Raw genomic sequence first — 144,179 nt, forward strand, 5'->3', positions numbered from 1 at the left:
CCTTGAGTGGCCTTTGCCCACTTCCCCCTGCCCCAGGGGGCATGACTTCTGCTGGGAACTCAGGCCTCTCTGTCCCTGCTATCTCTGACCAGCGCACACCTCCCCAGAGTGTCTGTGTTTCCCAAACATCAGAAGACATGGCAAACTGGCTGCTGGCTTCTCTTGAAGGTCTTCAGTGGTGGAGACGAATGTCTGCTGGGGGTGGTGGAGAATGTACCACACCCTGACCACGGTCCCCAAGCAGTCCTCAGGACCACACCTCTTTGGAAAGGCTATGGGTGGATGGCTGATGCTGACAGCTGGACTAGTGACCTCCTGGTGTGCAGGAGGTGGTCTTTTAGAGAGGGGGATGCTTGACAAGTCTCATGCGGTCCACAGCTTGGGAAGCCTGAGCTGAGTGAAAGGACAGATTTCAGGAGAAGTCACATTTAGCATCCTGTCCCATAAGGAGGAAATCTAGTCTGACCAGGAGGGACCTAGGGAACTTAAAGAGCAAGACACTCTTTTCATCTGTTAGGCTGAGGGCCCCTTCCACACAACCACCAAGCAGCTCTTGGCATGTGACTTAAACTCGCTTCCATAACTCACCTAATGAGATAACTTGCAATGCCCTGTTCTTATCAGGAACAAAATTTTGAAAGAAAAGTAATTATCCGAGTTCACCTAGTTCAACCAGACCTAACCATTCAACCTCATTTCTGCTTGTGGACAAGATCGTCCAAAAACTGGAATTTTCCCTCTCTTTCTCTCTCTCTCTCTCTTTTTTTTTTTTTTTTGTTGTTGTTGACTGGAATCTAGTATAATTTGGCCAAACCTCCATACTGGTACCTTTCAAAATTCCTACCTCCCTGTCAGGTCCTAAGATTCATAATGAAGCCCACCTGCTACTAAGTTTAAAAAGGATGGATTAAATGCCTTTATTTGAACTACTAGTCACCAGATTTTAGAATTGTATGACATGGTTATTACTGGATTTTTTTGTTCTTTTTTAGATCCAGGCATTCAAAAATAGAAGTTTTCAAGAAAATATTTCAGGGCTAAGGTTCTTAGCAGTGGGATTCCAAGGTCACACTCATGGCCTAAATGGCAAGAATAACAAATAATTGGTTTCATTAGGTAGGTCTACTTACACTATTAATATTAAAGGAGAAATTGAGGACGATCAAAATCAATGAGAGACTCAAATTCCTATTTTTTAAAAAATCATTTTGAAGTACATGAAAAATGGGCCAGGAAAACACTATAAGTGAAATACTAGAAGGTAATTATAATTCTTAGCATCAAATAGACATAATCTAGACTTAAAATGGGCAAGCAGAAGAGAATAAATTGAAATAAATAAGGGCTTAAGTCACTTAGGTTCTGATATTAAATATCCTAAATTTCATACAGGAGAAAATCACAAAAGATCTTTAGACAAACATTTTAATCCAGGAAAGCTCATAATAAAAATATGTGAGAATGTGAAACAGTAGTTCCCAGTGAGTCAATAGCCCTTTCCCCTTGACCCTGAGTGCCAGCGATGCCCAGAATGATGTCCTGCAGGGTCTCCCCCGACCACAATGCCAGAAACCATAGCTCACCCCACTGCCAATGGTTCTATGTTCCTGAAAATCATGGGACTGGCAAGTTCTAGGAAAGGGAACTTTAAATACGTAAGTCAAGGTTAGAAAATGTCTCAGACATCCCATGGACATCTCTTTCAACTCAGAGAATCAAATATTAATATAAAGATGACCCAGAGGAAGTTAGTGGAAATAGTCAGCTTGTTTTTAATCATCTTATTTTTACCACTCCCCCGCCCCAAGATATTTGGAAAAGTATCTAGATTCTCCATGGAAAGGAGCCACTGACTACATTTTCTTATTACTGATGAAATTCATGCTTGTTTTTCCCAATCCAGTATCCTCGCCTGGAAAATCCCTGGTGGGCTGCAGTCCATGGGGTCACAAAGAGTCAGGCATGACTGAGTGACTAGCAACACTTCCTTTAAAGTGAAGAAACTGCATTCGGTCCCACAAGTGAGTAAGGGAGTTTGAACCCACAGTTTTAGTTGAAGGGACGTTTGAGTTTGAGTTAAGTAAGACAATTCAGATAAGATTAATATTAATACTGTAGAAAGAGGGGGTCTTCGAATTAGTTGCTTCATCTGCAGCTTAGTGTCTGCAGCTGATTCGGCACCACTGAAGCTAGCAGACATGTTGACCTTCCTGCTTTCTGACTCTCCTGAGGAGCAGCAGTGAGATCTGCTCACAGAGTTACGAGGGTTAAATACTCTTCTTGAAAGTGTCTGCCTCTCAATTGTATTGGATAGGTGTCCTATTCATATTAGTAGTTTTCTCTTTTCCCCTTTGCCAAATGTCTTAGTCCATTTGGGCTGCTATGACAAAAAAAAAAAAAAAAAAAACCATAAACTAGGGGCTTTATAAACAGCAGACATTTATCTCATCCAGTTTTGGAGGCGGGAAGCGCAAGATTATGGATGGCACCAGCATGGTCTCATTCTGGAGAAGGCTCTCTGGGTTGCAGACTGACCACTTCTTTGTGTGTCTGCCCGTGACAGAAGGAAGAGGCTAGGGCCCTCTGTGTTGTATCTTTCAGGAGAACACGAATCTCATTCATGGGGCTCTGCCCTCATGACCTGAAGGCACCACCTCCAAATACCATCACCTTTGTGGGCTTCAACATATGAATTTCTGGGGGACACAATCATTTAGGCCAAATCACCAAAAACACAGGAGACAGATCCTCGGTATGCAGGTCTGTCCCATCTTCAGTGTGTTTCCATTGGCCCCAATGAGTCTCAACCAGGCTGCACATTAGAGGCACTTGGGGGTAGAGTTTTTAAAATACTGGTGCCTAATCCCTACCACAGACCAACTACATGAAATTTTTCTGGGAGTGGTCCTGAAGCATTAGTAGATTTCAGAAGTTCCCCATGTGATTCTGATGTGCCGCCAGAGCTAAAAATAATCACTCTTGACCTCTCTAAGCTGTTTATTTGTGATGTAATTTATGAGACTAGTCACTTTTCACTCTCTAGTACAGTAGCCAATGGCCACATGTGACTAGCAAACACTTGAAATGTGTTTAGTCTGAAATCTGGTGAGCTATAAACATAAAATACACACCAGACCTTCAGGATTTAATACCAAAATAAGAATGCAAAATATCTCATTAATCACTTTTATATTGACTCTATGTTGAAATGATAATATTTTGGATATTTTAGGTTAAATAAAATATATGGCTATAATTAATTTCACTTGTTCCTTTTAACTTTTTTACGAGACTTTTGGAAGGCTACTGGAATATTTAAAATTCCGTATGTGGCTCACATTATAAATCTGTTAGACAGCACTGTTCTAGATCAGTGATTCTCAAAAGTAGGATGTGTCAGTATCACCTGGTAGCTTACTAAAAATGCAAGCTCTCAGGCCCCACTCCAAACTCACCAAATCTAGTTGGGGCGGGGTGGGGGGGGCCCAGTCACCTCTTTAACAAGCCCTCCTGACCATCATATATTCCCTTTGAAATGAACATTCCTGATCTCTTCCAGGTGGTCGACAGTTTGAGACTGAAGCACCACGTGATTTTCTTTAGGGACCTTCTGTGTGACATTAGAGGCACGAGTTCCTTGAACCTAAAAGCAGCATATTTGTTATGGACTTAGGGAAATGCTTATCAAACTAAAAATAAAAGAAGTGCAATTATATTTTACATAAGATATTAGACTCTTGCCATTCTTGGGTCTCTTCATTTTTTATATTACCTAGCTATAATTTTGCTTGCTGCTGCTGCTGCTGCTAAGTCACTTCAGTCGTGTCCGACGTGTGACCACATAGACGGAAGCCCACCAGGCTCTCCCGACCCTGGGATTCTCCAGGCTTAGAATCTGTTAAATATAAAAAAGTCAAACACAGAAAATCAGTTAAAACACATACCATGAAATTCGTTTGGCCCTAGATATAATCATCGAAAAGGTGTGGATTGTTTTTGTTTTAGAGATGATGGCACCAGTCTCTGACATATTTACTTGCTCCCTGATCTGTATGTTTATGATCATAAGCTCTCTCTGGTTTCTCCAGAGCATGTTAAATCTCATCTGTCAGCCCCTTTGTCAACTCTCCTTTGAGAAGGAAAAAGAAAATGACTCAAGGTCAAGCATCTCCCTCACCATGAGCAATTTAACCTCATTTGTCGAAAAGGAGATTTGAATTCTCAAGAAGAGGCCCAAATTGGAAGCTAACAAATTAAACATTGACATTCGGTGAAAACTGAGAGTTGTGTCCTTCTAGTCCAAAAGAACACCTGAGCACCTTTGGAAGCTGTCTGTGGTCACACCAGTCATTCTGCTGAGCCCACCACGGGTGAGCCTCCCACCCTATGGGCGCTCGGAAGGGAATGAATGCATCTGAACTTGACTATTGATGAAGGCAGAGGGCACAACAGACAAAGGGAAATCCTGCAAGTGAAGGGAGACAAAAACTCGCTAATCCCTAATTTTGTCTAGATACCTTGCCTGGAATAGTGCACACTGCATATGAAGAAGCTGAGAACAATAAATACATATTTTTGGTTCTATACCATAAGTAAGACACAAAAGTGGCAGAAACAGGCCTAATGGGAGGCTGAAAACCATGGCAACAGCAAGGAATCCCAGGTCCAGTGCTTACCTATCAAAATCTATGGGGACTGTGATTACAAAAAAAGATGGCAGGTCATGAAAATTTAACCATGCAAAGGAAGAATTGTCACCTGAGCGAAACGAAAAGGAGAGCATCATCTATGCTCAGTATACAGCACCATGACTTCAGTTCATTTAAAGAAGCTCCTAGAATATTAACTAAGCATTATAGAGTTAAGTTTAGAATCAGACTCTGAAATCAGCATGCTCTGGGTCTGAAATCCAATGCTGCCACTTGAAACTTTCAGGACCTTCAAGAAGTTAATTCTTTTAATAGTTTTCTTCTCTTGTAAAATGGTCTTGCTGCCATATATCCTCTGGAACTGCTGATAGGATTAAAAGATATATATTTTAAATGTTGGGTTTCCCTGGGTGGCTCAGTGGTAAAGAACCCACCTGCCAATGTGGGAGACACAAAAGATGTAGGTTTGATCCCTGGATTGGGAAGATTCCCTGGAGAAGCAAATGGCAATCCATTCCAGTATGCTTGCCTGGAGAATCCCCATGGACAGAAGAGCGTGGCTGGTTACAGTCCCTGAGGTCGCAAAGAGTTGTACATGACTGAGTGACTAAGCACATATGACTTTAATAACTATTGACACAGTCAATTAAATCCCTATCATGATTTCCAAAATGCTTAGGCTCACACATATCAAAGAGGGAATCAACATTTTTTTAAATGTCCACTGCAAGCAAATCATTTTGTTGATGTTCTTTTCCCCTTAAAATATACCTAAAGGTAGGGCTTCCTAGGTGGTGTTAGTGATAAAGAATCTGCCTGCCATTCAGGAGACCCAAGCCAGGCAGCTTACACCCTGGGTCAGGAATATCCCCTGCAAGAGGAAATGGCAACTCAATCCAGTGTTCTCACCTGGAAAATCCAATGGACAGAGAAGCCTGGTGGGCTACACTCCATGGGGTTTCAGAAAGAGTGAGATGTGACTGAGCATGCAAGCACAGGTATTCAGTTCAGTTCAGTTCAGTCACTCAGTCGTGTCCGACTCTTTGCGACCCCATGAATCACAGCACGCCAGGCCTCCCTGTCCATCACCAACTCCCAGAGTTCACTCAAATTCATGTCCATAGAGTCGGTGATGCCATCCAGCCATCTCATTCTCTGTCATCCCCTTCTCCTCCCACCCCCAATCCTTCCCAGCATCAGAGTCTTTTCCAGTGAGTCAACTCATCGCATGAGGTGGCCAAAGTATTGGAGTTTCAGCTTCAGCATCAGTCCTTCCAATGAACACTCAGGATTGATCCTGAGAATGGACTGGTTGTATGTCCTTGCAGTCCAAGGGACTCTCAAGAGTCTTCTCCAGCACCACAGTTCAAAAGCATCAATTCTTCAGCGATCAGCTTTCTTCACAGTCCAACTCTCACATCCATACATGACCACGGGAAAAACCATAGCCTTGACTAGACGGACCTTGGTTGGCAAAGTAATGTCTCTGCTTTTTAATATGCTATCTAGGTTGGTCATAACTTTCCTTCCAAGGAGTAAACATCTTTTAATTTCATGGCTGCAATCAGCATCCCCAGTGATTTTGGAGCCCAAAAAAATAAAGTCTGACACTGTTTCCACTGTTTTTCCATCGATTTCCCATGAAGTGATGGGACCAGATGCCATGATCTTTGTTTTCTGAATGTTGAGCTTCAAGTCAACCTTTTCACTCTCCTCTTTCATCAAGAGGCTTTTGAGTTCCTCTTCACTTTCTGCCATAAGGGTGGTGTCATCTGCACATCTGAGGTTATTGATATTTCTCCCAGCAATCTTGATTCCAGCTTGTGCTTCTTCCAGCCCAGCGTTCCTCATGATGTACTCTGCATATAAGTTAAATAAGCAGGGTGACAATATACAGCCTTGACGTACTCCTTTTCCTATTTGGAACCAGTCTGTTGTTCCATGTACAGTTCTGATTGTTGCTTCCTGACCTGCATACAGGTTTCTCAAGAGGCAGGTCAGGTGGTCTGGTATTCCACTCTACGTATATTCTTGGTGGGAAAGAATATTCAAGAATGGTAAACAACTTGCCCAGGATTACACAGGCAGAAAGAGATCCAGAGTTTATACCCAAATCTACTTGACTCTAAAATCCAATCATTCTACTCTACCAAGCGGTACACGTGAAATTCTTATTGTTGAGAAAAAGAAAGAAAAAAATCCTACAATAGCTTTTGGTAAGGAGGGAAATTTTTTAATTTTTATAGATTCAAAGTTAAATTTTAACCAGAATAAATAGGAGTGCATTACATGCAGGGATTACTAAAATTTTTCTCCATTTTTGAGCACTCTGAGCCTTAAGGCCCTTAAATTCTGGGCTAATATTGGATTCTAATCAATGGTTACAGGAAAACTGGTTCTCAAGAGATTGGATATATCAGAACAGATGCCCAGTTGCATATATGTTTAATTTTAACAAATAGTTTTTCATAACTATAGGGTTTTCTATATTTATTAAAAGGAATCTGGCACATGAGAAAATATCAAATTGTGCTATTCCACCTCCATATGTGCCAGTTATCTATAAATATAGAAATGCAATAATTATCACTAAAACTGTTACTTGTTAAATTTTTTGAAAACAGATAAATTATGAATATGAATTTGAAAAATTTATTTAAGGAGTTAAGAAATGGATAAGGATCTAGAATCACTAATTCTCTGAATCAGATGGTACCTCAAAAGCCATCTAGTCCACTACTGGAAGAGGTGTTTGAATTGCCTATACCAAATGGTTTTCAAGCCCCTGCTTAAATGCCACCAGTGACTGCAATCTCACTACCTGAAAAGGCTCTCATTTACTGTGGGATCACACTGTGTGCTGAAAATGCCTTCCCTGCGTTTATGCAAAGTCTGATAATACTAACGCTACCAGGAAGGAAGCTACCACCGGATGTGAGCCATCTTTTAGCAGCGGGAGACTCATCACGTCATAGAATCTTTAGGACAACCTTATAAGACACTCACATATTCACACGGGACACCAAATAGGACACAGCCAGTAAGCGGCTGGTCTATGTGGCTCCAAGTCCTTTTCTTTTCCCACTGCATAGCAAGACTTACAGGCCCCACGTGGTGATGGTACCAAATCGTCTCGCTCAGACAGCAGAGGGCATACACAATCTTGTTTCTATAGGACCCCTCCTCGAATGCATAATCGCCGTGTCACCGACATCCTCTTCTCCAGTTAAATAGCCCCCATCCTTCATTCGTTTTGTGCACATCATAAAGTGTGTGTCTCTTCACCTTTTAGTGGACGCTCCTATGAATACACCCTCATTTGCCCAGGTTTCTCTCCAAGCATGGCAACCAAAACTAGATCCAATTCACCAGGAAACGCTCTGAAGAGTAGAGCACAGCCTCCCGTCCCAGCCTCGCTCTGGCTACTCTGCATCCATCCTAGAAAAATTCCAGCTTTCTCGGGCAACCCCATATCACCATCAACTCCTCTCATCTTGACAGTCAACACACTCACCGAGTGTCTCTTGTTTCTGACCTTCTGCCCAATGCTTCCTCTCATTCTGTGCTAATGCTCAGTGCTCAGTCATGTCTGACTCTCTGTGACCCCGTGGGCTGTAGCCCACCAGGTTCCTCTGTCCATAGGATTTTCCAGCAGGAATACTGCAGTGGATTGCCATTTCCTACTCCAGAGGATCTTCCCGACCCAGGGATTGAACATGTGCCTCTTGCATCCCCTGCTTTGGCAGGCAGATTCTTGACCACTCGAGCCACCTGGGAAGCCCTATCATTCTAGAAAAACTGTATAACTGTGTGTTCGCATGACAAGCGACTGCTCTTTATAGAGACTCCCCGCCTTGGCCCAGAGTGAGACTTGACTCAAGTCAATTCAAATCCTTCCCAGGGATATTTTTAAGTGTAGCAACAGATTGATTTCATTTCTCTTAACTAAATCAGAAACATGTGGGTCTGAATGTAGTTTGAGGCCAGAGTTCCTCCCTCCTGATAGAGAAAACTAAAAAACACAAAGGAGAATCATAAATGGGACAAATCAAGTTACAGCCACACTCAAAGTCTAATGCCCTCATAGTTTGCTTGTAAGAGCCAAAAAAACTCCCTCTCTCATGTCCAGGAAAGTTGTGATTCTGTCACTTGTGACCCCAGGAGTTCTAAGTTACTGCTACTTTATCTCTGCATGAACAATTGGTTGACTTTTTGGATGTAAGTGTTGGTTCTGACATCTATTTAATATTCTTAGATTCAAACCATGTTTCCAGCTTATAAAAAACTTTGGAAGCCTAATTTGGTTATCCTTTCCAGCTTCATGTCATCGATAAATTTGATCATTTAGCTAGCAGACCCCTCATCCAAGTAATTAACAAAAAACATAGCATAGGGCAAAGCTATAGGAGAGGCCTGAAGTCAGTCATAAGACTCCTCCATCAAGCTTGAATGAACCCCTCCGTCAGCAGCACTCCATGGCTGAGCTGCTCAGTCAGTCAAAAATGGGGTCCATGTTCTTGGGTTGATGCTTTCTACAGTTGGTCTACAGTGCAAACTCCCAGCCCCCAAGCACGATCTTTCTTCTGTATGACTCAGTGTTCCCATCACTGAAGTACCTTCCAGGATTGCAAAGCATGACAGAAATAAATGGCAATGTAATTTACAAAACAAAACAAAAAAGCATGGCATTGAATTAGAGAGAAGGGAAGTTTAAGACTTGGAGAGACCCAGTTCCCATTTTACAGATGAAGAATTTGGGGTCAAGGGTGTTGGCTGTTGTCCTTCAGTTTGCTAAGGGTTAGAGTTGTTGGTTTTCTAAAACAATTAATGTGAAGAATTAAAATGCTTTTCAGCATTGATTGAAGTAACCATATGATTTTCTGTATTCAGCCATGAGCTTGTTCAGTAAAAGAAAATGATTCCTCTTTACTTACTTACTTACTCAGATGAGAGATTGCCTGGCGATGTGGGAAATGGTACTGAAAGTGGGAAGATGTTAAAAGTGAAAGAAATAACCGAATATAAACTTCATGCATTTCAGAATTGGACAGTGCTGACTTTTGCTGAGCTTTGTCTTATGGACAGCAATGTAGTGGAAAATGAATGAGCTCTGTGGTCCAACATGCAATATGAAGAACAGTGCTAGGTGCCAAGCATATAATAGTTTCTTAATAAACACTCATTCCCCTCCTTCCTTATTTTATTTCTTCTTATGATAATATATTAAAAACATATAAAAATATCCACATTCACTTCAGAGAAGTAGGAGTAATAAAATTAAACTTTATGAAGGAATAAGCAGAAAGTGGTACCTACATACAATGGAATATTTCTCAGTCTTGAAAAGGAAGGAGATTCTGACACATGCTACAATAGGGATGAATCTGGAAGACATTATTAAGTGAAATAAGCCAGTTACCACGAAAGGACAAGTACTCAATGATTACCCTCATATGAGTCACCAAGAGTAATCAAAGTCATAGAGACAGCAAGTTGAAGGGCAGTTGCCAGGGACTAGGGGGAGGAGTTAAAGAGAAGGGGTTGTTTCGTGGGGACAGAGTTTCAGTTTGGGAAGATGACAAAGCTTTGGCTGTGGATGGTGGTGATACTGGCACAATGGTGTGAATGTACTTGAACCATGAAGCTGCACACCTTAAAATGGTTAAAATGATAATTTGTGTGTCATGTATCTTTTACTGCAAGAATAAAAAGAAACATGCCTCTTTTTTTAAAGTAAATTAAAGTTGGTGGGGTCTTCTGAATGTTAGCAATTCTGAATTAAAAATATAACCTAAGAATTTCCAAGCCACACAGTCCCCTCATGTGTCAAGCCCCAGAAAGCCTAGGTCAGGGGCACAGCGCATCCTGTCGGCTGGAACCACCGAGCCCAGCAGAAGCACAGAGGGAGGGCCCGCTGCTCAGAGGGGAGGGTCACCCACGCCCAAGAACCTGCGGTCTGCGGTGAACAACTTGCTGTTCCAAGCTCAAAGGTACCGATCCTTGTATCTCTGGAAGCTTTCATCACTCCCTCCCCAGGACTGATACCTAGACTGAGAGATTGGAGAAACAGCAAGCTTCATCTTTTATATTTTCTCATTCAACTCACTCTAGTCCCAGATTTCTATCATCATAAAAAAAAAAATACATGTCAGCTAACATCATAGTATTAAGGGAAAAAGTGAAAGTGAAACTCTCAGTCGTGTCTGACACTTTGCGACTCCATAGACTATACAGTCCATGGAATTCTCTAGGCCAGAATACTAGAGTGGGTAGCCTTTCCCTTCTTGCCAACCCAGGGATCTAACCCAGGTCTCCCACATTGTAGGCGGTTTCTTTACCAGCTGAGCCATAAGGGAAGCCCTATTAAGGGAAAACTTGACCGTAAAACCCTGATCATCATGGTTCATAATCGCCAGCTCCTCTGAACTCTTAGCTCTGACTGTCTGTACCATTCAATCGGCATTTAGCATCCAGGGCTTGGTGACAAACCTTTGTTTGTTTGTTTTTGTTTGGTCTTGTATTGTCATCTATCACAGTCAGAGCTGGGAAATTCTCTAACAAAATTTGACATCATCATTGCCTTGGGGTTGATTGTGCATCCCTCATCTGTAGAAGAAAAACACAGGCAGACCTTTTCTGTTATTGTTCAGCATATTTTTTTCTGACTTTACTGTCTCACCAGTGTGATCTAAATTGCCACTTAATATTTGAGACCTCTAGCCTCTCTCTCCGTACTGTTGCCAGAATTATCCACTTAAAATGAAGATCTGGTCATGTCCCTTCCATGCTTAAAATCATCCCATTCATTTATTTGCTCCAAACATGGCATTTGAGTCACAGCAAATGCGCCTGGCCTCGAGTAGGTTGTTGAGGCTGCACGGATAAGAAGAGCTATTCTGGGGCTCCCAGAGCTCACAGTCCAATGGAGAGCCTCACACAACACCCACTGCGATGTGATGTGTGTGCCAACAGACATGGCACAAGGCAAGAGCGTGAGATGCAGAGGGCTAGGGGCAGCTTCACAGAAAGTGAACCTTCCCACTGGATGACCCCTAATACGAGAATGTCCACTCCCCCATTGGGGAGTCCTTGTTTCCGTTGGATTTCAGGATTGGAAGGCTGGAATTACGCATGAATATCAGTGTCAACAAGAGAGGGAGTTCTGGAGAGAGAACACTTTTGAAGCAGCTAATAGTCTAGGAGAAGATATTTGCCATATACATATACCTGACTCAATACTCTTTCTCAGACTATACACGGAGTTACTATAAATCCATACGAAAAACCCACACAACTGAGTTTTTCAAAATGAGAGAAACACTTGGACAGATACTTCAAAAATGGGGCATCCACACGACCAATAGCACATAAAGTGATGGTCAATGCAAAGTGGTATATTCATTAGAAAAATGCATATTGAAACCACCTGATGAGACTTCCCCAGCAGTTCAGTGGTTAAAACTTCACCGTCTAATGCAAGGACACAGGTTCAATTCCTGGTGGAGGAGCTACAATTCCACATGCCTCATGGCCAAAAACCAAAACATAAAACAGAAACAATACTGTAACAAATTCAACAAAGACTATTTAAAAAGTGATCCACATGGAAATAATTTTAAAAGAACACACAATGAGATATCACTTACACACTTGTCAAGATGGCGAAAATGTAAAAGACTAAAAATACTAACTATTGATAAAAATGGAGAACATCTGAATTTTTCCTCTACTGATGGTAGAAATATAAGTTATTATAACAATTTGGGGAACATTTTGGCCATGTATACAATGGTATAAGAATATTCACAGCAGTTATTTTAATGAGCCAAGAATTGGAAATAATTCAAATGTCTATCAACAGTAGAATAAGTAAATATACTTCAGTATATTCATACAGTGGCATACTAAGTAGCAATAAAAAGGAATAAACTTAAGCTACAAACAGTATTACAGTGAATCTCAACACAGTGTTGAGAAAGAAAGAACAAAATGCAAAAGAATTCAGAAATAGCCAAAAGTAATGTATAGGGAAAAAAGATTCAAAGTAATGGTATGCGTTAGGGGGTGTTTACTGGGAGAAGATAAGATAGAATTTTCTGGAATACTGGCAGTATCATATGACTTGATTTGAGTATGTGGGGTTGGGGGTATTCATCAGGCTAAACAAGTAATATCTGAGCACTTTACTGTATATATATTACATCTTAATAGAATTAATTGTTTAAATGAATACTGCCCTTGAACCCTGGGTATCTTAATTACTCCTGCTGCCTTTTACCTGCCTGGTCTCCACCTCAGGTTCGAGGCCCCATCTACAGTTGGAAACCCCTCTATCCACTGTAGGTTGACAGAGTTTATATCAAATAACCAAATTCAGAAATTCGAATTATTCCCCATATTCAGATTGAACCCTTTATGCTTCTCTATGGGACAGTAGAGTTTGGGTGATTCCCTCTCCTTGGTCACAAAGAGCAGATACAAGCTGTTAAGAGACGTCATCCGTGGACACCATTTTCCCTTCTGCCAGCAAAGTTGTCAGAAGGAGAGCTTGGAAGAGGAGACCGACCGTCTTCCCGGTAGACTGGAAGGACATTCTGTTACACATCACACACAGTTCCTTTGAGTATTTAAAGCACTGAGCATCAAGTCAGGGGCCAAGGCCCAAAATTTTTCTTCTGAAGGGCTTCTGCAGCCAAATTTAGCTGGGTAGAAGTCTGTTACAGGAAGTCTAGGTCTCAGGCCAGCAGGAGTTGAATGGTCTCCATCTTCTTAATTGAATGAGAAAATATCTGTAAATCTGCAATGCTGTGGCAGCGTCTCCCAGAAAGGTTCCTCACTTAAGACTCGTCATTATTGATCGGGCTGTGTCGATTCCAATACCTGACAGAGCAGATGCAATTACGACAATAAGAGCTGAGGACAGAGGGTTTTTTGGTGACATGACTGGCTCAAAGGACTGTCTCATCTGTATTGACTGAGTCAGTGTAAGATAAAAGTGTCGAGTTCAAAAGATCTGAGAGCATCCAGACGGAGACCCCATGAGAGGATTAAGCAAGGTTCCACGTGTCCCCCTAGAAAGTGCTCTCCAAGAGTTAGCAGAGCCATGCCACCCTCCTGCATGCCCATCCGGCCTTCCCCCTCCCCACCTCTCTGCTGAGCGCCCTCGGAGCAGCATCTGGCATCCATCTTCCATAGATCTCCTAACCACACCTTCAAATATGGGTCCAGATAAAAATACTAAAGACAGAAAGGAATTATGGAATCAATTATTGTGCATTTTATCCTTGTTTGCACTGCCTTCCCATCAAGCCAGGAAGGTCTCCATATTCTTAGAAGGACTCCAACATTCATCTCCATCCATAGATAAACCTTCCATTGATAAAATTCACTTCTAATATTAATACGAAACCTTGACAGCCTGATGTGAGCTTGATCCATGGGTATCTTTATCATTATTAGATCTGATGTGGCATAAATCCATAGAACAGTGCTCCCAAGGGAACTAATGAATCCTGCAACCCCTGATGCTCTCTAAGCTGTTTATTGCCAGAAATCTTCTTGCTGACCCCAAGGAAAAATAGTGCAGCAGTGTTTGTCTTTGTGTCCTGAATGTCTCCTACTCCTGATTTTTTTAATACTGGTTCGAGACTCCTTTGGCTTTCCCGATAATTCAGTTGGTAAAGAATCTGCCTGCAATTCAGGAGACTCCAGTTTGATTCCTGGGTCAGGAAGATATGCTGGAGAAGGGATAGGCTACCCACTCTAGTATTCTGGCCTGGAGAATTCCATGGACTGTATAGTCCATGGGGTCACAAAGAGTTGGACACGACTGAGTGACTTTCACTTCACTTCACTTCTTCAAGGCCCCTTTTTTAGATACCATTCTACCCTCCAAAGGGGACTCCCAGGGGGCTCAGTGGTAAAGAGTCCTTCTAACAATGTAGGAGATACAAGTTTGATCCCTGGGTTCGGAAGATCCCCTGGAGTAGGAAATGGTAACCCACTCCAATATTCTTGCCTGGGTAGTCCCAGGGACAGAGGAGCCCGGTGGGCTACAATCCATGGGGTCCCAAGAATTGGACAGGACTGAGTGACTGAGCACACACACACACACACACTTCCCCACAAAAAGCCTTTGGAATGTTTGAGTGGCCCCAACTAACCACTGCTAACACTAAGTTTTATTATAAATGAGGCACTAGCTTAAGATGTGACCACTGTGATAGAGACATCTTGCATTTTAAAGGAGATTGGGGTGAGCCCCCAGAGCTTCACCCTAAACACGTTTCTACTGCTCTGCTCTCTGGGTCTCATGAGACAGGCATTCAGGAGAACCACCATTCATCTGATGAGATCTGAGAGCAGGGGTACCACGTGCTGACAGAGTGCCCCTCTCTGTCTCTCAAAATCTCTGGTGAAGACTGACTTGTCAGTCTCTACCAGAAAGGATAATGAACCCAGACTAAAATAACTTGGTTAATAAATGTTGTATTAGGATAATAGCAGAGCTGAACCTTGACACATAACAGAGGCTCAGCAGAGTACATCCATAGCAGAATTCCAGAGCCAGAATTTCTAGGACGTGCTTGTTATCTCTTTGGAGGGAAGTAAAAAGAATAGATTAAGACACACAGAGATAATTCTGAAGCTTCTAACAATTCTATACTGGCCCAGAAGTCAGCCTGCTCAAGGCCTTCTGGTCCTACAACAAAGCGGGCCAACACATCTGTTTATACAAGAGTTTGAATTCATTGTTTTCTGGAATTACAGAATTGGTGGAGAATCTGAAGATAAGTCAGGATGGGAATTGCCAGTTTGTTTCTGCCTGATTTTGAGCTCTCCAGGGGAAAGGAGAATGCAGATGTGGCCAACCTGCAAGCTCTCCTCATCTGTGTCAGCAAGACTGTCTCATGCCAAGCAGCATGCTAGATTCTGGGGATAATGAGCTCAGTTTTTGACAGCTTGAATGTGAAATATCACAAGACAACAGGAAATACGAGAGGGAAGTTCAGGCAGGAGGTCAGGGCTGGAGATATGATTTTAAAGTCATCCACAGGGAAGACTTCCCAGGTGGTGTAGTGGTAAAGAATTCGCCTGGCAATGCAGGAGACTGTGAAAGACTCAGGTTCAATCCCAGGATAGAGAAGATTCCCTGGAGAAGAAAATGGCAACCCACTCCAGTATTCTTGCCTGAAAAATTCCATGGACTGAGGAGCCTGGGGGGTTACAGTCCATAGGGTCGCAAAGAGTCAGACACAGCTGAGCAACTGCGCGCGCACACACACACACACACACACACACACACAGAGGAAAGACACTATTGAAAACAAAGGAGTAAATAAAACTACCCAGACTGAACTTGTAGATTGAGAAGAAAAGCAGATGGGGGGGAAAGTCAACATTTAGGTGCAGGAAGGGTGCCGGGCGGTGGGGGGTGCAGTGGTAAAGAACATTCCTGCAATGCAGCAGACACAGAGACATAGGTTTGATCCCTGGATCAGGGAGATCCCCTGGAGGGAGAAATGGCAACCCACTCCAATATTCTTGCCTGGAAAATCCCATGGACAGAGGAGCCCGGCGGGCTACAGTCCATGCGGTCACAAAGAGTAGGACATGACTGAGCATGTGCACACACACACACACACACACACACACACGGCACCAGTGAGGATCACATGAATGAGTATCCATAGTGGGAGGAACGTCAGAAGAAAGGAGCTCCAAGAAGGAAAATTACTGATGTCAGGCTATTGAGAGGCCAGGTAAAAGGAAGACCGCAGCAGATGACTGGATTTGACTATTAGGAGCTGATCATTGTGGACCTTTCCCAGAGCAGTTTCCATGGAAAGGGGTGGGGTAGGGGCGGGGCTGGCAGCAGAATCAAATTGTGTTTAAGTGTCAAGTGTAGGTCAAGAAAAGGAAGCATTCCTTTTAGAGGGAGTTTGAAAAGGATAATAGTTGAGGGAGACACAGAAGTTTTTGTAGGATATGTTTTCTCCAAAGATGAAGGATATCTAAGTATATTTGTGGCCGGAGGCAGAAGAAGCCAGTGTAGAGAAGGAGTAATTGAAGATTGAAGAAAAAGGGAATAATTGATGTAGCAGACTTTGGAGAAACAAAAGGAGATAAAATCAAGCCCACAAGTGCCAGGGTTAGCCTGCAACCAAAGGGAAAGGAAGGAAGAGAAAAAACAAAACCAAACGGAGCTGGTAAATCAGAGGCCAAGGAGTAGACGGTGTTCATCCCCATGGTTTCAGGGCAGCAAGGAAGAGAAGCAGGGAGGGAGTTCTCAGTTTCCACTGCTCAGAACTTTTCTCTTCTTCAGTTTGCGTGAGATCCTGGAACAAGCAAGGTGGGAGGTGGAACCTGGAGAGGAATTACAAGGAGGGGCCTGCAATCAGAAAGCGACATTCCTGAGCAGGTTACCGGGGGAAAGCTTAACATAGGTCCTAGCTGGTCATGGCTGTGGACAATCCAGAACCATGGCAGACAATAAGGGAAGAAAATCAAATATTTTGAATCAAGACTTGAAAACAAGTAGGACACTGATTGGATATTAATATATAGCTGTGCTGGGCTTCCCTAGTGACTCAGATGGTAGGAGATCTGGGTTCTATCCCTGGGTGAGGAAGACTCTCTGGAGAAGGGAATGGCAACCCACTCCAGTACTCTTGCCTGGAGAACTCCATGGACAGAGGAGGTTGGGAGGCTACAGTCTATGGGGTCACAAAGAATCAGACACATCTGAGCGCCTAACACACACACACACATAGATGAGCATAGCCCATGGCCCAGCTCTGTATTTCCTACTTGAGGATCAACACCAAGGTGAATTTTTCAGACAGTCCAGAGCTCAGCTTGGAGGACTGAATACAACATCAGAACACAGGTTGGACATTACAGAAAATCACTGTCTGTTACTCGCCCTGATTTTTCGTATGGTGCCTTCAGAGTTTTCCGATTCCTAAGAGTGCTCTTTCTATCCTTTCTCCATTATTTTTATCCCGTTGTCATCCTTTTTTTCTCATTTAAGGATGTTTCTTACATGACTTTTCATTCACCATCTCTCTGAAAGCCGCATGCTCTTAGTTGAGAATTAACAGACTTGGGCGGGGGGGAGGGAAGACAGAAAAAGTCCTCTTGGCTCAGCTCCCCATGCTTGTGCCACTTCAGCTTTTGATCATGGATGGTCTCCATTTGCCATTGCTTTTCCCTCATGCGCTGGGGGATGGGGAAAGGACTCCATAATGCTTTTATGAGTCAATACTATGCCCACTCATCCTTTCTCACCATCTTTATGTTCCATGTTTGATTTCATCTTCCACAGTTTGAAGATGATACCATTTCCATGAACACTCTAGGGAATGCAATGCTAACATAGAAGCTTCCAGAGAGGACCCACCCTGATCCCCAGGTTAGCAATACTCCAGTTCACCCCAGTAACATTCTGCGATGCCACCAGGCTCCAGAAACTGAGTCTGGCTGGTGAGAACTTGCTTTACCTCATCTCCGCAAGACAGCAGGACTGCAGGTGTATCATTTAGGTCCCCCCAGTGTGTCACCAAGGTGGGGAGTTGCCTCCGGAAGGCCAGCTCTGACGAGGGACACGCAGAGATCCGGGCCATCGTGCTCTCAGCCAGGAGCTGACATCGCGTCCCCCAGACTTGCACGATTTCCTCTATGGGGCTGTCAATCTAGCACCTTTTGTGACAACTAAATTTACTGGAAAAAAATTCAAAATTATTTCAGCGGCAGCCAGCTTCTGAAAGTCTCCAAATGTACTTTTTTAGCTCTCTATTTCCCTTAAGCCATATGATGTCATTTGCCTCTCAATTCTTGGGTGCCAAAAATTCTGCTTTCATATCTTTGAAATTTGCCAAAAGAGAAAAACCTCATATCTTAGCTTGGGTTCTTATCCACCAGCCACCCACCTCCCTCGCCCCCCAAAAAAGGGCCAAAACTACTTTCTACATTTTTTTCAAAGTAAGAATATCAGTGACAAACTATCACAGCTCACAAATCCGTTAAATCTTTTTCCATGTTTCCCCCTATTTGGGCTAATGGGCTGCCCTAATTTTATTCAGAATTTTCATTTCAATCGCTTGTCAGCTGCCATTTCAGGAAACACCTAAAACTCCTGAAGGCTTGGACATGACAGGTAACCAAGAGACTGATTTTCACATGCAGTACACTTCGCTTTAGGATGTATTCATTAGTGACTTTTGAAGTCAGAACATTTTCCCACTGATTTGGAAGTTTCGTAGGTTCTTGTTATGTATTTACAGAAGCTTTTTAGTCCACCTAAAAGAGAGAAGGGGGAAAAGCCTTCATTCTACTTCCCTTTCTAATTACAGTCCCATTTCCTTAGCAAGTCCTTGAAAAAAGAATTCCCCAAGTCTCTAATCATCTCTCTAGTCATAATCTCCATAATTGTGTCCTTTCCAGATTCCTTCCTGGAACAGTGCAGAGAATGATTTGCTCCATGTGGTTTAAAACCTTTTATTGGATGCCAGTGAGGACTTGTTTTCACGGCTTGCCTTCTTGGTCCTTAATGCTACATTGGATGCGATTGATCACTACAGGCGCCTTCCCTATCCTCCATGAGTGATTGTAGCCCTTGTTCCATCATCTTATTTTAGGGTCAGACTAAACTCTGCCTGACAGGGTTATAACTCTGGGGTTCCAGCAGGTTACTGCCTCCTCTCTTTCTTCGTTTGCCCATTTAGTTGGTCAGTTCAAGATACAAGCATTTATGAAGAGAATTCTCTTTCCCCAAAATCCATGTCCCATGAAAGAAAAATCAGGATTTGTGGGTTTTAATATATTCTTCGACTAGCAATTCTCAAATGTGGGCAATTGTGTCCTCAATCTCACGCCCACTCTGCAGAGGACATTTAGCAATGTCTGTAGACATTTTGGGTGGTCACTACTTGGGGGAGGGATTGTTACTGGCTTCTAGTATGTACAGACCAAGGATGCTGCTTCCTATCTCAAAATATCAAAACAGCCTCCTGGCACAAAAATGTATCTGGTCCTACATGTTAATGGTGAGGAGGCTGAGAAACCTTCCTATAGAAGAGCCATCACCCAATCCCAATAAGCCCACAGAGATTGTTTCTTAGATGTCTCTGAATGCCCAGCCCCTAGAGGATAAGCACAGGAGAATCAGTTGTTGGTGGATCTATTCACTTAGAAAAGTATCTCTCACAGGCATTCTAATGATTAGCAATCTTCGACAGCAGAAAACTGTTACTGACAGTCTACCTAAAATTATCTTTGCTGCAGGTCAGACCCTTTCTTCCTTGCTCTGTTTTTACTGATGAGGGAAATGGCTACACACCCTCTCCTGTGTGATTCATTAGCAGTCCAGACAGCCACCATCTGAACCCTGGGAAATGGAGTCAGGCAGTGAGAGAGGAGTAACTTATTTTCCTGGGGATTCTATTCTATTTGCTACCTTTGTTAGGGGGATACCCTGCAGCTGACAGTCAGGCTCTCTTATGCCTAGATTAAGGCTCTCTTAAAGGAGAGTCAAAAGCCATCCTGATAAACTGCTGAGAAGGGTCTCTGGGGAAATGGGAGCCATCTAAAGGTATGAGAAAGTCAAGGGACCAGTGTTATGAACAAGGCTTTGAAGGACAGCTCAGAGGGTGTCCCTAATGCTCTTTCCAGACAGTCCCTGGGATACGTGCTCCTGAAAGAAGGGAGTCTAAATGAAAGCATGAGTTCAAGGGCACAAGTGGCAAGATCTGGGAGACAGCAAACAGAATTGGTGATCACCAAGCCTGGGCTGCAGGCAGACGGAGGCGAAGTGGAAGACAGGTGAGCCTCTGGGAGGAGCAGCCAGAAGGAAGCACACAGACCATCTCACAAGGGCATGACTTGGTGGAATTATTCTAGAGGAAAACAATAGAATGGGAAAAACTAGAAATCTCTTCAAGAAAATTAGAGATACCAAGGGAACATTTCATGCACAGATAGGCTCAATAAAGGACAGCAATGGTACGGACCTAACAGAAGCAGAAGATATGAAGAAGAGGTGGCAAAGGTCTGGTAAAGCCCCAAAGGTCTGTTAATTCTTTTTATTTTATATTGTCCTATATTTTATTTATAGTGTTGTGTTTGTTTTAGGTATATAGTAAAGTGATACAGTCATGTGTATATATATATATATATATATATATATATACACACACATATATATATGAATTAACAAAAGCAGTTCCCATCTTTTGATGGGGTGCTCATGGTTTATAACATAAATGGCATCATTTTGAGAGAGGGATAACTTAGGTATGGCATTGGGTTTTTTTTCTTTTTGCAGCGTGAGGCAGTTGTAAAATAACTTAATGTAGCTTTTTACAACTGTGTATTCTATAGTATTTTTTCATTTGGTGAAATTTTAACTGTTAATATCTTTGGCATTGTGCTTTGTACCATTTATTAAATAAAAATTAAAAAAAAAAGAAGAGGTGACAAGAATACACAGAAGAACTGTACAAAAAAGATCTTCACAACCCAGATAATCACAATGGTGTGATCACTCACCTAGAGCCAGAAATCCTGGAATGTGAAGGCAAGTGGGCCTTAGGAAGCATCACTATGAACAAAGCTAGTGAAAGTGATGGAATTCCAGTTGAGCTATTTCAAATCCTAAAAGATGATGCTGTGAAAGTGTTGCACTCAATATGCCAGCAAATTTGGAAATCTCAGCAGTGGCCACAGGCCTGGTAAAGGTCAGTTTTCATTCCAATCCTAAAGAAAGGCAAGTCCAAAGAATGCTCAAACTACTACACAATTGCACTCATCTCACACGCTACTAAAGTCATGCTCAAAATTCTCCAAGCCAGGCTTCAGCAATGTGTGAACCGTGAACTTCCAGATGTTCAAGCTGGTTTTAAAAAAGGCAAAGGAACCAGAAACCAAATTGCCAACATCCACTGGATCATCAAAAAAGCAAGAGAGTTCCAGAAAAACATCTATTTCTGCTTCATTGACTATGCCAAAGCCTTTGACTGTGTGGATCACAATAAACTTTGGAGAATTCTGAAAGAGATGGGAATACCACACCACCTGACCTGCCTCTTGAGAAATCTGTATGCAGGTCAGGAAGCAACAGTTAGAACTGGACATGGAATAACAGACTGGTTCCAAATAGGAAAAGGAGTATGTCAAGGCTGTATATTCTCACCCTGCTTATTTAACTTATATGCAGAGTACAGCATGAGAAATGCTGGGCTGGAAGAAGCACAAGCTGGAATCAAGATTGCCAGGAGAAATATCAATAACCTCAAATATGCAGATAACACCACCCTTATGGCAGAAAGTGAAGAGGAACTCAAAAGCCTTTTGATGAAAGTGAAAGAGGAGAGTGGAAAAGTTGGCTTAAAACTCAACATTCAGAAAACAAAGATCATGGCATCCATTCCCATTACTTCATGGCAAATGGATGGGGAAACTGTGGAAAGAGTGGCAGACTTTATTTTGGGGCCCTCCAAAATCACTGCAGGTGGTGATTGCTGCCATGAAATTAAAAGACGCTTACTCCTTGGAAGGAAAGTTATGACCAACCTGGAAAACATATTAAAAAGCAGAGACATTACTTTGCCAACAAAGGTCTGTCTAGCCAAGGCTATGGTTTTTCCAGTGGTCATGTATGGATGTGAGAGTTGGACTATAAAGAAAGCTAAGCACCGGAGAATTGATGCTTTTGAACTGTGGTGTTGGAGAAGACTCTTCAGAGTCTCTTAGACTGCAAGGAGATCCAACCAGGCCATCCTAAAGGAGATCAGTCCTGGGTGTTCATTGGAAGGACTGATATTGAAGCTGATACTCCAATACTTTGGCCACCTGATGCGAAGAACTTACTCATTTGAAAAGACCCTGATGTTTGGAAAGACTGAGGGCAGCAGGAGAAGGGGATGACAGAGGATGAGATGGTTGGATGGCATCACTGACTAAATGGACATGAGTTTGGGTAAACTCCAGGAGTGGTGATGGATAGGAAGGCCTGGCGTGCTGCTTCGAAAAGAGTTGGACACGACTGAGCAACTTAACTGAACTGAACTGATATATAACCATGTTAAGTTAATCTTTTTTGCACTAAGCACTTCACAAGACCAGCTGTTAGAAAACTAGAATAGCTACATTGGGTCCATCAACTCTTTGTGACCCCATGGAGCCCACCACACTCCTCTGTCCATGAAATTGTCCAGGCATGAATATTGGAGTGAGGAGCTATTCCCTTCTCCAGGGGATCTTCCCAACCCTTGAATGGAACCTGGGTCTTCTGCGTCTCCTGAATTGGCGGGTGGGTTCTTTACCACTAGTGCCACCTGGGAAGCCCTTTAACAGGTACTGACCACTCCCTAAAGAAGTTCTAGTGAATGATGAACATGACTAATGCTGAGCTGCTTACTGGAATTCCCTCGACATCCACTGCAACAATTCATATGGAATGAACTCATCCCTTGACTGGTTAGTTTACTGGGTTTCTGTAGATTTCCTCATGTATTTAGGAATTCTGAGTGAGAAGTTATCTGTTGTTCTCTCTCCTCTCTCTCTCTCTCTCTCAATCTTTCCTTTTTCTCCCTCTCTCTCTCTTTCTCTCTCCTTCCCATTTATTGACCACCCCTCCACTTCTGGCTGGAACATTTGTGATCACTTCTCCCTGCCTCCTTCTCAGCACACCCATTACCATTGAACTAGCTCCAAAGATGACACTTCTGGGCTCCTAATCCATGGTGATACCAGGGCTATCCCAGATCCAACCTCCAGTCCAACTGACCACCCAGTTCATTCCTTGGACATGTGGTAGTCATTTTGTCCGAGTCCATCCTTGCTCCCAGCATGACAGGTCTAGGCAGTAGGTCCTCATAGATCCTAGGCTGGTCAGGTGCCACGTGTGCAGATGCCCCTCTTGGGCATGGGGGCTGGGGAGTGGGTGGTACCGTAGGCTCTAATCAATGAGTGTGGTTTACATGGCCTGCCTTATCGTTGTTGTTGTTCAGGCTTGTCTCATAGGGAACACATTTAGATGTTCAGTTCAGTCACTCAGTTGTGTCCGACTCTGCGACCCCATGAATCACAGCACGCCAGGCCTCCCTGTCCATCACCAACTCCTGGAGTTCACTCAAACTCATGTCCATCGAGTTGGTGATGCCATCCAGCCATCTCATTCTCTGTCGTCCCCGTCTCCTCCTGCCCCCAATCCCGCCCAGCATCAGAGTCTTTTCCAGTGAGTCAACTCATCACATGAGGTGGCCAAAGTATTGGAGTTTCAGCTTTAGCATCAGTCCTTCCAATGAACACCCAGGATTGGTCTCCTTTAGAATGGACTGGTTGGATCTCCTTGCAGTCCAAGGGACTCTCAAGAGTATTCTCCAACACCACAGTTCAAAAGCATCAATTCTTCGGCGATCAGCTTTCTTCACAGTCCAACTCTCACATCCATACATGACCACGGGAAAAACCATAGCCTTGACTAGATGAACCTTGGTTGGCAAAGTAATGTCTCTGCTTTTTAATATGCTATCTAGGTTGGTCATAACTTTCCTTCCAAGGAGTAAGCGTCTTTTAACTTCATGGATGCAAGCAGCATCTGCAGTGATTTTGGAGCCCAAAAATACAAACTCTGACACTGTTTCCACTGTTTCCCCATCTATTTGCCATGAAGTGATGGGATTGGATGCTATGATCTTTGTTTTCTGAATGTCGAGCTTCAAGCCAACCTTTTCACTCTCCTCTTTCACTTTCATCAAGAGGCTTTTGAGTTCCTCTTCACTTTCTGCCATAAGGGTGGTGTCATCTGCATATCTGAGGTGATTGATATTTCTCCCAGCAATCTTGGTTCCAGCTTGTGCTTCTTCCAGCCCAGTGTTCCTCATGATGTACTCTGCATATGAGTTAAATAAGCAGGGTGACAATATACAACCTTGACATACTCCTTTTCCTATTTGGAACCAGTCTGTCATTCCATGTCCAGTTCTAACTCTTGCTTCCTGACCTGCATACAGGTTTCTCAAGAGGCAGGTCAGGTGGTGTGGTATTCCCATCTCTTTCAGAATGTTCCACAGTTTATTGTGATCCACACAGTCAAAGGCTTTGGCATAGTCAATGAAGCAGAAATAGATGGTTTTCTGGAACTCTCTTGCTTTCTCCATGATTCAGTGGATGTTGGCAATTTGATGTCTGGTGCCTCTGCCTTTTCTAAAACCTGCTTGAACATCTGGAAGTTCATGGTTCACATATTGCTGAAGCCTGGCTTGGAGAATTTTGAGCATGACTTTACTAGCGTGTGAGATGAGTGCAATTATGTGATAGTTTTGAGCATTCTTTGACATTCCCTTTCTTTGGGATTGGAATGAAGACTGACCTTTTCCAGTCCTGTGGCCATTGCTGAGTTTTCCAAAAGTACTGGCATATTGAGTGCAGCACTTTCACAGCATCATCTTTTAGGATTTGAAATAGCTCAACTGGAATTCCATCACCTCCACTAGCTTTGTTTGTAGTGATACTTTCTAAGGCCCACTTGACTTCACATTCCAAGATGTCTGGCTCTAGGTGAGTGATCTCACCATCGTGATTATCTGGGTTGTGAAGATCTTTTTTGTACAGTTCTTCTGTGTATTCTTGCCACCTCTTCTTAATATCTTCTGTTTATGTTAGGTCCATACAATTTCTGTCCTTTATTGAGCCCATCTTTGCGTGAAATGTTCCCTTGGTATCTCTAATTTTCTGGAAGAGATCTCTTGTTTTTCCTATTCTGTTGTTTTCCTCTATTTCTTTGCATTGATCTCTGAGGAAGGCTTTCTTATGATGTTCGTTCCCACCAAAGTTAAACTCTCAGCCATGGATCACCTCTTCTGGCTTATAGAGCTATAGGTCAACTCCACTCAGCACATTAAATCGCTATTGTTTTGTAACCCCAGCTATTTTTTTCCTATGCTCCTTTAAAGAATGTTTAAACTTAAATTGCTGTATATTTGGAAAGACAGTGTGCTCTGAAGCATGAACCTCTATGCCATTCTGAGAAGAGGGACTTCCAATGAGTGCTTAACTTTTATTTTTTTTCCCAATTAGAGGAATAATGGATATTCTTTGCAGAAAATTTGAAAAATGTTGAAACGTATAAATCCCATAGCTCTGAGATAACCACTGCTAATACTTCAGCATATTTCTTTCAAACTTTCATGTCTATAAATTTTCACACAGACACATGCTGAAAAGATTAGTTCTTGCTGTACATTCAGTTCGGATTTCTGTTGTTATGACAGATGACTGTTTTTCATGTATTCTAAATATAGTACCTACTCACTGGTAGAAAATTCATAAAGCTCAGAAGTACAATAGTTATATTTCCTCGAATTTCACAAATGGTAGCCACTGTGAAAATTGGACTATTTCATTCTTCACATTTAAAAAATTTGCATAATAAGATAGATAATTTTGAACTGTACTTTTTTCACAACATTGTATTTTCATAATATTAGGAACATTTCCCAGATCATCAAAATATGGTTTGCAGTGCCACACAACTCAAGTTTTGTGCTTTTTCACTGCATAAAAGAACCTAAGATATTCTTAAAATTTTTGAGTTTTGAAAATGCACTTAACCCTCAAAAAGAACATACATTCTTAGCATAATATAAGTCATTATTTCAATTTCAAGTATATTATTGAAATTTTCTATGCCATTATTTCTTTTTTATCTCCAAGAACTTAGAAGATTATGTTATAGACTTTCACAAGACTTTTCAATCAATTCATCTTTTTTCTTCTAACAAAATTTAATTAATGTGTTTAGTTTAGATAAATGTCTCTTAAAAGAACATTTTCATAATTGATGCATATTTTATCAAAATAAAGTAACTTTGTCTTAATGTTTGTGCCTTAATTTCTGTTTGTCTGATGTTTATTCTGACATCATTTATGCTTTGCTGTTGTTGTTTCCCTGATATTTGAGAAAGATTTTAACTTTTCTGTTTGCTCTTAACTGAGAAGCAACTCCTGTAAATGATTATAGTGAGTTTTATTTTACTTTAATCTTTGTTCTCTATTGTCAGACATGATCTATGTGGACTTATTTTTATCATTTAATCACTTTTATTTTTAAGTTCTTTGGAGATGATTTTTGGTTTTTTTTGCTATTCAGAGAACATTTTTCTACTTTTATCTTCTTTGGTAGTGGATAAGTATATATTATATTTGTGACTCTCACAGTGGTTAGATTTATGCACTCAAAAACATTGTTCATTAGGGATTGAGTTCAATTACTGAAATAGAAAATCATCCAGACTGGGACTCACTGTTCTCATGAAACAGGAAGTCAGAACAGTGAGAACTTGTGCAGCTGCTCCCCAGGGTCCCCCATATTTCAGGCTCATCCTCTCTCTCTCTCTTTTGTCATCCTAAGCATAAGCTTTCATCCCACAAAGCCATCAATATCCCAAAGGATGGTATATCTTCGACCTCCCAACCACATTCCAAATGGAAAGAAAAAGGGGGGAGGAGCAAGGGAAGAAGGAGGAGGAAGAGAAAACAGAGAAGGAGCGCACAGGAAGGAAGAGGCATTGTCTATATCTGTGGAGTGAAACTCGCCCAGAACCTCAGTCAACTCTCCCTTCCGTTTCACTGCCTAGAACTCTGTCACACGCTACTTCTCTCTGCAAGGAGGCTAGGAAAGAGGATTTTCATCTGGGTACTTTGTCAGTCTGAACAAAACTGGGTTTTCCTTAGTAAGGAAGAGGGGAGAATATATTTTAGGGGAACAGAAATTGCTTACTCATTATTTCTAAGGTTGTCCAAGTCAAGAGTGAAAGAGTTTTACCTGCTGCTGCTTCTCTTCTCCCACAGCCTCTCTCCTACAAGACCACATTTTAATTCTTGGTATTCATGAATTTAAATATAAAATTTAAACCTTTTTGTTCCACTAAATTATAATTTCACATTATGTAACTTTTCTTTCAAAGGTTTTAAAATCACACTAAAGTGTAAGACACTTTCAAACATTATAAATCCTTACATTTATAATTATTGAGTTTCACTCTGCAGATTCTTTTAAGCCAAGAAATTGCCTGTCTTATATGTTGGATTTTGGTTCTTTTCTTAATGGTCTAAAATACACGTGGAAGTGACTTTTGAAAATGTGTATATATAGATGGTATGTCTATACCTTGCACTCTTGTATGTATGAAACTCATCCTAGCTCAACATTCCAGGGACAAAGTTGTGCATCACATTTGAAAATAACTGACATGAAAAAGTGCCTCAACTCATTTAGGCCCCTGATTACTTTATAACCAATAATAAACTTGCTCTTCTCTTAAGGCCAGACTCAAAATTGTTTAATTTCAAAAACAAACAAACAAAAATGCAATTCCAAAGGCACTGATGAACAGCACACATCCTAACTGAACTTTTCTTTCAATACAGAGGCAGGAACCATAGTTCACACCACCAGCAAGATTTATAAAAAGGTGTTTCTTCTACTACTCTCTCTCCTTAAAGCTCCATCCTTTACAGCAGTCTCTGCCTCACTGCACCTGTGCTCCTCCTTGAGCGTCTGGCTCTCGGTACTCTCCAAACTCTGCCCTTGTGCTTTTTATTTCCTTTAATTGAGATACGTGACATATGACATTATTAGTTTCAGACAGACAACATAAGATGTGATATCTGCATATATTGCAAAAAGTCATCAAAATAAGTCCAATTAACATCCGGGGTATGCTTTTCATTTTTAATGTATTTTTAATTTATTCTTTTTGGTAGATGGTTTATGGATTTTAACAAACACACAGAGTCGTGTAACATTCAACCCAACCAGGAAACCGGAAACCTCACTGCAAATGTTTCCTCATGCTGCCCCTTTGTGATCAAATCCTCCCTCTTCCTCTAACCTATGGCAACTATTGACCTGTTCTCCCTCTCTGTCATTTTACATTTTCCAAAATATTATATAAATGCAATCATACAATATGCAGCTTTTTTTCATTAGTACAATGCATTTCCGATTCATTCATGTTGTTGCATGTATAAATAGTTCACTCATTTTTATTTCTGAGTAATATTCCAGAATTGGCTATTACACTACAGTGTATTTATCCCATCCCCAGGTTAACAAGTGGACTTATGTCTCCAAAAAGAGATTTATTCCACTCCTAACTCCCATTACCCGTGAAAGTGATATTTGAAACTAAGGGCTGGGCAGATGACTCAAGTTAAAATGAGACTATACACTTCAGAGTGGAACCTAAATTCAATAACTGTCATCTTTATAAGAAAAGGGAAAGAGAGGTTTGAATACAGAGTCACTGGAGAAGCATAGGGAAGAAGGCTATGTGAAAATGGAGATGGACCTATGGGAGAAGCATCTACAAGCCAAGAAACATCAACGATTATTGCTGAGTGCCATCAGAGGCTGAGAAGAGACAAGGAAGGACTTTTCCCTAGAGCCTTCAAGGAGAATATGACCCTGCCAACGCCTTGGTTTTTGTCTTCTAGCTTCCAGAACTGTCAGAAAATAAATTTCTGTTGTTTTAAGTCACCCAGTTTATAGTACTTTGTTATAACAGGACTGGGATAAACTAATAAAATAAAACTAATAAAACCACTTGGAGGATACTTGGGCTGTCCACAAGTTTGGAGACTAAATTATGAATGAAGCTATAATAAAAACTCATCTTTAAGTTTTTGTGTGAAAATAAGTTTTTATTTCTCTTTAGTAAATTAGGAGTGAGATCACTGTCATATGTTAAATGTATGTTTAGTTCATAAAAACATCATAATGTTCATCAAAGAAGCCCTACCATTTTGTATTTCACCAAGCAATGTATGAGAACTCAAACTGCTCTTCAACCTCACCAGCATTTGGTTTTATCAGGTTAGTTTTTGTTTGTTTTTCTTTCTTATTTCAATAATTGTATGGTGGTATTTCATCATGGTTTAATTTGAATTACTTAATAACTAACAATGTTGAATGATCTTTTCAGGTCCTTAAATTCCACCCATATATCTTCTTTGTTAAAAATGTCTTTCCAAATCCTTTGACCATTTCTTATTAAATATTCACTTTCTTATTGTTGAGTTTTGAGAAATGGTTATATATTTGGGTTACATGTACTTCAACAGATATATACTCTGAAAATATTTTCTCTTAACATATGGCCAGTATTTTCATTTCTTTACTAGTGTCCTTTGAAAAACCAAAGCTTTTAATTTCAAAGAAGTCAAACTTATCAATTTTACTGATAAATAAATCAAAAACTTTATTTTCTTAGATTTCTCATAATCAAAGAAATAAAGGGAAATAATAGAATAGGTCTGTCTAGTCAAGGCTATGGTTTTACCAGTAGTCATGTATAGATGTGAGAGTTGACTGCCAAAGAATTGATGCTTTTGAACTGTGGTGTTGGAGAAGACTCTTGAAAGTCCCTTGGACTGCAAGGAGATCCAGCCAGCCCATCCTAAAGGAGATCAGTCCTGGGTGTTATTGGAAGGAATGATGTTGAAGCTGAAACTCCAATACTTTGGCCACCTGATGTGAAGAGCTGACTCATTTGAAAAGACCCTGATGCTGGGAAAGATTGAGGGCAGGAGGAGAAGGGGACGACAGAGGATGAGATGGTTAGATGGCATCACCGACTCAATGGACATGGGTTTGGGTGGACTCCGGGAGTTGGTGATGGACAGGGAGGCCTGATGTGCTGCGGTTCATGGGGTCACAGAGAGTCGGACACAACTGAGCAGCTGAACTGAACTGAGAGATCTCTTCAAAAAACTGGAAATATCACAAAAACATTTCATGTAAAGATGGGCACAATAAAGGACAAAAATGGCAAGGACCTAAAAGAAGCAGAAGAGATTAAGAAGAGGTGACAAGGATACACAGAAGAGCTATTAAAACAAACAACAAAAAGGGTCATACTGATAACAACAATGGTGTGGTCACTCACCTAGAGCCAGACATCCTGGAGTGTGAAGTCAAGTGAAACATAGAAAGCATTACTATGAAGAAAGCTAGTGGAGGTGACAGAATTCCAGCTGAGCTATTTCAAGTCCTAAAAACTGATGCTATTAAAGTGTTGCACTTAATACGTCAGCAAATTTGGAAAACAACAGTGGCCACAGAACTGGAAAAGACCAGTTTTCATTCCAGTCCCAAAGAAAGACAATGCCAAAGAATGTTTGAACTATCAGACAATTATGTTCATTTTCTATTCTTACAAGGTAATGCTCAAAATTCTTCAAGCTAGTCTTCAGCAGTACATGAACTGAGAACTTCCAGATGTATAAGCTGGATTTAGAAAAGGCAGAAGAACCAGAGATCAAATTGCCAACATCCACTGGGTCATAGAAAAAGCAAGAGAATTTCAGAAAACATCTAATTCTTCTTCATTGACTACACTAAGACCTTTGATAGTGTGGATCACAACAAACTGTGGGAAATTATTAGAGACAGGAATACCAGACCATCTTATCGGTCTCCTAAGAAATCTGTATGCAGGTCAGGAAGCAACAGTTAGAACCAAATAAGGAACAATGAACTGGTTCAAAACTAGTAAAGGAGTACATCAAAGCAGTATATTGTCACGCTGCTTATTTAACTTCTATACATAGTACATCATGTGTGTATGTACTCCATAGATTAGCTAGAATCAAGATTGCTGGGAGAAATATCAATAACCTCAGATATGCAGATGACACCACCCTTATGGCATAAAGTGAAGAAGAACTAAAGAGCCTCTTGATGAAAGTGAGAGGAGAGTCAAAATTTGGCTTAAAGCTCAAAACTCAGAAAACTAAGATCATGACATCCAGTCCCATCACTTTATGGCAAATAGATGGGGAAACAGTGGCAGACTTTATTCTGGGGACCTCCAAAGTCACTGCAGATGGTGATTGCAGCCATGAAATTAAAAGATGCTTACTCCTTGGAAGGAAAGTTATGACCAACCTAGACAACATATTAAAAAGCAGAGACGTTACTTTGCCAACAAAGGTCCGTCTAGTCAAGGCTATGGTTTCTCCAGTGGTCATGTATGGATGTGAGAGTTGGACAATAAAGAAAGCTGAGCACCGAAGAATTGATGCTTTTAAACTGTGGTGTTGGAGAAGACTCTTGAGAGTCCCATGGACTGCAAGGAAATCCAACCAGTCCATTCTAAAGGAGATCAGTCCTTAGTGTTCATTGGAAGGACTGATGTTGAAGCTGAAACTCCAATACTTTGGCCACCTGATGCGAAGAACTGACTCATTGGAAAAGACCTTGATGCTGCAAAAGAATGAAGGTGGGAGGAGAAGGGAACACAGAGGATGAGATGGTTGGATGGCATCCCCGTGACATGAGTTTGGGTAAACTCCAGGAGTTGGTGATGGACAGAGAGGCCTGGCATGCTGCAGTCCATGGGGTCACAAAGAGTTGGTCACAACTGAGCAGCTGAACTGAACTGAACCACTGTAATGGCAAAAAAACAAAGAGGAACTAAAGAAGAAAGAAAGCAAAGATGAAGATGAAAGAGGAGAGAGGAAAAGCAGACTTAAAACTCAACATTCAAAAAACTAAGATCATGGCATCCAGTCCCATCACTTCAAGGCAAATAATGGGGAAACTGGGGAAACAGTGGAAACAGTGGCAGATTATATTTTCTTGGGTTTCAGAGTCATTGTGGATGGTGACTGCAACCATGAAATTAAACAACACTTGCCTCTTAGAAGAAAGGCTATGACAAACCTAAATAGCATATTAAAAAGCAGAGACATCAGTTTGCTGGCAAAGGTCCATATAATGAAAGGAATGGTTTTCCCAGTAGTCATGTATAGATGTGATTTGGACCATAAAGAGGGCTGAGTGTTGAAGAATTGATGCTTTCAAACTGTGGTGCTGGAGAAGACTCTTGTCCAAGTCCCTTGGACTGCAAGAAGATTAAACCAGTCAATCCTAAAAAAAATATATCAACCCTGAATAGGGTTGGAAGGACTGATGCTGAAGCTGAAGCTCCAATAATTTGGCCACCTAATGTGAAGAGCCAACTTATTGGAAAAGACCCTGATTCTGGGAAGGATTGAAGGCAACAGAAGAAGGGGGCAGGAGAGGATGAGACAGTTAGATAGAATCATTGACTCAATGGACATGAACTGAGCAAACTCCAGGAGATGGTGAAGGACAGGGAATCCTGGCATGCTGCCATCCATGGGGTTGGAAATCGCTGGACACAACATAAATACTGAACAAGAACAATTAATAACTCATGGCCTAACCCCATGTCACAGAGATTTCCTCCTTATTATAAACTGTATTATTAACTTTTTATATTTTAAATGCTTCCCTTTTATCCCTGATTTCTATCATTTGTGGTGTCTTTCATCTTTCCTTTGTCGGTCTAGCCAGAATTTATCACTACTTTTTTCTTTTAGAGTTTCTTTCATTTTCTCTATGATTTTTATACCACTGGTCTTTTCAGTAACAACCAGTACTGGCTGTTTTTCAAAGTTTTGACTCCCCTCCCCTGCCTGACTGCCGTTACTTTTCTGAGTCTTCAAGTAATTGCCCTTTGTATTCTGTCCAGAGGTCTGTGTTTTCATAAGTGGGACAGAAGAGACATAGTAGGTATCAGAAGACCAGCTCCACTTGTTTGAGACTAGAAGTATATCATAGGTTCACCATATAGAGCACTTTGTCTATTGGCTTCTCCCAATGTTATTTCTTACTCATCACCTAGCTGACCATTTTTTGTGTTTGTTTTTTTTTTTGTAACAGCATTTACTTTAATAAAGTTAAGAGAAAGTAATGTTCCTTCAAGAATTATACCTATGGTTCCCAGTGACACTTGTGGTAAAGAACCTGCCTGCCAATGCAGGAGATATAAGAGACTCAGGTTCAATCCCTGGGTCAGGAAGATCCCCTGGAGAAGGAAATGGCAACCGACTCCAGTATTCTTGCCTGGGAAGTCCAAGGACAGAGAAGCCTGGTGGGCCACAGGGTTGCAAAGAGTCGGACATGACTGAAGAAACAGCCTGTACCCACCATGATTCCCTCATGATTCAGATGGCAAATAATTTGCCTGCAATGCTAAAGACTCAAGTTTTTTCCCTGGGTCAGCAAGATCCCATGGAGAAGGGAGTGGATATCTACTCCAGTATTCTTGCCTAGAGAATTCCATGGACAGAGCAGTTTGGTGGGTTGCAGTCCATGGGGTCGCAGAGAACTGGACACAACTGAGTGACTAACACTTTCACTTTTCACCCACCATGGGCTTTTGATTTTCCAGTTTGTTAAATGGCATTATATATTAAAATCTTTGTAAAGTTACATTAACACAGTCTTTATGACATATGTCCATCATTCAACCTCCTGGTAAAGAAGGTTCAAGAGCCCACTTTTCAGAATAAGACAGAAAGTACAAAACTTTAAATCAACTATCTGCTCTTAAGTTAGAATTGTTTCATATAGCTGAAGGATCGGTAGTCTATAAGAACATGTCTCTCCCTCTCCTACGAGTGTGTGATTAGAAAGGCACCATATGGTAGCAGTCTGTGTTTTATATATAAACGGGGTAGGGGGAGGAGGAGGAGTGAGAGAGAAGGAGATAAAGGTAGTTTTGATTGTTAACCAAGTATGGTAAGAAAAATCAAGATGAATTCCATTTCTCTAACAAACAAAACACCTAGTAGGCAAGAAAGGCTGTGTAATACAAGCTGGATGAAATTCAAAAAATGTGTAAGGTAGGTGTCCCTATTTCTAGGAGTTTGGCAAGACAAGTAACTTATACATGATAGTTTTAAAGTAAGGTGAAGTGTGATAACACCAAGTTATCAGTATTAACCATAATGGGTATTCTGAAATGGAAGGTAGAATAGGATAGTCAACATAGACTTCATGAAAAGATGGAATCCTTCAAGGAAAAGTGAGATTCTGAATTTTAATTATTGGGGGAAATGCAGAAAGAATAGATTGAACAGAGTGATGGTACTCTACTCAGGAGATCGAAAGTCCCAAGAAAATTTGATCAGTTATCAAGAGAATAGACAATCAATAGTCCCAAACTTGAAAAGACTCACGTGCTGGAATAATCAAATAAAAAATTTAAAACAGCATTAATGGCCATGCATCTTAAGGTAAAGGCAAACACTCCTGAAATATAAACTATAGAGAGGAAATATCACACATTTAGGTTTTAGTTGAGTGGTAGGAAATTGAAAAAGTAGACTGGGACTAGATTATCAAGGGTATTAAAAGCTAAGGCAAAATTTAACTTGAGAGTTAATGAAGAGCCATCACCGAAGGTTGCTGAACAGAAAGAGAAGCATAACCAGAGCTATATTTTGGAAGACCTATCTGTAGTGTGCTAACTACGGTGATGCTTGAGTAGAGAAAAGCGTGGAGGAAAGGACATCGGCCTCATCACCGCAGTGATGTGGACAACAGATGTAAAGTGCTTCAGCTGGGTAATGAACATGGGAACGGAATGGAAAGAAGGCAGATTAAAGGTTTTAGTGATGGTCCTGAACGCCTTGGAAATAGGGAACGTAGAGAAGTTGGAGAAAAGTAGGCAAGTTCACTTAGAATTATGAGTTTGAGTTGCTTGGTAGACAGTATTTTAGAGATGCTTATGAGCAGAGGAGGGGGATTCCCCAGCGGCTCAGTGGTAAAGAATCTACCAGCAATGCCGGAACTGCAGCAGATGTGGGTTCGATTTCTGGGTCCAGAAGATCCCCTGGAAGAGATGGCAACCCACTCCAGTATTCTTACTTGGAGAATCCCATGGACAGAGGAGCCTGCTGGGCTAGAGTCCACAGGGTCACAATGAGTCAGACGTGACTAAAGAGACTTAGCACACACACACACACGCACTGCTTCATAAGAGGCATGATTCAACTCTGGAGACAGAAAGGTAAATGGGGAGATCATAGTGTAGATGGAATTACCAAGGGGAAGAGAAAAAAGGAAAAAGATAAAGCTGTGAGAGATAACCCTCTTTCTAGGGCAGGATGAAGAGAAGAGAGAGGGGCTCTGAAAAAGGGGAAAGGACACTTTTAGGAAGGAGTGACAGTGTTGCAGAGAGTTAAAGAGGGCAGATATTGAAACAGATTACAATTCATAGACCAAGGGTGATCTTTACAGGAGCAGTTTCAATAGAACAGCAAAGGGAGAAGCCACGCATTAAGAAGCTGAAGCGAGGGGCTGTGACCAGGAGGAAAGGGGCACAGAAGATGGTACATCCTTTTTGAAGTTTAGTAGCGAGGACCTGGGTTCCCTGGACCAACCAGACAGGAATTTGACCTCTGATGGGTCGACCTCATCAGGAAAAAACAACTGGCCACCACAAATCGAGACAGGCAACTTTCCAATGTTGTCAGATGTTTTTGATGATTAAGATAAAAAGCAATGTGGAAAAACAAGAAATGGAGTCAGGCAAAAAAAAGTCTTCCTCATACAGAGTGACATGAGTTTGCTCTTCTTCAAAGTCTCTCTCGTCTCCTTGCAGAAAAGATTGGTTCCCCTGGCCCGCTGTCTTTGTTGAGTTAATGCTGCTGCAGAAGGCAGAATAGTGATGGCAAATTCCAAAGATGCAGACTATAAGGAAAGAACATGCTCTTTCCTAGCAGCTGGAGGGAACAAAAAGAAAAGCAATGATCTGGGAAGCTTTGATGGCAAGCAGATGTACCGCTTCAGCCTAACGTTCAGACTTGATGCCAAACTATTGCTCCAACAGCTTGTCTGCTTGGGAATTTCCAGAGGGCAGTTAGCTATATCCTTCTTCTCCACTCTGCTCCATGCCACAGTTCTTTCTAGCTCTCAGCACCTCCTCCTCACCCTTCGTCTCTCCCAGCCACCACCTGCCAGCTCATGATGGTGAGGAATGGGGCAGAAAGAGCCAAGGCATTTCAGAAAGCAGAGTGATGGGTAGCTTCCTGCCTCAGATGGTAACTGGGGAAAGTGGACCTCAGGACCTGCCTCTGACACTGAGCAGTGAGGATGTACCTACATCACTTGTTGCTCTAAGACCTTATAAATTTGTGAAAGGAAGAGTCAGGGGAAAGTTAGAAGTTCTACGGCACCTTGTTTCCGGAACCCTCCCTTCAGCTTTCACTCTGGAAGAGATTACATGGAAACTTCAGGGAGATGCTCCAGTTGCCCCATTTTAAAATTGCCCTGAAGTTACTTAATGCCTATTTTGTAAGAAGTGGGAAGTAAATAAATGGTGATGGCCATGTCACCCTAGTGATTCTCACCCCAGTCTTCTCAGAAGCTTTCTCCAGGACACCAGGGAGCTCAGGTGCAAATATCTCCTCTGAGACTGACAAGCGGTCATCTCTGTAGGACCTTCTAAATCTAGGAATTGGTAAGGGGCAAGTTCTCATGGGAAACATTGAACTGGTGAAATGGTCCTGACACCATTCTCTTTTCTCTCGGGGGGAGGAGAAAAAGACTAGTGGCTCATGACCCATTCTTCCTAAACTTAAAGTGAGATGTTGCCTTCACCAGATGGGACACAACAGGGTAGGGACTGGAGACCTCAATGGTTTGACCAGCTCTCCCCTTTCTTCCCAGGCATCAACCCCTCTCAGCAGCCCAAGAGAAGGGCCAGCAGCCCGAGGAGCCAAAGACAAAGCCCCACCTAGTGCCCCAGGGTGCGTGGGCCCCTCAAAGGAGGGAGTTTAAGGGGGTGCAGGGCGAGGAGTACGCAGGCAACCCAGGAAGTCGGCAGTGTGCCAGGGCTCACAGTTAAAGGAAAAGCAGGAATGGGGTCATGAATTATGTAACCTGTAGGCTCCTCTGTCTGTGGGGGAGCCGAACTGTGTTCTTCCAGAGGAGGACCATGGGAGGAGCTGGCGGAGGATGTGCGTGCTGTTGCCATGCGCCGGGCGCCCGCAGCTGAGCTGGGATGGGAGGCCCAGCCCTGCTGTCGTGGGCCCAAGCAGGCTGCTGGGGAGGCCCCGATTGCCCGTGGTTGTACTCAGGCAAGCCTCAGAGGACATAAAAATCTGTTATTAAACATCCCAATGCTAACAGCATGAGTCTGTATTTATCCAGTGCTCTGCCAAAAGCCCAAGCCTTTATCCAGGAGACCGGAACAGTTGATCTTAACACCTTTGAACAGATGGAAAGCGCACAAATGGGAGACACAGGAATAGCAAAGCAAACCGTGCCTCTCCCGTGCTAACCTTGGCCCAGAAAGGACGTAATGTGTAAAGGGGAACTGTCAAGAGAAACATCGCAATCTCTTCAGAAGTCAATGTACCTTTAATTTCAAAAGTACAACTGAGTACCATTTTCTAGACAGATGACTCCCCCCGTCATATCTCTTGCTGTTCTTTGGAAAGCTTCTGTTATTTCTCTTCCATCTGTTATTTTCATTTATTTCAGCTAGATTTTTCCAAATTGGAGGATCTTATTTTGGGAATGATATATTCCAGAGATGTTACCCTATTTAAAGAGAATGATTGTGTTGTGTTTTTTTTTTTTTTTTCCAACTTGGAAGAGTATATTATAGGTCCAGGGGCAGGTAGTTTTTTTCTAGGTTCAGAGATTAAGAGTCTTCTCTGTAGAAACAGAGGCTCTGGAGCTCCTGATGGAGCATGGCAGGTGGGGCACAGGCACGTTTGGCAGTCCTCACGCTCTGCCTTTGGTAAGGGTCCCTCCCAGAACATCAAGCCCCCATGAGGAAGGCCTTTCATCAGGCCCAATGCTCCCTCCTGGGTTTTGGCACTCAGAAGAACTGAGTTGGAAATAAGCATGTATCTGTGATGTCCCGGCATTCTCAGAAGGACTGGAACATTCATGAGAAAAGCAGAGACAAGAAAAGCGTGTACCCACTTGGAGCCTAATGATCAGAGGAAGAAAAGGATGTGAGAGCAAAGGAGGGCAGGGAATGAAGAGATGCCTCAAGGTCACTTTACACCCCGAGGAGAAGGGAGAAAACACCAGAACACCCAGACTGCCCACCCGTAAGAGACAGGAGAACTTTGAGGCCCCTCCCAGATGTTAAAACATAGAATATGCGACATTTATTGGAGAAGGCAATGGCAAGCCACTCCAGTACTCTTGCCTAGAAAATCCCATGGATGGAGGAGCCTGGTAGGCTGCAGTCCATGGGGTCGCTAAGGGTCGGACACGACTGAGCGACTTCACTTTCACTTTTCGCTTTCCACTTTCACACATTGGAGAAGGAAATGGCAACCCACTCCAGTGTTCTTGCCTGGAGAATCCCAGGGACAGGGGAGCCTGGTGGGCTTCTGTCTATGGGGTCACACAGAGTCGGACACGACTGAAGTGACTTAGCAGCAGCAGCAGCATGCGACATTTATCTCAGGACACCTCTCCGGCTGCTTTCTCAAGCCTCATTCCCCTTCCACACACAACCTACTCTGGGCCCTACCAGGATGGATCACCGCTGAGTGCCACGTGCCGCGCGCTTCCCCGGAAACATACTTTGTCTGTGATGCCTGCCTCCGTGCCGTCTGCTCTTCTCTGTGCCTGGCAGACTCCTGCTCCTCTCCTCCAAGCCAGAAGAAATGTCATCGTCTCTGAAACCTTCTCCATCTCTCAGTCTGCAGTTGTTATGGGTTCCCCCAGAAGTTTTCCCTGCACACAACCCCCATCTCACTTGTGGCACTTAAGATATTTTATCCCTCCGGACTGTGCTAAATTTGGGTGTTCCATCCATGTTTGCAGGTGGGAGAAATGAAGGTCACCCAAGACGGGAGAAAGTACATTGCAGTAAGGAGTCACACAGCCTAGAATCAAGGAGCCAAAAGCTAGTTGACTGGATCAGCTTCGTCACAGGGTGTTATTTTAGTGACAATGTCTGCCGACATTCTCATTAAATGTCTCTGTGCTTCTCACTGCAACTCGGTAGAAAAATCATAAGACTCAGACCCAAGAGACATCAGTTCTAATATTGCTTCTGCCATTAACTGGTTGAATGTTGTCCTAAAATTTACTCACTGTCAGTTTCCTCAGCTGTCAAAGTCATTGGTGGTGTTTTTTCCTCTACTTTATCTCACATGTTTTGAGGTTTTTTTTTAGAAAAAGAACTAATCGATGTGACAGAATTTAATGGTTGTACAGGGAAATGATAGTCTCATTGAATTTCCTTAAATTTTGCTTCCTCCTCATCTAACCAAGCTTCTCCTATAAATGTGCCAACAATAATACTAATACTACTAATAAAATGCAAAATATTTCATTGTAACTCAAAAGCTCTTGCTTTTGTTGTTCACTTGTATGTTGTAGTTATTAAGGATGTTCACAATAAATTGTTTAGAAAAGGGCATATTAGCATATGAAATAAAATGCTGTCATTTTAAGTTGTGCTTCTAAAAGAACACTGAACTTCAGTGTTGGGAAGGGGAGGAGTTGGAAATCTACTGGCCCAACATTCTGTCCTGTGATGAGGAAATCTGGGCCAGAAGAGGTCACATGGGTTTTGTGAATTAGATACAAGGCTGAGATTTAAACCCAGGTTGCCCATTGCTTAGTCTGTGCTCCATGGCCCACAATGGGAGAAGTGCCCAGGAAAAGGGGTATTGCTCATACCACCCAACCCAGATGGGTTGGGGGCTAGGTGGGCATCAGAGCAAGGCATGTCTGTCTCCAGTCCCCCTTCCTCCCTCTGACCAGCACACTGGCCTTGATACCCCTCCTCTGCTAGCAGCACCCTCCCTCCACCAGCCCGTGTCCTTGCGATCGGCTCTTTCACATCCTTCACGTCTTTGCCTCAATGTCACCTTCTCATTGAGAATGCCCTTTGCCTTTTTAAAACGTTACCCCCACCCCGCCCCCAGCCTCATGCTTTTCCATTACCAGCTTTACTTTTCTCCACAGCATTTTACTGACTCAATAGACATGAGTCCATTACTAAGGTTAACCAAAACTGCCTAAACTTTTCTGAACAATGCATCCCCTTTTGATGATTTAGCTGGGGCTCCAGAATCTTGTAGGCTTTAGTTCCTGTTAAGAGTAGAGACATTTATTTTAATTTGAATGTAAAGGTTATCTTTAATTTAAATTCATTCCTCACATAAACCCATTCACTGGCCATTGACAGACAGCATGTCTGTCTACATCCACAGGCATCAAAATGGACGTGGGGAGACAGGATTTGCCAAGCCAGGCATCATCACCTGGAGTTGCAGCCACGAAAGTACTGATCAGAATGCAGGGTCAGAGGAATTTAAAGGCTGGAGCTTCAGATCTAGCAGGTCTCAGCAGAAGAAAGACAGACAGGGACCTGCCAGCAGGAGACGTCATTTTGGTAGAACCATGTATGAGCTGAAGAATCTGGACAGTTCAATGGTGAGATCAAAAATTCAGGGATTTACAACAAAGAACCTCTTAAGCAGGCTCTTGGTGAGCTTTCTTGCACCAAAGACAGAGTCCTAAAGGTAGCCAGTTGCCAAAGATAAGAAGAAGATGAGTATGGATGCTGGTGAGATAACCAACCCCCTGGTTTGCTGGGACCGTCCTCGTTTTAGCATTGAAAGTTCAGGTCTCAGTAAGTACCTCCATTCCAGGCAAACCAGAGCAGTTAGGCTCCCTGAGTGCTAGGCTAGATGGAGATGAGAACAGAGGGGGTTCCCTCTTAGAGGCCTCATCTCAGACACAAGACAAGGGCAGCGGCTGAGGGCAAAGGGGTGGGAGGCACTTAGGAGACAGGTGGAGAATGCTAAGGGACGAACCGCCTTGACGAGGAAGGAGAAAAGGCCAGTCAGACTGTGCTGAGAAGGGGAACCTGATTGTGCTTGAGGGGCTTCTCCAAAGGCCTTGACAACATCCAGACAAATGAATGTGGTCAAGACAGCCATGCTGAAGTTCAGCCATGTCATATCCTTCAGAAAGGGAAGAATGATTCTACTCACGCTTACCTAATTTAGAGTTTGATGCACCCAATTCGTCCTCTGCGTCTATGTCCTACCCTGCGCCGTCAGCATTGTGGAAACAGATTCAGTCTTCTTTAGGCCACTGCAGCAGCTCAGGACATCAGTGTCTCCTAAATCTCTCTGTCCTGAAACCCCTTAAACTTCCCAGCATCCCAAATTCACAAGGAAAGTATTGGAAAACGGCTTTCCTGCTGAGAACAGAAAGTAATAACCTATTTTCTTTGCTTCGATCGACCCATGACATATCAAAACTGATTAAATTAATCTGTTGTACTTCAAATGCTTTAATACTGGTCATGTTTATCCACACTTAATGGAATATACATCGGAAGCTGTTTTTCAATAGCAGTGATGGATTTTACCCCTGCCAGTACTTTTCAATTTATTTTATCTTCTAGCAGCAGAGCCCTTTTATTCAAATAGAAGGGTACATGGTAGTCTGATATGTAAAGGACATGAAGTAGACAAAATTCGATCTGCTATGAGAAAAGTAGGTAGTGGGATCAAGAACCATCTTATATTCCTTGGCAGAACATGAGAGATCTCTGTGGAATCCTACCAGTTCTGAGGGCAGAGTTTGCAGACCTCTGCCCCAGGCATTCGGGCAAAACAAACCAATGCATGCACAAGAGAGGTCGTGGTAACAAGGAAAAAGCTTCATTATGCACAGACAGTGTATATCTCATGAGCACTGCATACTAACCATCTGAGCCCTTAGTCAAAGGAACTATCTTGGAAAGGCATATGCATGAATTATAAAATAAAACTGAAGGATAAGTTGGGCCTTTTCAGAAGAGAAAATATTTTGTTAAAAATACCAGGAGAAATAAAGCCCATCAATAAGAAAGGCCAAGTGCCAACACTGGCAGCTCCTGACTCATACCTGTTTGGAGCCCTACTGTTCCAGACTCTGCCAACCATGACCTCTCAAAAAGTTCTAAAGGAGTTCCCACAAACCAACCGGGAATGAGCTCTTGAGTGTGGTCAACCCTTCCGCTATGGCCAACCAGAATTTAGATACACAGAATAGTTGTGACTTCGAGGCACAGGAAGAATCAAGCCCTAAATGAATGAGCAAAAGAAATTTTGTTCCAGGATTGCCCTTAATCTTCTCCATAGTAAACATGGGCAAGTATGCACCGTTTCTTGACCGCTCCGTGCTGAATGTGTCTTTTGGTCACTGTTTAATCACCATTGCAGTGAGAATTAGAAAAAACTGAAATAAACTTGTTAAACTTATTATTAGATGAGGAAATGGTTTCCTCTACTATGATGACTTAATGTTTTATAATGTGTTTTGTTTTGTTTTAAATGTCATTCCAAAAATAAATGAGGAAAATACAGAGAGCCCACATCAAGCCTGTAAAGGACCTACTCTACTCTGGATTCTCTTGTGCTGTCTTCATATTTTCATGGATAAAATCTAATTATCTGCACTATATTTAGTGGATATTAAATATAATGCACTGATATGTGGCTTTCTATATACACAAATTCAGGTGTAGATTGTCTGTGTCAGTCCAGTAAGGAATTACAAATCTAGAATTTATGTTCTGCATTAGATTTGAATTACTTAGGGTTAGGTTTGGTTGTATGTGGGCTTCCCTGATAGCTCAATTGGTAAAGAATCTGCCTGCAATACAGGAGACACCGGTTTGATTCCTGGGTGGGGAAGATCCACTGGAGAAGGGATAGGCCACCCACTCCAATATTCTTCGGCTTCCTTTGTGGTTCAGCTGGTAAAGAATCTGCCTGCAATGCGGGACACTTAGGCTCAGTCCCTGCGTTGGGAAGATCCCCTGGAGAAGGGAAAGGCTACCCACTCCAGTATTCTGGCCTGGAGAATTCCATGGACTATATAGTCCATGGAGTCGCAGAGTCGGACATGACTGAGCAACTTTCACTTTCACGTTGGTTGTACGTGACAGAAAATACATACATACACAATGGTAACTTAGAAGAGGTAAAAGTCGTTCTCTTCCTTCTACAAATGAAGCTTGATGGTCCTTTCAGCTCACGTTCCTCATTCCTCATCCTCATTTTCTAGGCGGCCAAATAGAGACAAGGATTCACATACAGAGAGCAAGGGTGAGTGCCAGCCATCTCTTCAGAAGGTTTTCCAAAACCCGCCTTGGATACTTCTGCTTTTAAGACATTGGCCACAAAATCCCTGATCTGCAATGGTGGTGTCTAACTAGGGGCACTGCTTATCCCACTGGAAATGTTACAGAAAGTATAAAATTGGAATAATTCTGGACTCTGAAACACATCTGGCATGAACGTTTTTTCAGAAAAACGATTGTGGACAAATACTGACAAATTTCCATTTAAAGGTCTAGTGGTAAATAAAAATAATATCATTACTAATATGATCTATTATTTTACTGTTCTAAGTGTGCTAAGTCACTCCAGTCGTGTCTGACTCTTTGGGACTCCATGGACTGTAGCCTGCCAGGCTCCTCTGTCCATGAGATTCTCCAGGCAAGAGTACTGGAGTGGGTTGTCATGCCTTCCTCCAGGGGATCTTCCCTGACCCAAGGATTGAACCACATCTCATTATGTCTCCTGCATTGGCCAGCAGGTTCTTTACCACTAGCATCACCTGGGAAGCAGCACACAAGCCTTTCCACCCCACCTTCAAAGTATGATGGTGGTAATACAGTCCATCCTAAAGGAGATCAGTCTTGGGTGTTCATTGGAAGGACTGATGTTGAAGCTGAAACTTCAATACTTTGGCCACCTGATACGAAGAGCTGACTCATTTGAAAAGACCCTGATGCTGGGAAAGATTGAGGGTAGGAGGAGTTGGGACAACAGAGGATGAGATGGTTGGATGGCATCACCAACTCAATGGACATGAGTTTGGGTAAATTCCGGGAGCTGGTGAAGGACAGTGAGGCCTGGCATGCTGCAGTTCATGGGGTCGCAAAGAGTCGGACACAACTGAGCGACTGAACTGAACTGAACTGGAGTACATATGAGGTCTCTAACACTTTTCCAGAACAGCATTTCTAAAATATAGCATTCCGTCCTAGACACATCCTTTTCATAACAGAGGGGCACCCTGACTGATTAGTCATGGTGTGTGCCACCTGTACTGTCAGTGGGGGTCCCCCAGGAGGTTTTGACAACTTGAAGACTGAAAGTATATCTTCTGAAAGGAGATTGATATATGGAAGCAAATTATCCCTGTGTTCCTGTGGGATTATTTTAGGGATTACCTTCAATTACGTCAAAATGAAGTAAACACCTTTTCCTAGAATAAGGAGCTGAGATGTCAATGAAGATCTAAATTTTAATAATATCAAAAAAAGCACAGTTGATGTACGTGGTTTTTATTTAGAGTAAAATATTTTATTTTCTGAGGTTCTCTGAGAGTTCATCAAAGCAGGTCTTAGAGGCCCTCATGAGGCAGCTGTTACCAGTGTCTGATTTTAAGAGTTTCCTTTCTTGTTTTGTATTATTGTCTATAGATTACTCCCCACCTTTAGCTAAGGGACCCAGAAGTAAGGCTCAGTCTGAGAATTCAGCTCCAAGGGTGTGGATTATGATCAGCACAAAGAAAATTGGCAGCATTGAGTACTGAATCTCAGGTCAATTGGCCAGTGTCAAAAGGGAGGTTTTGAGGAACATGAAAGCCTTCTTTAGAGAGTCCCAGAAACACCTAGGAAAGCCCCTAAATACCAGCCATTGTCAAGGTGATGAGGGAAATATAAATGCAATGGAGTGTCCCCACTGAGACAGAAACTGGATGCATATCTTGGGTGAATTTGATAAACCAGTTGGTAAATGGCTGCTCCTGAGTGTCTACACAGGAGTTGATTTGCAGAAAAAACAATAAAGAGAATCAAGTATGTGGTTCTGAGCCTGGCCCTGGCCCCACAGACCAAGGTTGACCCCGGGATGAAGAAAATATTGCCCCCATTGCTACACTGAGCATGGGATCTTCTGGGGCCAGTGGGGGTGGCATGAGCAGACACTTGAGGCCTTGAGGAGTTGGAACCCATATAGGGCTCCTACACAGCTGTACGGATTTCACAAAAGTGCAAGCAGGGAGGTACGGTGGATGACATCCACCCACAGGAGGCATTTCTGGAGCCAAGAACGTCAAGAAGAGACTCCATCAGGAAAGCTGAGGTCCTTCATCAGCCAGCGGAATTGACAGCAAACCCTTCACATGGCTTCATCTGAAACCTAGCAGGGACCCAGGGAATGTTAAGGTCACCAAAACAGAAAGATTGGTCCATCAGGGCCAGGAACGCACAATCCAGAAGGGGAGGAACCATGTGAAAGATTGTAGAATCCCATAAAGTGCTAAATGAGGTAAATAGAAAACACTGTGAGAACGGAGAGGAAGACGCAATGGACAGCATGTCAGTTACAAGATCAGAGAAGACCTCAAGGCAACGCTTGAAAGGACAAAGAAGAAATGACAGGTGAAGCAAAGGTATCTCTGATGGCGCAACAGTGTGTCCCCAGAGCACGAGGTTAGACAGAGCCTGAAATCAGCTGGAAAGAGCTCCCTGTCGCCAGAGCCTGGGGTGGCCATGGACTGGCTGCTGAGTGGTTTTCATCATGATCACCATCACAGTCTAGAAAGAAAATTCTTGTTGCAGAGTAGTGGGAACACAGGAGAATCAAGCAGGAGACATGCTGGAAAACCATTTCAGGGCATAGCTGAGAGTAAAGGCCTAAACCAAGAGTGATCTCCCTCTTGATTTAAGCCACAAAATTGATGAACAACAAGGTCCTACTATATATACAGGGAAATACATTCAATATCCTGTGATAAACTATAAGGGAAAAACATGATAAAGAATGCACATATATGTGTATATACAACAGAATCACTTTGCTGTACAGCAGGAATTAATGCAACATTGTAAATCAACTAAACTTGAAAAAAATTTAATAAGAAAAAACAAAAGTACAGATACAAAATAGAGACCATTTCCTAGGTTAAATCCCCCACATCTCCTTCTCCCAGGGAACTGCTAGGCTATGCCCTAAAAACATTTGCTTTCCTGGGTTTGAAAGACATTGTGTGAACAACAATCTGACCCAGGAGTCTATCACTGTCATAAAGGTTTGGAGTCAGATGGGGCTAGGGGGCTTGATGCTAACCCCAGTGGACAGATCTCCTTACAGATAAAGTTTTCTGTTGGAAGCCCATTTAAAGAAACTGAAATTTATGCTAAGGAAGAGTGTTTTGCTAAACGGTTTGAAGTTTCCTATGGGCCTTCCTGAGTCATCAACTGACTCATTCCACCTGCTCAATTTTATTATTAATTTTTTTAAAAGTCTGATAACAATAGATTCAAACTTCTGTTGCATGTTTTGATCTCTTTCCTCCCATTGTATAATTCTCTCATTTTGCCCACGTTTTGGCAGTTACTCTCACTATCCATGCAATGAGAAACATTCTTTTAAAATTATTTCTAACCCCCTCACATTCACATTAAATCATTTCAATTCTAACTTTGTTTCAGTTCTTATATAAGATCCATTGCTGTCTAATATTAGATCATTGTATTATACATGACTAACTTCTACTGCATGGTAGAAGCTTGAAAGCTTCCTGATTTGAGCACTTCTCTAAAGCCAAAAAAAAAACATTTTTAAATGTGAATAATCAACTATGATTTAATAATTTAATTATTTGTTAGATGCTGATTTCTTTTTTTAACTTAAAATTTGATCACTTTGAAAAGAAAAATGTTTGTTGCAATTATTTATATGCGCATGTGTGGTTGTGAATTTGTGCTATAAATCTAGAGATCTGATCATCTAATTAGTGCTCAACATTCGATAAAACTTAAATCAGAAACCCTACTTACCCTCACCTGTCCTTCAGGTGTGAACTTTAAGAGTAGTTAAGTATTTAAAAAAGAAAGAAATCACAGTGCTGCAGAGACATTCCACTTGAGTGAATGTTTTCTCCTAACCTTCAAAATATGGGTGAAACTGTCTTGACACTGAACATTGACTACTACCTTGGAATCAAAAGTGTGAAATAATCTTTGTCACTAATTTTGCCAAGTCCATATCAAATTGTCATGGTGAAAATAGTCTGAAAGATTATATATATAGGTTTAAAGTGAACTCGGAAGAGAGAGAATTCCTTTAAGAAGGTGGATCTGATTTCCTTTCACATAGGTTTAGAAGAGAGGAGAAGAACAGGAATATGGAGGGCTAGGAGGAGCAGAGAAGACAGCTTCTTTTTCCCCTGGGGGTGTTGAGTTTGGTGTAGCTGGCAGTTCTCAGATGCTACGACTTTCTCCCGATGACCAGACTTGTAATTTTCCCTTCAGGCCACTAGACTCCCAGTCTGGACCAAGTTTCCTTACCGCATGAAAGGAAGCACCTGCAGTTAAGCCAATATAATAAACCTTCTAAAAATGAGAGATTCTCTTACATGAAGTTATACCAAATTATTTCAACATCACTTTGAGGCATCTTCAGCATTTTGACATTTCGTTCCAACTGAAAAAGATTGCATCTCAGCCTTCAGTTGTGGAGTGACTGAGTTGCGAGGAGGTGGGGGAAAGAAGGTGGCAGAAAAGAAAAATAGGAAAAGTCAACTCATGCTTAGAAGCACACTCTAGTGATATCTATGAGGAGGAAAAAAAAAAAACAAAACTTAAGATGGGTACAGAACTAAGGATTTTCCCAGCTAAAGCATTCAGTTACCTTGCATTTTGGGGGAATTTTAGAGATTGGGAGAGCCCAGGGGGGCAGGACTGGGAAAATATCCCAAGAATATCCAAGAGGCATTGAGTCTCTTGTAAAAAGATCGGAGAGAAAAAAACAAGCACATCTTAATATATACATCTTTGAAAGAAAAAATAAAGCAAAACAAAGTTTAAATAATCTCCTTGAAAAATCCTGGAAAGTGTCTAGCAGAAAAGAAATGGCAAAAAGGAAAGGTACAAATGTATGATTCAGTATTTTTGTCATTTTAAATTTATGAGGACACTGAGGTTTAGAAAGTTTAGGACCCAGAGTCATCCATCGCCTATATATGTAAAATGGCACTTAGATTGCCTTTTCTTAGTGGGTTGTCTTTTTTATACAATTTGATTTATTTATTTATTTTGGGCTGTGTTGGGTCTTGCTGCTGCACAGGCTATTCTCTACTTGCGTGGAGTGGGGGCCACTCCCCAGCTGTGGTGTGTGGGCTTCTCACTGTGGTGGCTTCACTTGTTGCAGAGCAGGGGCTCTAGCGCCCTCAGGCTGCAGTAGCCGCACTGCAAGGTCTCCGTGATTGTGGCTCCTGGGCTCTAGAGCATGGGCTTAATAGCTATGCAGCACGTGGGATCTTCCTGGATCAGGGATCAAATCCCCGTCTCTTTTATTGGCAGGCAGATTTTTTACTAATGAGGCACCAAGGAAGCCCAGTGTGCTGTCTTTATCGTCTTAACCAAGTAGAAACAACAAAGATTTTCATAGACATGAGACTGATTGTGGTTCTTTAAATCCTATTTTCTGCCCAAGACCTTACATTCTCATCCTACAACTTCTCTTCCTAGTAGAACAAATCCCTAACCCAAGTTTGTGTAGGGACCACACCTCACTCAATTTTAACCCAAAACAACTATATTAAAGGAATATAATTATTAATAACATGTTACTATTAATGCCCAGCTATTTACTATTAATAACCAGTTCTTAATAGTAGTGGATGTGATGTGTGACTGGTTATGGAAGTGAAGTGACATGCTGTAAGAACAATATTGCATAGGAATCTGGAATATTAGATCTAGGAATCAAGGTAAATTGGAAGTGGTCAAACAGGAGATGGCAAGAGTGAACATTGACATTTTAGGAATCAGTGAACTAAAGTGGACCAGAATGGGAAAATTTAATTCAGAAGACCACTATATCTAGTACTGTGGGCAAGAATCCCTTGGAGAAAAGGAGTAGCCATCATAGTCAACAGGAGTCCGAAATGCAGTACTTGGGTGCAATCTCAAAAATGACAGAATGATCTCTGTTCATTTCAAAGGCAAACCATTCAATATCACAGTAATCCAAGTCTATGCCCAACCACTAATGCCAAAGAAGCTGAAGTTGAACAGTTCTATGAAGACCTACAAGACCTCCCAGAATTAACACCAAAAAAAAAAAAAAAAGATGTCCTTTTCATCAGAGGGGACTGTAATTCAAAAGTAGGAAGTCAAGAGATACCTGGAGTAACAGAATAATCTGGCCTTGGAGTATAAAATGAAGCAGGGCAAAGGCTAACAGAGTTTTGCCAAAGAACGCACTGATATAGCAAACACCTTCTTCCAACAACACAAGAGAAGACTCTACACATGGACATCACTAGATGGTCAGTAACAAAACCAGGTTGATTATATTCTTTGCAGCCAAAGATGGAGAAGCTCTATACATTCAGCAAAAACAAGACTGGGAGCTGACTGTGGCTCAGATCATGAATTCCTTATTGCCAAATTCAGACTGAAATTGAAGAAAGTAGGGAAAACCACTAGACCATTCAGGTATGACCTAAATCAAAACCCTTACAATTATATAGTGGAAGTGACAAATAGATTCAAGGGATTAGATCTGATAGACAGAGTGTCTGAAGAACTATGGACAGAGGTTCAAGACATTGAACAGGAGGCAGTGACTAAGACCATCCCCAAGAAAAAGAAATGCAAAAAGGCAAGATGGTTATCTGAGGAGGGCTTACAAACAGCTGAGAAAAGAAGAGACCCAAAAGGTAAAGCAGAAAAGGAACAATAAACCCATCTGAAGGCAGATTCCAAAGAATAGCAAAGAGGCATAAGAAAGCCTTCCTCCATGATCAATGCAAAGAAGTAGAGGAAAACAATAGAATGGGAAAGACCAGAGATCTCTTCAAGAAAGTTAGAGATACCAAGGCAACATTTCACGCAACGATGGGCACAGTAAAGGAAAGAAACAGTATGGACCTAACAGAAGCAGAAGATATTAAGAAGAAGTGGCAAGAAGACATAGACGAACTACACAAAAAAGATCTTGATCCAGATAACCATGATGGTGTGATCACTCACCTAGAGCCAGACATTCTGGAATACAAAGTCAATTGTGTCTTAGGAAGTATCACTACGAACAAAGCTAGTGGAAGTGATGGAATTCCAGTTGAGCTATTTCAAATCCTAAAAGATGATGCTAGTAAGGTGTTTCACTCAATATGCCAGCAAATTTGGAAGACTCAGCAGTGGTCACAGGACTGGAAAAGGTCAGTCTTCATTCCAATCCCAAAGAAAGGCAATGCCAAAGAATGCTCAAACTACCACACAATTGCACTCATCTCACACACTAGTAAAGTCATGCTCAAAATTCTCCAAGCCAGGCTTCAACAGTATGTGTACCATGAACTTCCAGATGTTCAAGCTGGATTTAGAAACAGCAGAGGAACCAGAGATCAAGTTGCCAACATCCAATGGATCATCAAAAAAGCAAGAGAGTTCAAACAAAGCACTTACTTTTGCTTTATTGACTAGGCCAAAGCTTTTGAGTGTTTGTATCACAACAAACTGTGGAAAATTCTTCAAGAGATGGGAATACCAGACCACCTGACCTGCCTCCTGAGAAATCTGTATGCAGGTCAAGAAGCAACAGTTAGGACTAGACATGGAACGACGGACTGGTTCCAAATTGAGATAAAGGCTATATATTGTCACCTTGCTTATTTAACGTCTATGCAGAGTATATCAAATGAAATGCCAGGCTGGATGAAGCATAATCTGGAATCAAGATTGTTGGGAAAAATATCGATAACCTCAGATATGCAGATGACACCACCTTTATGGCAGAAAGCAAAGACGAACTAAAGAGCCTCTTGATTGAAGTGAAAGAGAAGAGTGAAAAAGCTGGCTTAAAACTCAACATTCCAAAATCTAAGATCATGGAATCTGGTCCCATCACTTCATGGCAAATAAATGGGGAAACAATGGAAACAGTGACAGACTTTATTTTCTTGGGCTTCAAAATCACTGTAGGAGGTGACTGACCTTAGCCATGAAATTAAAAGTTGCTTGCTCCTTGGAAGAAAAGCTATGACCAACATAGCAACATATTAAAAGGCAGAGAGATTACTTTGGGGCAAAGGTCCCTCTAGTCAAACCTATGGTTTTTCCATTAGTCACGTATGGATGTGAGAGTTGGATCATAAAGAAAGCTGAGTGCCAAAGAATTGATGCTTTTGAATTGTGGTGTTGGAGAAGACTCTTGAAAGTCTCTTGGACTGCAAGGAGATCAAACCAGTCAATCCTAAAGGAGATCAGTCCTGAATATTCATTGGAAGGACTGATGGTGAAGCTGAAGCTCCCATATTTTGGCTACCTTATGCGAAGAACTGAGTTATTGGAAAAGACCCTGATGCTGGGAAAGATTGAAGGCAGGAGGAGAAGGGGACAACAGGATGAGATGGTTGGATGGCATCACCGACTCATTGGACATGAGTCTGAGTAAGCTCCAGGAGTTGGTTATGGACAGGGAGGCCTGGCGTGCTGCAGTCCATGGGGTCGCAAAGAGTCGGACACAGTTCACTAAACTGAACCAGTTACTATTATCTTCATCTTGATAATGAAAATTATTTCTGGAAGCAAGTAGAGCAATAATTTTTATTTCCAATACCCAGATGAGGCAACTGAAAACTTTAAGGGGCTGGTGATTGTTTAAGATCAAATAATTTATAGATAATGGGCCAAAGCCTAAATCATGGTTCTTTGCTTGCTTGTTTCCACATCTCAATCCTCTCTCCCAAATGCCTAATGGATAATTTAGAGTGTGATCCATAAAAATACAAACCTGTTGTAAAGGCAGGTAGCTCACTAATGAATTTCCATTTATACTTAATTTCTGCTGAATATAACTCTATGTTTTTGTTTCCCCTTTTTGTGTTTTTCCTCCTGCATCTATAAATGATGTCTTTGAACTTTAAAAAAGATGCTCCGGGGGAACTATGACAAGTTTACGGATATCAGGAAACTTTGTACAAAAGTCCCTTTGGCATATCATCCAGCCTTGAGTTTCTCTTCGAACGGGGCAATCTTTTATTGCCTATTAGGTAAAAAGACAAATGAATACATTTAGCGTTAATAGCATTCCTTTTCAACTAGAATGCCTTTGCCATTTCTCTTCTTCCCTTTGTTTTCCCATCAGAATAAAACATTCATCCATTTATTCAGAAATGTACTTTGAGTGCATTTTATTTGCAAGGCGCCAGGGGAACGTGAGGTGATGAAGCCAGTTCAACCAATGCTGAGTTGTAGCTTAGTCAGGAGGGCTGTGTCTAGTGAAGTCCCTAGACACAGGCTTGAGTCCTTATCTGATTTTAGTCCTACTTTGTGTAATAACTAGGGAGAAGCCTCTGATAGTCCTTCATGGAAGGCCAAGACTGAAAATTCAGGGGATATCCTTCAACTGTGGGCAAAGGCAAACTATTTATGAGGGAACATGAGTGGGCATCTGTTATTCTACAAATATGGAGGTAGATTTAAAAAAAAAAAAAGAGTTTAAACCAGACAAAGCATATAGAAGAAATGCTCACTTCTCTGTGAGAGAAGAGAAGTGAGAGAACAGAGTCCAAGGACCAGTCTGTCTAAGCCGGGATCTTGATGACCAGCAGGTTCCATGTGGCCAGGAACAGCTCAAGAGTAAGCAGGCAGATACTGGAATCACAGGCCCTGGCAGATTCCACAGCCCAATGTGGCAGACTGCAATCAGTATGGACCTGAATGTCAGCCGCGTGATACTCGGGGTCCTGCAGCCTCCTGGACCTGGCTTGAGTGTTGGACAAGCTGAGGTCAAGCCTCGCTACACTCAGGTGAACCATCTGGGATCAGACAAAACTATCTGGGAACAGTGTTGACTCAAATAGAGGCCTTCTTAGCTAATGCTGGAACTCTGTAACAAAGAGAGTTCAAGGCAGGGGATGACTGGTCCATAAAACCAAGGTCATTATTTCTCAGGAAGTAGAATATCTTTCCTGCCTACTCTCCATTCGCTGTGCTCATGTCAACCCCGAAAGGGAACACAGGCTCTGTATCTGGATTCCCCAAAGACATGGAGAGTGGGAAACAGGAACACGCTGGAGTAACAAGTTCAAATTAAATGTTAGACCTTCCTTGTCTTTTTCATTTCTTCTGGTCACAACCATTAAGAGAGATTTCTCACTGACTAAGCGTCTCCTCGGATTTCCAGACGGCCCCTCCCATCTCACCCTTTCTCCTTCCCATCCCCTCTTTCCTGCCTCACCCACCTGCACAAAGTCAAGTTCATTTTTCAGGCAAAGGAGTTCTGCTATCTCTCAGGGTCACTGTTTCTTCCCAATTCAGTCGCTTGGGCATTCGAATGTAGCAGCATGTGTTCAACCAAGATATTTCACTTAGACCAAAAGGTATCTGGTCTAAGAATAAATGATGATTCTCCCTTTTGGAGTTAAAGTCAGTTTTAATAGCATTCTTTTTTCCTTTTCTATTACAAACATTTGACTATCCACCCACTTTAGAACTGCAAAACAAGCCTAGAACATGAGAAAGATAAGATGGAAATTTAAATACACACACACACACACACACATATATATATGCACACATAGGAATATATATATATGAAGAAAGTGTGATTGGTTCTGTGGTGTGGTTTTGGGATCATAAGAGAACCAGAATCAAGACCTACTATATATTGAGGTCAGTATATGGAGGCTGATGTTCTTGTCTTATTTAGCAGTGGCCAGGTCTCCTAAATCTAAGGCAACTCTGCGTCTGTGGGTAGAAGCCAACAAGGAGACTGGCATTAAATAAATGTAAGATTGAGTATCCAGACTGACTCTGAGTCTGGGGCTAACTCCATGCTTGCAGTAAAAAACAGCAGAATTGGAAAACCATAATTAATTGAAATAAAGTATAATGGTTAAATAAAATCCCATTTTGCCAGTCAGTCCTCAGCAGACTACTCTTGGATTCAATCACAATAAATAACTGACATAAAGTAGACATGATTTAAAACATCTATCCTTGAGGATATATACATTTTTGAGCCATAAGTGAAAGTTGTTCAGTCAGGTCCGATTCTTTGTGACCCCATGGTCTATACAGTCCATGGAATTCTCCAGATCAGAATACTGGAGTGGGTAGCCTTTCCCTTCTCCAGGGGATCTTCCCAACCTAGGGATCAAACCCAGCCTCTTTTATTGCAGGCGGATTCTTTACCAGTTGAGCCACAAGGGAAGCCCAAGAATACTGGAGTGGGTAGCCACTCTTCTCCAGCAGATCTTCCCAACCCAGGAATCAAACCAGGGTCTCCTGCATTGCAGGTGGATTCCTACCAACTGAGCTATCAGGGAAGCCCTGAACTTTAATTATACATACTATCTTAAATGTACACATGTCAGAAATCCCATATAAGGGGAAATTCATAATCAATGTGGATCACTATACATTTTAAAATCATAATGCAATTTGATAAACCTGCAAATTAATTTAGCAGTAGTCATTTTAGGAAAGTGTGTGGAAATTTTATTTACTAAAACTAACTTAAGCAGATACTTATGAATTCATTAAGGGGTGAATCATCTTCTATTCAACAAGTTTGTAGTGAGTATTTCGGACATGTTTTTACCGTGGCAAATTAGGGGGAAAACAGCACCAAGCATAGCAGACACTTCAATAATGCTATTTAATTAAAATAAGAAGTTACACATCCTGGGTCTTTTCTCTCACAAACTTATAATTATGCTAATAAAACAGCATATATATTTTAATTTTTTACCTAATTTTAACTATGAAATTTGAAAATGCGAACATTATGAACGAAACTTATTGCAACCATATCAACTCAGGAAACTTTAAATACTGGGTTATGCAACTAATTCAATCTTACTTCCTTCTCAAGGGTTTTTAACAACTGTGAAAGAAAGATAAGCTGTCCTGTTTTTCAAGTTTGAATTAAAATAACTAAAGACCATTTAAAACAAAATTTTAAATGATAAGCTCAATAATAACAATATTGGAAGGATTCTGCTATCCCAATACCAATCTGAATCAAACAATAAGCCATCAAGATATAGCAAATAATATATTCTTTTAGAAATTTCTCTTGCAAAAAATATCAAAAGCAACAAAAAAGATATATGCACAAATATTCATTGCAGTACTAAAGCAAAAGAAAAAATGGAAATAACCTAAGTGTTAAATACAAAACTGGTTAAATTATGTATTTTTTAGTTGTTGAAACTTTACGAGGTAGATTAAATCATAACCAAAGTTTTTATTATAGTGTGGAGAAGTCCCTGTGGTATAATGAGAACTGTAAGATGACTTCTAAGATACAGTTATACTTACTATGGATGAGGAATGGAAAAGCAGGTAAGAAGAAAAAATATAAGTGCTACTAAAAGTCTGTCATGAAAATTGCTCCAATGTGACCCTAGGTCCTTCAAGTGGGGTATTATCTGCTTGTTTTTATGGGAGAAGTATCTGTAGGTAAGGTAGATTCTGTTTGAAGGAGGAATAAAAGAATTAGGCACATGTGTTAAAGGAAAAAGAAATTTTATGGGGAAAATATCTTTATTGATTTATTCTCAAAATTAGAACATAGGAAATAATAAGGGCTAAGCAGATATGATAGAAAACACCCTATTCCAACAACACAAGAAAAGACTCTACACATGGACATCACCAGATGGTCAACACTGAAATCAGACTGATTATGTTCTTTGCAGCCAAAGATGGAGAAGCTCTATCAGTTCAGTTCAGTCACTCAGTCGTGTCCGACTCTCCGCGACCCCATGAATCACAGCACACCAGGCCTCCCTGTCCATCACCAACCCCCGGAGGACACTCAAACTCATGTCCACAGAGTCGGTGATGCCATCCAGCCATCTCATTCTCCGTCGTCCCCTTCTCCTCCCGCCCCCAACCTTTCCCAGCATCACAGTCTTTTCCAGTGAGTCAACTCGTCGCATGAGGTGGCCAAAGTATTGCAGTTTCAGCTTTAGCATCAGTCCCTCCAATGAACATCCAGGGTTGATCTCCTTTAGAATGGACTGTTTGGATCTCCTTGTAGTATAAGGGACTCTCAAGAGTCTTCTCCAACACCACACTTCAAAAGCATCGATTCTTCAGCGATCAGCCTTCTTCACAGTCCAACTCTCACATCCATACATGACCACGGGAAAAACCATTGCCTTGACTAGACGGACCTTCGTTGGCAAAGTAATGTCTCTGCTTTTTAATATACTATCAAGGTTGGTCATAACTTTCCTTCCAAGGAGCAAGCGTCTTTTAATTTCAGGGCTGCAATCAGCATCTGCAGTGATTTTGGAGCCCCAAAAAATAAAGTCTGACACTGTTTCCACTGTTTTTCCATCTATTTCCCATGAAGTGATGGGACCAGATGCCATGATCTTTGTTTTCTGAATGTTGAGCTCCAAGCCAACCTTTTCACTCTCCTCTTTCACTTTCATCAAGAGGCTTTTGAGTTCCTCTTCACTTTCTGCCATAAGGGTAGTGTCATCTGCATATCTATACATTCAGCAAAAATAAGACTGGCAGCTGAGTGTGGCTGAAATCATGAACTCCTTATTGACAAATTCAGACTTAAATTGAAGAAAGTGGGGAAAACCACTAGACCACTCAGGTATGACCTAAGTCAAATCCCTTATGATTATACAGTGGAAGTGAGAAATAGATTTAACAGACTGGATCTGATAGAGTGCCTGATGAACTATGGACTAAAGATCATGACATTGTACAGGAGACAGGAATCAAGACCATCCCGAAGAAAAAGAAATGCAAAAAAAGCATGGCTTTCTGAGGAGGCCTTACAAATAGCTGTGAGAAGAAGAGAAGTGTAAAGCAAAGGAGAAAAGGAAAGCTATAAGCATCTGAATGCATATTTCCAAAGAACAGAAAGGAGAGATAAGAAAGCCTTCCTCAGTGATCAATGCAAAGAAATAGAGGAAAACAATACAATGGGAAAGACTAAAGATCTCTTCAAGAAAATTAGAGCTACCAAGGGAACATTTCATGCAAAGATGGGGTCAATAAAGGACAGAAATGCTATGGACCTAACAGAAGCAGAAGATATTAAGAAGAGGTGGCAAGAATACACAGAAGAACTGTACAAAAAAGATCTTCACAACTCAGATAATCATGATGGTGTGATCACTCACCCAGAGCCAGACATCTTGGAATGTGAAGTCAAGTGGGCCTTAGGAAGCATCACTACGAACAAAGCTAGTGGAGGTGATGGAATTCCAGTTGAGCTTTCAAATCCTAAAAGATGATGCTGTGAAAATGCTGCACTCAATATGCCAGTACTTTTGGAAAACTCAGCAATGGCCACAGGACTGGTAAAGGTCAGTCTTCATTCCAATCCCAAAGAAAGGCAATGCCAAAGAATGCTCAGACTACCACACAATTGCACTCATCTCACACACTAGTAAAGTCATGCTCAAAATTCTCCAAGCCAGGCTTTAGCAATATGTGAACTGTGAACTTCCAGATGTTCAAGCAGGTTTTAGAAAAGACAGAGGAACCAGACATCAAATTTCCAATGTCCGCTGGATCATTGAAAAAGCAAGAGAGTTTCAAAAGAACATCTATTTCTGCTTTATTGACTATGCCAATAGTCAATCCACATTGACTGTGTGGATCACAATAAACTGAGGAAAATTCTTAAAGAGATGGGCATACCAGACCACCTGACCTGCCTCTTGAGAAATCTGTATGCAGGTCAGGAAGCAACAGTTAGAACTGGACACTGAATAACAGACTGGTTCCAAATAGGAAAAGGAGTACGTCAAGGCTGTATATTGTCACCTGCTTATTTAACTTATATGCAGAGTACATCAAGAGGAACGCTGGGCTGGATGAAGCACAAGCTGGAATCAATATTGCTGGGAGAAATATCAATAACCTCAGATATGCAGATGACACCACTCTTATGGCAGAAAGTGAAGAAGTACCAAAAAGCCTCTTGATGAAAGTGAAAGAGGAGAGTGAAAAAGTTGGCCTGAAGCTCAACATTCAGAAAACGAAGATCATGGCATCTGGTCCCATCACTTCATGGGAAATAGATGGGGAAACAGTGGGAACAGTGGCTGACTTTATTTTTCTGGGCTCCAAAATCACTGCAGATGGTGATTGCAGCCATGAAATTAAAAGATGCTTGCTCCTTGGAAGGAACGTTATGACCAACCTGGACAGCATATTAAAAAGCAGAGACATTACTTTGCCAACAAAGGTCCATCTAGTCAGTTCAGTTCAGTTCAGTTCAGTCGCTCAGTCATGACCAACTCTGCAACCCCATGAATCACAGCACACCAGGCCTCCCTGTCCATCACCAACTCCCGGAGTTCACTCAAACTCATGTCCATCAAGTCAGTGATGCCATCCAGCCATCTAGTCAAGGCTATGGTTTTTCCAGTAGTCATGTATGGATGTGAGAGTTGAACTGTGAAGAAAGCTGAGTGCTGAGGAATTGATGTTTTTGTACTGTGGTGTTGAAGAAGACTTTTGAGAGTCCCTTGGACTACAAGGAGATCCAACCAGTCCATCCTAAAGGAAATCAGTCCTGGGTGTTCATTGGAAGGACTGATGTTCAAGGTGAAACTCCAATACTTTGGCCACCTGATGCGAAGAACTGACTCTTGAAAAGACAGGGTCAAGACCCTGATGCCGCAAAAGATTGAAGGTGGGAGGAGAAGAGGACAATAGAGGATGAGATGGTTGGATGGCATCACCAACTCAATGGACATGAATTCTGGTAAACTCCAGGAGTTGGTGAGGGAGGCCTGGCTTGCTGCAGTTCATGGGGTCCCAAAGGGTTGGACACAACTGAGCGACTGAACTGAACTGAAGCAGATATGAATATTATTATGAGTTGCACACCCCAATGTTCATTGTAGCATTATTTATAATAGCCAAAATATAGAAACAATGTAGAAGTCCATTGACAGATGAATGGATAAAGAATATGTGGTATATGTTTGTGTGTGTATCTTTATACACACAATAAAATACTACTCAGCCATTAAAAAAGAATGAAATAATGCCATTTGCAGCAACATCGACGGATAAAGATTTTCATACTAAGTGAATAAGTCAGAAAGAAAAATACAAATACCATATGGTATCACAGATATGTGGAATCTAAAATATGACACAAATGAACTTATCTATGAAACAGAAACAGACTCACACAGAGAACAGACTTGTATGTGCCAAGGTTGGGGGCAGAGGGGAATGACCTGGGATTCCGGGGTTAGTAGATCCAAACTATTATATATAGAATAGATAAACAACAAGGTCTTGCAATGCAGCACAGGGAATTATATTCAATACCCTGCAATAAACCATATGGAAAATAATATGAAAAGAATGTTGTATATATATGTACGATGGAATCACTTTGCTATACAGCAGAAACCAACACAACATTGTAAATCAAACATGCTTCAGTAAAATAAATTTTCTGAAAAATATCACTATGAGTGCAATTGCATCCCCCCAAAAGATATGATCAAGTCCTAATCTCTAGTCCCTGTGAACATGACTATCTGGAATTAGCCTTTGCTTATGTAATCAAGTTAGAGTGAAGTCATATTGGATAAGGGTGGACCCTAACTCAACGACTAGTGTCCTCATATGAATAAGAAAATTTGGACACACCATGTGATGATAGAGGCAGACACAGGAGGTTTGCATCTATAAGCCGAGGAGAGCAAGGACTGTTGGTGGCCACCAGAGGCCTGAAGAGGCAAGGGCAGATTCTTCCCTAGAGTCTTCAGGGGGAGCATGGCTCTTCCCACACCTTGACTTTAGTCTTCTAGTCTCCAAGGTCTGTGAAAGAATATATGTCTGTTGTTTTAAGCTGACTAGCTCTAGGAAACTAATGCACACACATAAACAAGGCAATTAATACCCAGCCATAATCTTTTCTGGACTTGCCCAACAGCTCAGAGGGTAAAGAATAGACCTGCAATGCAGGAGACACAGTAGACTCAGGATCCATCCCTGGGTCAGGAAAATCCCGTGGAGAAGGACATGGCAACACCCTCCAGTATTCTTGCCTAAAAAATCCCATGGACAGAAAAGCCTGGTGGGCTACAGTCCAAAGGGTCACAAAGAGTTGGATACGACTGAGCACTGGCAGCATACGATATGATACTCTATTCTACAATGTTATTTCCTGTCCACTAACACTTCTGAGGCAAGAAATGAAAATATTGTTCTTTTATGTCTAATGAGAACTACCCTTGCAAAGCTCTGAATGTGAAGGGGCAGTTTGAAACCGTATTGGCAGCACAGTCTGCCCTTAAGAGCACCGATTCCATCATCCATCAGCTGTGACTTTCCATACGTTCCACCCTCTTGGTCCTTGGTCCTTGCTTTGTAAAATAGTGATAATAATGGTCTCATTGGACTATTGTGAGAACTACATTAGCTAATAAATGTAAAGCAATTAGAACAGTAGCTGGCCCATTATAAGCATTCAATAAATGTTAGCTATAATTATCATGTCTGACTAAACATTTTGGTTCCATTCCCATTTTAGAATTACAAAAATTTCACAGGCATATTTTTAGAATGCATATATCAATTTGTAAATTACTTATATATCACCATATCAACACTGCTTTTGCAGCTCCCAGTAATTCTCACCCAGATTGACTTTTGTAACCTCAGGAGTCCTGCTCCTCAGGGTCACCAGAAAGAAGAGTGGACAGGAAGAAGGGGAAAAAAATGGCAAGAAAATGAAAATATTGCTAGTTGGAGCTCCTATGGAGTTGAAATTCTACAAAGCAGCATCAGGAAGGATCAAAGGGAATGAGGAGTTCGGACGAGGTTGTTTGACAAGCAGCATCCTCCACTGTCGATGTAGGAAATGTGATGTTGGTCGCAGCTCTTCTCATGCTGACCCATAATTGAGTGAGAGCTCTACTGAAATCTGTGTCACCTTTGGTCAATAGTTTTAAGCTTACTGCGGAGCGTCCATGTGACCATGAATTCAAGAGTCATCAGGGCAGCTCTGCACAGCAGGCTCAAGTGGACGGGTGAGCTGTCCTTGGGATAATTCAGCAAACAGGCAGCAGATTTGTCCAGCCTAACCCTGTTTGCATGATGCTCACCAGCATCTGCTAGCAGTTGTCAGTATCCGTTCTTCGCAGCTTCCCAGATGCCTTAAATATTTATTATCCCCATAACCACTTGGCTCATCTCTCTGGTAATTCTGCTGCAACTCCCAAGGCCTCCTTCTTTTATCTTACCTAATAGGACTACAGGAGACTGGGTCTCCAGCTAAGAAAAGGCCGGAGGTGAATAGCTCTCACAAGGGGGTGCATAGCTTGAGCCAGTGTCAGGGATTTTGAAAGAATAGTTCCTATTTCTGAAGGCCAGATCCCAAACTTACTCCTGTTGAGAAACTAATTAGCTATTTAAATGTCCCTGACTAATCTTCTAGACTTTCTTTTACAAATTAAGTGTAAAATAAGACTGCCCTGATAACTTGTATACTGTGTAATTAAAAAAAAAAAGTGTAACTTGCAATAGTATCCAAGTGTAATCCGTGTGGACTGGAATGTACCAATCAAGGCTCGTAGTCACCCAAGGAAGAGGAATAAATACAGGAGAGAAGCAAGCTTGACAGATACCTGAGTTGTCAATAGAAACCAAGAAAGGGTTTTGTAGAGCAGAGGGGAACCGGCAGCTCATATTGTGAATGGTGCCGGTGCTGACACGGAGCTGGCACCTGAAAGAAACAGCTTTTATTGGATGTCAGCTTAAGAAGAAGAAAAGAAAGGAAACCGGAGAAAAAAATTAGCTGAATGAGTACAAGGGGAAGGATCAATAACTCCCTCTGATGTTTTTTTGGCAAATTGGCCAAGAAAGGGCTGAAGTCTTTACTGGCTGACAATTCTGGCATCTTTCCCAAATAGAAATGTTGCAGCCAGAAAATGCACTTAGTGAATTTAGTGAGACAATTAGTTTGGGAATATGTATGAAAAGGCAGAGTACAGACTGACAAAATGACTGTCATCAAGACGTCTGGGTCCACCCTGATGTCATGCATTGGTAACGGGTTGATGGCACCGGGTAGGTGAGAATACTTAATGGCCAGGTTGTGTGCTCGGCATCTAGGAGAGGTGGTGTGACCAAGTAAATTGTCACCCAGATCCAGAGGAGGTGCTATGAATAATCACGCTGGGCCATCAGCACAAACCCAGACTGTCCCAGGCAACCCAGGGTGTATCGACACCCTACCAGGGACACTTAACTCTCCCAGAAATCCACTATCAAAGACTAGGATCCTTGACACAGTAGCTGCCTTGACAATATGAGCCTTCACTCATAAGAAATCATAGGAAAAAGGGGGAGATAACTTGAGTTCAAGTTATCATTCCTGCTGGAAACAACAACGTCCAATCACTTGACCATCAGCCATCAGGACAGAAGTCCTAGCCTTCTATGGTTTTTATACTTTTCCTTTTCATCTGGTCATGGATATTTACAAGCAAGAGCTTTCATTCTGGATTAAATAGGGATAGGTGTGTGTCCTGTTATTAACTAAAATGTAAACATTTCAGGCTAAGAGCTGAAGAATTGATGCTTTTGAATTGTGGTGTTGGAGAAGACTCTTGAGAGTCCCTTGGACTGCAAGGAGATCCAACCAGTCTATTCTGAAGGAAATCAGTCCTGAATATTCATTGGAAGGATTGATGCTGAAGTTGAAGCTCCCCATACTTTGGCCACCTAATGAGAAGAGCTGACTTATTAGAAAAGATCCTGATGCTGGGAAAGATAGAAGGCAGGAGGAGAAGGGGGTGACAAAGGATGAGATGGTTAGATGGCATCACTGACTCAACGGACACGAGTATGAGAAAGTTCCAGGAGATTGGGGAGGACAGAGGAAACTGGCGTGCTGCAGTACCTGGGGTGGCAAAGAGTTGGGCATGATACAGTGACTGAGCAGTTTCAACATAGTAGTGTGTATTCCCATGAAGCTATGGCATCCAGTATTCTGAAGAGAAGGGAGAGAACCAAATAAGTCACAAAGTCCTAGTTTGTTTCCAAATGCAGGAATTCAGTGGTTGTAGTATACCACTTTCATTAGTTCAATTTCCATGGCTTTCAGCTTTGTAAAACTATTTCATAATTATCATAGAAATGTAACTCCTCTCCCTCATATCTATCTTTTTCTCCCGCCCCAAGCCATTCAGGAAGTTCAGCTTTGAATTGCAATTGATGCATATTTGCTCTTATTAAGTTTTAGTATCAAGTCATGAAAATAAAAGACACTTGTGGAATTTCACCCACAGTCTGGAACATGAAAATTAGTCCTTTAGCAGCTGGGCCCTTCCAACTAAAACTTTTAATTCAAGCTGAGTGCTGTCCCACAGAGGCCAAGAGTTCTAATATCTTGTGATACAGCTGTCACTGAATCACAGTGGATTATATAAAGTACCACTATAGTAACATGTATAACATGTTGTATTGATACTTCCAAAGTGCTATCCCAAATAGAGGCCAGTTTATCCTTACAAGCCTTCTGTGAGGGGTCATAGAGAAAGCGTTTGGGAACAGTTCAGTCAGTTCAGTTCAGTCACTCAGTCGTGTCCGATTCTTTGAGACCCCATGAACTGCAGCACGCCAGGCCTCCCTGTCCATCACCAACTCCCGGAGCTTACTCAATCTCATGTCCATTGAGTCGGTGATGCCATCCAACATTTCATCCTCTGTCGTCCCCTTCTCCTCCTGCCTTCAATCTTTCCCAGCATCAAGGTTTTTTCAAATGAGTCAGTTATTCGCACCAGGTGGCCAAAATATTGGAGTTTCAGCTTCAGCATCAGTCCTTCCATTGAATATTCAGGGCTGATTTCCTTTAGGATGGACTTGTTGGATCTCCTTGCAGTTCAAGGGACTCTTAAGAGCAGATTAGAAATTGTGACAGAGGGAGGAAGCTGGTTGCCCAGAGCCACACTGTTGACTAGAGACCAGCCTAGCAGTAGACACTGATGCTTCTGACTTTTGTACGGACCGATTTTCTAGAGAAACTCCTAAATTAATTCTGCCACCATCTTAAAATGTTAAGATTTGTCACCTTGTAATTCATCCTCTCCACCCCCCCCCCCCAATTTCTAAAGGAATCTGCTGCTGATGTTTGGTCTGTATAACATCATGATACATTATACCCTATAAGAAATAAAACCATAATACAGCCATGTTTTTTAATGTATTCCTGAGCTTGTATTCAACCCAAACTATAACCCATGTTTAGAACTCAAATATGAGAGTACTTGCAACTGTTGTTATATACCTTACTGAATTTAAAACCTTAAAATTTCCAAAAAGTATTTTCATAATCATATTACATCAACAATACTTAAAGGAAAATGGTATGAGCTCAAATGTATATGTAATTAAAGAGATTCACTTTATGAAAACTTTAAGTCACTCTGAGTGTACGGTCCCACATCACCAGTATAAGGACAACACCAGAAAATTTGATATAAACTGTCAGAATAATGATAAATATCTTCAAAAACATTTGCTAAAGAGATCACGATCATGTAATGAATTGTCCAAAGCAACAAACAGAATGTCAGAAGAAGAGGGATCACCCAGGATCGCAAGCACAAGCTAGAACCTCCCAGATGAAATACTGGACTGTACTATCCCTCTAGCTCAAATCCGGAGCAGATTGGAGGAGAGGTCTGCAAAGACCGTATTGACAGAGCACAGATTTTAACAGGAGATGCTGTGAATATTCTTATCTGACCATGACCTAACAAAACTCGAACACTGGTCACTTTGTGTGATAGCTGATTCATAGTAAAAGAAATTAAGAGAATAAAAAGAATATTTTGCCCACTTCTGCTAATTAAAAAAAAAAAATTTGGAATAGGAGGCTGGGGAAAAGAAACTCTTTTGGGCAAAAGCCAAGGACAACCTCAAAGATCATCTTCAGAGACAAAAACTCAGAGGAACTATTAATACTTCAGGAATGCTGAAGCTTGGGTGACACGTGATGTGACGGGTGGAGGTTTCCAACAAGAGAGGCTGGCTGATTTGGGGGTGTGCGGGTGAGGGGGGTTTCTGAAGCTGGGCCTGTTGCTTTTCATTTGTGTGTGTGGGCTCTTGGTGCTTTGAAGTTCTAGCCAGCAATGAAGAAGAAAAAAATCTGCGCTGGTGTTTTTAGTTTGACAGAGAGCCGTGATTTAGGGAAGGCTTCCCCCATATATGCACTGCGTGTCGACGCTGCAGGTTTAGCAGAGCCTGAAAGTCATCTTCTAAGTGCATCTCTGAAATGAATGCACATACTTGGGATCTCGTCAAGTAATTCATGAAGCCAACATTAGCATCCAGCTACACAGTTCCTGAACACAGCTAGAAAGAACATTCAGTTGCCTCTTATCTGAAGGGGCTAAAAACAACCAGCACACGGCCCATTAAAACGTAAAAGCAGCACTGAGTCCTTTCATTTCACTCTAATTCCTGGCACTGGCTTCGTGATCCTGTAGGGACATTCTCGTTAGGACTTGTTGCTTCCCCATTCAACATTATCGTGGCAAACCGTTAGGCCAACAGCTATGCCCTGTTCTTTTGTTCTTGAAGGAAACATCTGTTCTTTTGTCAGGCAGCACATGCCAAAAACTCAGCAATTATAAGCAGAGGGCTCTTCAGGGAGTAGTCCATGCATCACACAGCCTGGAGTACAGACCTTGAAAACTTCCTGCACTCCTGTCCCCACAGCCCCCTGGATGTTAGAGAATTGCTGGCTGATCACAGTGAGATCCCCACCCACCAGCCCCCAAGCATCCAGGCTGGAGTAGGGAGGAAGGCAAATGAGGGTGTGTGGGGGTTGCGGGGTGGGGTGGGGTAGAACAGAAAGTGGGGGTTGATGATTGATGACGCTGCATTAAAAACATGCCTCACTTGACAAAGAGTGTGTAAGCCACCCACTGGGATGTGAATTCCCTAAGCATGTGCTGGTGATGTCTAGCATCCTGCATCACACAGGCTGCTCAAGGAGGAGGGAAGAAAGAAGCTGGAGAAAAGAATCCACTGGGAGGCATGCAGAAAATGACTGAAGGAACCATTCTAGTTCACTCAAGGTGCAACACTCTCTCTCGTCCTTGGGTTTCAAGAGCTCACAGGCAGATTGAGGAGACTTGCTTCCTCAGTCTGAATTCAGGTTCCACCCACTGCAGCCCTCTAACCCTAGAAGAGTTACAAGCTCTCTGAGTCTCAGTTTCTCTATCTCTAAAACAAAAGCAGTAGTGGTGTGAGTGTCAAAAATTTGCTAACAATACCCATAGTACAAAATAATAAAGCTGTAAAAGCAATAATCTAAATTTGTATCTCCAGAAGTCAGAAAAAGTAAAGTAAACCCAGAAAAAGCAGAAGCAAAGAAATAATTAAGATTATAGTAAAAAACACATGAAGTAGAAAACAAAAAACAAGAGGGACAAAGTTGGGTCTTTGAAAATACTGATAAAATTGATAAATCTCTTGCTGTACTTACTGAAAAACACATAAAAATTAGAAGAAAAAATATAAATTACCAAAATTAGGAATTACGGAAAAGATAGCACTAAAATTCTTGAAGAAATTAGAAGGGTAAAAAGCAAACATCATGAACACTATTCAGTTCAGTTCAGTTCATTTCAGTCGCTCAGTCGTGTCCGACTCTCCGCGACCCCATGAATCATAGCACGCCAGGCCTCCCTGTCCATCACCAACTCCCGGAGTTCACTCAAACTCATGTCCACAGAGTCGGTGATGCCATCCAGCCATCTCATTCTCGGTCGTCCCCGTCTCCTCCTGCCCCCAACCTTTCCCAGCATCAGAGTCTTTTCCAGTGAGTCAACTCGTCGCATGAGGTGGCCAAAGTATTGCAGTTTCAGCTTTAGCATCAGTCCTTCCAATGAACACCCAGGATTGATCTCCTTTAGAATGGACTGGTTGGATCTCCTTGCAGTACAAGGGACTCTCAAGAGTCTTCTCCAACACCACAGTTCAAAAGCATCAATTTAGGCCAGTAAATTTGATAACTTAAATGAAATTAATGATTTCCAAAAAAACACAATGTAAGAAAATTGACGGTGGAAGAAATATAAAATTTAAGTAGCCCCAGATCTAGTAAAGAAATTAAGTTCATAATCAAAATATTTTCATAAAGAAAACTTCAGCCCAGCTGAATTTAATACTAAAGTCTATGAAATATTTAAGAAATTATTAATACCAGTCTTTAAACAAAACACTCTCAGAAAATACAGAAGAACCAAATGTTTCCCAAACTTTTTCATGAGCCCACTATTATGCTGAAACCAAACTAACAGAGACATTCCAAAAAAAAAAAAAACTGTAAAAATCCCTTATGAACATACATGCAAATTTCACCAACAAAATATTAGCAAATAGAATCCAGCAATGCATGAAAAGTATATGACACCATGAGCTGGTACAGTTCATTATGGAATGCAATGGTTGACCCAACACTAGAGAATTATGTAATTTACCACATTAACAGAATAAAGAAAAAGATCACTGAAGTATTTCAATAGACTCATAAGTTGCATTTTGGAAAATTCAAAAAGCATTCTAAAATTCTCAGCAAACTAAATATACAAGCAAACTTCCATATCCAAATATAAGGCATCTGTGGAAAACCTACAGTAACAGTTCACATAATGGTAAAAAAAAAAAAAAATGCTGCCCCTGAAGAGAAAAGGTAAGGATATATGCTCTTACTACTCTTCCCTATGATGTAATATTGTACTGAAGTTCAATAAGGTCCCTATATGACAGAGGTCTTCCCTGATAGCTCAGTTGGTGAAGAATCCACCTGCAATGCAGGAGACCCCAGTTCAATTCCTGGGTCAGGAAGGTCCGATGGAGAAGGGATAGGCTACCCACTCCAGTGTTCTTGGGCTTCCCTTGTGGCTCAGCTGGTAAAGAATCCACCTGCAATTCAGGAGACCTGGGTTCGATCCCTGAGTTGGGAAGATTCCCCTGGAGAAGGGAAAGGCCACCCACTCCAGTATTCTGGCCTGGAGAATTCCATGGACTCTATAGTCCATGGGGTCGCAAAGAGTCAGATACAACTGAGTGACTTTCACTTTCACTTTCATGACATAGGTCCACATAGTCAAGGCTGTGTGCTTCCAGTAGTTATGTATGGATATGAGAGTTGAACCATAAAGAAGGCTGAGCACCGATGAATTAAAGCTTTCGAATTATGATTTGCTCGAGAAGACTCTTGAGAGGCCCTTAGACTGCAAGGAGATCCAACCAGTCAGTCCTAAAGGAAATCAACCCTGAATATTTATTAGAAGGACAGGTGCTAAAGCTGAAACTCCAATCCTTTAGCCACCTGATGCAAAGAGCTGACTCATTGGAAAAGACTCTGATGCTGGGAAAGATTGAGGGCCAGAGGAAAAGCAGGTGACAGAGGATGAGATGGTTGGATGGCATCACCAACTCAATGGACGTCAGTTTAAATAAACTCCAGGAAACAGTGAAAGACAGGGGAGCCTGGTATGCTACTGTCCATGGGGTTGCAAAGAGTCAAATAGGAGTTAGCAACTAAACAGCAACAATATCAATAAAAAGCATAAGATTTTAAAGTAAGAAAGACAATTGTCCATATATAAAATTCTAAGGAATCTATTAAAAATCTACTAAAATTAGGTAAATTTAATAAGGTCATGAGTCAGGTCAATATACAAATTCAAATGCATACCAGCAATACAATACACCAGCAATCCGTTCCGTCCGTCGCTCAGTCGTGTCCAACTCTTTGCGACCCCGTGGACTGTAGCCTACCAGGCTTCTCCGTCCATGGGATTCTCCAGGCAAGAATACTGGAGTGGGTTACCGTTTCCTTCTCCAGGGGATCTTTCCGACCCAGGGATCAAACCCGGGTCTCCCGCATTGGAGGCAGACGCTTTAACCTCTGAGCCACCAGGGAAGCCCACACCAGCAATAAACAATTGCAATTGGAAACTAGAAAAAAAAATAAAACTCATCTGGCATCAAAAACAAAATGAAAAAATGTACTCAAGACTAAACTGAACCAAATTTGTGTCAAACCTATGTGCTGAAAACCACAAAACATTGCTAAGAGAAATAAAGGATATAAATAAATGGAATAATACATCATCTTCATGAATTGGAAGACACAGTATTAAGATAAGCATTCTCCCCAAATTGATCTCAGCTTCAAGGCAATCTTGATTAAAATCACATCAGATTCTTTTACAAAAATTAAAAAGCTACTCTAAAATATGTATGGGGATATGCAAAGGACATAGAATCGAGCCAAATCAATTTTGGAAAATAATAAAATTGGAGGACTTTCACTACCTGAATTCAAAACTTCTAAAAGCACAGAAATCAAGACATGGTTACAGGGTAAGGATACACAGAATAATGAAACAGAATAGATTTCAGAAATAAATCTAAACTCATTTGGTCTATTAATTCTTGACAAAGGCATTGATGCATTTCAATAGAGAAAGTATAGATTTTTCAACAAAGGGTGCTAAACAACTGGACATTGGTATGGAAAAAAGGAACCTCAAGCCCTGTCTCATTCACAAAAATCTATCTGAAATGTATTAAAGACTCAACATGAAAGCTAAAAGCATAAAACTTCTAGAAATGTATACAGGAGAAAAATCTTTACAATCTGGGCATAGGTAAAGATTTCTTATGACACACAAAAAATTAAACATAAAAGGAAAAACCAACAACACACTTGATTAAAAAGAAAACTTCTGTTCTTCAAATGATGCCACTGAGAGAATGAAAAGATAATCCACACCCTGGGAGAAAAGGTAGTTAGATACCTACCAACCTAGATGCATACATAGATCAAGACACTCTTTTGTGAAGATATGCCTTCCTTTTTTAACATCTCCTCATCATTAGTCCGGAGAAGGCAATGGCAACCCACTCCAATACTCTTGCCTGGTAGGCTGCAGTCCATGGGGTTGCTAAGAGTCGGGCACGGCTGAGCGACTTCACTTTCTCTTTTCACTCTCATGCTTTGGAGAAGGAGATGGAAACCCACTCCAGTACTCTTGCCTGGAGAATCCCAGGGACGGGGGAGCCTGGTGGGCTGCCATCTATGGGGTCGCACAGAGTCAGACACGACTGAAGCAACTTAGCAGCAGCAGCATTAGTCAGTAACAAGATCTTCTAAAATTATTCCCCATTTTAAAAACATAATCAAAAGACCCAGATAAAGATTCTCTGGCCACAGTCCAGATAAAAGCAGAGATAAAAAAGGAACAGAAAGGTCTGTATGGACTAGGATATCTACAGGGTCATGGTACAACCAGAGAAGGCCAGTTGGCTGACCTCTGAGAGGACTTCCAGAGAGGTCACTTAAATGAGGAGGCTGAAGATTCACCTTTGACACTGAAGTTCAAGAGCAAAGTATTTAAAATCTTAACTTTTTTTATTAGGCTTTATTTTCAACTTTATCTGTGTACAATTTACATACAATAAAATCCACCCATTTGGAGAATACAGCCTTATGAATTTTGGCAACTGGTAAAAGTAACATCCAGTACAGCGTTTCTCATGATGTACTCTGCATATAAGTTAAATAAGCAGGGTGACAATATACAGCCTTGATGGGCTGGATGAAGCACAAGCTGGAATCAAGATTACTGGGAGAAATATCAATAACCTCAGATATGTAGATGACATCACCCTATGGCAGAAAGTGAAGAAGTACTAAAGAGCCTCCTGATGAAAGTGAAAGAGGAGAGTGAAAAAGTTGGCTTAAAGTTCAACATTCAGAAAACTAAGATCATGGCATCTGGTCCCATCACTTCATGGGAAATAGATGGGGACACGGTGGAAACAGTGGCTGACTTTATTCTTTTGGGCTCCAAAATCACTGAAGATGGTGATTGCAGCCATGAAATTAAAAGACGCTTACTCTGTGGGAGGAAAGTTATGACCAACCTACAAAGCATATTAAAAAGCAGAGACATTATTTTGCCAACAAAGGTCCGTCTAGTCAAGGCTATGGTTTTTCCATTGGTCATGTATGGATGTGAGAGTAGGACTATAAAGAAAGCAGAGCGCCAAAGAATTGATGCTTTTGAACCGTGGTGTTGGAGAAGACTCTTGAGAGTCCCTTGGTCTGCAAGGAGATCCAACCAGTCCATCCTAAAAGAGATCAGTCCTGGGTGTTCATTGGAAGGACTGATGTTGAAGCTGAAACTCCAATACTTTGGCTACCTTATGCGAAGAGCTGACTCATTTGAAAAGACTCTGATGCTGGGAAAGATTGAGGGCAGGTGGAGAAGGGGACGACAGAGGATGAGATGTTGGATGGCATCACCGACTCAATGGACATGAGTTTGGGTAAACTCTAGGAGTTGGTAATGGATAAGGAGGCCTGGCGTGCTGCGGTTCATAAGGTCGCAAAGAGTCAGACACAACTGAGTGACTGAACTGAAGTGAAAAGTAACATCACAATCAAGATACAGAACCTTTTCATCATCATCCCACCTCCAGTCCCAGGAACCACCAATTTACTTGTTTTTTTTTGAGAGATATTTTTTTTTTGAGATTTGTTAATTTTGTACATTTTTTTTTCTCTTTTCTTTTTATTGGAGGCTAATTATTTTACAATATTATATTGGTTGGTTTTGCCATACATTGACATGAATCCACCCCGGGTATACATGAGTTCCCCTTCCTGGACCCCCCTCCCACCTCCCTCCTCCCTTTATCCTCCCTCTGGATCATCCCTGCACACCAGCCCCGAGCATCCTATAACATGCATCAACCCTGAACTGGTGATTCCTTTCACATTTGACAACATACACGTTTCAATGCCATTCTCCCAAATCATCCCACCCTCACCCTCTCCCACAGAGTCCCAAAGACTGTTCTATACATCTGTGTCTCTTTTGCTGTCTCGTATACAGGTTTATAATTTGCATCTAAATTCCATATTTATGCATTAGTATACTGTATTGGTGTTTTTCTTTCTGGCTTACTTCACTCTGTATAATAGGCTCCAGTTTCATCCACCTCATTAGAACTGATTCAAATGCATTCTTTTTAATGGCTGAGTAATACTCCATTGTGTATATGTACCAAAGCTTTCTTATCCATTCGTTTGCAGATGGACATCTAGGTTGCTTCCATGTCCTGGCTATTATAAACAGTGCTGCAATGAACATTGGAGTACATGTGTCTCTTTCAATTCTTGTTTCCTCGGTGTGTATGCCCAGGAGTGCGATTGCTGGATCATAAGGCAGTTCTATTTCCAGTTTTTTGAGGAATCTCCACACTGTTTAAGCGTGATGTTTTAGATTTTTTTAAGAATTTCATATAAAAGGAATAATACAGTATCCATTACCTTGTGTCTGGTTTTTTTGTTTAGCATAACGCTTTTGAAAGTTTTCATTTCTGTGTTTGTGAGATATGCCACTATATGTTTAATGGGCATTTGGAGAATTTCAAGTTTGGGGCTTTTATGAATAAAACATAAGCTTTTGTTTCACTTGGGTGAAAACCCAGGAATGGAATTTCCGGTTTGTATGGTAAATAGATGTTTTATTTTGTGAGAATCGGCCAAACCATTTCCCAAAGCGGTTATCGCATTTTACATTCCCACCAGCAAAGAGGGAGAGACCCAGTAGTTCCACATTCTTGGTATTGTCCACAGTTTTAATTTCGGCCATTCTAGTGGGAGAAATGGTTTATCATTAAGACTTTAATTTGCATTTCCCAAATGGCTAATGATAATTGATCATCTTTCCATGTGATTACTGGCCATTCAGATAGTTTTTGTAGAGTTTCCATTCAAAACTTTTGTCCATTTTTAAATTGTATTTTGTTCTTACTATCAAGTGGTAAGATTTCTTTGTGTTTTCTAGAAGTTTGTTCTCTGTATTTAAATATGCATGCTGAACGTGTTTCCCGGGGGCCAGAAGATGTCTCTTCCTTGTGTCTCCCATATTCTTGCCCTTCTTATCTATGTTGTGCATTCATGCTAAGTCACTTCAGTCATGTCTGACTCTGCGAGACCCTTTGGACTGTAAACTGCCAGGCTCCTCTGTCCATGGGATTCTCCAGGCAAGAATACTGGAATGGGTCATCATGTCCTCTTCCAGGGGATGTTCCTGTTTCAGGGATCGAACCTGTGTCTCTTAGGTCTCCTGCATTGACAGGAAGATTCTTTACCACTAACGCCACCTGGGAAGACCCTCTTATGTAGCTTAGAGGGGCAATGATAGAGATAAACCCACAACCTGAGCGCCAACTAGGGATTAGCTCCAGTCAGAGAACTAGAATGAGTCTAGACCCATGCCCTCAAGGGCCAAAGAACTCAGGTCTTAAAATATAGCAAGGCATTCTATGATAGGCAGCTAAAATCACAGTGGGACAATGCGTCATATAGCATATCAGAGAGTAATCAGCTTTGTTCAAACAAAATTCTGTGTAGCGTTCAACTGATTTGGTCTAACGTTTGTAGCAGAATCCAGACATTATATGTAATAGTAATTGAAAAGATTCTGAAAATCAGGCATTTAAAACTTTTGTTCCATTTTTTGAGTATTCAACATTGATCTGAGTATTTGAAAAATACGAGCTCATCTAATACAATGACTATATGAGACATGTGTGATCTTAGGAAGGGCAGCATCAACATGATCTGGGAAAGGGTTAAAAACTGCAAATTCTCATACCCCACCCCAGATGGACGGAATCAGAAACTCAGATTGACCAGGGGACAGCCAAGTGATTTTGATAAGATTAAAAATTGAGAACCACTGATCAAAAGTATGGTGTTCTTGTTTAAGAGATATAGTTTCTCTTAGCATCTATTGCCTACTTAATTAAACTTCAGTCTTTAAGCACTGAGCCTTTAACTTTGGATTTCTGGTGAAGACTTCCTTTTTATAAATTCTACCAAAGCTGGTTGTTGGCAGTGACTTTGCCCCAACCGGTAAAATTGCGCTCACTGTGGCTGAACTGATGCTCTCTGTGGCACCTGCATTCTTATCAACATATCAGATTTTCTGTTTTGCTTTTTTTTTTCCACTATGGCCAAAGAGGGATCTCAAAGTCCCTCTGGCAGGAAAATATTTCACCTTCTTTGAGGCACAACAGGAAGTCTATCTTTATGCAGCAACAAGAATGCCATGTTACTTTCCGTCTAACCTCATTAAACATCGTCCTGGTGAAATGCCTCGAGTAGGCCGGTCATTTGGGGCCACAACAGCTTCTCAGAAAAGGCCGAGTTGGCAAGTCAGGTGGAGAAGGAGGAGCAAACATGAACAATGAACTCAGGGTTGTGTTTTTAATAATAAAGTATTATGGGTCTCCCACTTCTGAGCAACAAGTGGGGGATGATCCTGGAATTAGAACAGAAGCAGAGCTCCACATAAAACAAGATCAGGGACCACTGTGCACACACATGAACCTTGGCAATACAACATGGTAAAGGATCCATGCTTCCCTGGGGAGCTCAGATGTAAAGAATCTGCCTGCAATGCAGGAGACCTGGGTTCGATCCCTGGGAAAGAACCCTCCTGTCAATGCAGGACATGGAAGTGATGAGGTTTCGATCCCTGGGATCAGGAAGATGCCCTGGAGAAAGAAATGGCAACCCACTCCAGTATTCTTGCCTTGAGAATCCCATGGATAGAGGAGCCTGGTGGGCTATAGTTCATAGGGTCACACAGAGTCAGACACGACTGAAGCGACTTAGCAAGCACAGGATCCATAAGAAGCAGAAAAACGAGGGTGGGGTGGTAGGGGACCAGGGGATCCAAGCACCAGCCTAGGGACTGCAGGGCTCAGCATAAACAGCTATTCTTCATCAAGAAATGAATAACTTCAAGCAGAAAGTAATCAAGTTGTAGAAGTGAATTAAGAGGAGAGAGGGTGTGATTAAAGTTACCCTCTCATGGAACTGGAAGGAAGATATGTACCTTCTAGTGCAACTGCCTGAAACTATAGAAGGAAATCAGGCTCTGGTTGGAACCAAGTAATTTTCAAACCAAGTTCCACTGCTCATTAGGGGCAGAACTGTGGACTCAGACCTTGGTCTCTTGGGTTCGATTTGTTTTGAGTGGTTCAAGTCCCTATTTTTTCTGAAAAGTGCTAATGACTGAACTTCAGACAGGAGAGATCATTATGGACTAGAAGTCCTAAGGTCAATTCAATTATTAATAGAAAAATGAGGCTTAATTTAGGCTCTAAACTATGAGTATCAGAGCAGGTGTGAGAACCTGGCTGTGTAGGATGCCCTGCAAACTTCACAGAGTCTGAAAACTGTATCTACAGCCCAAGGAACAAGGCTGTAGCAGGCATGTGTGCATGTCTGCTAAGGCTCTTCAGTCAAGTCCAACTTTTGGGACCCTATGGACTGTAGCCAATCAGGCTCCTTTGTCCTTGGGATTCTCCAGGCAAGAATAAAGCAGTGGGTTGCCATTTCCTTCTTCAGGGGATCTTCCCGACCCAGGGATCAAACCCAAGTCTCCTATGTCTCCTGAATTGGCAGGTGGATTCTTTACCACTAGTGTCACCTGGGAAGCCTGTAACAGGCTCTCTCCTAAAAAGAAATGGGCTGAATTTTCACTTGGTGAGTTATCTCCCATGGTCACAAAGTCTACTTTCTGAGCAGCCTAACAAGAAGGCATGTGTCACAAACTCACTTCCAGAGTTTTCCCCACAGATCATGCCCACCCCTGAGTGAAAATAGGACCTCGGCAGTATCTACTAAGAGTTTTTAAAAGCAAGCTCACAAGAAAGGCAAGTGTAATTTTGGTGCTCCTAGAGGATATATCAGTTTGTAGTTGTGTCAACTAGTTCTTTAAAAAGTTATAATTAGGGTTTCTGCCCCGATTTGTATGCTAAAAAGGTATAGTCTTTTTTAGAAACATTATTGGGATTGCCACCCCCAACTCAAAAATAAAACAAAATGAAAAGAATAGTTAAGTTCAACATGTTTCAATTACACCCAAATAAAAGGAAATAAGAATAAAAAGCAATCCCTCTTTGTTTCAGCCTGTGAAAATCCATCTCATTATATTCTTGGGTCCTCATTTAAAGAATAACAGATGCAGTGGGAGTCCAATGAACGTTAATGCCTCTATTGTTAACATCATGAATGGTGTGGGGCTTTTTCCTACCCAGGCTCCTCCTTCGGGAACAAAGGAAAGGAACACCAAGGTTCTGCTATTATCCAAATTGGTCTCTGGCACCCACTCTGGGAAGTGGCTGGGGCCAGCTGCTCTTTTTCAGGTAACCTCGGGGGAACACACACGTGCCATTAACCTAACTGGCCACTGGGTGTGACCTCGCTCCACACAAAAGGAAGTTGATCCCTTCCCTGGCAGAGGAAACAGGCTTTCCCCAGCAGAGTTCAGACACTTGCATGCACACGTACATGCTTGCACGTGTACACACTCCATGAAGCCTTCCCCCTCAGAAGGGAAAGTTTAAACAGTCAGCTCATACTTGTGTTTAACTTCCAAATAGGCGCTCAGGTCAATTTTATTAATTTTCCTTTAGCTCCAGAAAGAATCTCTCACCTATCAGGTCTTGATTAAGGGATGAGAAACATACCAGGTCCGCATTCCCAACAACACAAATCAAAAGAAATCACCCTCGACATGAAGTTGCTAAAAAGGAAAAGGAAAAATAAATGAGTGAGTCTTCAGAAACTCACACTGGCTGGGTCTAAACACCCCTTGCAGTAAAATCTCCTTGTCGGGCTGTGGGCTTGCTGTGTCCGACTCTCTGAGACCCCGTGGACTGTAGCCCACCAGGCTCCTCTGTCCGTGGGATTCTCCAGGCAAGAATACAGGAGTGGGTTGCTATTTCCTAATCCAGGGGAACTTCCTGACCCAGAGATGGAACCCACGTCTCCTGCATTGGCAGGTGGGTTCTTAATCAGCAGCACCACCATCTGTGCACCCCCAAATCCCAGCCTTGGATCCCCACGGCTCATGGTTTAGGTGGCTGGATTGCAGACCCTACTCTTCCTAGGTATCTTTTGACTGGCAGAGCCAAATATCTTTGGTGAATCAGACCCACATCCACTGCAATGATAAAGAAAACTGATTCACCAGAGATTATACACTTAGTTCCAAGCGACACAGATGACAGCAGTGATCAATGGCATCTCCTGATGCTATGGGAAGAGTAGGCTTTTCCTTCCCCTTTCACAGTACAATGTTTACATACTGGAGGGACAAAGTCCAGCAGTGCAAAGAAAGAAACATGAAAAGATAACCACTCACATTGTTTCTAACTCAACTTTCTAACTACCTCAATATAGAAACACACAGACACACACCCACCATCGAGGATGGAGCCCATTTTCTTTAATAGTGACCTATAGTTTAAACTGTATCATTCTCTTTGAGATTACATAAAGGGGTATTTATTTGATTGATATCATTTTTTCCCCAAAAGGTTCATGGTGCTTTTGCAAGGCTATATCAAAGAGTGAAAACAAATATATTATCTCTCCATGAAGAAGCAGGGTCCACATTGCCCTTAATAGCACATCCTATTTTTTTAGCATCTTATTTCAAACAAATCCCTAATGTGTGAGTGCAAGTTCAGAAAATATTTGTTGATTGCTAACGCTGTGACTGACTATGGAAAAGCCTTTGACTGTGTGGATCACAATAAACTGGAAAATACTGAAAGAAATGGGAATCCCAGACCACCTGACCTGCCTCTTGAGAAACCTGTATGCAGGTCAGGAAGCAACAGTTAGAACTGTACATGGGACAACAGACTGGTTCCAAATAGGAAAAGGAGTACATCAAGTCTGTATATTGTCACCTTGCTTATTTAACTTATATGCAGAGTACATCATGAGGAACACTGGGCTGGAAGAAGCACCAGCTGGAATCAAGATTGCTGGGAGAAATATCAATAACCTCAGATATGCAGATGACACCACCCTTATGGCAGAAAGTGAAGAGGAACTCAAAAGCCTCTTGATGAAAGTGAAAGAGGAGAGTGAAAAGGTTGGCTTGAAGCTCAACATTCAGAAAACAAAGATCATGGCATCTGGTCCCATCACTTCATGGGAAATAGATGGAAAAACAGTGGAAACAGTGTCAGACTTTATTTTTGGGAGCTCCAAAATCACTGCGGATGCTGATTGCAACCAGGAAATTAAAAGACTCTTACTCCTTGGAAGGAAAGTTATGACCAACCTAGATAGCATATTAAAAAGCAGAGACATTACTTTGCCAACCAAGGTCCCTCTAGTCAAGGCTATGGTTTTTCCTGTGGTCATGTATGGATGTGAGAGTTGGACTGTGAAGAAAGCTGATCGCCGAAGAATTGATGCTTTTGAACTGTGGTGTTGGAGAAGACTCTTGAGAGTCCCTTGGACTGCAAGGAGATCCAACCAGTCCATTCTAAAGGAGATCAATCCTGGGTGTTCATTGGAAGGACTGATGCTAAAGCTGAAACTGCAATACTTTGGCCACCTCATGCGACGAGTTGACTCACTGGAAAAGACTCTGATGCTGGGAAAGGTTGGGGGTGGAGGAGAAGGGAACAACAGAGAATGAGATGGTTGGATGGCATCACCGACTCTATGGACATGAGTTTGGGTGAACTCCGGGAGTTGGTGATGGACAGGGAGGCCTGGTGTGCTGTGATTCATGGGGTCGCTGAGAGTCAGACACGACTGAGCGACTGAACTGAACTGAACGCTGTGACTGAAAATCAGCTGGAAAATGTTTTTTCTGAGCTTGCCAATTCACCAAGATCAGTTAAGAGCCTGGAGTTCCTCCATGTTCCTTAGTTGAGTATATTTTTTTATAGAAATGTTTTTGTGGAGAGTCTAAAAACTGAACAAGAAAGCACACTCTCAGAGCTCAGACTGAAAATCTTCAATGGATCCTGGAGTCATTACATTTTTATACCAAACACAACAACTGACATTTCAGTTTTAAATAAAGTGTTGCATTCTATATAATCTCAGCATTTAAGAAGAAACTTGGGCACAGTTAATGAAAACAAAATCAATCTCATGGCCCCTAAGATTTTCATCCATGTCCTTGCTTACCTTAATTTTTTTTTTTTTTTTTTCAGAAAAAAAATGTGAAGTCATACTTGTGGCCAAGAGTGTACTGACGGGTATTTTAACATCCTGCAATAGTAAAAGCAGTAGCTCCTTTTTTTATAAGGAGAAAATTTTAAATGGTGTGTTGTCTTTGTTAAGATGAAGCTCAGAGACCACATTCACTTTGTACATTTTTCTGACACCACTCTGGATTCAAATCAATTCTGACGGTAATGAACTAAGAAGTAACAGGGCAGTTGCTTTAAAGTTATTTTCCATGTCAAACTGCAATGTGGGTTCATAAGTGCCATAGATAAAAATCAACTCAGAGACTACTGGTTGTTAATTTTTATCAATTAATAATCAATGGGAACCATTAGAATTAGTACCCTGGAATTAGGACAGTCTCTCATCAATGGGTTTAATTTCAAATGTAAGAAAGACTAAATTCTACATGAGAGCAGACCTTGCTTTGTCTCACCCCTGCCTGCTTTTTTCCAGCCTAATCTCTCAACAATTCTGCCATGAACCCTATGTCAGCATTCCCTGAACATACCCACTCTCAAACTTTCGTATTTTTTGCATATGTCGTGGCCTAAAGAGCTTCACCGCAGGCCTCACTCTGCCTGTCCATCTTAACAAACTCTTTCACACCCTTTAAGACAAAACAAAACTATTGCCCTTTCTAGGAAATCTTCTTTAAAGAAAGGTCTTTTCCAAAGAGTTGGCTCTTCGCAACAGGTGGCCAAAGTCTTGGAGCTTCAGCTTCAGCATCAGCCCTTCCAGTGAATATTCAGGACTGATTTCTTTTAGGATGGACTGGGTTGATCTCCTTGCAGTCCTAGGGAGTCTCAAGAGTCTTATCCAGCAAAACAATTCAAAAGCACCAATTCTTCAGTGCTCAGCCTTCTCATGGTCCAACTCTCACATCCATACATGACTACTGGAAAAACCACAGGTTTGACTATATAGACTTTTGTTGGTAAAGTAATGTCGGCTTACCTGTAAACGAGGGTAAAATGGAGACAGAATATATTGCCATCTCCCACGTGGTAGAAAGGTTCCCCTCCACATTAATTATCAGTGAGGAAGCTTTTAAAGAGCACGTCCTCTTACAAAGGAATTCCTGTGTCAGAAATGGTCCTCTCTGGACAAACCCTGCTCCAGTTCAGACCATGAATTTCAGTACAACCCTTGAACAGAAATATAAGTGTCCCCTGATCTGATTTCAGCTTAACCATTTCCAAACTCTAGCTTCCCTATAATTTGATTTGAAAATCTTACTCTGGTCTCTTTTCCTTTTGCTTTTTTTCTATAACTTTTCATTCCAGAACATTTTATATGACTTCTCAGCCAAAAGCTTCCGGCTGGGGTTTCATAGTTGAAGTAAAGTGGAGATTCCCATTTTTAAAAGAGCTTATTTTAAAAATATGCTGTTGTTAATCTTCTACTGTTAACAAAAATTTCATGATTCATATTTCCATCGCTTCACATTTAGAAAGATATACTCCATGTTGGTCAGTCCTATCACACAAACGCATTCTGATCTGTCGCTTCTGTAACCATGGTGATGACCATGGCTCTCACAGTCCCCTCTGAGAGAGTGGGTCCCCGATCGATAGTGACAGCCTTGAGTTCTTCAAATACTAATCTCATGCATCCAACAGCCTACTATGCCTATCTACTGGGGTGACTTGGCATAAGCTTAAATAGGATTCTCCCACAAACCAAAAGCATCTACCCCTAAACAGCTCACCAGCTTTTAGCTGTTAATCATATATCAGCTTCTTTAGTCATGAAGTTGGAACAGTCCTAGTTTACTTTGCTTGCTTTCTGTACCCAAATCACACTTGTCCTCAGGTCCTGACAACCGTGTTTTCAGTTACATGGCAACTTACATAGTTATTACATTTGTTGTTGTTGTTTAGTTGCCAAGTCACGTCCGACTCTTTTGCGACCCCATTGACTGTAGCCCACCAGGCTCCTCTGTCCATGGGATTTCCCAGGCAAGAATACAAGAGTGGGTTGTCGTCTCCTTCTACAGGGGATCTTCCCAACCCAGGGATGGAATCCAGGAACCTGTGTCTCCTGTGTTGTCAGTAGATTCTTTACCACTGAGCCACCTGGGAAGCCCTAGTTACTACATTGCATGCACCAAATGTAGTCCTTTCCATTCCTTCTGAATTTTATGTAACACCCACAAGATGTCAAAGCACTTGTCCCCATTCTGGTTTCCCACAAAAGGACTGTACAGAAGTCATTTAAATGTCCCACACTTGATTCCTTCCTATAGTTTTTAACACAGTTAGTATGTATGTAATTCATCAAAATTTGTAAATATCAGATAAAGATTAAATCACAACCTTCTTTATATTTTCCAGGTTCACACTAAGCAGTACTTCCTGCTTGGACTATTGCATTCTCTTGTTTAACTCTTTTTCCCTGCCTGTGAATCTGTTATTTTATCTAATACATTACACACTACATTGATTTTCCTATGTTATTTCATCTTGTCCAAAAACTCTTAATGGTTCCTCCTTGTTTAATGAAGTGAGAAAATCTCCTTTGCCTAGCATTTGGGTCTCTTTAAAATTTTAGGCCCAACCTATCTTTCCATCTCTTTATTACCCACTGCTGTCCTAATTGTTCCTTTCCTTGGTATTTCCTGGCCATGGCTCTATCAGTATGAGGATACTCATTTCCCATTTTCTTCTACCCTCCTGGTCCCCAGAGAATTTCCCTCCATTTGTTTTTAGTGCTGTGTGACCAGTGTGAAAGTTAAGTGAACCCTCTAGGCCTGGCATACTTCACTGAAGGTCTCTGTGAGGTCCTTCTTCTGTTTATATTTGTTTGTGTTACTTATCTCTCACCCTCACGTCTTTTCCTCTCCAATCACACAATACATATCCTTCTATGATATCTATGTAGGTATATATTTATTTACATACATATATAAAACAAAGCTATCTAGATACATATACATTTCTTTTAAAACATGGAATATTGTTTTTGTGAACTTGAAACTTAAATAAATGATATTATGTTACAGTATTTTTCTGATCTCTTCAATTTGCCTCCTTTTGAGTGTAATGCCTTGTAAATCTAGGTCACTATCTCCATCTGCTGCATTTTTACTTTTACTCACCCCCACCCTCTAACGTAAGTATCTAAGTTATCTCCAGTTGCTAGCCAGTAAAATCGGTGCTCTGGAAAGCATCTTAATACCAACTTAATTCTACCATACATGTCAAACGCAAACCTAAATACCACCCCTACAAGTAAACTGCCATCAGAAATATACTTTCTCTTTGAATCTTTCATTCATTCATTAAAACAATAGTTACTGAGTCCCCATTATATTATCATCCTTATTACAGATTCTGGAGGTCTGGCAGTAAACAAAAAAATAAATAAATCCCTCGTAGAGTCACATGCAGTCAGCTGTGGTCATATGCAATCAGTACAGAGAGGCAATAACTAAATAAACAGGTTAAACAAACAGAATGTCACATACTGACATGGGCTATGGAGGAAAATAAAACAGAGACACAAGGTCGAAGGTCTAGATTGAGAGAGGGCTATAACTCGAGGGAACAACATGCCTGGCAGAGGGAACAGCATGTGCAAAGGCCTTGAGGCAGCAGCCCCTTAGGCACAGATGTTTGTGGATGGCGAGTAGGCCACACTGTCTGGAGGAGGGTAAGTGAGAGGAGAGAACAGAAGATGAGATCAAAGAGATTACCAGGAACCAGATAAAGTACCATGGGACCCATTCTACTTACCTCAGCTTCTGTCACAGGACTTACCGTTTTCAGGCTTTGTTAAAGTTTTACGGATTATCACCTCAACCAGATGATGTATTACTTACCTTTGTGAAAAAACAAGACACAAAGGTCCCACCTGTTATGAGTCTTTCCAGAAGACACATTGAGAAGAAGTAAAGAAGGTTGCATGAACGTAGGGATGTATGTGGAACTACATGCACAGTATTGGGCATTGTGCAAAGATTATAAGAGCTCTAGTCTAATACAGACAGTTGCAAGAGTGATGAATACAAGAGAAAAATATAAGAATGCAGTCTCATAAAAACACGGGTAGCAGCACAAATATAATAATCAAATCCCTTAAAGACATTCTTACTGCTCACAGAAATTTAATCTATTTAGGGCTCGAGTCGTGTCATGGCAGATACATTCTCTGTCTGACCCTGCAAGATTGAAGTCTGCCATATTAGAATTATATCTTGGTGCAGCTGAAATAAAACCCAGTTAACTATGTATCAAATATATCAAGTTTCATTTTCTCATGTAGACAGCATAGAAACAGACAATACAAAACTCATGAGGACACTTTATAATCATAAGAAAACCAGGCTTCTTCTATATTATTGCTCCTTAGCCTAGGCTATTGACTCATGAACCAATATGGCTGCTTGAGCTCCAGTTATTACACTCACATTTCAACAAGCAGTAAGAAAGAAAATAAGGGCATATGCCCTCCCTTTTAGGACACTCCCCCAAAGTCACACAGTGATACTTCCAAAGATCCCTCTTGGTCAGATCTGATTCCAAAACCACACTTTGCAAAGGAGATCAGAAAATACAGTATTTATTCCAAGTGGCCATAAGTTCAATTTTTAAAAGTCAAAGATTCCATAAACAAAGGAATAGGAGAGACAAAACATTGAAAAACAAGTGTAGTTTTTTTTTAGTTCAGTCACTCAGTCATGTCCGACTCTTTGCGACCCCATGAATCACAGCACACCAGGCCTCCCTGTCCATCACCAACTCCAGGAGTTCACTCAGACTCACGTCCATTGAGTCGGTGATGCCATCCAGCCATCTCATTCTCTGTCGTCCCCTTCTCCTCCCGCCCCCAACCTTTCCCAGCATCAGAGTCTTTTCCAGTGAGTCAACTCGTCTCATGAGGTGGCCAAAGTATTGGAGTTTCAGCTTTAGCATCAGTCCCTCCAATGAACATCCAGGACTCATCTCCTTTAGAATGGACTGGTTGGATCTCCTTGCAGTATAAGGGACTCTCAAGAGTCTTCTCCAACACCACAGTTCAAAAGCATCGATTCTTCGGCGATCAGCTTTCTTCACAGTCCAACTCTCACATCCATACATGACCACGGGAAAAACCATTGCCTTGACTAGACGGACCTTGGTCGGCAAAGTAATGTCTCTGCTTTTTAATATACTATCAAGGTTGGTCATAACTTTCCTTCCAAGGAGCAAGCGTCTTTTAATTTCATGGCTGCAATCAGCATCTGCAGTGATTTTGGAGCCCAAAAAAACAAAGTCTGACACTGTTTCCACTGTTTTTCCATCTATTTCCCATGAAGTGATGGGACCAGATGCCATGATCTTTGTTTTCTGAATGTTGAGCTTCAAGCCAACCTTTTCACTCTCCTCTTTCACTTTCATCAAGAGGCTTTTGAGTTCCTCTTCACTTTCTGCCATAAGGGTAGTGTCATCTGCATATCTGAGGTTATTGATATTTCTCCCAGCAATCTTGATTCCAGCTTGTGCTTCTTCCAGCCCTTAGTTTACTCATAATCGCCACCAGAAATGCAAAACAGATGAGTATTCGGAAAGATCAGAGCCAGCAGGTGACAGGAGAGCTGAACAAGTTTCCATTTACTACCAGAGTCTACCAACCAGTACTCTTGGCCATCATTTCAGCATCCTTGTCTTAGAAAAAGAGAACATAGGAAGGCTTGTGCATGGCTTGTGGGGCAGAGAGGACTTAAGAGACACCCAACAGTTGACGTCTTGGCAAGCACCCCAGTTTCTCAGATAGGGCTGCCTTGAGTAAACACAACTTTCTGATTCTTCATTTCTTCATCCATAAAAAGACTGTAATAACTTTGCTCATAAAGCTATTTTGAGAATCAATTCTGAAAGCACAAGATGTAAAGTTATTGTCACATAATAACAGGGACTCACTAGTCGTACACTTACTTCTACTCTCCTAGAGCAAGTTCCCCAAGATAATAGTAAATTGGATCATTTCACTCTATTGATTGTTTTGCTCCTTGTGTGGAATCTTATTCGTTTGATGTAGTCCCACTTTTTTATTCGGAGAAGGCAATGGCAACCCACTCCAGTACTCTTGCCTGGAAAATCCCATGGACAGAGGAGCCTGGCGGGCTACAGTCCATGCGGTCACAAAGAGTTTTTCACTTTCATGCTTTGGAGAAGGAAATGGCAAGCCACTCCAGTGTTCTTGCCTGGAGAATCCCATGGACGGGAGAGCCTGGTGGGCTGCCATCTATGGGGTCGCACAGAGTCAGACATGACTGAAGCGACTTAGCAGCAGCAGCAGCACTTTTTTATTCGGTGTTTGTTGCCTGAATTCTTGGTGTCCTATCCATGAATGAATCCATGAATCATTTATTGCCAAGACCAACGTCAAAAGGCTTTTCCCCTTTGGCATTCTAGGAGCTTTATAGTTTCAGGTCTTATGCTTATGTCTTTAATCCATGTTGAGCTTCATTTTGTGTATGGTGTAGATAAGAGCCTAATTTAATTCTTTTGGTTAAAATAGTCTTTTTATTCTTTGTCGAAGATATCATCCTTTACTGGTGCATTCTTGGCATCCTGAAGATTTGTTGACCATTTGTTCATGGATTTACTTCTGGGCTTTTTATTCTGTTCCACTGTCCTATTGTTTTACAGTCATGAAGCTGTGTCCTACTTTGCCATGCCATGAACTGCAGCACACCAGACTCCTCTGTCCTTCACTATCTCCCAGAGTTTGCTCAAATTCATGTCCATTGTGTTGGTAATGCTATCTGACTATCTCATCTCTGCTTCCTGCTTCTCCTTTTGCCTTCAGTCTTTTCCAGCATCAGGGTCTTTTCCAGTGAGTTGGCTCTTATGTTTGACTGTATGCCTTTACCATTCTATTTTGATTATTGCAACTTTGCAACACATTTTGAAATAGGAAGTTAATGCCTCTAACCTTGTTCTTTCTTCTCAAGATTATTTGGTTACCCTTAGTCTTTTACAGTTCTATATGAAATGTAGGATTGATTTTTTAAATCTGAAAAAAAAATGCCACTGGGATTTTGATAGAAATTTCACTGGATCTGTAAATAGCTTTGGGTAGAATGGACATTTTAATAATACTAACTGATGCTAAAGCTGAAACTCCAATACTTTGGCCACCTCATGCAACGAGTTGACTCACTGGAAAAGACTCTGATGCTGGGAGGGATTGGGGGCAGGAGGAGAAGGGGATGACAGAGAATGAGATGGTTGGATGGCATCACCGACTCGATGGACATGAGTTTGAGTGAACTCCGGGAGTTGATTATGGACAGAGAGGCATGACGTGCTGTGATTCACGGGGTCACAAAGAATCGAACATGATTGAGCGACTGAACTGAACTGAACTGAAGTCTTCCAAATCATGACCATGGGATGTCTCTTTATAAAAAGCAACCTGTGAAATGGGAGAAAATATTTGCATATCATATATCTTAAAAGGGGTTAATCTGAAAATATATAAGGAACTTCTATAACTCAATAGCAAGAAAATTTATAACCCAATTTAAAAATGGGTGAGGGATTTGAATAAACATTTCTCCAAAGAAGATATACAAATGGTCCACAGATACAGGAAAAAAATGCTTAATGTCACTAATTGCAATTAAAATGCAAACCAACTAATAGCTGTCAGTTTGGCTATTATTTTTTTTAAAAAGACAACAAATGGCAGTGAGGAAGTGGAAAACTGAAACCTTTATACCTATTGGTAGGAATGCAATAAGCTGCATCTCTATGGAAAAGATCACAGTTTTCAAAAAAAAAAAAAATTTACAAAGAATTACCATGTGATTCAGCATTCCCACATCTGCGTATTAGTTTAAAAGAACTGAAATAAGATTCTCAAAGAGATATTAGTACTTTCATGTTCATTGCAGCATTATTCACAATAGCCAAGGTGTAGAAACAATTTAAACATCAACAGATGACTAATTAAAGAAAACACAGACTATACATACTATTCTACCTTAAAAGGGGTGATTCTGCAAGACATGACAACATGGGTGAACCTGGAAGTCATTATTATTAGTGAAATAAGCCAGTCACAGAAAGACAAATACTGTGTGATTCCACTTAGATGAGGCATCAAAAATAGTCCAGTTCATAGAACCAAAGAATGGAATGATGGTTGCCAGGGGCTGTGGGAAGAGAGAAATGAGAGGTTACTGATAACAGGCATAAAATTTCAGTTGAGATGAAAACGTTCTAGAGATCGCTGTACAACACTATCCCTCTAGTTAACAATACTGTACTGTATACTTAAGAATTTGTTAAGAAGGTGGATATCATGTTAACTGTTCTCACCACAATAAAAGAATTTTTAAAGTTACGTGGGGTGGAGGTGAAATTTAAGGCAAGAGAAGTGCGCCTTAACAGGGGTAAGGGTTAATTCAGAATCCTCAAACATCCACTTTGATCATCTGTCATAAAGATACATCTATCTAATAAAGGACCCTCTTTATTACTTAGACTCTCAAGAGAGTGTAGTTATGCTCAGTGTATAATCTTGGAGGACCCTTTTCCCCAATATCATGGGTACAGGTTCTGGTCACTTGCTCAGTCATGTCTGACTTTTTGCGACCCCATGGACTGCAGCATGCCAGGCTTCCCTGTCTATCACCAACTTCCAGAGATTACCCAAACTCATGTCCATTGAGTCGGTGATGCCATCCAACCAGCTCATCCTCAGTCGTCCCCTTCTCCTCCTGCCCTCAATCCCTCCCAGCATCAGGGTCTTTTCTAATGAGTCAGCTCTTCTCATCAGGTGGCCAAAGGATTGGAATTTCAGCTTCAACATCAGTCCTTCCAATAAACACCCAGGACTGATCTCCTTTAGGATGGACTGGTTGGATCTCCGTGCAGTCCAAGGGACTCTCAAGAGTCTTCTCCAACACCACGGTTCAAAAGCATCAATTCTTTGGCACTCTGCTTTCTTTATAGTCCAACTGTCACATCCATACATGACCAATGGAAAAACCAGAGCCTTGACTAGATGGACCTTTGTTGGCAAAGTAATGCTTTTTAATATGCTGTTTAGATTGGTCGTAACTTTCCTTCTAAGAAATAAGTGTCTTCTATTTCATGGCTGAAGTCACCATCTGCAGTGATTTTGGAGCCCAAAAGAATAAAGTCAGCCACTGTTTCCCATCTATTTGCCATGAAGTGATGGGACCAGATGCCATGATCTTAGTTTTCTGAATGTTGAGCTCCAAGCCAACCTTTTCACTGTCCTCTTTCACTTTCATCAAGAGGCTCTTTAGTTCTTTTCTTTCTGCCATAAGAGTGGTGTCAGCTGCATATCTGAGGTTATTGATATTTCTCCCAGCAATCTTGATTCCAGCTTGTGCTTCCTCCAGCCCAGTGTTTCTCATGATGTACTCTGCATATAAGCTAAACAAGCAGGGTAACAATATGCAGCCCTGATGCACACCTTTCCTGATTTGGAACCAGTCTGTTGTTGCATGTCCAGTTTTAACTGTTGCTTCCTGACCTGTATACAGATTTCTCAAGAGGCAGGTCAGGTGGTCTGGTATTCCCATCTCTTGAAGAATTTTCCACAGTTTGTTGTGATCCACACAGTCAAAGGCTTTGGCATAGTCAATGAAGCAGAAATAGATGTTTTTCTTGCTTTTTCGATGATCCAGCGGATGTTGGCAATTTGATCTCTGGTCCCTCTGCCCTTTTTAAAACCTGCTTGAACATCTAGAAGTTCATGGTTCACGTATTGTTGAAGCCTGGCTTGGAGAATTTTGAGCATGACTTTACTGGCATGTGAGATGAGTACAATTGTGCGGTAGTTTGAGCATTCTTTGGCATTGCCTTTCTTTGGGATTGGAATGAAGACTGACCTTTTTCCAGTCCTGTGGCCACTGCTGAGTTCTCCAAATTTGCTGGCATATTGAGTGCAGCACTTTCACAGCATCTTCTTTCAGGATTTGAAATAGCTCAACTGGAATTCCATCACTTCCACTAGCTTTGTTCATAGTGATGCTTCCTAAGGCCCACTTGACTTCATATTCCAATATGTCTGGCTCTAGGTCAGTGATCACACCATTATGATTATCTGGGTCATGAAGATCTTTTTTGTACAGTTCTTCTGTGTATTCTTGACACCTCTTCTTAATATCTTCTGCTTCTGTTAGGTCCATACCATTTCTGTCCTTTATTGTGCCCATCTTTGCATGAAATGTTCCCTTGTTATCTCTAATTTTCTTGAAGAGTTCTCAAGTGTTTCCCATTCTATTATTTTCCTCTATTTCTTTGCATTGATCACTGAGGAAGTCTTTCTTATCTCTCCTTGCTATTTTTTGGAACTCTGCATTCAGATGGGTATATCTTTCCTTTTCTCCTTCATTTTTCACTTCTCTTCTTTTCTCAGCTATTTGTAAGGCCTCCTCAGACAGCCATTTTGCTTTTCTGCATTTCTTTTTGTTGGGGATGGTCGATGGGTACAAGATAACTGCTAATGGAAGTTCATCAATGCATTCAAATTGGAGAAATGTAGGCAGGGCAAGTCTGGCTATAAGTTGTATCAGGTTGTATATTATGTCTATATTTTCATCACTGTTTTCCCAGTATATCGAATATAGTAGGCAATCAGTAAACATTTGAAAAGTGAATAAATATAGTAAAGAACCCTGGGAATTCGTATTTACTCCAATTACTTATGTAAGTACATATGGTAAACAAACAAAAGAAATATATATATATTCATATGTATGTATTAATATAGCCAGTGTTAGCTGCTCAGTCATGTCCAACTGTTTGTGACCCCACAGACTATAGCACACCAGTCTCCTCTGTCCATGGGATTCTCCAGGCAAGAATAGTGGAGTAGGTAACCCTTCCCTTCGCCAGGGGATCTTGCTGACCCAGGGTTTGAATCCCTGTCTCTTGCACCACAGGCAGATTCTTTACTGTCTGAGCCACCAAGGAAGTACTATATAAACATATAGTGTATGTTTATATAGTACATATACATATGTGTACATATATACACATATATACATGTGTATACATATAGACACACTATATACATACATATACATATATGTGTGTGTATACATATATATCCGTGTGCTGAAGCACTGACCTCCAGCGTGATGGGATTTAGAGATGGGGCCTTTGGGAGCAGACAGCTCATGAGGACGGAGCACTGAGATCAGTGCCCTTATATGAAGAAACCGGAAACACCACCCTCTCTCTCTCCCTGTCTCCATCACATGAGGTCATAGGAAGAAGCCAGGATGAGAACTCTCATCAGAATCTGAATCTCAATCTGTCAGCACCTTGATCTTGGACTTGTCAGTCTCCAAACTATGAAAAATAAATATCTGTTGTTTAAGCCACTCAGTCTATGGTATTTTGTTATAGCAGACTAAGCTGACTAAGATATATATGAATGTTATTTGAAGAAACAGTAAGACAGGCAATAGAAAGCTTATTTTCACCTGACGGGTTCAGGAATATTGTGAAAAAAAAAAAGAAAGAACAACCTTGAACCTTAATTTAACCCTAAATCAATGTACCAGTAAATGCTAAAAAATGTTACTAGAAGTTATTAAATCATCCAACAGTTCCATTTGTTATTTTTTTAGAATTTCATTTTTTACATTTGCTTGTATGGCTAATATAAAGTGCAAATACTACTAAGTTCTGTTTTATTTCCTCTCACCCCATAGGAAATATGCCATTCATTCTTTAATGCAGTTATTCATTTTTTAACAATTATTGTATGCCAACTAAGAGTTCAAGCCCTATGCTAGGTAATTAGAAAATTGAACAGTTCAGCCCTCAGAGGCTTTTGAAGTCTACCTCATGAAGGTAGCAGTCATCTGCATAGGTAATCCTAAAACAGTGGGTTAAGAATAACGGTAGACACAAAAACACAGTTTACAACACCAGCACATAGGCTTAGGACCTGGTCTACAATCAAAGAGAGCAGAAAAAGGATTTCTCTAGGAAGTGAATCAGATCACTCTTGAAATTACCTGGAAACAATGTTGTCTTTTAGAAAACAGGAAGAACTTTCTGTACCGCTTAACAGCAGTGTATTGCATGGAAAGACACAGATGCCATGGCCAAGATCTGACTAAACACGTACCCTAAGTATGATATACCCATCACAGCACCTTCTTCCCAGGTCTATGGCAGGCATAGCTAATTGATCACAGCACTCCCAGGAACCCAGAGGCAGCCTCCGAATCCTTCTCACCCCGGTGCCTCTAGGGAGTCCATTTGAAATCCGTCTGAAGGCAGGGTGAAATCATCTGGCCATGTCTGCAGCAGATGAGGGAGAGACTTTGGAGGTTACAAACAGGGAAAGCAAAGTAACCAAATGTGTGATTTAAAAGATCTCTGCTGTAGAACTGTGGATAGCAGATTTGGGAGCATAGAGGGAAACAAAAGTGAAAGAATATTGTTATATTTCATACATGACTTACCATAGAACATAAAGTCGTCCCTTAACCTGTGTGCAAAAGGAAATTAAAAAGCAAGTGATATGGAGCCCACAGAAGGGAGTGGGTTGGCACTGTATTTGGCCCTATTCAGTTCAGTTCAATTCAGTTCAGTTCAGTCGCTCATTCGTGTCCGACTCTCTGCGACCCCATGAATCACAGCACGCCAGGCCTCCCTGTCCATCACCAACTCCCGGAGTTCACTCAAACTCATGTCCACAGAGTCGGTGATGCTGCTCAGTCACGTCGGACTCTGAGATCCTGTGGACTGTAGCCGACCAGGTTTCCTCTGCCTACGGAATTTTCCAGGCAAGAAAACTAAAGTGGATTGCCATGCCCTCCTCCAGGGATCTTCCCTACCCAGGGATCAACCCACATCTCTGGCACCTCCTGCATTAGCAGGCAGGTTCTTTACCACTGCACCACCTGTAACCTGATTTTTGACCCTATAATTAACACAAATTCCAAAGGGAACAAATTCTAAAACTTTCCCTCAGAAGTTTCCACATCTTGGCTATGCTAACATTTCCTCCTGGAGGATGAAGGTGCTAAAGTTTATTTAGAAAAAAAAAAGTCATCTCATAAAGAATGCCACCTTTAAGGATGTTATTTGTAGCTACTGTTTTACCACCAGAGAGTAGAGAGAGCTAGAAACTTCAATAAGAAAAACTCAGCTAGAAGGGAATAATGATTTAGTTTGGTCGACACTGCTGTTACAGCCAGAGCAGTTAGTGACTTTCAAAATAACCTTAACTGGGCTTGTTGAATTAAGAGACTGAACCATTTTTTTCACTTTTTTTTTTTATAATATCCCAACAGAACTGCCACTTGTCAGTCGATTTGTTTTTAATTCCCAGGTCTCTCTGGTTTGTTTGCAGCTACTATGTTTTTTTGTTTTTTTCTTTTTAAGTGCATGAGGAAGGTTAGAGTTTTGATAATCCATGTCCTCCCAAAGGCTCCAGGGATGCAGGGAAGCAAACAGAGCTAAGTTGAGAAGGGGACGTATCGGCAGGAAAAAACACGAGATAGAAAGGCCTGCTCTCATTACACAGGTGAGGTTTTCCCAGGAATGCTGGGGACGTGACAAATCAAGCGGAGGGAATCAGATATTGAACACCAGGTGTTTAGCAAGAGGAGACAGGAAGAGGAGATTTGTGAGCCGGTTTTATATATGGGTAGTATTCTGCAGATTTGAGGCGCCTGGGCCTCTCATGAAATGTTTCTGTGGTGCTTATCACTGACAGGTCTAGACTTGAGGACAAAGAAACCAGCCTGAAAGGGGCAGGAGGGACAGGGAAGGGAAGGCAGGGCACAGAGAAGGAGAGGGGGAATTCCTTCCTCAGAGGACTCAATACCGAAGGAGTGAAAGCAGAACAGAGTTGTGCCATTTCTCTTGAGAGAGAAGGAGAGAGAGAAAGAGGTGTTTATTTAAAGGTGTTCGAGGAGGTTGGGAGTCTGGGAACTCTGCCTCAACCCTCTGACTATTTACAACCACATAACTAAAATACGTGTGTGTGTGTGTGTGTGTGTGTGTGTTAAGTTGCTTCAGTCGTGTCCGACTCTTTGTGACCCTATAAACTGTAGCCCACCAGCCACCTATGTCCATGGGATTCTTCAGGCAAGAATACTGGAGTGGATTGCCAAACCCTCCTCCAGGGAATATTCCCGACTCAGGGATTGAACCTGCATCTTTTATGCCTCCTGCATTGGCAGGTGGGTTCTTTATCACTAGTGCCACCTGGGAAGCTGAAAATACATTTATATCACCATTATTTTCTATTTGTTTTGTTTGTTTCAGGGAAGGGGCATCAAGGGAAACCAGAAAACACTAGTAAGAGACACTATTAAGACATTTAACTTCATTGATTTATGCTTATGCTTTAATCTAGAAAGAAATTAAAAAGAATTTTAATGGCAAAATGTGTCCCCCCTCAAATCTATCAAATCTTGCAACATCCTTTTACCTTGCTTTCAATACCTAAAACACAAACCCTGCTCTTTCTCTCAAGGAGCAACTGTTAGACGCCAGAGAGCTGTGAGAGTGAAGAGTGAAGGAAGTGACACCCTGTCAATTACAGTGAAGGAAGCGATGCAGTCACAATCAATCACACCCTCTGTCTGGGCAGGTCCAGGCCACTTCCACATGACCAACCATTCCAGAGTCATTCATCAAACAGGCAGGGTCCACACAAAAGTTTGTCAGAGGGGATCTACCTGAGGCAGGCATCCTAGAGCACTCCGCCTAGAGTGTTCCCTGCGCACCTCTAATCTCTCTCTTCGACATTGGCCCTCTCCCTCTCCCCATCCCCTCAAAATTCCATCATCTCCGAAGGAAGAGTCTGAGCAAGGATTTCTGACTCATATAGTCCAGAGCAGAGCTTCTACAGGATAAACAAATGTGTTTTTCTTACTAATATGAATCACCCTCCCAACAAAACCTTGATCAGGTGGCTGTTGTTCAGTCGCTAGAAGTTAGAAAATATTTGGAGTTGAATGAAAATGTCAATTGCTGTTGTTCAGTTGCTAAGTCAGGTCTGACTGTGACCCCATGGACTGCAGCACGCAGGCTCCTCTGCCCTCCACTATGTCCTGGAGTTTGCTCAAATTCACATCCATTGAGTTGGTAATGCCATCCAACCGTCCCATCCCCTGCCATCCCTTTCTCTTCAATCTTTGTCAGCATCAGGGTCTTTTCCAATGAGTCAGCTCCTCGCATCAGGTAGCCTTCGGACTGGAGCTTCAGCTTCAGCATCAGTCCTTCCAATGAATATTCAGGACTGATTTCCTTTAGGATTGACTGGCTTGAGCCCCTTGCTGTCCAAGGGACTCTTAATCAGGTATTTTCAATTAATAAAATGACTATGTCCATTTGTTGTGTTACTAAAAACTCTCTTCTTGGAGAAAAGGAAGGAAAGAAGGAGAGGATAAAGAGACATCTCATTTGCTGCAGGTATGCCTTCTAACTCTGTAATATTGTGTAATATCCCAGAGATATTAGTGGTAAGGCAGGTGAGGTGTTTCTTTTTTTTTTTGGTTCTTGAAGGTTTCTGTTTTGACAAGACCTCTTTAAAGACCTGCCAGCTCAGCTGTAAAAATTTGCCTTGGATTGAAAATTGGCACTTAAATTTGCAGTCCCAGAGCAGCACTTTTTTTTTTTAACACTAAATTTGGACTAAATCTGTTAAGATTCTTCTCGAAATTGTGAGTGTAAAAATAAAATTCAGGAGCTTCATGAGTTCCTTGATATTTTGTGTTCCTACTATGTGAGGAAAACAGGTTCTGATTTCTAGAGAAAGACAAACTGCCAACCTCCGATTAAAACTTCTTCCTTGGGTGTGTGCCTGTGTCTGTGGGCGAACTTATCTAAATACACAGTATACTCACTCACGGATCACACGCGCAAGAACTTTAAGCCATTTCAGACAAGGCAATGTTAAGCACACTCCAGGGCCCCCGTCTCTCGGTCCCCATTGGGAAGCTGATGGGCGGCCAGGCCCAGAGGAAGAAGAAAGAGTATCAGAGTGTGCCTCCCTCTTTGCAGCCTGAGGTGGCAGGCAGGGGAGAAGGGAACTGGTGGCCCAACCAGGAGCACAGTCCCCTTGACAGAGGCCCAGATGAGATGGGGCAGCTGCCGTTAACAGACACTGCTCAGCTTGTCAACAGAGCAGTTTGGTTTCTTCCATTTTATGTATGTCTCTCCCATCTGTGACCACCCACCAAAGGGTTAATGATAGCCATGCTCACACTCAACCTCCTCACAAGCTCTTTTTTTCTCAGCCCAGGGAAGTAGGAAAACATATCTATTATTTGCCTGTGTTTGGTTCACTTCTTTGTACTGTTTTTTCCTATATTAAGATCGTCCCCCAAGATAATGTTTACGATACATTGAGTGAAATGTCTCATGCCAACCGCTGTTCTTTCCCCCTGGACTATCACTGCCACCCTGACAACAAATCATTTGTGCTGGTTTCTCCTGGGAATCTCCAAGGCTTCTTGATGGAAAAAAGGAGTAGAAGAAACTGTACCTTCAAATTCTCTTTCATTTTATACCATTCTGCACCTTGCTTTTCCAGTTAATAAGTGTTTCATATTAGTGCTTTGAGATCTTCCCTGTTTGCCCCCTATGCCTCCAAAGTCACATCGTGTCAACACGGTCAGGCATCCACCTGGTCTTCTGTATTTGTGTTGTTTCTAACTTTTTCCTATTATTAATAAATATTTATATGGTAACAAATACAATTAAATAATAACAAATATTGAAGTGATTAAGAACATGCTCTGTCTCTGTATTCTAACTCATAAATTTATGCTTGTATCTTCATAAAAATTTTCTTTTGTTTCTCCAACATTTGGAGTCATGTGATACACACACAAGATATGTATCTTATCTTCATTGTTTTATTTTTTTTAATCTAAGCATTTTATGTCATGACCATTTGCAAAATGACTTATATTCCAAAATTCTGACATATGTTTCATCAATATTAAATTTTGTACTTTTTGTTTGCATTCCCTCTTTGACCCAAGAATTAGCACTTTTATTTTGCTTTCTAAGTGAGAGGGCCTTGTTCTGAATTGAACTGTAGATTCAATGCATGGTTGCCAGATGATTTTGCTGTGCTATTTCTATATTTCTAGTTTATTAGAATTTGTTGAGATTTTCTTTGTGACTTAATTGGCATGTGATCAGTTATTTTGTGAAGGATATATGAGCACTTAAAAAGTAGGAGGAGTTTGCAGTATTTGAAATATATCCAGAAGAGTTAACTGATTGTGTTGTTTTATTGTTTGTTTGGGTTTTTTTTAATACAAAAAGAGGTGAGTTTCAGCCTCCAGTTATCAGTGAACTTATATCTGCTGTGTTTTCTGTTTCAGGGAAGTTTCCACTGTCATTTGCTGTGTAAATATTCTTAATTATTTTATCTTGTCTGAATTATAGCCTTGAGCATTATAAGGTCTCATTTCTGTCATTATTAATGTTCTTTGGCTTGAATGCCTCCTTGTTTGATATGAAGATTATAACCTTTATTTCTATTTCTGTTTGCATTTTCCTGGCATAACTTTGTCCTTCTATTTAACTTTCCTTAATCATTTTTAGTTTTCTCTTTGTATACAGCATAGAGTTATGTGTGCTCTGTAACCCAATCTGAGTTTTTTTAAGTGAGCAAGTCTATTTTTATCTAGTCATGTAACAGACAAGTATGTTCGCTGGGCTGTAATACCAATTCATATAATGTTTGTATTTGTGTGCATGCAAGAATATGCATGTTTAATTTTCACAATGTGCTCTCTTTTCTTCTTTTGGTTTGCTATTGTTAGTTTTTTGTTTAATATTTAGAAAGTTATTTGTTTTGTTCTTGGAATTACTTTACATTAAACTTTTATATAATGTCCTTAATTCACTCTTTGCTTTATATATTATATATTAGCTTCTTATTATAAGCAACAATTAGTTTGTAAGCTCTACCCTTTCCTTCATCACCTAATTTTAAGCAATACAATTATTGCCTTTTATATTTGCCTTGTGCTATACAATAAGCTAAAACATTTACTGCCTGTTTTCTCAGCTTTAGATGATCATTTTTGACTCCCAGTTATCACCTCTGAAGCAAGTATGATCTTACAGAACTTTCAATCATTTTTTCCCATTCTCCCATTTTATTGATATATTATTTCTATATTTTCAGATGGTATAAAATGTACGTGTTATTTTATTACAATTACTTATAACTTTCCTCTGAGTTAGATATATTTAGAATGTACCACTAGTTCTTTTCCCTAAATTGCATCAATCTCATCTTGTTAGGCCAAAGCTCATTCTCTAGTGGACTCCTCAGCAATATATGTTCAGAACTGTTGGTCTTTATAACTGTGAGCAACTTGCCTGCATATAAAATGTTCAGATTACACTTTTCCTCTTCAGATGCCTTATAAATTGTTTGATGATGTTTGCTATAGGATGTTGCTTTTGAGAAGCTTGATGCCAACCTGATTTTCTTTCCCTTGAAAGGGCTTTCCTTTACCTGAGTGTCACAAAGATACTTGCTTTGTCTTCCAAATCAAATATTGCAATCAGTGTTGAGTCAGTGTTAACAGTTTAGGGTCAATTTTCACTTTCAGTAACACATTAACATCTGTTTCATTTCAAGAAAAATGATATGAATTATAGTCTTGATATCTGTTCTTTATTCCACTGTGTTTATTTTCTTTTGGGGGAATTTCAATCATAGAAATGTTAAATTTCCTTTGCCTTTTTTCTACATCATTTTCTCCACATCCACTTTTAAAATATATTATTTTCCTATTGTCTCAGTTCTAATCTTTTTGTTCCCAATTACTCTTCAAATCATGACTATTTTGTTTTGTTCTGCATAATTTAGTCTTCATTTCTAAAATGGTATTATTCTTTCATTGTTGGTGAGCATATATTAATGAGACATTTTTGAGACTTGGCTCCTACAAGGGTGGCAAGGCCTATACACACACACACACATATATATATATATATCTGTTAGTGTGAATAAAATTGAAGAGCTTACCATCCCTTTTTGCACCAAGTTAAGCATTTAGCTTTAGGAAGGGATATGATATTGTGGTGACTGCTCTGAAAATCCTATTTCACAGATGACCCACATAGTTTATTTAGTGAAATATTGTAGAATACCATAGTCATTTAATCAAAATAGTTCATTAAAGCAGAGAAACAGTTTTTAAATTGTATATGAAAGCAATAATATATGTGAAATATACACGTATTTCGTGTTTTAAGTAACAATATTTTTTGATTAATCAATAGTCAATCCCTGTTTTCAACATGGATGACCAGTGATTAAAGCTCCACACCATTTTACCATTTCAAAAGCATGATTCACACTCAATGTGAATTGAGTGTGATTCAATTCATTAGAAATCTGTGACTTCTAATTTCAGTTTCTTTAAAGTTGATGCAATGCAAGGCCCCTTAGGGAAGAATACGGAAGGAAGAGTTGATCTCTCAAAATTTTCCTGATAATTTAAATTCCTCTAATTCACTCCTGACACAACAGCAAAGCTTTAATAATTTTTCAAATTCTTATTGAAATATTGACTTTGTTTTCATGGGCGCAGAAACAATTTTCACAGTTATATTTCAAGATATCGTATAATGTTTAATTAAAATATATTGTTATAATAACAAACTCAACTAGCATCTACCCACTGACTCAGATCTAGAAGGAGCCAATGTGGGTGAGATACTAAAAAGAAGCCTACAGCCTACAGTGGGTGGGGCATCAGTCAATATCTTTTAAAGAAAGAGTTGAAATCATCGGTTAATTTAGTGAGTCAGCTTTGGACATGCCAATTAAAAGAGTTTCTACTGCTTTGAGAGTTTATAAAGCTATTCCAGGGCATCCAAGGCTTTCCAGAGCTTTTCATGTGTTATAGAGGTGGGATGAACCTCTCAAAGTGTATACTCCCTACTTTGCTACTGGGAAACAGAGATTCGGAATTCTGCTATTATATGCTCAGTGTTACAGAATTATGGCACTCCCCACCTCACCCCTCTGTTCTTTCTGAGTGCTGAGTCCTGCCTCTGTGCACTTCGTTTCTGTGATCATATCCGCGCCACCTGCCCCAGCATCTTCATCATCTTCTGTAGGGAGTTCGTTGTGTTCAGGACCCTCTAAGATATGCTGTAGTGATTTTATTCCTTTGCTTTATTCCTCAGTATCAAGCCTGCATTCAAAATGCCATCACTGCTAATTTTCCGTTTTATTTCTAATGAAGTAGGATGAGTTTCCTTCACAAGATCATTAAGATTCATAGTTTATCAGGGAATTCTTACCTTTAAGTGTTAAGAAAATGCTATGGACTCAATGTCTGTGTGCCCCCGACCCCCAAAATTAATTGTTTAAGCTCTGATACCCAGTGTATTTGGAGGTGGGGCTTTGGGGAGGCAAACAGGTTTAGATGAGGTTGTGAAGGTTTAAAACCCAACACTCAAAAAACTAAGATCATGGCATCCAGTCCCTTCACTTCAGGGCAAATAGATAGGGAAAAAATGGAAACAGTGGCAGATTTTATTTTCTTGGGCTCCCAAATCACTATAGACAGTGACTGAAGCCATGAAATTAAAAGACACTTGTTCCTTGTAAGAAGACCTATGACAAACCTAGACAGCATTTTAAAAACCAGAGACGTTACTTTGCTGACAAAGGTCTGTCTAGTCAAAGCTATGATTTTTCCAGTAGTCATGTATGGATGTGAGAGTTGGACCATAAAGAAGGCTGAGTGTTGAAGAATTCATGCTTTCAAATTGTGGTGTTAGAGAAGACTATTGAGAGTCCCTTGCACTGCAAGGAGATCAAACCAGTTGATCAACCCTGAATATTCATTAGAAGGATTGAAGCTCCAATACCTTGGCCACCTGATGCGAACAGCTGACTCATTGGAAAAGACCCTGATGCTGAGAAAGATTGAGGGCAGGAGGAGAAGGGGACAACAGAGGATGAGATGGTTGGATGGCACCACCAACTTGATGAACACGAGTTTGAGCAAACTCTGGGAGACGGTGAAGGACAGAGAACCCTGGCCTGCTGCAGTCCATGGGGTCACAAGGAGTCGGACATGGCTTAGAGACTAAACAACAACATCCACAGCAATGAACGTGGAACACCTGTGATCAGACTAGTAGCCTCCTTGGAAGAGGAGGCAATCAGAGCCTCCTCTCTCTTTCTGCCATGTGAGGACACAGCAGTAGGTGGCCTTCTGCACACCAGGAAGAAAGCCCTCACCAAAATTCAACTTTGCCAGCACCCTCTTCTCAGACTTCCCAGTCTCCAGAACTACGAGAAATAAATTTCTATTGTTTAAGACACACATTTTAAATGGTATTTTGTTAAAGCAGTCCAAATCAGCTAAGAAAACATTAAAATAGTCTGAAAGTCATGCAAATTGGCCTCAAAATAGTGTCCCTTAGCAGGAGAAGGCAATGGCACCCCACTCCAGTACTCTTGCCTGGAGAATCCCATGGATGGAGGAGCCTGGTGGGCTGCAGTCCATGGGGTCGCTAGGAGTCAGACACGACTGAGCGACTTCACTTTCCCTTTCATGCATTGGAGAAGGAAATGGCAACCCACTCCAGTGTTCTTGCCTGGAGAATCCCAGAGACTGGGGAACCTGGTGGGCTGCCGTCTATGGGGATGCAGAGTCGGACACGACTGAAGTGACTTAGCAGCAGCAGCAGTGTCCCTTAGCAGACATGGGAAGAAATAGGAGGGCAGGAAGGCCAGAGGGGCTGACTCAAGCCATTGCCTGAGGGGACAGTGGCGTCTCCCACACCCCACACCGGGGGAACTTCTGTGAGACCATGTCACATATTGTGAGGTAACATAAATAGAGCTAAAGCAGCTAACTATTTTTAGAGAACCGGAAGAACTTGAGATCCAATAATTTTCAAAACATGAGGTGACCCACTCCCTCGTTTCCAAAGTTACACACAGTGTCTTCCTCCTTGTTTGTTTTTTTATTCTTTAGCTTTCTTTCTCACTTGCCTTCATATTTCCATTCCTCCTTTTGGAGGTTTTCAGTTAAAGATTTACAGACTGTGCCTTGCACTCTCTTAGTGAAGAGGTGTTACGAAACAGTATATAATAAACACAGAAAAGCCTTAGAAGGAAAATGTGTTTTGATATTAGATGGTAGAGTAATTGCTTATATAAAGGCACATTGATTCAGAGTTGGATGAAAGATCTCAGTGGGAGAAGCAGGTTAAAATCTATATATATTATGATCATATTTTTACAAATAGAGAAGTGCAAATATAAATATGTATGCATGCACATACACACACATATATGTGTGTATATATATATACCTACACATTGTATTGAATGAGTGAATGCTAAGAAATAAAATCTGGAAGAATAAACGCCAAAATGTAAATGTTAATCCCCAAGAAAAAAGCAACTCAGATGAATATATGTTACAAGTATATCAAAACACATCTTAAGCCACTACAGAGCTTAATGTCAGTCTGGTTTCTCTTGTACGCCTTCCAAGGAAATCTACTCACTGAAATACTAAAGCACCATTCATCTCCTGTGCATAGTCTTGAGGGCATTAGAATCGGTCTTCAGTGTGAGCGTGTTCATAGGTCTGTATAATGGGGCAATAAAAAGGTATTAGGGGAAATCGTTAGAATGAAAGTTCACAAAATGTGAAAGATCACATTTGAAAGTAAGAACCAATATATGTGTGTGTGTGTGTGTGTATGCCTACATTCATCAAGTACAAGGACCAATAAGACAAAACACAGTACTTCTTCATCCTACTCGTGTGTCAATCAACTAGAGGCTAACAGAGGGCACTTGCACAAGGTATCAATCTGCCTGGAGCAAATGCTACTCAAACACAAAAATCTTCTTTGTCAGCACACTGTCAAATTTAGAGAGTAAGGAATTATTAATACAGGGAAAATTTGATGGTCTTTATTGATTCATAAAATTTTTCTCAGAAGTGGGCCTAAAGCAAAGCTCTAAAAAGAAGAAGTTCAAGGGGCTATGAAAGTGTAAACTGAAGTTAAACTGGAACATCACTCTCTCTGTTGGTCCTGGTCCATTGAGCCTATATTGAAAGAATTCTTACTTAGTGATTTAGGAAGAGTAAACACAAGTGTTGCAGGAGAGATGAGGATAGATAAAAAGGACAGTGTGATATAAGTCTGACTTACAGATGGAGTAGTGTTGATTTGAAAGCAAAGTACTGATATCCTGGTTTTCTTTACCTGTGCTCTCCCTTCAAATAAGGAGAAGCATGGAAATTCATCTGATTTAATAACAGGTAATCTTGAACATGGAGAAGGCAATGGCAAGCCACTCCGGTACTCTTGCCTAGAAAATCCCATGGATGGAGGAGCCTGGTGGGCTGCAGTCCATGGGGTCGCTATGGGTTGGACACGACTGAGCGACTTCACTTTCACTTTTCACTTTCACACATTGGAGAAGGAAATGGCAACCCACTCCAGTGTTCTTGCCTGGAGAATCCCAGGGATGGGGGAGCCTGGTGGGCTTCCGTCTATGGGGTCACACAGAGTCGGACACAACTGAAGTGACTTAGGAGCAGCAGCAGTCTTGAACAAGATCACAATCAAGTTGCCAACCATTCATTCATCCAACAAATATTTATTGAGGTACTGCCAGGTGCCCAGCAATGTGCTGAGGATGTAATAGACTCTGAGATATAGTCTTTGCCCTCAATGAATTTAAGTTCAGGGAAGAACTATTTAAAAGTAGCATTTCCATAGAAATTACTTTTCAATTTTTTTCTTTTGGTTTTATTGAGATGCAATTGACACACTGCACTGTGTAAAGTTTAAGGTATACAGCAGAACGAATTGACTTATGTATATTGCAAAATGATTACCACAATAAGTTTAGTTACCATCCCTCACTTCATATGGTTAAAAAAAGGGAAAAAAATACTCCTTGTGATGAGAACTTGGGGATCTATTCTCTTAGAAACTTTCATATATACCACGTAGCAGTGTTAACCATTGCCATAGACTATACACTGGATCTGCAGTACTTAATTATCTTATAGCTAGAAGTTTATATTCTTGACCTATTTCAATACCCATTAATGAAACATTTTTAAGTTTCTATAATATGCTAGGTTCTATGTCTAGGAATACAGAGATAAATAATAATATCTGATTTCTGTCCTGAAGGATATAAGAATCCAGTACCGATGCAGATATATTAACAATCAAACAAGCAAGCAAACAAGACATAAACCTCCAGATTTCATGACACTACAGACTCAGTCCTCATCCTTCAACTAGAAACATGCTGAAATATTGGCTAAAATAAGTCAAAGTCAAAGTTTTTTTAAAAAATGAACTTTCTAAAGAAAGGAAATTCTCTGATTTCCAACAATTTTAAAACTAAAAGATCTCTTCAAATATAAACAAAATATTTATAATAAATAATCACATATTTGCCTTAAATTCATGCCAAAGGAATTACTAGGATTTTAAAATTTTATTTCATTTTTGATATTTCAGTGAATAAAATCTGAACTCTATAATCTGTAGAGGGTTATAAATGGGTTCTTTATGTGGATAGTTTACATTCATCTAAGCTCTTTTTTATCCCCAATAAATTGCAAACAGCTCTATTTTACTAATAAAGATACATATCTACATTTCAAATCAAGATGATGCAGAAAAATGCAAAGATAATTAAAGAAAACTTTTTAAATTTAGCACTTAGGAATAACTACTTTTAGCTTTCTGGTATATAAACATCCATATTTTTTATTTGCATTCACTCATTAAAACACAATATGAGCAGATACATTTATTTATACTATTCTTAATTTATAAAAATTTAGTTTCATATAGACCACTGCTTATTAAAATTAGAAATCAAGCATATGCTTTTTGAATTTTAAAACTGCCATATTCACCAGTTTCTGGGAAAATCATAATACAGAGTTTATAGACTATATTAAACAGAACAACACAAATAACCAAGGTCATATGATAACTTTAAATCAAAATTCGTAGGACACAGCTAAAGCTGCACATGGAGGGAAGTACTAGTTTATATGATGGATATATAAAGGAAAGAACTGATCAGAAGGAAAAAATGGATGTGACAAATAAACACTGTTGAAATAAAAAAGAAAGAATATCATATAGAGAAGCCATTTTTAATGCAAAGATTTACCAAATATTAAGAAAAAATGGATGTTACAAATAAACACTCTTGAAATAAAAAAGAAAGAATATCATATAGAGAAGCCATTTTAAATGCAAAGATTTACCAAATATTAAGAAATGCTACTCCCAGTATAAAGCAAAACTTTTTGGAGAATAGCAAGGTCAAGCTCCTTAGCTCATTTCATGTAGAATAAAATAATTTTGATAAAAAATAGACAAAGATAACGAAAGACAGGAATATTATAGGCCAACACTTTTCATGAAAAGAGAAGCAAAAAGTCAAACTAAAATATTAGAAAACCACCACCTCACAGTCATTAGAACAGCCACTATAGAAAACTGCAAGTGTTGGCAAGAATGTGTAGCAACTGGAACCCTTGTGCACTGTTGGAGTGAATGTAAAATGGTGCAGTAAGTACACAGCAGAAACGGTAGGGTTCTGATCCAGCAATTCCACTTCCGGGTGTGTATCCAAAATAATTAAAAACAGGATATCAAAGAGATGGTTGTACACCATACTCAGAGCAGTCTTATTCACAAAAGCCAAGATGTAGAAAGCAATCTAAGTCTTCATTGATTGAGGAACAGGTAAACAAAATGTACTATATACCTGAAAAAAAAGAAGTATGAGTAGTCTTAGAAAGGAAGGAAATTCTGACACATGTTTTAAAATGTATGAGCCTTGAGGACAAGAGGCCAAGTGAAATGAGTCAGTCAGTTACAGAAAGACAAGTACTGCATGATTCCACTTATATGAGGAAACTGGAGCAGTCACATATATAAAGACAGAGAGTAGAATGGTGGTTTCCAGGGCTGGAGGGAGGGAGGGATAGCGAATTGTGGTTTAGTAGATATAGAATTTCCATCCTGCAAGATGAAAGACTTCCAAAGATTGGTTGCACCACAGTGAGAATGTACTTAACACTGCTGACATGTACACTTAAAAATGGTTCAGATGGTAACTTTTATATTATATAAATTCTACCTTAGTTGTAAAAATTAGCATACCAAATTTAACAGTGATGGGCTCACCCCCACCCAACTCTGTGAACTCATGGACTGTAGCCCGCTAGGGTGAAATCATGGAATTTCCCAGGCAAGAATTTGGAGTGGGTTGCCATTTCCTCCTGCAGGGGATCTTCCAAAACCAGGATCAAACTAGCATCTCCTGTGTCTCCTGCATTGGCAGGCAGATTCTTTACCACTGCGCCACCTGGAAAGTCCCTTAAATGGTGTGTGACAACCTAGAGGGGTGGAAGTCATGTATGGATGTGAGAGTTCGACCATAAAGAAAGTTGAGCGCCGAAGAATTGATGCTTTTGAACTGTGGTGTTGGAGAAGACTCTTGAGAGTCCCTTGGACTGCAAGGAGATCCAAACAGTCCATCCTAAAGGAAATCAGTCCTGAGTGTTCATTGGAAGGACTGATGTTGAAGCTGAAACTCCAATCCTTTGGTCACCTGATGCGAAGAGCTGACTCATTTTAAAAGACTCTGATGCTGGGAAAGATTGAAGGCAGGAGGAGAAGGGGACGACTGAGCGACTGACCTGACTGAGAGAGGTGGGATGGGATGGGAGGTGGGAGGAAAGTTCAAGAAGGAGGGAGCATATGAATAGATATGGCTGATTTATGTTGATGTATGGCAGAAAACAACACAGAATTGTAAATCAACTATCTCCAAATAAAAATTAATTAATTAATTAATAGAAAAAAATGAAGAGCAGCAGAAATGATAAATATCTGGGTAAATATCAAGGATTATTTTTTCTCCTCTGAAGTTCATTATAATATCTTTGATTGCTGAAAAGCAAAAATTATAACACTGGAGTTGTCAATGCATGTAGATGTAATATTAATACATGTGCAAACTGTAACTTGAAGACCCAGGGGAGAAAAAATGAACCTATTTAGTTCTAGGAGTTCTAGCTACACTGTGATTGAAGTGACAAAATATTTAAAACTTACATGAGAAAAACTTTAAAATCATCATCAATTATAAATTTAAACATGAACAAAAGGAAAATTTAGATATGTACGATAATCTCAAGCACATGCTTAAAAGATACAAAAGATTAGTTAATGTGAAATATTAAAATAATTTGAATAATCCACAAGAAAGTAGGAAAAGGAAAACCTAAGAGCAAGAGGACAAACTGTAAATTTCAATCACATCAATACCAATATTTTTATTAAGTTTAAATGATTAATGGATTTAACATATCAAATGAAGGACAAAAATGGCCATATTCCATTTTTAAAAGACCCGACTATATGCTGTCTAAAAGATATGTATTTTAAATATTAGAACATAGATGGGCTAAAAATTTTAATGGGAAAAGAGTAGTTATATTAATATTAAAGTTAACTTCAGAGCATGAATATTACTAGAGATAAAGAAATACATTAAATAATGGCCAAAAAGTTTTGCAACAAGGAAACAACAAACCTAAATGAGTATTGACCTAACAGTCAGTCAGTTCAGTTCAGTCGCTCAGTCGTGTCCGCCTCTCCGCGACCCCATGAATCATAGCACACCAGGCCTCCCTGTCCATCACCAACTCCCGGAGTTCACTCAAACTCACGTCCATTGAGTCGGTGATGCCATCCAGCATCTCATTCTCAGTCGTCCCCTTCTCCTCCCGCCCCCAACCTTTCCCAGCATCAGAGTCTTTTCCAGTGAGTCAACTCATCGCATGAGGTGGCCAAAGTATTGCAGTTTCAGCTTTAGCATCAGTCCTTCCAATGAACACCCCGGATCGATCTCCCTTACAATGGACTGGTTGGATCTCCTTGTGGTACAAGGGACTCTCAAGAGTCTTCTCCAACACCACAGTTGACCTAACAACAGACACCAAAACACACTGACAAAAAAACTTACAGAAAAGAAAGAGAAAATTTAAAAATCTACAATTACTGAAGACATCAACACTCAAAGGACTTATTTTGATAGAACAGAGACAGAAAATTAGTAAAGACATAGAAGCCATGAACAAACAACTTGCTCTAATCAACACTTATAGACAGTTCATCCTACAATAGCAGAATACACATTCCTCTTGGGTGAATGTGGCATAGTCACCAGGACAGATCATTCTCTGGGTTATAAAATAAACCTTATATTTAAAAGGATAGAAACCACATAGAATATGTGTGCTGTCAATAATTGAATTAAACTTGAAATCAGTTATAGAAAGACAGCTTCCCAAATTTGGAAATCAAATAGCACACTTGAAATAATAATAATTCATGGGGCAGAGTAGAAGCTATGACTGAAATTAGAAAATATTGGGGATTGAATGAAAATGTCAGTTGTTTTTGTTCAGTCACTAAGTCGTATGTGACTGCCTGTGACCCCAGGACCGCAGCACCCAGGCTCCTCTGTCCTCCACTATCACCCGGGGTTTGCTCAAATTCATGTGCATTGGTTGGTGGTGCTGTCTAACTATCTCATCCTCTGCCGCCCTCTTCTTTTGCCCTCAATCTTTCCCAGCATCAGCTTCTTTTCCAATGAGTTGACTCTTAGTATCAGGTGGCCAAAGTATTGGAGCTTCAGCATCAGTTCTTTCAATGAATATTCAGGGTTCATTTCCTTTAGGATTGACTGGTTTGATCTCCTTGCAATCCAAGGGACTCAAGAGTTTTCTCCAGTACCACAAGTTGAAAGCATCAACTCTACAGTGCTCAGCCTTCTTTATGGTCCAACTCCCACATCCATACACAACTAGGAAAAAACTATAACTTTGACGATATGGACCTTTGTCAGCAAAGCAATGTCTCTGCTTTTTAATACATTGTCTAGCATATTACAACTTTGACGTACTCCTTTTCCTATTTGGAACCAGTCTGTTGTTCCATGTCCAGTTCTAACTGTTGCTTCCTGACCTGCATACAGGTTTCTCATACCAGGTGGTCTGGTATTCCCATCTCTTTCAGAATGTTCCACAGTTTATTGTGATCCACACAGTCAAAGGCTTTGGCATAGTCAATGAAGCAGAAATAGATGTTTTTCTGGAACTCTCTTGCTTTCTCCATGATCCAGTGGATGTTGGCAATTTGATCTCTGGTTCCTCTGCCTTTTCTAAAACCTTCTTAAACATCTGGAAGTTCACGGTTCACATATTGCTGAAGCCTGGCTTGGAGAATTTTGAGCATGACTTTACTAGCGTGTGAGATGAGTGCAATTGTGCGATAGTTTGAGCATTCTTTGGCATTCCCTTTCTTTGGGATTGGAATGAAGACTAACCTTTTCCAGTCCTGTGGCCACTGCTGAGTTTTCCAAATTTGCTGGCATATTGAGTGCAGCACTTTCACAGGAAATCCTTTCAGGATTTGAAATAGCTCAACTGGAATTCTATCACCTCCACTAGCTTTGTTCGTAGTGATGCTTTCTAAGGCCCACTTGACTTCACATTCCAAGATGTCTGGCTCTAGGTGAGTGATCACGCCATCGTGATTATCTTGATCGTGAAGATTTTTTGCATATTGTCACCCTGCTTATTTAACTTATATGCAGAGTACATCATGAGAAACGCTGGGCTGGAAGAAGCACAAGCTGGAATCAAGATTGCCAGGAGAAATATCAATAACCTCAGATATGCAGATGACACCACCCTTATGGCAGAAAGTGAAGAGGAACTAATAAGCCTCTTGATAAAAGTGAAGGAGAGTGAAAAGTTTGGCTTGAAGCTCAACATTCAGAAAACGAAGATCATGGCATCTGGTCCCATCACTTCATGGGAAATAGATGGGGAAACAGTGGGAACAGTGGCTGACTTTATTTTTCAGGGCTCCAAAATCACTGCAGATGGTGATTCCAGCCATGAAATTAAAAGACGCTTACTCCTTGGAAGGAAAGTTATGACCAACCTAGATAGCATATTAAAAAGCAGAGACATTACTTTGCCAACCAAGGTCCGTCTAGTCAAGGCTATGGTTTTTCCAGTGGTCATGTATGGATGTGAGAGTTGGACGGTGAAGAAAGCTGATCGTCAAAAACTGATGCTTTTTAACTGTGGTGCTAGAGAAGACTCTTAAGAGTTCCTTGGACTACAAGGAGATCCAACCAGTCCATTCTAAAGGAGATCAATCCTGGGTGTTCATTGGAAGGACTGATGCTAAAGCTGAAACTGCAATACTTTGGCCACCTCATGCGACGAGTTGACTCACTGGAAAAGACTCTGATGCTGGGAGGGATTGTTGGCGGGAGGAGAAGGGGACGACAGAGAATGAGATGGCTGGATGGCATCACCGACTCGATGGACATGAGTTTGAGTGAACTCTGGGAGTTGGTGATGGACAGGGAGGCCTGGCATGCTGTGATTCATGGGGTCACAAAGAGTCGGACATGACTGAGCAACTGAACTGAACTGAACTGAACTGAGCGTATTACAAGTGTATGAGAAGCCTTTCTTCCAATGAGCAAGCATCTTTTAATTTCATAGCTGTAGTCACCATCTGCAATGATTTTGGAGCCCAAGAATATAATCTCTGCCACTGCTTCCCATTTTTGCCCATCTATTTGCCATGAAGTCAAGTTGACTCACTGGAAAAGACTCTGATGCTATGAGGGGTTGGGGGCGGGAGGAGAAGCGGACGACAGAGAACGAGATGGCTGGATGGCATCACCGACTCGATGGACATGAGTTTGAGTGAACTCCGGGAGTTGGTGATGGACAGGGAGGCCTGGCGTGCTGTGATTCATGGGGTTGCAAAGAGTCGGACACGACTGAGTGACTGAACTGAACTGAATGGGACCAGATGCCATGATCTTAGTTTTTTGAATGTTGAGTTTTAAACCAGCTTTTTCACTCTCCTCTTTCACCCTCATGAAGAAGCTCTTTAGTTCCTCTTCACTTTCTGCCATTAGAGTGGTACCATTTGCACATCTGAGGTAGTTGACACTTCTCCCTGCAATCTTGATTCCAGCTTATGATTCATTCAGCCTGGCATTTCCCATGATGTACTTTGCATATTAGGTAAATAAGCAGGGAGATAATATACAGCCTTGTTGTACTCCTTTCCCAAGTTTGAACCATTTAGTTGTTCCTTGTCCTGTTCTAATTGTTGCTTCCTGACCTGCATACAGATTTCTCAGGAGACAGTTAAGTGGTCTGGTATTCCCATCTCTTTAAGAATTTTCCACAGTTTGTTGTGACCCATACAGTCAAAGGCATAATCAATAAAAAAAGAAGCAGATGTTTTTCTGGAATTTCCTTGCTTTCTCTAAGATCCAAAGGATGTTGGCAATTTGATCTCTGGTTCCTCTACCTTTTCTAAAGTACCTTGAACATCTGGAATTTCTCAATTCACATAATAATGAATCCTAGATTGAAAGATTTTGAGCATAACCTTGCTAGCTTCCCAGGTGGTGCTAGTGGTAAAGAACCCACCTGCCAGTGTAGGAGATACAAAAGATGAGGGTTCAGTCCCTGAATGTGGAAGACTTCCTGGAGAAGGAAATGGCAACCCACTCAGTATTCTTGCCTGGAGAATCCTATTCAAGGATAGCCTGGTAGAGCAGCCTGACAGGCTATAGTCCAGAGGGTTGCAAAGAGTCAGATACAACTGAAGCAACTTAGCACTTCTAAGCACTTGCTAGCAAGTGAAATGAGAGCAATTTTATGGTAGTTTGAACATTCTTTGGCATTGCCCTTCTTTGGGATTGGAATGAAAACTGACCTTTTCCAGTCCTATGGCCACTGCTGAGTTTTCCAAATTTGCTGACATATTGAATGCAGCACTTTAACAGCATCATGGTTCAGGATTTCAAATAGCTCAGTTGGAATTCCATCACCTCCACTAGCTTTGTGCACAGTAATGCTTCTTAAGTCCCATTCACACTCTAGAATGTCTGACTCTAGGTGATTGACCACACCGTCCTTGTTATCCTGGTCATTAAGACCTTCTCTATAGTTCTTCTGTGTATTCTTGCAACCTTTTCTTAATCTCTTCTGCTTCTGTTACATCCTTACCTTTTCTATCATTTATCATGCCCATCCTTGCATGAAATGTTCCCTAGATACCTCCGATTTTCTTGAAGAGCTCTCTAGTCTTTCCCATTCTTTTGGTTACCTCTATTTCTTTGCATTGTTCATTTAAGAAAACCTTCTTATCTCTCCTTGCTATTTTCTGGAACTCTGCACTCAGTTGGGTATATCTTTCCCTATCTCCTTTGACTTTTACCTCTCTTCTTTTCTCAGCTATCTGTTAAGCCTCCTCAGACAACCACTTTGCCTTCTTGCATTTCTTTTTCTTTGGGATGGTTTTGGTCACTGCCTCCTGTACAGTGTTACAAGCCTCCATCCACAGTTCTTCAGGCACTCTGTCTATCAGATCTAATTCCTTGAATCTATTTGTCACCTCTACTGTCTAATCATAAGGGATTTAATTTTGGTCATACTTGAATGGCCTGGTAGTTTTCCCTACTTTCTTTAAGACTGAATTTTGCAATATGGAGTTGATGATCTGAGCTGCGGTCAGCTCCAGGTCTTATTTTTGCTCATTGTATAGAACTTCTCCATCTTTGGCTGCAAAGAATACAATCAATCTGATTTCGGTATTGACCACCTGGTGATGTCTGTGTGTAGAGTCATCTCTTGGGCTGTTGGAAGAGAATGTTTGCTCTGACCAGCATTTTCTCTTGACAAAACTGTGTTAGTCTTTCCCTGCTTAATTTTGCACTCCAAGGTTAAACTTTACTGTTATTCTTAATATCACTTGACTTTCTACTTTTGCATTCCAATCCCCTAAAATGAAGAGTATGTCTTTTTTTTTCATGTTAGCTCTAGAAGGTTTCCCTGGTGACTCAGATGGTAAAGACTCTGCCTGCAATGAGGGAAACCCAGGTTCAACCCCTGGGTAAGGAAGATCCCCTGGAGAAGGGAATGACAACCCACTCCAGTAATCTTGACTGGAGAATTCCATGGACAAAAGAGCCTGGTGGGCTACAGGCCACAGGTCACGAAGAGTTGGACACGATGGAATGACTAACACTTTTCACTTTTTCCCACTAGAAGATATTGTACATCTTCATAGAACATTAATGCAAAATATCAAAACATGTAGGATGTAGATAAAGCAGTGTTTAAATAGATGTGGCACTGAATACTTACATTAGAAAAAAATAACTGAACTTAATGATCAAAATTCTGTACTAAGAAACTTGAAAAAGAGATTTTCCTGGTGGTCCAGTGGTTAAGAATCTGCCTTGCAATGCAGGGGGTGTGGGTTCAATCTCTGGTCAGGGAACAAAGATCCCACATGCAGCAACCAGGCATCAATGCAATCAAATCAATCAATAAAATTTTTTAAAAAAAGAAACTAGAAAAAGAAAAGCTAATTATTAATAAACCCAAAGCAAGCAGGGTGAAAAAAATAATAAAGATCCAAGGGGCAATCAATAATAAAATTCAGATAGAGCAAGAGAGAATGTCAATGGGAAGAATAGTTAGAAATCAATAACCAAGACATATACATTTCTATTCTGCCTATAACAGACTAGCTTGTACTACACTAATCATCCCACAAAAAGGAACAAAATAAATAAGCACAATACAAATAAAAAGTTTTTGCAACGAAGATGAATTATCAGAGAACTATCAAATTACCCAGAACCTGCGAGGTCAGGATGCTGGAGAAAAGGGAGTGAAATTCGCATTATCCCAACATTCTGTGCCACTTTCCTCTCAGCTCATCTAACAATCTCAGTGTGTTGCAGGACTTGTATTCTGAGAAACAGGGAATGGAACTCGGTAGATCACTTATTTTGCTTTACTGTACAAGAGTGGGAAAATTCTGAGGGCGGTGATAACACGTTTTTCTAAAACAGCAGTTGCTGCTGCTGCTAAGCCGCTTCAGTCGTGTCTGACTCTGTGCAACCCCATAGCAGTAAGCCCTAGTTTTCAAGGTGGGATCAAGGTTACTGGTATGTCCTTTTATTGACTTTTTGCTCCTTTCCTATCTCACTTTCTCTACTTCCTTCTTGAAATTTCAAGAATTACCACTGAAAAATACCACGTAGTTTTCTCAGTGTTTGATTTTCAGGGACCCTAAGAAATCAATAACTCTGTTAGTAGCAAACAGTTAAATATAAATTTTGAACAATGTAATCAAAACTTAACCTAATAGAAGTATGTAGAAACCACAAAGACAGAGAGTGCTATTTAGAAATGTTTTTTTTTTTTTAATAAATTTTTTTTTTATTGGAGGCTAATTACTTTACATGGCCACCTCATGTGAAGAGTTGACTCATTGGAAAAGACTCTGATGCTGGGAAGGATTGGGGGCGGGAGAAGAAGGGGACGACAGAGAATGAGATGGCTGGATGGCATCACCGACTCTATGGACATGAGTTTGAGTGAACTCCGGGAGTTGGTGATGGACAGGGAGGCCTGGCATGCTGTGATTCATGGGGGTGCAAAGAGTTGGACACGACTGAGCGACTGAACTGAACTGAACTGAATTACTTTACAATATTATATTGGTTGGTTTTGCCATACATTGACATGAATCCACCCTGGGTGTACATGTGTTCCCCTTCTTGAACCCCCCTCCCACCTCCCTCTTCCCCTCATCCTCCCTCTGGGTATTCCCCGTGCACCAGCCCGGAGCATCCTGTATCATGATTTGGGAGAATGGCATTGAAACATGTATATTATCATATGTGAAACAAATCTCCAGTCCAGGTTCGACGCATGATAGAAACGTATTTTTAAATGTCTAAACTTTACACAATTTTTCTATCTGTTGCTGATTTATAACTTCATTTCATTCTGATTAGAGAACATAGGCTTTAAATCTTTTAAAGCAGTCTGTATTTTGCTTTACAGCCTAACATGTGGTCAATTTTGGTAAATGTTCCATGTGTATCTGAAAGGAATTTGCATTCTGTATTTTGCAATGTGGCTTCCCTGGTGGCTCAGAGGTTAAAGCGTCTGCCTCCAATGTGGGAGACCTGCGTTTGATCCCTGGGTTGGGAAGATCCCCTGGAGAAGGAAATGGTAACCCACTCCAGTATTCTTGCCTGGAGAATCCCATGGACAGAGAAGTCTGGTAGGCTATAGTCCACGGGGTCGCAAAGAGTCGGACACAACTGAGTGACTTGTCTGTCTGTCATTTTGCAATGTGGAGAGTCGGACACGACTGAGCGACTGAACTGAACTGAACTGATCCTGGATGGGATCCTGAAACAGCTAAAGTACATTAGGTAAAAATTAAGGAAATCTGAATAAAGCATGTGATGTTATCCAACCATCTCATCCTCTGTCACTCCCTTCTCTTTCTACCTTCAATCTTTCCCAGCATCAGGGTCTTTTCTAATGAGTCAGTTCTTCGCATCAGGTGGTCAAAGTATTGGAGTTTCAGCTTCAGGATCGGTCCTTCCATTGAATATTCAGGACTGATCTCCTTTAGGATGGACTCGTTGGATCTTGTTGAAGTCCAAAGGACTCTCAAGAGTCTTCTCCAACACCACAGTTCAAAAGCATCAATTCTTCAATGCTCAGCTTTCTTTATAGTCCAACTCTCACATGCATACATGACCACTGGAAAAACCATAGCCTTGACTAGATGGACCTTTGTTGGCAAAGTAATGTCTCTGCTTTTTAATATGCTGTCTAGGTAGGTCATAGCTTTTCTTCCAAGGTGTAAGCGTCTTTGAATTTCACGGCTGCAATCACCATCTGCAGTGATTTTGGAGCCCCAAAAAATAAAGTCTGTCACTGTTTCCATTGTTTCCCCATCCATTTGCCATGAAGTGATGGGACCAGATGGCATGATCTTAGTTTTCTGAATGTTGAGTTTCAAGACAACTTTTTCACTCTTCTCTTTCACTTTCATCAAGAGACTCTTTAGTTCTTCTTCGCTTTCTTCCATAAGGGTGGTGTCATCTGTGTATCTGAGGTTATTGACATTTCTCCTGGAAATCTTGATTCCAGCTTGTGCTTCATCCAGCTTGGCATTTTGCATGGTACTCTGCATGTAAATTAAATAAGCACGGTGATAATATACAGCCATGATGTACTCCTTTCCTGATCTGGAACCAGTCTGTTGTTCTATGTCCAGTTCTAACTGTTGCTTCTTGACCTGCATACAGATTTCTCAGGAGACAGATAAGGCGGTCTGGTATTCCCATGTCTTTAAGAATTTTCCACAGTTTGTTGTGATCCAAACTGTCAAAGGCTTTGGCATGGTCAGTAATGCAGAAGTAGATGTTTTCTGGAATTTCCTTGCTTTCTCTAAGATCCAAAGGATGTTGGCAATTTGATTTCTGGTTTCTCTGCCTTTTCTAAATCCAGCTTGAACATCTGGAAGTTTACAGTTCATGTACTGTTGAAGCCTGGCTTGGAGAATTTTTAGCATTACTCTGCTAGCGTGTGAGATGAATACAATTGTGCAGTAGTTTGAACATTCTTTGGCATTGCCTTTCTTTGGTATTGGAATAAAAGTTGACCTTTTCCAGTCCTGTGGTCACTCCTGAGCTTTCCAAATTTGCTGGTGTATTGAGTGCAGCACCTTCAAAGCATCATCTTTTAGGATTTGAAATAGCTCAACTGGAATTCCATCACTTCCACTAGCTTTGTTCATAGTGATGCATCCTAAGTAAGGCCCACTTGACTTTGCATTTCAGGATGTCTGGCTCTAGGTGAATGATCACATCATCGTGATTATCTGGGTCATGAAGTTCTTTTTTTTGTACAGTTCTTCTGTGTATTCTTGCCACCTCTTCTTAATATCTTCTGCTTCTGTTAGGTCCATACCATTTCTGTCCTTTATTGAGCCCATCTTTGTATGAAATGGTTTCTTGGTATCTCTAATTTTCTTAAAGAGATCTCTAGTCTCTTCCATTCTATTGTTTTCCTCTAATTCTTTGCATTGATCACTGAGGAAGACTTTCTTATCTCTCCTTGCTATTATTTGGAACTCTGCGTTCAGATGCTTATATCTTTCCTTTTCTCCTTTGCCTTTAGTTTCTCTTCTTTTCTCAGCTATTTGTAAGACCTCCTCAGACAACCATTTTGCCTTTTTGCATTTCTTTTTCTCGTGGATGATCTTGAACACTGCCTCCTGTACAATGTCATGAACCTCCATCCATAGTTCTTCAGGTACTCTGTCTATCAGATCTAATCCCTTGAGTCTGTTTGTCACTTCCACTGTATAATCATAAGGAATTTTATTTAGGTCTTGCCAGAATGGTCTAGTGGTTTTCCCTACTTTCTTCAATTTCAGTATGAATTTGGCAATAAGGAGTTTGTGATCTGAGCCACAGTCAGCCCCTGGTCTTATTTTTGCTAACTGTAAAGAACTTCTCCATCTTTGGCTGCAAATAATATAATCAATCTGATTTTGGTACTGATCATCTGGTGATGTCCATATATAGAGTCATCTGGTGTTGTTGGAAGAGGCTGCATGACCAGTGCATTATCTTGGAAAAAATCTGTTAGCCTTTGCCCTGCTTCATTTTGTACTCCAAGTCCAAATTAGACTGTTACTCCAGGTATCTCTTGACTTCTCTTTGCATTCCACTCCCCTATGATGAAAAGGACATCTTTGTTGGGTGTTAGTTCTAGAAGGTCTTGTAGGTCTTCATAGAACCATTCAACTTCAGCTTCTTCAGCAATACTTTTTGGGGAATAGACTTGGATTACTGTGATATTGAATGGCTTGCCTTGAAAACAAACAGAGATCATTTGGTCATTTTTGATATTGCACCCAAGTACTGCATTTCAGACTCTTTTGTTGAGTATGAGGGCTACTCCATTTCTTCTAAGGTATTCTTGCTCACAGTAGTAGATATAATGGTCATCTGAGTTAAATTCACCCATTCCAGTCCATTTTAGTTCACTGATTCCTAAAATCACAGCCCCACCCATCAACAGAAAATTGGATTAAAGATTTAGTGAGCATGGCCCCATCCATCAGAACAAGACCCAGTTTCCCCCACAGTCAGTCTCTCCCATCAGAAAGCTTCCATAAGCCTCTTATCCCTATCCATCAGAGGGCAGACAGAATAAAAATCACAATCACAGAAAACTAATCAAACTGATCACATGGAGTACAGCCTTCTCTAACTCAATGAAACTATGAGCCATGCTGTGTAGAGCAACCCAAGACTGACAAGTCATGGTGGTAAGTTCTGACAAAATGTGGTCCACTGGAGAAGGGAATGGCAAACCATTTCAGTATTCTTGCCTTGAGAACCCCATGAACAGTATGAAAAGGCCAAAAGATATGACACTGAAAGATGTACTCCCCAGGTTGGTAAGTGCCCAATATGCTACTGGAGAAGAGTGGAGAAATAACTCCAGAAAGAATGAAGGGACGGAGCCAAAGCGAAAATGCCCAGTTATGGAAGTGGCTTGTGAGGAAGTAAAGTCTGATGTTGTAAAGGACAATATTGCATAGGAACCTGGAATGTTAGGTGCATGAGTCAGAGGAGTCAGTTCAGTTCAGTCGCTCAGTTGTGTCCAACTCTTTGCAACCCCATGGACCACAGCATGCCAGGCCTCCCTATTCATCACCAACTCCCAGAGTTTACCCAAACTCATGTCCATTGAGTCGGTGATGCCTTCCAATTTCGACATTCATTATTTGAGGCAATAATTGAGATTATGTTAAATTGGCTGAGGGATAAACACAATAACCAAAAGAACAGAACAGAAGTCTTAGAAACAGACCCACACAAGCACAGACGACTGACTTTTGGCAAAGGTACAAGAGCAACTGAACGGAAGAAAGAGAGTCTCTTCAACAAGGGGTGCTGGAGCGATTGGATGTCCCCAGGCAGCTGATAAACCTCTACAAGGGGTGCTGGAGCGATTGGATGTCCCCAGGCAGCTGATAAACCTCTACAAGGGGTGCTGGAGCGATTGGATGTCCCCAGGCAGCTGATAAACCTCTACAAGGGGTGCTGGAGCGATTGGATGTCCCCAGGCAGCTGATAAACCTCTACAAGAGGTGCTGGAGCGATTGGATGTCCCCAGGCAGCTGATAAACCTCTACAAGAGGTGCTGGAGCAATCGATTGGATGTCCTCAGGCAGCTGATAAACCTCTACCTAAACCTCACATTTATACAAAAAGTAACTGCAAATTGATCATAAATTTACGTATAAAACTGTCAGAAGAAAACACAAGATAAAATATTTTGGACCTAGGGCTTATTTAAGAGTACTTAAATATGACACCAAATGCACAATCTAAAAAAGAAAAAAAAATCAACAAACTGCAGTTCATCAAAATTCACAACTTTTGCTCTGTGAAAAATCCTGTTAATAAGATGAAGTGATTAGCTACAAACTTGAAGATTATGTGTGCAAACTACCTATGTGACAAAGGACTCATTTCTATAATGTACAAAACTCTTAAAACTCAACAGTAAAACAAACAATCCAATCAGAAAAGGGACATATCACATCCGGTAACATTTCCCCCAGGAGGATACATAAATGGTGACTAAACACATGAGAAGATGTTTGCCATCACCAGGAATAACAGAAAATACAAAGAAGGACTGTGACGAGTTACCATTACACATCTGATAAAATAGCTGAAATAAAAGTAGCGACATCACATAGGTGACAATGCAGAGAAAATGGATTTCTTACGGCTGGTGGTAGGAACACCAATGATTCAGCTACCTTGAAAAAGAGTTTGGCAATTTCTTTAAACACAAAAAAGGGTTTACATTTACAACTTAGCAAACCCACTTACACCCAACAAACACTCCTATGCATTGCCTTAAGAGAAATGAAAACTTATATGTTCATAAAACAGCTTTAGGTGGATGCTCAACTGATCCATATCTGGGGAAATCATTTGGCTCCCCCAGATAATATAGCATTCCTATGATGGTAGCTTCTCAATTCCAAGTGCGGGTTCTATTAATAGTTTGACTTGACATTGCCTGCCTTCATGCTTAGTATCTCAGTCGAGTCCAACTCTGCGACCCTATGAACTGTAGCCTGCCAGGCTCCTGTGTTCAGGGGATTCTCTAGGCAAGAATATTGGAGTGGGTATTCCCTTCTCCAGAGGATACTCACAACCCAGGGTTCAAAGTCAGGTCTCCTGAATTGCAGGCGATTCTTAACCAGCTGAGCCACTAGGGAAGCCCCGACATCTCATGGCTGAAATCAAAGTTTCCAACCATAGGTGTGTCACCATGGGCTGAATTCACACAGGGCAGAATGAAAGATTCACTTCATGAGATTTAAAAAAAAAAAAAACTTGCTTAAAATGAGACAGTGCTTGTAAAACTTTTTCTAAAAAGAAAAGGAGAATAAGAAGGACATATTTGGAGAGACAAAACAGCAACTGTTCTTAGAGAATAATATTCTAAATATATTGGCATATTGTCTTCCAAAATAATTCCTTAATGGCCACAATGAGTTAGTACTATTTAGTCTGAACTTTTGAAGTTTTGTCTGGGGGTAACACCATCTGAGTACCTCCCCTTTTCTCATTGAAATGGTCAGGAATATAATGGTCTGAGAAGGAATAGAAGATTTAGCAAGGCTGCAGGCTATGTCATTTATTCCATGTTCAAAAGCAATAGTAGAAAGGAAGCCAGGAAGATGTCTTTATTCTTCTGTGACAATTCTATTGTTCATCCTGTTCTAATTATGAAATCTGAACTCAAAAGGATGAAAGGGAAGCTCAATCAGTAGTATAAAAGTGTATCTTCTCTAGAAATGGTTCTTAACAATTTAAACAGCAGGCTTATCTATCCTGGACTGACTGACCCAACAGTTAAAAGTAATATTCTATAATACTGAAAACAGTCTGCAAAGCTGCATTTCTTGATTCATTTATGTTTCAAATTATAAGGCTGTATGGCAGAGAGAGAAAACACCACTAATCTTTTATGACTATGAAGTGGTTTAACTGAAATGTAATTGTGAAAACAAATTTCTCAGGTACAGAAAAAAAAAATATGCTGTGCCATTTCCTCAATTCAAAATGAATTCTTAATCACAGAAAGAAAAAAGCTCTCCAAATTGAACAAAAGGAAATGTAGGGGATTTCCACAAAAGAAAATTTTAGAACAAAATGAGAAAAAGGCTTCAAGAATACTTTCATTCCTCAGAGGCCCACCAGGGAGTTAATGGGAACTGTGGCCACAGCAATCCAGAATTAATATCTTACATTTGGAAAATCAACATGTTCGGGAATCTGAAAAGAGGAAAGCTACGTGAAATGAAATCTTGGGTCATTATGTGCCTACAACATTCGCCCCACTCAGGCACACTCAGACATATGTTAAAGACATAACTGTCTCTACCTCTATTTGAGATTCTTTTCAATAAATGAAACTCTAACCGCAAAAGCAGTTGACAACGTGAAATTAGAAAAAAAGCTGTCAGAAGGCCTGTGTGGGAGATACATTCGCCATAAGCAGAAGGGCTAGGAATCTGAGAAGCTTTTTAAATGGATTCAGAGACCTTTGGAAAAAAAGGTCTCCTTCTCCAGTAATTGAATTTGACACCAATGTTCTTTGGATGCTAGGGCTGTACAGGGTATTTTCCCATCCACATCTAGGCTAAATTGGAGATGGTGACCTCTGATAGACTAGAGCAATCCAGGAAGTAATAGAAACCTCACTTCATAGAAACTAGCGACAGGTTGGGATTAAATGCTGGGCTGGGCAGGAACAGTCCAATTCCTTTTCAGGGAGTCCACAGGCTTCCAAAGGAATGGGGATTTTAAAAATCACTCTGTAAATGCTTCTTTCTCCAACTTGCTTTAACTAAATTGAACATTATAATCTAAGGTCACCTCAGATTTAGAACATAGGCAAGCCTTAAATCCAAATGAGATGTTCTTGCTTCCTAAATTCAATACATTTTACAGAATTCAATCAGAGTTGATTAGGACTGGGGCATTTACCCAGAGTTTATGTATAAGGATGTTCCCTCAACTGTTATCTCAAATAGTGCAAAAAAAAAAAAAACCTAAGTTTGCAAGAACAAGGGATTGATTAGGATAAGGTATGTCATAAAATGGAATTTTATGATATAATTTGAAATAATCATTTTCTGTAAGTTTCAATGTACCACATTATATTTGACATCTGTAGACACTACAGTGTGATCACCGTCAGAAGTCTAATTAACATTAGTCACCATACAGGTGACCCACTTCCCTGTTTTTCTCACCTCTAACCTCTTCCTGTCTGGTTACCACTAATTTGCTCTATTTTTTTGTTTTTGTTTTGTTTGTTCTATTTTTTTAAGATTCCACATATGAGTGACATCATATGATATTTATCCTTCCCTGACTTATTTCACCCAGCATAATACTCTCAAGGTTTATCAGTGTTGTCACAAATCCATTCGTTTTTATGGCTGGTTCTTGCTTGGAGAATCCCAGGGACGGGGGAGCCTGGTGGGCTTCCATCTATGGGGTCACACAGAGTCGGACACGACTGAAGTGACTTAGCAGCAGCAGAAGCAGGACTCCATTGTGTATATATCAGTTCAGTTTCTCAGTTAAGTCCAACTCTTTGCGACCCCATGGACTTCAGCATACCAGGCCTCCCTATCTATCACCAAATCCCATGAATTTACTCAAACTCATGTCCTTTGAGTCGGTGATGCCATCCAACCATCTCATCCTCTGTCTTTCCCTTCTCCTCCCACCTTCAATCTTTCCCAGCATTGTGTGTGTTTGTGTGTGTGTGCGTGTGTGTGTGTGTATATATCACATTATCTTTACCCACTCAAGTGTCAATGGACACTTAGGTTGTTTCCATATGTTGGCTGTTTTAAATAATGCAGAAATGAACATAGGGATGTATATGTCTTTTCAGATTATTGTATTCATGTTCTTTGGATAGATACACAGAAGTGCAACAGATCATTATAGTAGTGTTTGTGTCATATTTCTTAACTTTTTGAGGACTTTTAATACTGTTTTCTGTAGTAGCTACACTAATTTACAATCCCATGGACAGTGTACTAGAGTTCCCTTTTTTCCATACCCTATGTAACATTTTGCTAATCCTGGCCTTTTTGATATTAGCCATTCTAACAGATGTGAGGTAACATCTCATTGTGATTTTGATTTCCAATTCCCTGATAATTAGTGATGCTGACCATCTTCTCATATGCCTGTGGGCCATCTGTATGTGTTCTTTGGAAAGGTGTCTATTTAGATCCTCTGCTCATTTTTTAATCAGGTTGCTTGTTTTGTTGTTATTGAGTTGTATGCATTCTTTATATATGTTGGATATGAATCATTTATCCAACATATAATTTGCTAATATCTTCTCCCAGTCAGTACATTGCCTTTTCATTTTTATGATGATTTCCTTTATAGCACAGAAGCTTTTTAGTTTGATATAGTCCCATTTGTTTATTTTTTATTTTATTTCCCTGGCCTTTGGAAACAGATCTACAAAAACATGTCTAAGACTGATATCAGTGAGGGTACAGCCTATGTTTTCTTCTAGGAATTTTATGGTTTTCAGTCTTACAGTAAGGTCTTGTATGGTATAAGTTACTGGTCTAGTTTCATTCTTTTGCATGTGACATTCCAGTTTTTCCAACACTATTTATTGACAAGATTGTCCTTTCTCCACTTTCTGCTCTTCGATCCCTTGTCATAGATGAACTGTCCATATATAAGTGGGCTTATTTATAGGCTCTCAGCTTCATTCCACTGGTCTATGTGTCTGTTTTTGTGCCAGCAGCATACTCTTTTTACTACTATAGCTTTGTAGTTTAGTTTGAAATCAGGGAGTGTGGTACTTCCAGCTTTATTCTTCTTCCTCAAGATGGGTTTGGCTATTCAAGGTCTTTTGTCACTCCATTCAAATTTTAGAATTATTTGTTCTAGTTCTGTTCAATATGTCATTGGCATTTTGAGGAATTACTTTGAATCTGTAGATTTCATTGTGTAAAATGGACAGTTCAGGGATATTAATTATTTTAATCTATAAGCATGAAATCTTTCCAATTTGTTATCTTTTCAATTTCTTTTATCAGTTCTTATAGCTTTCAGTCTAAAAGTTATCTTTTAAAATAATATTTAATTAAATTTCTCAAGTTATATTATTATGAAAGCAAGATTGAGAATGATGTATATAATGTACACATATATATGTACACATACATATAATAAAACATAAGAAATTATAATCACTAGGCATCAGATTACAAATGTTTCTTATTTTCTTTATTGCTTTATACTTATTTATTTATATAAATTTTTCCTCTGGTCATGATCACTTAACTGGTACTGAACTTGCCTTCCCAACAGTTATGGAAGTGGACAAAATAGAGACACTGACAAACAGGTAGTAAAAGATGCAATCCTTTGGAAAGGGGAAACATCTAAGTCCAACTACTGCTCCACAACTGCCCTGGTTTTCTGCCTGTTGGTATTCTATTATAGTTCAGGAAGGTGAAACAAAGCAGAACAACAGTCTCGTTCAGTTGAGGAGAGAGATATTGGAATTCCAGGCTGCAGAAGCAGGGAGAATTTTCAGAGCAGGGTACATAAGAAAAGAGAGTTTTGTGTGTGTGGTGGGGAGGAGTCTTTTGAGGATTCACTCATGTGTTAAGCTAAGGACTGGACTGATTGTTACCAGGGTGAGATTCTGCAAGACCATGCAGAGACGGCCTGCTATAAGGCTGAGAGCTAGCCAATGATACCTGAGGTTGTGCAGTGTTAGGAGATGTTGGAGTGCCATCTCAATGTAATCAAGAAACTATACACTGAGTAAAGTGGACATTCAGCTGACAATAACCATGTGCTATAGTAAAAGGTACATCATACAATTTGGCCCCAAACTGAAATAGACCAGTCTTCACCAATAATAAAAATAATCCCGACAGGATCAAAATAATTTAACTGAATTTAAGATCTTCCAAGAAAAAAAAAATCCATCTTTTACAACAAGATGATATAACCCATACTCTCTACAACATATCATTTAGAATGTCCAGTATATATTCCAAAATTAGTAGAAATGCAAAGAAACAGGAAAATTTGACCCAAGAGATAGAGAAAAAAGTAGTTAATAGTAATAGGTCTCCAAATAACCCTGTTGGACACAGCAGATAAAACTTTAAAGCCACTATTACAAATATATTTAAGGTCTAAGAGGTAAATATGATTAAAATGAAAAATGATCCAAATTTAGCAGAGAAGTAATGTTAAAAAATAATTAAATGTAGTTTCAATAAAAGAAATGTACAATATATGAAATGAAAATTTCACTGTATGGGCTTCATTGGAGAATTGGAGCAGCAGAAGAAAGAGGAGCAGAGAAAAGTGTCTGTGAATATGAAAAAAGATCAATGGAATTTAAACAGTGTTAAGGACACAGAAAAAAAGAGTCAAAATAAATGAATAGAAACTCAATAATCCATAGGAGATAACAGTGAAAATAGAACAGAACAAAATTTTAAGGAAATGATAACAGAGAATTTCCCATATTAGGCAAAAAAAAAAAAAAAATCAACATAGAGTTCCAAGAAGCTAGTAAAATGCAAATAGGAAAAACAGAGAGAATCACACCTAGGCATGTGGTAGTCAAACTGCTGAAAAGAAGTTAAAGAGAAAATCTTAAAGTAGACAGAGACTAGCCATATATTAGACATAAGGAAACAGCAGAATAAATAATATTTAATGTCTCATCAGAAACAACAGAATCCATTAAAACAAATGGAATGGCATCTTTAAAGTGCTAAAGGAAAAACAAATGACATTCAAGAATTTTATATCCAGAGACAATATCCTCCCAAAATAAAAAAGCATTTTCCCATGATGAAAACTGAGAAAATTTGTCACCACCAAATCTTTACTAAGAAAATTCTAAAAGAAGTTCCTTAGGCTGGAGGGAAAATGATACCAGATGGAAATTCAAACCTATAAAAAGGGATAAAGAGCACTGAAAGTGATAATTGTGAATATACATATAAAAGACATTTATTTTTTCTTTTAATATCTTCAAAATCATAACTCTTTAAGTCAAAAATTATACTATTTACTGAGGATTTTAAAATGTGTAAAAGTAATATGTATAATGATAACACAGAGTATGAAGAATAAATAGAACAGTACTATTGCAAGGCTATACCTTCTGAAAAGGACCAAGTGCTTACTCTAAAAAGACACTGTAAACTACAGATGCACACTTAATTCTTAGGAAAGCCACTAAAAAAATAAAGAAGTATACCTAAAACCCCAATAGAGGAATAAAATGAAATAATGAATTGCTCGATAATCACAAAAGAGGGCAACAAGGATGAATGGAAGAAGAATCTGAAAGGACAAATAGGAAGAAAACAGCAAACAGCAAAAGCTATTCACAACCAAGTGTTGTTTACAAGACATGCTCATGGAATGAAGACAGACATATAGGTTGAAAAAATTTTAACCAAAGAGGATATAGCTACAAAAGAGTAAGTAAAAGAGAATGGGAGTAGGTACTTTAATATCTAATACAATAGAAATCAAGACAAGGAGAATTATTGGCATTTTTTTAAAAGACATTTCTTAATAATAGAAGGATCAATTATAAGAAACGGCAGTCAAACATGCATGAGCCTAATAGTGGAGTTTCAAGATACATGAAAAAACAACTTGAACTAAAGGGACAATAAATAAATACCTACTAATCGCTGGAGAAGACTCTTGAGAGTCCCTTGGACTGCAAGGAGATCCAACCAGTCCATTCTAAAGGAGATTAATCCTGGGTGTTCACTGGAAGGACTGATGCTAAAGCTGAAACTCCAATACTTTGGCCACCTCATGCGAAGAGTTGACTCACTGGAAAAGTCTCTGATGCTGGGAAGGATTGGGGGCGGGAGGAGAAGGGGACGACAGAGAATGAGATGGCTGGATGGCATCACCGACTCGATGGACATGAGTTTGAGTGAACTCCGGGAGTTGGTGATGGACAGGAAGGCCTGGCGTGCTGTGGTTCATGGGGTCGCAAAGAGTCAGACACGACTGAGCGACTGAACTGAACTCAATCATGGGAGATTTTTAACAGCACTTTTCTCAGTATTTGATAGAACAACTAGGAAAAATTCAGTAAAGATATGGATGATCTAAACAATGCTACAAGCCACTAGTGACCTAATAGATACGGATTTTAAAATGTACTCAACAATTAAAAAAAGCACTGTCTTTTTAAGTACACAGGGAACATACAATTGGGTAATAACTAAGTTTTGATACATTTCAAAGATTGAAATATCACAGAATATGTTCTTTGACCAAAATAAAATTTAATTTTAGAAATAAATAAAATATTTACAAAAGACTTAATTATTTGAAAGTCAAATAACATGCTTCTAAATGATCAATGAATCAAAAAAGTTATGACAGAAATTAGAAAACATTTTAAATGAAATATAAGAAAATATAACATATCAACATTTGTGATATAACCAATGATTGGCCAGAAATTTTAAGTTGTCTTTTTAAAAAGAAAAATAAAAATTACTTTCTATTATAAAAAGTTAGAAAAAGACTTAAACCCAAAGTTAACTGAAGAGTGCACTCTTAATAAAAATAACAGTGCATGTCAGTGAAATAGAAAACAAATAAGAGAGAAATTTAACAAATCCAGAAATTGTTTCTTTGAAACAATAAAGTTGCTAAACTCTAGCAAGACTGATTAAGAAATATAAGAGCATAAATCATGAAATCAAAAGCATACAATAGAGAAAATTAAGTCAGAAATTAGTTCTTTGATAAGATTAGTAAGATGATAACCTGAGCAAGACAGATGAATTTTTAAATAAAGAAGACAATACACAAATTATTAAAATTAAGCATGGTAAAGGAGGTATTTCTTCGTATTCCACAGGCGTTAAAAAACTACCAAGGGAGTATTGTGAACAACTTTATGCCAATAAATTTGACAACATAGCTGAAATGAACAAATTCTTTGCAAACAGCTGTGTAAATTAAAACAAATGAACCAGAAAATCTAAATTCACTCTACTTATTTAAGAATTTCAATTTTTAATTAAAATCTATCTACAGAGAAAACTCCAGGACCAACTGTTTTCACTTGTGAATTCAAATGTTAAGGGAAAAATAATGCTAAATTTCATAAAATCTTTAAGAAGATGGTAAAGGAGGGAATATTTCTCATTCATTTAATAAGATCATCATAAACCTAATACAGAGACATGATGATGAAATTATAAGATTAGAAAGATTACAAAGTAACTACAGTCCAATTTTTCTCATAAACATAGACCCAAAGTCCTCATAAAAAATATTAACAACCTGAATCCAACAACACAGAAAAAGGATGATATACCACAACGAAAAACAGTTTATCTCAGCAATGCAAGGTCATTTTCACATTCAAATTTCAATCAGTGTAATCCACAGATTTAACAGAGTAATAAACAACCACAGGAGCATCTCAATTGGTGAAGAATAAGCATCTGACAAAATTCGACATCAATTTATCATAAGTACTCTTAAGAAACTGGAAATAGAAGGGAACTTCCTCAACCTGAAAAGGGGCATTTTTGAAAAAAAAAAAAAAACTGGCTGTTAACATCATATTTAATAGTGAAGATAGAAAAATTTCTTCTTTAGATAAAAAAAGAACCGGAAAGTCAGAATTCTATTCAACAGTGTACTGCAAACCTTAACCAGTGCTAACTGACAAGAGATTTGAGAGGAAGAAGCTAAAGTACATGTTTGCAGATGACATGTCTTCATAAAAAAAAAGAAATTTACAAATAAATACTAGAACTAAAAGTGAATTTATGAAGTTAAATACAAAATTACCAGTTACCTTTCTAAATACTAGCAGCAAAATTTGGTAGGTAAAATTTTATTAACAAGTCCCTTTGCAATGGTATCAAAACTACTAAAGCTAATAAGTAAATGCTGCAATATTATAAGGATAGGGAAATAAATCAACACACAGAATAGAGATTCCAGAAGTAGACCCCAACTCAATCTATTTCAAAAGATATATGCACCCCAATGTTCATAGCAGGAATATTTACAATAGCCAAACACAGAAGCAACCCACTGCCCATGAACAGGTGGATGGAGAAAGGAATTGTGTTACACATATATACAGTGGAATAATAAAAAAATGAAATTTTTCCATTTGCAACAACATGGATGGACCTGGAGAGGATTACACTTAGTTAAGTAAGTTAGAGAAAATAAATACTGTGTATTTTCATTTTTCTGTGGAATCTAGGAAATAAAATATAAATAGACTCACAGATGCAGAGCAGAAACTAGTGATTATCAGTGGAAGGGGGTGGGCGAAAGAGTAAGATAGGTGAACGGAATTATTCTGACTATTTGACAACCCCACGGACTCCTCTGTCTATGGGATTTTCCAGGCAAGAATACTGGAGTGGATTGCCATTTCCTTCTCCAGGAGCTCTTTCCTATTCAGGGATCGAACCCAGGTCTCCTGCTTTGAGGGCAGACGGTTTACCATCTGAGCCACCAGGAAAGCCCAAGAGATACAAACTAGTAGTTATAAAATAAATAAGATACAGCACAGGGAATGTAGCCAATATTTTATAATAACTTTATTTGTAGCATCATCTGTAAAAAAAACATCAAAACCCTATGCTGTACACCTGAAACTATTATGATGTTTTAAGTCAACTATACCTCAGAAAGAAAAGAAAGAAGCAAAATAAAGCCTCCCAATGGAAAAGCAGTCAATTCTCAGAATAAGAAACTCAAATAGAAACAAAAGAAGAAAAATTAAAAAAAAAAAAACTTTGTTAAATATAGAGAAAGATGACATTATTTGTAAGAGCAAACAAAAAATGAAAATCAAAAGGAGATACACATGGTACATCCAATACATGGCTATGCCAAAAATTAGAAGTATGTGTTGATAAGGAAAGTTTCTGTTAAGAGGGCAGGGGACATGAAAAATACCACACATACTGCAATTTAATATTTCAGATAATAAATGAACTGTCAAGGAAATAAATGCACAGACATGAAAGTCTATTACATGTGCCTCTCCAAGGGTAAGGAGTAAATGCTGATTCATGGGCAAGGACATGTTTTCTGGGCAATGGTGACATGGAATGAGGACTGAATTGTGAAAAGAATCAGAGAAGAACTCACATAAGAGGAAATAGATGAAGAAGATTAGAAAGCCAAACTTTACTGGAATATAGGTGAAAATTTCAGAATACTTGTACTGCCATTCCTTTATTGATGCTCATTATCAGTTGGTTAGGTAAGCGGTGTGAACAGGATAAACTACACAGTACACTGTGTGACTAAAGCTTAGCAATCCAAATCTTACCACTTTATTAAAGTTTGGATTTTGGACAGTCCACTAGGTTTGGTCCCAAGAATTTTAAATTTAACTTTTTTTTTTTAAGAATGAACTGTATTGTGTCCAGTTGCAATGTGTCCATCATTGAAAAAGACAAAATACAAAAGTAAAAATTAAATCACTTTTATCACTACCTTTAAAGATAACCACTGATAAAATATATGATTCTGGCACTAAAATATATGAGCATAGTACATATTTCTTAATAGTTGCTCAAAAAGATTATGTGAATATATATTTCAATCAATAATTCATGTACATTGAATATAACCAATTTTTAAAATCTATCCTTCCTTTTAATGAAGAATAGTCATAAAAGTCTCAGCCCCTTTGTGTGTGACAACATACAGTCCCTGACTTCTGCTGAGCTCACTTCCCTTATCGTTTCTGAGATTTTTCCGCATTCTCTCACAGTATCCACAAATCGTTTCCAGTAGTTGGATGTCCCTCGCATTCCAAACCTCTGCTCTGGGCTTCTCTGCACGTCATCGCTGCCATCAAGTACTTTCTTTCCCTTAAAGCTACATCTTATCCAACTCTACATCATTCCAAGTGTGGTTACAGGTTTGACACTTAATTCCCTAAAGCAGAGCTGGAAAGGATGCCGCATACACTAACCTATTAGAAGCTGAGTTAGTAAAAGAAGAATAGGGTATAGATAGGAAAAAAAATTTTTAACTAGTCCTTTAAAATTCTTTGCTCCTTGTCTTAATCCGTTTATCCTGTTATAACAAAAATACCACAAACTGGGTACTTATAAACAGAAGAAACTTATTCCTCAGAGCACTGGAGCCTGGGAATTCCAAGACCAAGGTGATGGCTTTCAGTCCAAACCCAACTGCTCCTTCTTGTCCTCAGCCAAAGGAAATTATTACAAAAATCTTTACAGAGATCCAATTTCCCCTCCAATAAGACATTTGAATATAACTTCATATACCAATATCTGAAGCAACTTCATTCAGAATTTAGTGCTGTTTCCAAGACCAGGATTCCTAATACATACCTGTCTCAGAATAAAAAGTGATTCCTTCCATCACTGGAAAGACAAATAGAGAGTCAGCTAGCCTAATTTCAACTGCCAACTCAAGTCCAGAGACTTCTAAAGACTCACCAAATAGCATTATTTTTCCATTGCCAACGATTTTAAGATCTAGATTTCTAATCACAAACACAGAAAAAACCTCCCAGCAGTGTGAGAGCAGTAATTTGGCCCATATGAAGACCATATGAAGAGATGAAAATAAGAGCACATTTCTGTTTGAATTCACACTTCTTTGATGGCATTCTATTATTTATTCAGGATTTAAACTATTTACCTAGCCTCTGATGCTTTGTTATCCTTTGCATCTACCACACCCTTCCTGGATGCATGCTCTGTGTGGGTACCTCTGCTTCCTACTACACACAGATCAGAAGATTATAAGCCCAGAAAGCAGGAGTCATTAGATAAAGAATAGAAGAATAGCATGAAATTAACGGAATAGTTTCTTTCATCTTCTGAGGAGGTTGTGTAGGAAGAGGTGTATTTCCTTGGTCACTATTTGAATTCTGCAAGCCGGATCCAGGGCCAATTTGGGTCAAAAGGGCCCTACACTGGCCTGTGTCAGTGTTCATTACCTAGGCTCTTACTGCTTTCTTTGAAACCAAGCCCTCTGACTTCTAAAATTCTACAAAATCAGTTCCCCCAATTTTTCTTTCTTCCATCCATTAAGTCAACAAAATGCATTGGTACCAACTATGAACCAGAAGTGGGCTTCCCAGGTGGCTCTAGGGGTAAGGAACCCGCCTGCCAATGCAGGAGACCAAAGAGATGTGGATTCCGTCCCTGAGTCTGGAAGATCCCCTAGAGGAGGGCATGGCAACACACTCCAGTATTCTTGCCTGGAGAGTCCCTGGAACAGAGGAGCCTGGCAGGCTATGGTCTATAGCGTCACACAGAGTCAGACATGACTGAAGCAACTTAGCATACACGCATGTGCCAGAAATTCTGCTGAGTGCGAGGATCTTGCCAGTGAACCAGAACACTGTCCATAATTCCCAGCAGTGAACAGACTTCGAACAAATAATTTTGAAATAGTTAGAAATTGCTTATGTTATGTCGTGTGTGAGCTCAGTCACATCTGACCCTGTGCGATCCCATGGACTGTAGCCCTCCAGCCTCCTCCATCCATGGAATTCTCCAGGAAAGAATACTGGAATGGGATGCCATTTCCTATTCCAGAGGATCTTCCCAACCCAGGAATCAAACCCATGTCTCTTGCATCTCCTGCTTTGGCAGGCAGATTCTTTGTCACTGCGCCACCTGGGAAGCCCAAATCTGCTAGTGAGCACCTTATGACACCTGTTTTGGTTTCCCTCCCTGGCCCTCCCTAGCTTACCACAATAGCTCCTTGCTTTCCCAAAGCCTCTTCCTGACTTCAAGTCTCCATGCCCACATCCACTCTTCTTCCACCAGCCCCCTGGCTGAACAAGCCTCTATCTATTAGCAGAGGTCACAGTGTTACCACCTGCTAGAACATTTCCCTACCTGGATCCATCCTGAAGTCCCAGGCCTCTTTGATGCTGGCGTTCACCTCTAATCATTTCTTCCACCCAGACCTGTCCAGTTTCCCATCAGTAAGGCTATATATTGTCACCCTGCTTATTTAACTTATATGCAGAGTACATCATGAGAAACACTGGGCTGGAGGAAGCACAAGCTGGAATCAAGATTGCTGGGAGAAATATCAATAACCTCAGATATGCAGATGACACCACCCTTATGGCAGAAAGTGAAGAAGAACTAAAGAGCCTCTTGATGAAAGTGAAAGAGGAGAGTGAAAAATTTGACTTAAAGCTCAACATTCAGAAAACTAAGATCATGGCATCTGGTCCCATCACTTCATGGCAAATGGATGGGGAAACAGTGGAAACAGTGGATGCCTTTATTTTTCTGGGCTCCAAAATCACTGCAGATGGTGATTTCAGCCATGAAATTAAAAGACACTTAGTCCTTGGAAGGAAAGTTATGACCAACCTAAACAGCATATTGAAAAGCAGAGACATTACTTTGTCAGCAAAGGTCCATCTAGTCAAGGTTATGGTTTTTCCAGTGGTCATGTATGGATGTGAGAGTTGGACTATAAAGCAAGCTGAGCACCAAAGAACTGATGCTTTTGAACTGTGGTGCTGGAGAAGACTCTTGAGAGTCCCTTGGACTGCAAGGTAATCCAGCCAGTCCATCCTGAAGGAGATCAGTCCTGAGTATTCATTGGAAGGACTGATGTTGAAGTTGAAACTCCAGTACTTTGGCCACCTGATACAAAGAGCTGACTCATTTTTAAAAGACCCTGATATTGGGAAAGATTGAGGGCAGGAAGAGAAGGGAACAACAAAGGATGAGACAGTTGGATGGCATCACTGACTCAATGGACATGAGTTTGGGTAGACTTCAGGAGTTGGTGATGGACAGGGAGGCCTGGCGTGCTGAGGTTCATGGGGTTGCAAAAAGTCGGACACTACTGAGTGACTTAACTGAACTGAACTGAACCAGCCCTAATTTGAAGAGAGGAAGGGACCAGATAGAAGGAGTCCAGGCAAGACATTATCAGACACTGAGGGACTTCCCTGGTGGTCCAGTGGTTAGACTGTACTTCCACTGCAGAGGGTTACAGGTTTCAGTCCCTGGTAGGGGAACTAAGGCCCCGTCCAAAACCAAAACAAGCCCATATTAAAAATGATAGGATTTTTAAAAATACAGAAGCTGAAACATGTGTATAAAGAAATTTCCCTGTGGTAGGTTGTCATCTAATATCTCGCTTTCTAAAGAGTGATTACTTGTGTTATCTTTCTTATCTTCACAACCGTATTTGTTATTAAACTCATCCAAATGAATAAATAAGCACATAACTTGGGAAGAGAGTCAATCAGTCTTTAATTAAACAACTTGTTTTTCTCTCCCAGAAGTTGTCTCACAGAAAACTGAGTTTTGCATATGTGTGCATTGAGTCAGCTGTCAGAGTCAGATGCTGTGGAATGAAGTTCTTTAGTAGAAAACAGAGCATAAAATACCTGCATAGAGAAAACCAAATATTCTATGTTATCACTTCTGTGTGGAATCAAAAAAAAAAAAAAACAAAACAATGTATATAACACAATAGAAGCAGATTGACAGAAATAGAGAACAAACTAGTGGTTACCAGTGGGGAGAGGGAAGGAGGGCAGAAAGGGATTAAAAGGTACAAACTGCTATTGTGTAAAATAGATAAGCACTAAGGGAACATTGTGCAGCACAAGAAAATACAGCCATCATTTTGTAATAACTGTAAATGGAGTGTAATCTATAAAAGTATCAAATCACTAGGTACTTCACCTGCAGCTAATATTGTAAATCAACTATATTTCAAAACATTTTTTAAGATACCTGCATAACTCACTTTGAAAGTGAAAGTGAAAGGTGTTCAGTTGTGTCTCACTCTTTGCGACCCCATAAACTCTACAGCGGAGAAGGCAATGGCAAGCCACTCCAGTACTCTTGCCTGGAAAATCCCATGGATGGAGGAGCCTGGTAGGCTGCAGTTCAAGTGGTCGCGAAGAGTCGGACACGACTGAGCGACTTCACTTCGCTTTTCACTTTCATGCATTGGAGAAGGAAATGGCAACCCACTCCAGTGTTCTTGCCTGGAGAATCCCAGGATAGGCGGAGCCCGGTGGGCTGCCGCCTATGTGGTCACACAGAGTCGGACACGACTGAAGTGACTTAGCAGCAGCAGACTCTACAGCCGATTGGAATTCTCCAGGCCAGAATACTGGAGTGGGTAGCCTTTCCCTTCTCCAGGGGATCTTCCCAACCCAGGGATCGAACCCAAGTCTCCCGCATTGCAGGCAGATTCTTTACCAGCTGAGCCACAAGGGAAGCCCATAACTCACTTTTCAGTTCAGTTCAGTTCAGTCTCTCAGTCGTGTCCGACTCTTTGCGACCCCATGAATCACAGCACGCCAAGACTCCCTGTCCATCACCAACTCCCGGAGTTCACTCAAAGTCACCTCCATCGAGTCAGTGATGCCATCCAGCCATCTCATTCTCTGTTGTCCCCTTCTCCTCCTGCCCTCAATCCCTCCCAGCATCAGAGTCTTTTCCAGTGAGTCAACTCTTCGCATGAGGTGGCCAAAATACTGGAGTTCAAGTTTTAGCATCAGTCCTTCGATTGAACACCCAGGACAGATCTCCTTTAGAATGGACTGTTAACCATTTCTAATTAGTGGACCAACTTTATGGGTAGTGTAAATTTGAGAGGGGTGTATGGAACTATTTCTAATCATATATTTTTAATACAGGTTATAATGGTCTGTACCACTAATCAACAGAAAAGAGACAAATGCCAATCGCTAGTATAGAAATTATTGACATCACTGATTTTTAAAATGTTGATCCGAGCATCCCAGAGGGAGGATAAAGGGAGAAGGGAGGTGGGAGTGGGGTTCAGGAGGGTGAACTTATGTAAACCTGGGGCGAATTCATATCAATATATGGCAAAACCAACCAATATAATATTGTAAAATAATTTGCCTCCAATAAAAAATAAATTACTTTAAAAAAATTAAAAAAATGTTGATCCCTCAGTAAGTACAATAAAGAGAAAATTAATTTGTGGCTAGCAGTGCAAACCACAAGTACCTTTGTTGGTGCAGTGAGCATTGCAAGATAAAGTAAACAGTGGGCACAGAGCAGAGTTGCAAGGATTTATTTGCTGTATCTGCTGATTTTATACATAAGCAACAGCAGCAAATTATCAAATGAACATGCAGTAAGCACTGGGAGAATGTCACTGGAATTTTATCTGCTCAAAGCCTCAGAAATATGTCTTTTTCTCAATTTTATCAGTATATGTATAATACAGTGTCTTACGCTACAAGGAAACACTGATCAAAACCTCACAAAAAGGCATGTGTCATATGCTAGCAAAGATTCTACTCCTCATTCTGATATTGTCAGCTGCTCCGTCATCAACAGATGGCGTCTGCTTTCCTCTCATGCTTCCCTGAAGGTTCTTTAAGCCACTGGCCGGAAGTTTGGTCTGCAATAAGGAAGACCAGCCTCAGAGCCTCATGAGATGGACTCTGCCTGGTATTTTTAACAATTGATATTTCAAGGAATAGACTTAGGAGCTGGTATCCCTTAGAAAATTGTCAGAGGTACTCAGGGTTTCCAGGATGCTTTTGAATTTGGTACCATGAAAGCCAAAATTCAGTTAAGAACAACTGAATGAACTCAAGAACCTCTCATTGTGATTATTTATTTTGGAATGTCGGTAGAGTTTTTATAATTCTGTTTTCTGATGGCTCTATGAGAAAGCCCTTTTTCTTTTACGTCAATTGATTTCTTTTTTCCTCTTTGTTTTAATTGTGGTAAAATGTGCATAACTATTTTTAAGTGCACAGTTCACTGGCATTAATTACATTCACAATGCTAAGTAAACATCACTGCATCTATTGCCAGAACTTTTTCATTACCCCAAACAGAAACTCTGTAACAATTAAGTAATAACTTTCCATGCTCCCCACTTTGTCTTCAGTCCCTGGTAACCTCTAACTTATTTTCTGTCTCTATGGATTTGTCTACTCCAGATACTTGACATAAGTAGAATCATACAATATTTTATCTTCTATGTCTGGCTTCTTTCACTTAGTATAGTGTTTTCCAGGTTCATCCATCTTGTGGCATCTATCAGATGCCACTTTTTGTGGCAGAATAGTATTTCCTTGTATGTATACATGTTTTATATATCCAATCATCTGTTATAGACACTTAGATTGTGTCCATCTTTTGACTATTATGAATAATGCTGCAATGGGCATTTGTCCTAAAGTACCTATTTGATTCTCCATTTGCAAATTTTGGAGAGGATTGATTTAGGAGAGGAATTGCTGGGTCAATTCTTAACCTCTGTCTGACCTCAACTTAATAACTGTGTGCTTGCATTATGTTCTCTCGGACTCTTCAAAATTCAGAAAAAATATTGAGTTCCTTTAGTTTTAATGGCAATGTCGTTAGTTGCATGTGTTTAGTAAAACTAATCAGAATGTAACTGTACAAACTGGATGTGGAATAAAAGCTGTACATGGAGTGTCATGTATCAGAATAACTCTCATGTAATCAGATTAAAAGCCCACCATTAAGAATGAAGGGTAATACACTTCATGGGTGGAATCAACCCCTTCAGTGTTCTTCCAGGAACTGTTCTCATGTCTCACAGAGTCCCAGATGCACAGGTAGTAAGACAGGTCGCCCCCTGGCAGGCCAGGAAGCTTAGAAAATTGAGGGACATTACAGAGAAAGGAGTTCACACAAATCTGTAGATAACTCCAAGCAAAAGCTGATGGAGATGAATTCCCTGGGTTTGGCTTCAAAGCCTCAAAGTAGAAGAACAAATACAATCAATGTTTTATTTAATCTCTGGAGACTAGAGACTATTTTTTAAAAAATCCAGTCCTAGATTTCTTACAAAATCTTGGACATAGTTGTTTTTATGGTTTTTGATACTTGCTTAATGCCATATGCCTCCAGATTTGAAGATCATGCCACAGTTTATACTTGCTAATTAACACTGAATGCTGTACCTATGAGAGCAGGCCAAAACACCAGGAGATCACCCTTATTTGAACCAGGAATATTCCCCTGGAGATGGTTCGGGAACACAAAAAGGGACTATTAAGAAAAATTATCCCAAATTTGGAAATAGATAAAAAGATGGTCTCGTGTTTCAAAATCATACCTAGAGCATTATCTGATCCTCTAGGAGTATGTACTTTAATCATTTACTATTAATTAGGGTATTTTACAAATCTATAAGGATAGTCTGCAATCTCTACAAAAGTAATAATTATTCAAATGATTTTTGTCCTATGGCAATGTAGATGAATTTTTTTCCTGTGGATGGATGAACAAATGGTTTCTGTTTGGGAGGGAGGATTTCATCTCAAAGGTGAGAGTGGCATTGCCATCATTGTGGCCTTGACCATCTTGTGCATTAATCAGTTTTGTGTGTAATAGACCATGCTTCTTTTCAGTTACTATAAATGCTTTTGCCTTGAGTACATTTTTCAGAGTTGGCTCACCACCCCATTGGTTTTCCTCATTCGTGAGTTAAATAAATCTTTGACCGAGTGCTCACTTAAAGAAAGAAAATGCTAGAAAAGAATGGCAAGATTATAGCAAAGTTGCAGACTTTCCTGAAAAACAATAAAGTCCAGATAACATTGGAGCAATAGCTTAAAAATGTTCAGGAGAAATAACTGCCAACTTAGAAGTTACACTTAGTTCATAGATCATCCTTGACGAAGGTAAAATGAAGATATTTTCAGACTCACAGTGATAAAGAGAGTTAACAACCTCTTTAAAATAACTATTAAGGGAAATTTTTCAATGAGAAGAAAAGTAAACTACATAGGAATGAATGAGGTTCTTTTTAAAAAAGAATAGTGAAACTAACATTCTAGAGAGCAATAATGTAAAACTGGAGAAATTAAAAGTGAGTTTAATGTATGTGAAAACTGTTTATCCTTTTGGAAAACAAAAAGATAATGAACAAGTCTCAATTTGTTTACATTATTTAGCTGATTATATATTTTTAAACTTTAAAGTTACCAAAAATATTACAGATGCAATTTATAACTTCCAAACCAGCACAGGGAAAAATAAAAATAACCAACCTGAAGGAAATTCTATCAACCCAGAAGAAAAAAATAAAGGATAGTAAATCAGACAGGCAAATTAGATACTGGAAAAGAGTACAACCACATCAGTAGTCATTAAAAAACATAAAAAAACTCATCCATTTGAAAAAAGGAGATTGTCAGGTGAATTTTATTCAGCTATGTGGTGTTTCCATGAGATACTAAAATCTCCTTGGACCTCAAGGAGATCAAATCAGTCAGTCCTAAAGGAAATCAGTCCTGAATATTCATTGGAAGGACTGATGCTGAAGCTGAAGCTCCAATAATTTGGCCACCTGATGTGAAGAACTGACTCATTAGAAAAGACCCTGATGCTGGAAAAGATTGAAGGCAGGAGAAGAAGGGGATGAACTGAAAACAAACCTCAAGGAAATATTGAAAGTAAAAACACAAAAACATATTCCAGGCAAATATGAAAAGCAATACAATACAGCATATTATTATTCAACAAAATAGAATGTAAGGTGAAATATTTAATAGATATAAAAAGTTATACTGTAATAACAAAGAAAATTTTTCTAGCAATAAAGTATGAAAAAAATCACAAAATTACATGCACTCACTACATAGTTTCAAAATATGTAAAGCCAAAAATGACAGGATTACAATGTAAAATTGATACACCTCTATCAAACAGAAAGATCTATTTTGGAAATATTATTGAGACTAAATATTTCAATGAAATATTAATAAACTTACTATAAGAACAAACAAAATATTTGCTAAAACTGTTTTGCCTACTAGATCAGGAAGGATATTATGATTAATTTTAAAGAATTGATACTGCTGAGAACACATTCTCTTATGACAATGCAATTTAACTGTAAGTCAAGCAATAAAGAGATGATGAATATCATATGTGTCTGATCCAGCTTGATCTCTATTCCCCACATATTATGGAATAATTCATAGGTTAAAGAAAACATCATAGTAAAAATAAGAACATATTTGAAACAAAAGAGCATTAAAACTACCATATGCCAAAACTTATGAAATAGAGCCAAATGTGACATAATTAGAGAATATATGGCCTAAGTATATTTTTAGAGAAATACTGGAAATAAATGAATTAAGTAGGCAACCTATGAATCTGAGGGGAAAATCAATAAATTCAAAGATAAAAAGGAACTAATAGATATGAGCCAAATGAATAAGATTAATTAGAACATGTAGAGACCATTTGTAAGACAAATTTTTTAAACTAATTACGTAACTTTATTTTTTTTAGTTTGGCAATACTGATCAAGAAAAAGAAGGGAAAATACAAATGACAATTTTTGGAGAAAAGAAAGGGAAATAACTCTGAACACATATGATATTTTTAAAGCTTAACAGAGTATGGTGAAAAAGTTCATGGGAATATATTTGAAAACATAGTCAAAATGTACAATTTTCTAGGGAAAAATTCAAATCACTAGAAGTTACTTTATAACCTTAACAGTATATAAGCCATAATTTTATATAAGTTTACTTTTAGTATCTTCTACCAAGAATAGATACAAAACTCAGATTAGCTAACAGATTTTCAATGAACAAATACATTTTACATAATATACAACAATTTTAAAGAATAGGAAAAGGGAGACATCCCCCTAGATATCAAAAGATGATATATACAATTCAAGGAAATCAGTCCTGAATATTCATTGCAAGGACTGATGCTGAAGTGGAAGCTCTAATACTGTGGCCACCTGATGCAAAGAGCCAAATCATTGGAAAAGACCCTGATGCTGGGAAAGACTGAGGGCAGGAGGAAAAGGGGGTGACAAAGGAAGAGATGGTTGGATGGCATCATTGGCTCAGTGGATATGAGTTTGAGCACACTCCAGGAAATTGTGAAGGACAGGGAAGCCTGGTGTGCTGCAGTTCATGAGGTAGCAAAGAGTCAGATATGACTTAGTGACTGAACAACAAGAGTTCAGGGAAGCAAAAGTATTTGTTTAGTCGCTAAAGTCATGTCCAACACTTTTGCAACCCCATGGACTACAGTCCACCAGGCTCTTCTGTCCATGCGATTTCCCAGGCAAGGACACTGGAGTTGGTTGCCATTTCCTCCTCCAAGGGATCTTTCCAACCCAGGAAATGAACTCGCATCTCCTGCATTGGCAGGTGGGTTCTTTACCACTGAGCCACCAGAGAAGTATAGTTAATATCATAAAAGCAGATTCCAAAAATTGTTAACTAAAATATTAGTAAATACAATTCACTAATGTAACATCTTTTAAAAATCAGTACAGTATAACAAAAAACCAAATAACCTAGTAGAGTTTACCTCAGCAATGTAAGGATAATTTGCTATTAGAAAAAAAAAAAAAAACTTTAGATTAACAGATTAAGGGAGAAAAGTGATTTCACCATGTAAATAAATGAAAAACAGAATTTAATCAAATCAATAGTTCACTAATCATAAGGACTCTAGTATACAAAAAATGAAGGTAGCTTTTGTCAAGTCGCAATAAGAATTTCTACCAAAAATCTACAAGATAAGACACAGATAGTGGAGTCATTTTAAAAACATTCTCTACAAGTTTAGAGTGCATGATACTAGAAGTCTTGGCAAGATAGTAATAAACAAATGAATTAAATACACAAGAACTGGAAAAGAAAAACCAACACTTTATTACTTATAGATTATACAATTATCTACATTAAAAAAAATCTAAGAAAGTTTGCAAAAACATCATTAAAACCAAATAAGACAATTTACGGAGATTTCTGACTTTAGAGAGAGGATAAGGGGAGGAGGGAGGTGGGAGGAGGGTTCGGGAGGGGGAATTCATGCACATCCGGAGCGGATTCATGTCCATGTATGGCAAAACCAACCAATATAATATTGTAAAATAATTAGCCTCCAATAAAATAAAAATAAAAAAAAGACCACCATAAAATCAGTATTTTTCTCTGCAACAGAATAAAATATTGTCTTAATATAATAATTTGTAAAAAAAAAAAATCTATAAAAACTTGTTCTGTCTATCTGGAAACCTACAGGCTTTTATTCTTTATCATTCAGTTTTACAAATTTTGCCAGGACACACTTGGATGTCTGTCTCTACTCCTCAGTCCTCTGTGAAATTCCATGAGACTTTCTACCTCGGGATTAAGTCTCCCTTTACTCTGTGAATGTTTTCTTTAAATGTTTGTTTAGTTGTTATTAGTCTCCAGGATCTGCCTCTGTCCCTTTTCCCTCATGATCTCTGCCTCTTCATACATTGCTCAGTGCTCTGAAATGGCTCATGTGCTCCACCCTCCAGTCCGCTAATTGGGACCTCAACCAGCTCTTCCCTCATTATCACCAAAGCACTGGCACCCAGCAGGGTATCTCTCAGCAGAGATTTAAACAGAGCCCAAGACGTTACCAGTGTCCAACAGCACAAGGTTGTGTATGTACAGCTGGCTCAGGAAAGACAAGTAAGATTCCCCTGGAGAAGGAAAAGGAAACCCACTCCAGTATTATTGCCTGGAGAATTCCATACACAGAGAAGCCTGTCCTCTGTCCACAGGGTCTAAGGTGGGAGGGCTACAGTCTATGGGGTCACAAAGAGTCAGACATGACTGAGTGACTAATACTTTCACTTTCAAGACTTTACCAGAGTCCAACAGCATAAGGTTGTATACATCCAACTAGCCCAGGAAAGACAAATAGCAGGGAGTATGGGACATATAATTGGTTGTATATTTCCACTCATGCACTTGGCGAAAAGATCCCACTCACTTTAGCACCAAAATATAAAATATTACAGATACATTACAATATATGCAAGAAAAATGCAGACAATCATTAGAGATACAATTCTGAAATGTTATAGAAGGATTTCAGTTCAGTTCAGTTCAGTTGCTCAGTCGTGTCCGACTCTCCGCGACCCCATGAATCACAGCACGCCAGGCCTCCCTGTCCATCACCAACTCCCAGAGTACACTCAAACTCATGTCCACAGAGTCAGTGATGCCATCCAGCCATCTCATTCTCCGTCGTCCCCTTCTCCTCCCGCCCCCAACCTTTCCCAGCATCAGAGACTTTTCCAGTATGGACTAAATAAATGGGAGATATACTGTACTCATAGATGAAAATGGTCAACATGATAAAAATGTCAGGTCTCTCTCAATTAGTCTAAAATTCAACACAAAAATTGCACCAAAAATTGATCGAGTTTGGTGAATTTGAATCAAAAATTCATATGAAAGATTATAAATTCCAGAATTATCAAGATAGCTCCAACAAAATAAAAGAGAGATGAAATTTGCCTATGATATGCCAAGGCTTACTTTAAAGTTTGAATAGCTAAATAAGCTTGATAGCATTAATAAATGCAATGACAGAATTACACATAATTGCAATAGTAGTGAAGGACAAGTAATAATCTCAAGCTTATTTGGGAGTTCAATAAATTACAGTGGGGTCAATCCACCAATGGATGAGAGAAAGCATTTTAAAACTTCTATAGACCTTTTAACCAAAACTGGAATAAATATTAAACTTGACCAATATTTAATATTCAGACAGACGCTGCATCCTTCTAAGGGGCTTGTGTCAGTAAACAGAGGTCACCTACAGTGGGGTGAGTACCCCGAGGGAAGTGGCAGTACCCCAACACAGAACTCCTCTCAGCCACTTGAAACAGACCCTTGAAAATGCTCCAGATTAAGTTTACAGAGATAACATCATACTTCAAATACATTCACCAGATCGCTTTCAGGAAGATCATGGCAACAAAGGCGCTGAACCAGAAATACATAAAAGGCTACAGATTGTCATCCATGTGGTTGATTTTGAAAAAGAGGACCTTTAAAATACAGTACAAAATTCACAATATTTCATAATAAAATGGCAAGAGAGATGAAAATCTGTTGTTCTACAAAGAGGTTCACGGTTTAGTTTGTGGCCAGTTATGTAACATAATTGTCAAATTTACATTTGAGCTACACATTATTTTCCTTTACAAAGTGACAAGTGTTCCCAGCTTGTTGACCTTCTCTATGATAAAAAACAGCTCTAAGTAGTTCGCTGCTAAAAAAACGTTTCCCCCCAAAAAATCACGTTTAATCTGCCCCTTAAAGAGTAAAATACCTTTTTTAAATGGTTGAAGAAGAAACTGCTTTTTAAAACTCAGACTATGAATTAAACCTTTTGAAAAGGAATAATCTGGGCTGTTCCCATGATTATGCAATTTTATTGCAATAACAATACAAATATACCCTCTTTAAAACATGGATGCATATTTAAACTGGAGAATGCCGCAGCTGAAAAATCCCATATGCCCCAAGGAAGACCCAACACAATCAAATAAATAAAGAAACACTTTTTAAAAACTGGAGAAACATAGTTTCCTAACCTG

Source organism: Moschus berezovskii, chromosome 10, assembly GCF_049115385.1.
Source record: "Moschus berezovskii isolate FMDL1 chromosome 10, NW_MosBer_1.0, whole genome shotgun sequence".
Lineage (NCBI taxonomy): Eukaryota > Metazoa > Chordata > Mammalia > Artiodactyla > Moschidae > Moschus > Moschus berezovskii.